At 38.5% G+C, this 141446-nt stretch overlaps 2 protein-coding genes across 3 annotated transcripts; both read left to right on the top strand.

Moving 5' to 3' along the window:
* Positions 1–34168: 34168 nt before the first annotated feature.
* Positions 34169–99005, top strand: FBXO28 (F-box protein 28). Of its 2 annotated transcripts, XM_020982181.2 has the most exons (5): positions 34177–34479; positions 52781–52890; positions 72212–72350; positions 86027–86222; positions 93229–99005. In XM_020982181.2, exons 1-5 carry the CDS (start codon positions 34213–34215, stop codon positions 93621–93623), a joined length of 1107 nt encoding a protein of 368 aa, XP_020837840.1. In that variant the 5' UTR covers positions 34177–34212; the 3' UTR covers positions 93624–99005. The 2 variants fall into 2 exon arrangements, with proteins under 2 accessions (XP_020837841.1, XP_020837840.1); XM_020982182.2 differs by lacking the exon at positions 86027–86222 and having other exon boundaries at positions 34169–34479; positions 93229–93348.
* An 11031-nt stretch (positions 99006–110036) lies between these two features.
* On the top strand, positions 110037–120441 carry DEGS1 (delta 4-desaturase, sphingolipid 1). The gene is made up of 3 exons (XM_020982183.2): positions 110037–110321; positions 115053–115795; positions 120040–120441. The coding sequence occupies exons 1-3, from the start codon at positions 110240–110242 to the stop codon at positions 120184–120186; spliced, it is 972 nt and encodes a 323-aa protein (XP_020837842.1). The 5' UTR covers positions 110037–110239; the 3' UTR covers positions 120187–120441.
* Positions 120442–141446: the final 21005 nt, after the last annotated feature.

Here is a 141446-nt window from a genome sequence, read left to right as displayed (position 1 = left end):
TAGGTGCCTCCATCTTAGATGATCTGGGCATGCACAAAATCCTATTGCATTTCAAATACCACTGACAAATGGCTCAGCAATGACATCTGCCAATCTGTTTAGTACCCAAGAATACACTTCATCTGGGTCAGGGGTCTTGAATCCATCAAGGACCTTTCTTACTATCTACTTTCTCATCTTGGGCATCAACTCCATTAGCCATTTTTGTTGTCATTTCTTTTGCACATTCATGTTGGCAGAGAAAACAAGCACAATTTTAAAAAATAAGGGTCAGGGACAGCTAGGTGGTGCAGTGGATAGAGCACCAGCCCTGGATTCAGGAGGATCTGAGTTCAAATCTGGCCTCAAACCAAACACTTGACACTTACTAGCTGTGTGACCCTGGGCAAGTCACTTAACCCCAATTGCAAAAAATAATAATAATAATAAGGGTCAGACAAAAGCAAGCCTATAACTCCCCCTGGTACTGTGTAACAACTATAAGGTACTCTGTCTAGAAACTATTTTTCCCATGAAGCTCCAGGCCCAAACCTGGGCCAGATGACAGATTGGCTAAGATTTCAAATCTCTGTGAGCCTTGGCGCAAAGGGCCTTGGACTGCCGTGAAGGAGGAGAGACAAGTGAAGGCAGACATAGCAGCTGAGTCATGAAGGTCCCAAGTCATGAGGTGTGCCAGTACTGGAACCAATGATATTGCCCAGATTTCTGGCTGATACATAAGAAGGATGTGAGCCAACGGATCAAACTGCCAGGGTCAGCCTGTGCTCCCTGGAGGCTGTGTAGAAATGCAGCTGAGCAGTAAGGTAACAACTGAGAGGTGTGATCTGCGGGTGGCTGAGAGCAAGTAAGAGCAGAGTCTAGGGCCTGACTTGTGAGGTATGCAGCTGGGCTCTCCATGGGAACGCCCTAGGCTGAAGAGACTTTGCGCTGTTCCTAGGTAGGAACCTAGAAGAAGGAAACTTCCTGCTCAGATTATGCTAAGGAAAAGGGGAATGGAAGGTCTTTATTTGAGAAATGGGTGCTAAGAATTGTTATATTGTTTGCATTTCCATTTCTGTTCTAATTAAATGCTTTTATAAATTTTACCCTCATTTTCTTGGATGTTTATTAGCAGGGTAATAACCAAATATCTGTGCCCAAGTTGACTTTAAAAATCTTTAGTCCCTATTTGGTGGAGAAGTAGCCAAGACAAGTAATTTACCAGACAATTCTCCCTCAGATACAAACCATATCTGAGAAGCTATGTTGATTGGGCATATAGGTGGCATAGAAATGAACTAAACATAACTTCTTACCCTAGAGGTAATTTCTGTCTCGTTCTCTCAAGAAAGAGTCTTCCATGTTCAACATTATCATCATCAAATGGCATTTATCAAATATCTAATTGACTAGATATTATGCAATATTGTAAAGCATTATCTTAACAGAACAGTAGATTTCATTAGTATAATTATCAGTCATTTTATTGAATAACTTTTATTTGCTGATACTTTACAAGATACATCACTCACCATATAAAAGAAGAGAAATCATTATCAATCTGATGTTTTTATTATGTTTGTATGGTAGTGGGGGCTTTGGAATGTTGCTAATGGTCAAGAAGGTGAACGAAGTGGGCAATATGGCATGCTGAGATCTTGGTCAGATGTTAAAGATGCCATTGTCAGTCATCCTGACTTCTGTCTTGCCGTGGAACTTCAGTGACTCTGGAAGAGAGAGTGAGACTGAGAACTTTGGGCAATTCTGTCTTACTTAAATCCAATTCACTCAATAGTCAAGACATCACCCTGCGATGTCATTGGTCCTCTTCAAAAACTAAGGATGCACAACAACAACATTGGCTGTTGTGCTCATTGTGCTTACCTACCTTACTTCATGTTACTCCCTTTAATGTATTCCTTATTCCAGCCAAATTGTATCTCCCAAAGAATGTGAACTCCTTGGGGTCCAGGACTGTTTCATATTTTTCTTAGTATCTATTATACAACAGGCATACAGTGCCTGTCACGTAATAGGTCCTTAATGGATATGTCCATTTATTGATTGCCATATGCATTTGCACAAGTTGTCCCCATGCTAGGAATTCTCTCCCCGCTAATCATGACCTTTTGGAATCCTTTCACTTTCAGACTCAGCTCAGGGTCCACTTCTACCAGGAAACCTTTCTTGATCCTTCCAGTTATTAGTATCCTCATTTCCCCAACATGCTTAGACCTTTTTTTTCTAATTTCTCCTTTACCCACTCCATTTTCTACACTGTATTATATTTTTACATATTCTTCTTGTATCCCTTTGTATTGTATTCTTGTACTGCCCCTTGAAGGCAAGCACTGGTTTTTTTTTTTTAATTTATATTTCTGTGGAAGTAGGAACTATATTATATTCGTCTTTGTATCCCCAGCACCTAGGACAGTGCTGATATTTGTAAAATACTTAGCACAGTAGATGCTTAATAAATGCTTATTCCCCTCTTTTCCCTTCATATAATAGTTCCTTAATGGATGACTGTAGGATTGGGCCTTTTCCCAAAGCTTGATGCAGTTCAGTTTTCCATACCTATTGGTTCTTTTCCTGCTTAGTACAAACACCCTGTACCTCCCTCATGTTTAAAAACCTCTGTTTTATCTTGTCATCCCCATTCTCTCTTCAAAGTTTCCAGGTACGTTTCTCCAGACTAGCCAGGTCCTAACAGGTCAAAGAACAAATTATAGGAACAATAGAAAATTTCATCAAAGAAAATGACAGTAATGAGACAATATATTAAAACTGATCCAAAAGCAGTTCTTAGGGGGAAATTAATATTTCTAAATGTTGTCATCAGCAATAGAGAAAGAATAAATCAGTGAATTGAACATGGAACTAAAAGAAAAACTTGAACAACAAATTTTAAAAATCCAACTAAGCAACAAAGTAGAAACCTGAAAATGAAAAAATGGATTAATGAAACTGAAAGCAAAAATATTATAAATAAAACTAGGAACTAGGGTTTTTTTTAAAAAAACTAATAAACTAGATGAAGAGTTGCCAAGTCTGATTTTTCTAAAAGAGAAGATAAACAAATTATATCAATAAATAAAAAAGAATTCACAATTGAAAAGCAAATAAAGAAAATTAGCAGAAATAATCTTGCCTAATATGCTAACAAGACTGATAACTTAGACAAAATGGATATTTAAGGGGCATCTAGGTGGCATAGTGGATAGAGTTCCAGCCTTGGAGTCAGGAGGACCTGAGTTCAAACTGGACCTGACACATGACAGTTACTAGCCATGTGACCCTGGGCAAGTCATTTAACCCCAATTGCCTCACTAAAAAAAAAAAAATACAAGGTGTTCCAAAATGGATATTTACAAATATATAAAATATGCCCTTTCCCTCCCCCCCAAAAATAGTCCCTTTTCTTAAGGAACTCACAGTCTAATGGAAGAAAATTTAAAGCTTTTCAGCACCTGGCTCTTTTTCTACTTTTTCAATTGTCTTACACCTTATCCCTTCCATGTTATGATCTAGTTATATACTAGACCAGGGCAGCTAGGTGGCATCAGGGCCTAGGAATCAGGATGATCTGAGTTCCAACACTTACTAACTGTGTGACACTGGGTAAGTCACTTAACCTCTGGGGATAGTAATAGCACCTATCTCCCAGGGTTGTTGTGAGGAGCCAATGAGAAAGCAATGTTAAAGTGCCTAGCACATAGTAAGCACTATGTAAATGTTAGCTATTATTATATACCCTCCTGTTTGCATTTCTGCACACAGCACTACAACTTCTAACTCAGTGTCTTAGTTTCCTTATCTGTAAGATGAGAATAAAAATAGCACCTACCTCGCAGGGTTATTGTAAAGATCCAATAAGTTATCATATGTGAAGTGAATTGTAAACCTTGAAGCACTACATAAATGTTAGTTGTCATCTATTTACTACTTGCGTGACCTTGGGCAAGTCATCTAACTTCTCTAGGTCTCAGTTTCCTCATCTGTAAAATGAGGGAACTGGGTCAGATGGCCTGTAAGGTCCCTTCTCACTCAAAATCTATGATCCTATGTGGTTAGACATAGGGGAAGAATTTAGAATGGAAAGGACAGAAACCATGATCCAAAAGTATTAATTGAGGGCTCAAGGCATTGTTCCAGGCTATGAACCCTGAGAAAAAAGTTGAGCCTTTAATCCTGTTATTTGGTGAAATATGATAGGCAGGCCTTTGAACAATGTGCAGAGACACTGTGAAGCATTATTATTATCACTATCATGAACAATAATCATCATCATTTCATGAACTATGGTGATGTACTATGCAAACTACAGAATTAGACACAAAGAAGAGGGGGAGCTTGTTGTTTGCACCTCTTTTTTCAGTCTGCTAATGCTCAGAGAACAAATCAGGACTGGGCAAAGCAAAAGCACCTTCACTTAAGGTTTGAAAAAATAATGTGAGGCAATTACTGTTATAGTTTCTGCAGAAATCAAGAGGCAATGACTCATCTTTTGTGCAGAGAAAATTGTTGAAGCCTAAACAATAGAGGAGCCAGAGAAATCTCAAAATGTCATCTTCCTGACATGATATTTAAGGGAAGTAGAAGGTAAAAGAATGAAAAAGTGCTTATAAATGTTTAACCTGATCAAACCATATGCCTGTTGCAAAACTAGCTGCAGTCCAACCAGAAAGCTATTGTTGAAGCTTAGTTGTTCTCAAGGACAGCTTTCTTCTACTTTGTTTTTTCTCTCCCCCATGCCAACCTTATTTTTTTTTCTTTTGGGTGAAGCAATCAGGGTTAAGTGACTTGCCCAGGGTCACACAGCTAGTAAGTGTCAAGTGTCTGAGGCCCCATTTGAACTCGGGTCTTCTTGACGCCAAGGCCGGAGCTTTATTCACTGCACCACCTAGCTGCCCCTCAACCTTATTTTTTAAAAGTAAGAATTACTAACCTTGTAAGGAAGGCTGCCTAAAACAAGCTATTTTGTTCTAAGTGATGCATTATGTCAAACCAGGACAGGAAAGTCACAGCTAATGTTTTTTAAAAGTATGGGTAGATAGAAAGCTAGACAGACAGGCAGATAGATATTTGTATATTTTTAATATTTTCATTGGTAGGGAGAACACCCATTAGGAAATTCCTTTAACCAATGAAGATTGCCCCTTCTTTGCAACTCACGGTCTTAGTTTCCTAGGGCACTAAGGCTTAGTGACTTGCCCACAGTCACATGATCAATATACATCAGAAACTTGAAACCAAATCCTCCTGATTACAAAGCCAGTTTTCTATGTTGCCTCTTCGCTGCCAAGTGTCTGCCTCAGAACTGAACCATAATGAATAGAAGAATGTAGCCTGTACTCACTGAGGATAGCACAATCATCCGCTTCTCTCACCAAACTGCTTTCCTTCTGTCTGCAAATATGCATATATCCCCAAGGAGGTCATTGATAAGAAGAAAAAAAAATGGTCTGATATACACTAAAATATTTATAGCAGTATTTTTTCTAGTAGCAAAGATCTGGAAATAAATTAGATGCCCATCAATTAGAGAATGGCTAAGCCGGGGTGGGGAACCTTTGGCAAATTATGGTATATAAGAAACAACAAATGGCACAGTAGAGCACCAGCCCTGGAGTCAGGAGGACCTGAGTTCAAATCCAGACTCAGACACATAACACTCACTAGCTGTGTGACTCTGGGCAAGTCATTTAACCCCAATTGCCTCACCAAAAAAAAAAAAAAAGATGAATAGAGAGAAGCATAGAAAGACACATGAACTGATGAAAAGTGAAGTAAGCAGAGCAAAGCCAGCAACATATACAGATGACAACAATAGAAATAGAAAGACCAATTACTCCAAACTGCCAAAAATCACTGTCACAAAATTACAAAGAAGGATAGCTAGGTGGCACGGTGGATAGAGCACTGGCCCTGAAGTCAGGAGGACCTGATTTCAAATCTGGCCTCAGACACTTGACATTCACTAGCTGTGTGACCCTGGACAAGTCACTTAACCCCGACTGCTGCACCAAAAAAAAAAAGATGTGTGTGTGTGTGTGTGTGTATAAAGTGATTGGTGATATGGGACTAGAGGAAAAGAGAGAGAATACAGCTAGAATGTATAAATCTGAGAATCATCTGTATAGAGATGATATTGAACCCATGAGAACTGATGAGATTACTAAGTGAAATAGTATAGAAGGGAAGAGAGTCCAAGGAGAGATCTTTGGGGGATACTCATAGTTGTGGATATGACTTGAAAATCCAGCAAAGCAGTTTTGAGGAGTGGTCAGACAGTGAAGAGAAAAACCACTAGAGAATAGATTCACAAGAATCTAGAAAGATGGAATATCCAGGAGGAGGGAGAGATCGAGTGTCAAAGGCTATAGAAGGGTCAAAATACAGCAGGACTGAGAAAAGATCATTAGATTTGGCAGTAGAAGTCATTGGTAAAGCTTAGTGAATCAGAGGGCCACAGGGCAGAGAGAAAGAATGAATTAATTAAAATCTTGTTTGACTCTATTTTTGAATGAGTGACCAAAGGTTGTTATGAAATAATTTCCTCTGGCAGTGGTTCTCACATGTTTTAGTCTCAGAATTAAACACTTTTATAAATTATTGAGAACTCCCCTAAAGAGCTTTTGTTTATGAAAGTCATATCTGTTGATATTCACCATATTAGAAATGAAAACATTTTAGTATTTTTAAAAAATAGTTCTAACCTCATGGACCTCTTGAAAAGGCCTTGGGAACCCCTAGAGGTGCCCAGACCACATTTTGAGTGGTGATGGACACCTTTAAGGATATGAAGGTACCTGAAATACTTAGGACTTTAGGTGGAAAAGGGAATAAACTACATAGCCTCTGAAAACTACCTAGCCTTTCTGTACCTATGCTTTCTTGATTCTATTTTTTCTCCTGAGTTTCTATAATAATCAGGAAGGAAATAGTGATATTCAAGTTTTGCCAAAACTCTCATTTGCCAAGATCAAGAGGAAAAATTATACTTTCTAAAAATAAGATGAGCCTAAAAAGAGAAAATGAAAAGGTTCATAAAGAAGGTTCATACTCCTTTATTCAATCTCCTTTCATCACCGTCTGATTTACTTTAATAGTAATCTGGCTGCTGATGGGATGACTCAGGGAACCTAGTCGTGGGTTACAGAGCATTTTGCTTCTTGGCCACTAATCCTGTCTATGAAGAAATAGGTATTAAGTCACTGGAGAGACAGTACTCAGTGAGTCATATCCTCTTCCTTCCACTCCTGCTCTCTCCGAATAGTCAATAATCTTCTGCTCTCACCTCTACAGGAAAAACAAAGAGAAAAAAATACTGGGTATATTAGAGGCATTGAGGATTTCTTCTGATGTTCAGACAAGTTGTTTCATTTTTTTCTGCTTGTTTCTGAACTCATAAAATAGGTATAATTATTTTTGACTTTGACCTATATCCCCAAAAGATTGAAAGTACAAACTAAAAAAGAATTCTACACGTGAGAATGAATTAGGGGATATTTCAGCAGTAACAATGTATAACTTAATAGAATAGATGTAAAGTATTAGACTATATATAACACCTAGGGCATCCCTCACATATGGGTCCTCTGGAGGCTACCTGAAGTTCAGAGTACAATGTGGTTCAGCATCCCATAAATCCATAGCTTATGAGCCCCTACTGATGTGTTTCTTCTTACCAACTAACTAAAGAACTTGCTAGTTCAAAACAAAAGACATTTAATTAAGCAGCATAGCAAAAAAAGTAACAAAAAGGATTCCTATGCTCATAGAGGTACACTTACCCACAGGTTACTACTGTACCACCCCTGGAAGATACATGTAGAGAATGCATATTCTAGAAATCATACATGGAAGGGGCATAGGGAACACACATGGCTAGGAAACACACATAGCCAATACAAGACATGCTCATGATCATAGAATTTGAGAGTTAAAAGGGACCTCATTGTTCATCTAGACCAAAAGATTACACCCCATAACATACCTGAAAAGTGGTCATCCAGCCTCTCCTTGAAAATCTTCAAGAAGGGGTGAGTTGCTACCTCTCAAGGCAACCCATTCCACTTTTAGAGAACATTATTAGGAAATTTTTCCTAAAATCAAGCCTCAATTGGACTCTTTACAATTTCCATCCTTTCACCTGATTCTGTCTTTTGGGGAAAAACAAGTCCAATGCCTCTCCTACATGACAGCTCATAAAATACTTGAAGAGAGCTATCATATCTCTCATAAATCTTCTTTTTCCAGATTAAACATGCCCAGTTTGCTAAAACAATCCTCATACATCATGAACCAGTTGTCCTTTGGACACTGCCCTATCAGTGTCCTTCTTAAACCATGGCATCCAGAACTGAACTCAGTAATCTAGATGAGGTCTGACATGAACAAAATATGCAGGAATATTATCTCTTTATTCCTGGAAGCTCTGCCCCCCCCACCCCTATGCCGCTCAAGATCACATTAGCCTTTTAGTTGCTATATCACACGGCTGACTTATGGTAAGTTTTCAGTCCACTAAAACCGTAAGCTCTTTTCCAGAACTGCTGGTTATTCAAGCCTCCCACATCTTTTACTTGTAAATTTGATTTTTTTGTTCCTAAGTAAAAGAATTTATATTTATCCTTATTGGATTTGGTCTTATTGTATTTACCTGAAATCTCTAGTCTGTTTTGTTTATTTGTTCTCTTTTTTCATTATTTTTAAAATAATCTTGACTGTCAACTTTTTCATATTAAGTTTGTTATTTTTTATCTAATTCCAAGAAGTAGTCTATTGATATTTGGGGGAGGTATTTTATTAAATCTTTAAGTTAAATTGAGAAATATTGACATTTTTTATTATTGTAGCGGGGTCCCAGACTACTATCCCAGATATGTATCTTTATCCATTAAATCTTCCCTTCCCTCAGTCACAATTTATCATATGACTTCATCTTGTGTCAAAACAAAAGCAATTTATTTAAAATAGAATGCACTGTGATAGAGATATCATTAACAGTGTGACCCTGGATGAGTCATTTAAACTTTATCTGCATCAGTTGCTTCAACTGTAAAATGAGAATAATATTAGCACTTCCTATCTCCCAGGATTATTGTGAGGATAAAATGAGATAATATTTGTAAAGTACTTATCACAGTGCCTGGCACATAGTAGATGCTCCATAAATTCTCATTCTCCCCTCCTTCTCTCTTTGTTGTTTACCTATCTAAATCCCTAAGTGCAGCCCCCTTAACCTTCATTTGGACTGCTTTAAGCCTTAACCTCCTTTCTATTATTAAGTCTGTGACTGGAGGAGTCTCCTGGTCTTGCTCCACTTGGGGCTCCCTGTTCCCCACAACCAGGGGAGCACAGATAAGAAAAACTTGAGATCAAAGAAATCTCAAAGAGAAGTTCATCCTTTTTATGTGGGCCAGCATCAAAACCTTTAACACTCATCAAATCTATATTTCTCTATTTCAAATGTTAGACCTAGATCTATGAAAAATTGCCTCCCAATGTTAATGAGAAGCTGTTACCAAAATCAGAGAGGCAAAGCAATTAATCTGTCAGGGAAGAAGGCAGTAACTGCTGCCTTCCTAACAAGGCTACCAGCTTTCTCCCTGCTTCAGGGCTGCCTGTAGTCAACAGATAAAAGTAGTGCAATACAGAACATCTGGGCTGGTATTTGTTTTTACCATAGTTGCCATGATGAAAGTCATGCTGGTGGAGTGTGGGCTCTGGTAGGTCTTGGCAGGCCACAAAGGCTTCAAGCACAAGCCCAGCGACAAACAATTGCAAATCAGACATGATGAAGAGCATAGAACAAATGCTTAACAAGCCTGGTGTAGTCAGAAAAATGTTGCATTTGTAGTCAGGAAGATATGAGTTCAAATCACCTCTCTCTTATTTACTCTTCCTACCTAGGAAATTTAGCCTCCCTGGGTCTCTGTTTCTTTATCTGAAAAAAGAGATAGTTGGACCCAATGACTTCTGGTATTCATAGGATCATAGACCAGAGCTGGAAGAGATCTGAGGGGTCATCAAGTACAGTTTGACCCCATTTTGCAGATGAGGAAACCAAAACCTAAAGAGGATAGGTGACTTGTCCAAGTCACTCTACTAGTAAGTGTCTAAGGTGAGATTTGAATTCAAACCCTCCTGACTACAAGTCCAGTGCCCTTCCAGTTCTAAATCTATTTATCCCAAGACTTCATAAGAACCAATTTCAGGAAGTCAAAATCAAGTCAGCATTAGACAAGGTCTTGTTTAGTTTTCAGGGAACATTAAAAATAATTCCCAGCTTTCTTGGAGGATACATAAAATAAGAGCAGAAGGTGAGAAACTGATAGATATTAGAAGGATTAAGGAATTTTGTAACTAAGCCTGGAACAAAAGCTTACCCTGGGGGGCAGGCAGGTGGTGTAGTGGCTAGAGCACAGGCCCTGGATTCAGGAGGACCTGAGATCAAATTTGACTTCAGAAACATAACACTTACTAGCTGTGTGACCCTGGGCAAGTCACTTGACCCCATTGCCTAACCAAAAAAGAAAAAAAAAGTTCACCCTGACTTAGATCATTAGTGCAGGTGTGGTTTTTTTAAAAAGTCCAGAATGGTAGTGCTCCTTGTGAACTCACTGAGCTAAGAATAAAAAGTGGTCCATCATAGTGTGATAGTTAAAGAGAAGAAATTATCTTCTGCAAGACCTTTCATTTTTGCCTTAAATCTTTTTGCCTCCTCAGACATTCTGATGACTAGAGCCAAGGAGTGGTAGAAGTAGTCTGGTATGCTCAAATAAACATCAAGAAAGCCTTTCTGTGTCACAGCAATGGCATTCAAAGAATGGGTCCTGAAACAAATATTTTGCAGGCAAGAATAAGTATGATGGACTATGTAAGTGCCTGCAGGCATTTGGACTATTTTTTTCTTCTGTAGCTACAGAGATGAAGGTGATATCTCCAGGCATACCACTGCACTATGAGAATCTGTCAGGCTTTATGACAAAACCCATTTATTGCCAGAGTTTAAAGTTTAGTCTTAAAACAACCCATGAATGGTGGAAGCTTGACAAGCAACTGGGATTGTATAATACTAAGAACAAATGATTATTTCACCATGTTGGGTGGGGGGTTTTTTAATTCTTTTTTTTTCCCTAGATCATTAACTTGTATTAATCCTTAACAAAATTATATTTTTGTAAAAACGTAATACTTGGGCCTTATGTGATCCCTTTCACCTGAAATTTATGTCTACTTCCATTCATCCTCAGCATAATTTTGGGAGGTAATTAAGGGAGAAATATTCTTGGCCTCTTTTCATAGAATAGAAAACTAAAGCTCAGAATGATGAACCGAATTTCCGAAGGTCACTATTTGGGGGGATAGTTGGCAAACTCCAGGAATGTCAGCAACTCTCACTTATGATCTCAGAGACTAGAAATGGAAGAGCAAATAAAAGTGCCTGAAAAACTAACATTCCCAAGATTACTTCAGATCCTTTTGCACCTTTCAACATCAATACTGGATATTATCTTCTATGTTCAAAGATAAAGTTGCTGGTATTATTTCTAACTGTATATGAGTCACTGAAAATACAATGTGTGATAACCCACATTTATATAACACTTTACAGTTTACAAAGCACTTTCCTAACAACTATTGTTGTTATTATCACTATTTTACATTTTATAGATGAGGAAACTGAGATTCAGAAATTAAACAATTTCCTCAAAGCAAATCACACAGCTAGTAAATGACAGAGTATTGTTTGTGGGATGACTTTTGGGAACCAGACTGGTAAGCAATGGTATGATCGAAATTAAGAGTAATTATCTGACCATAACTTAAATCTAGGCACTGGGCTAGTGTTACAAAGATAAAAGTGAAACAGTCCCTGCTCTCAAGGAGTTTAAACTTTTATTTTTATTCTAAACTTCCTAAACACATAATGGGCAATTCTATACGCATAGTAGAGCAGAAGAAAGAGGATTGTGCTTGAAACTGCAGGTCTTTATTATGTAAAGATTGCTTTTCTTTTTAATTATATGTTACAGTGACTACCCTGGCCCCCAACTGCCTGAAGATCAGGTATGTTATATTTCACCCCTCTCCCAGGGTTCTCTGGTACCAGTAAGGATATTTGGGGGAGGGTGTCTGGTTTCTGTCATTGGCTCAATCCCTCACTGATTGTATTACTTCAGTTTTAGGAGTACCCTCTACCTTAGTTCTATTTAACCACTTAATAGCCAGATTGGCTTTTACAAAGGAATACTTATTTAAAGATGTAGCAAGAAAAAATATACAAGGGGGGGGTGGCACATAGCCATTCCATATATCACCTCAGCCTCTGGAGAGGGGGATCAGGTCCATGGCTTAACTCAGTTCTTAGAGAGTATGGTCCTACAAAGCTTCAAGCCCAAACTCTCTTTGGGCTTGAGTCCTGGAACCCTGGCTTCTCAGGACTTCACTACTAGGCTAGCAACAACACCTGGACTGGAATTCTGGTGTCAAGGTCAACACAACTTAAGCTCCTAGGTCCAGAGACTCCAGTACCTTTGCCTTGAATTCAAAAGAGAAAATAAAACAGAACAAAACTCAAGCCTATTTCTCAGCAGAACCTTCATCCTCTTAGATGCTGCCAGAGAGACTGTCCCTGTCCAGTAGTGTTTTTTTTCTAATTTTTAAATATTTTTTAAAATTTTTATTTTCTTTTTGCTTGGCAATCTGGGTTAAGTGACTTGCCCAGGGTCACACAGCTAATAAGTGTCATGTGTTGTGTGTATGAGACCAGATTTGAACTCAGGTCTTTCCGACTCCAAGGCTGGAGCTCTATCCATCGTGCCACCTAGCTGCCCCCCTGTCCAGTAGTGTTAAAGATGCAAATCTGTTCCAACTATGCAGTCAATGGGAAAAGGCTACATATACCCACTTCTCCCTGAAGCTGGCACCTGCCATCTCCCACATGGGTGCTTCCATTTTAGGTAATTTGTGTATGCTCAACAAATACAGCCCAAATACACTCTGAGGATTCTCATCCCAACTCTTCATGCTCACAGGATTGAGTCCCTCAGCAAAGCTACATCTCTCCCCTCAGGGGTGGGCATAAATGTAGCCTTGCAGGGTTGGAGTGATTCTTCTCTAATGCCCTCAATTCCTGTGTGTTTCCCCAGTGTTAATCCCCCAGGGACTACTGTCCCAGTTTCACTTAACAAATTAAAATCAATTAACTTTTACAAAGAAACATTGAATGTAAAGATATAGCAAGAACAGAAGTTATAAAACATTTCTCCCCCAATACCTGAGGACCATTCTTCTCACTAAGACCTCAAACCCTGGGAAGAGAGGCCTCAAATTTAATGTAGTTTTTAAAAAGCATTTGCGCCAAAGGCCTCATGATGGAAAATGCTATCCACATCCAAAGAAATATCTATGGAGTTTGAATGCAGATCGAAGCATACTATTTGCTATTTTTTTTTCTTCTGTTGAGTTTTGTTTACTCTTTCTGGTGGTTCCTCCTATTGGTTCTAATTCTTACTTACAACATCACTAATGTGAAAATACGTTTAATAGGAATATATATGTATAGCCTATATCAGATTGTGCACCATCTTGGGGAGGGTGGTGGCAAGGGAGAGAGAGAAAAATTTTAAACTCAAAAGCATATGGAAGTGATCGATGATAAATCAAAATAAATTAATAGAAAAAGAAAAGAAAAGAAAAAAATTAAAAGCATTTGCCCCTATCAAGTTCACTTCCAAATGTGTCATAGTCAACAAATTAATCTCTGTCACTCCTTGTCTGTCTTCAATATATGTGAAATCAAACAGGTTGCTCAACACTGCTTTCCTTGTGACTAGCTACAAAATCTTTCATGAGCTCAGGCTCCCAGACTTCTGGTAGATCATTGTTCCAACCCTTTCAAATCTCACAATGTAGCTGTCTCCAATACTCTACCTCAATAAAGGAAGAATAGACATAACTGAGACAGAAACAACAGCAGAGCCACGTGTTCATAAGTCACATAGTAGCAGCCCTAGTGGAGAGATAAAGGCATAAGATTTTTACAAGGCCTTACAGCTGGTCCTTGCCCCATCACCTGCACAGAGCTAATGCTGTTTTGAATGCATCCCAGTTCCAGCTTAGTGGTCAACTATCGGCCTATCTCTTCCCTATCTGGTTACAAACTGGAATTGGTTTTAGAAATAGGTAAAATTCCAAATTTGGGAGCAAGGCCCTTCCATCACATTTCATCATGCATTTCTGGAAGCAGGATCACCAGCTGGCAGCAGGCTGAGCAGGCTGAGCATGCACTGGGGATGGAGCTCCATTACAAGACCCCTATTACATATGTAATTCAATCTATAGCTTTCAAAGCTGTTCTGCTTCAGTGTGATTCTTAGTTCTCTTCCGTACACACACAAAAAATGCTCCAATTACTTTATTTTTGCTATCCTGTCCCAATGTCCCCTGTTCTTTTTGTTTGTTTGTTTCTATCTCATCTCTTCCTCCAATCACTCATCATTGGGAGAAAGAAAAAACAAATATACATAGTTAAGCAAATCAAATTCCTACATTGGCCATACTGAAAAAAAATGTAAATTATTATCATGCATCTTGAGTCCAGCACCTTTTTATCAAGAGGTAAATGGCTTGCTTCCTTAGTCTTCTGGAATTGTACTGTACTGATCAGAGTTCTCAAATTTTTCAAAGTTGTTTTTCATTATAGTGTATTAAGTATTCACCCGTTCCACTCATTTCACTGCATCAGTTCATATAAGCCTTCCCAGCTTTCTCTGAAACTATCTGTTTCATCATTTCTTATGGAGCAATATGATTCCATTACAGTCATATTACCATGATTTGTTTAGCCTTTCTCCAATTGATAGGCAGTGCCTTAGTTTCCAGTTCTTTGCTACCACACACATACACAAAAGCCACTATAAATATTTTTGTACATATGTTCCTTTTCATTTTTCTTTGATCTCCTTGGGATATGTCTAGCAGTGGTACCTCTTGGTCAAAGAGTATGTATAGTTTAGTGATGGGGAGGGGCGGGGCGCAACAGTTTGAATTGTTTTCCAGAATGGCTGAACCAATTCACAAGGAGCCTCCATTTTAAGGAGGAGAAACACACACACATATACATAGTTACGTAAAACACATACAAAGTAACGTTGGATAGGAAAGCACTCATAGCTGGGGGTGGGGTGTAGGAAATCCTTCCAGCTGTAGAAGGTTGCCCTTGAACTGAGTCTTAAAGGAAACAAGGGATTCCAAGAGATGGAGATAGGGAGGAAGGGCTTTTTCGTCATGGGGAACAGCCAGCACAAAGGCATGAGAGAGGAAATGGACTGCTTTTGTGAGGAATAGCAAGAAGGCAATTGTGGCTTGATCACAGAGTACATGAAAGGGAATAAAGTATGAGAAGACTAGAAAGATAGAAAGGAGCCAAGTTGTAAAGAACTTTACATACCAAAGAGAAGAGTTTATATTTGATCCTAGATGTAGCAGAGAGCCTCCAGGATTTATCAATTGAAGTAGGGTAGTAGAGGACAGCTATAATCTTGTAGGATTTGAAAGTTTGCAGTGATGAAGTCTGGGAGCCTGAGAATATGGAAGATTTTGTAGCTAGCCACAAGGAAAGAAGAGATGGTCAGAATTGTACTTTAGGAAAATCATTTTGATGGCTATGCAGAGAATGGATTTGAGAAGAGAGAGATATGAAGTCAGGAGACCAATTAGAAAGCTATTGAAATGGTTCAGGTGAGAAGTGATGAGGGCCTTAAGCTGGTGTGATGGTCATGTGGGTGGAGAGAAAGAACTGATGTGTAAGAGATGCTGTCGAGGTAGAATTGACAAGATTTGACAATGATTAGATATGTGGGGAGAGAGAGGAGTTGATTAAGACAACAGTTGTTTACTATATGCCAAGCATGGTACTTAATGGTTTCTCTCACTAGCTACAGCCCGAATTAGAACACAAAAAGCTGAAATAACCCCTTATGTTACAGACTCAAAAAAAAAAGGAGTAAATCTGACCTTCCCAGGGAAATGGCTACACAACAACTGAACACCTGAAGATGGCAACAGAGAGTAACTCTGCAGAAGGCAGCAGAGCACATAGCAGAGTAGTTCAGTGGAGATACCAGGAGAGAACAACACAAAAATATCCCCCTTTAGTGGAAAAAGTATCTTGTATTCTAATGATACAGGCAACTAAGGAGCACAGTGGATAGAGCACTGGGTTTACTAGTTGTATGACCCTCAGCAAGTCACTTAACCTATTTGCCTCAGTTTCCTTATCTGTAAAATGAGCTGGAGAAGGAAATGGCAAGCCACTGCAGTATCTTTGCCAAAAAAACAACAACAACAAATGAGGTTACAGAGAGTTGGACAGGACAGAAACAACTCAACATCAACAGCTCAGAGGCTCTACCTCACCAAGTTGCTCCCTGAGCATTGGTCAGTCCTGGGTTTATGACCAAACTACCTGCCAGGCAAGGCTGCCTTCATTTCCCTTTTGGTGGCTTGGTTCCTCTATCTGGCACAAGATTTCTGCCACTGGGCTTGATTAATTGTTTTGTTGATTTATAGACTTAAAATGACAGCAAAAATATGAATAATGCAATTAAATGTAAAAGTGTATGATGCATTTTTTTTGTAGAGCTGGTTGTTCAACTTTTGCCTGGAGGCGTGTAATCAGGTTAGTATTGAATGTTACTCGCCTACCAAAAAGGGTGTGCGTGGGGAATCATTTTAAACCCGAGTGGGATTTTATATTTATCTCTAGTAAATGCTAACTTATCTGACTCTGTCCATCATTTTACACTGTTGAGGCCTTTTTGGATCCTGTCATTTCATATGCTAGCTATTCCTCCCAGCTTTGTATTGCTTGTATGACTTTATTGAGAAATTGTTGAATGGTATAGGTCAAAGAACAAATCCCTAGGGAAACTCCAGTAGAGACCTCATTCCAATCATTAATGCCTACTCTGTAATTCCATTTATTCAACTAGGTAGAAATTCATCTGAAGTTCAGAGAAGTTAAATAAATTGCCTAAGTTTATATAGCAACAGATTTGATATACATTGTAACTAAAAAAAACATAATTAAGGTTAAAGTATGGAAAGTTGGGGGAGGGGCAAATTTTTCTCACTATAAAGAACTTTCTAATAGTTTTCTGAAAATGGAATGGGCTGCCTTGGAAGATAGTAAGCTCCATATTACTGAATATATTTAGGCAGAGATTAGATGATCACCTTTAATAGACCATAGAAGAAATTCCAGGGTTAACTTAAAGTTTGGACTAGACTAATTCTAAAATCCCTTTCTACATTATGATTCTATGATTAAAGAAATATTTTTAATGCAAATAATTATAAAGTACTTAATACAGTATCTGGCATATAGTAAGCATTATACAAATGTTAGCTATTATTATTATTGTCATGTTGCTTTTTGGTGACACAGTTGAGGTTAAGTGACCTGCCCAGAGTTACACAGCTAGTAAGTGTCAAGTGTCTAAGGCTGGATTTGAACTCAGGTCCTCCTGTCTCCAAGGCCAGAGTTCTATCTACTGTACCAGCTAGCTGCCACTGGCTATTATTATTAGTATTAAAGAATCTGTAGTTCCCCTCTTTTTTCTGTCTGTCCTTTCTTCCCCACCCCTCCCCTAAAATGGTGGGGTTGAATGGTGGGGATGTGGCTATTGTGATGATAGGAAATGAGTAGAGAAAGGGAAAAGGAAGGTAATAAGCATTTATATAGCACTTACTGTGTGTCAGGCACTATGCTAAGCACTTTTTAAAAATATTATCTCATCAAACAAATGGGAAAAGGACACACATGTACAAAAATACACATAGCAGCTCTTTTTGTGGTGGCAAAGAATTGGAAATTGAGAGGATGCCCATCAATTGGGGAATGGCTGAGCAAGCTGTGGTATATGAATGTAATGGAATACTATTGTGCTATAAGAAATGATGAACAGGCTGACTTCAGAAAAACCTGGAAAGACTTATATGGTCTGATGCTGAATGAAGTGAGCAGAACCAAGAGGACTTTGTACACAATAACAGCCACGTTATGCAATGACTAAGATTGTTAAACTGAACCTTTCTCAGCATTATGAGGATCTAAGACATTTCCAGAGGTCTCAGGGTGCAAAATGCTGTCCACATCCAAAGAAAGAACTATGGAAGTCGAATCACTATCACTTATTTTTACCTTCTGTTGAGTTTTGTTTCATCTTTATGATGGTTCCTCGTATTGGTTTTAATTTTTACTTACAACTTCACTAATGTGAAAATATGTTTAATGGGTATGTAAATGTAAAGCCTATATCAGATTGTGTGCCATCTTGGGGAAGGTAGGGGGGAGGAAAAGGGAGAAAAATTTTCAACTCAAAAGCATATGGGAAAAATAAAAAAATTTAAATTAAAAAAAAATTAAAAATATTATCTCATTTGATCCTCACTACAATCCTACAAGGTAGGTGCTGTCATTCCCATTTTGTAGTTGAGGAAACAGAGACACAAAAAGGTTAAGTGACTTGTCCAGATGAAGCTACTGCAGAAAGTTGATGGGTTCAAGGTCTGAGGAGATACTGTGGCAGAAGCAGCCTTCTCCTCGCTAAGGCTGGTGCCTTAGTTCACTCTTCCTGGTCCAAGATGGGGAGCTAGCTGCGGCCAGAAGAAGTCTGGTAACAAGACAACCAAGACCAAGTCTCATGTTCCAGGCTGAGCTGAGACTCCAATTCTACCTGGATTCCAACTCCATTCCTTGCACTGTGATTCCCAGGATCTAAGTTTCTCCAGATTGTCTGTTTCTTTGTCTGGAAAGTCAAGCATTAAATGGATACATCTTTGCTCACTCAACTACCACAAATTCACAAGAAGGTGAAGTTTTTCCAGTAGAGGCTCAGAGCTGGTCTTAGTTGGACAGATCTGCAAATCCACATACTACTTGACAACAAATAGGTGAACCCTGAAGGAAGGAATGAGGTGGAAGTGATGGAGTGCTAATGATGGACCCCTAAAAGACCCTGGATTTTCCCACATGGCCCAGATCTCTGGCATTTACCTGAGGCACATGGCCCTTCCCAGTCAATAATCTTTTTAAATGCCCTTTCATTGTGGCCCTCATTATCTGCACCTGGCCCCACCCCAGGCTATTTCCCCCACCCTTAATGCCATCTAGACCCTTTCTCTGTTAACTGTCACCCCAGGTTATTGGCCATTCCTTGATCACATCAAGATCTTCCCACCATCTTTCTATATAAAAGAGTGCATCTTACCCCCATTGCAGATTCTTAAAATCTGGCCTGCTTGTCAAAATTCACACATTCTTAAAATCCTACCCATTTCTATTGGATACACAATAAACCTTATCTCTGACTGAAAGAAGGCTTGGCAGACCCCGGCCTTTTGTCCTTGAATTTTGGGGTTCCCAGCACAACTAGACCACAAGAGAAGATGCTTCTGATGGGGTGTGGCCCAAGCCCAGGTCTTCGCCCCTTGCCCCAAAGGGAATCTGGCTCCCCTTGTCTACAGGCCCCAGCCCCTCATCTGCCTTTGAAAGCCTTAGCCTACCTTTTAATCTCATTCAGATTCCTTTCAATTCCTTCATTATCTATTCCCATTGTCTATTCAATCTCTTAGACATTCCAATCTCCGGGAATTCTCACCCAGACCATTTTCCCAAGATCTACCCTGGCCCTCATTCGGGGCTGAGAATCTCAGGCCCAACAGGCTGAGACCTTCTCATGCCCGCCCATCCTTAAGGGCGTCACCTGGCCTATGTGTTTTATCACTAATAAACTTTTTTTCTGGCTGAAGAAGATTTGAGTTGAATTCTTTCAGGCAGGGCCTGGTACCATGATCTTGGGGTTCCAGCAGCACCCCAAAACCTCGAGACCTCTTCACTTCCTGACTCTCTGGTAACCTTAGGGAATGTAGCATTTAGCGCTCCTGCTCAGTAGGACATATGCAAACATTCTGGGTAAGAGCAACTCTGCCTAATGAATGGCTATCAGCACTGCCTGGTATTTAAAGACCAAATCCATCATCTTGTTTTTTACATGTGTTTCATATAAGCAATAATTACCAGAGGCCTATGGCCTATAGTCCCCTTTTCCTCTCTCATTTCTCATAACTCAGATTGCAGGATCTTCTGCCCTTATCCAAGGTACTTAGCCTTTTTTGTGTCATGGACCCTTTTGGCAATCAATGAAACTATGGACCCCTTGTCTAAATAATGTTTTTTAATGCATAAAATAGATAGGATAAAAGTATCAGATTATTTTGAAATATAACTATCAAAATGTTTTTTAAAACCAAGGTCATAGACCCCAGATTAAGAATCTCTGCTCTGTATATTCTCATATTTTTCATTTTCCTCTTACTTAAGTAAATTCTTGCATGTAGCAGAAACTCCTCTAGGGTAGGAATTGTTTTTCCCTAGCACCTAACACAGTGCCTTGCACATAGTAGGCATGATGAGGATGGGATCTAGATCCTAAAAAGGAAAAACCCTGGACTTTCCCACGTGGCCAAATTGGCATTCACCTGAAGCTATAATCCTGGCCTTTCATTGTGGCTACACCCAATCTCCCAATTCTGTTACCCTTAACCTAGCCTAGCCCTCCATAGTCTTAACTCTCTATGGCTCCAGGCCACTTCCCACCATTAATCCTATCTGGGCTCCATTCTCCCTTGGCCACAGTGGTCCAGGTCCCCAGCATACTTTTACCTCACATTCCTTCCCACCCCCACTACTTGGCTACTCCTAAATCCCTCGAATAGTCTTTCTGTATATAAGGTTCATCTTGTCTCCATTAAAGTGCTCAGATTCTTAAAATCTAGCCAATAGCTCACTAATGTTCAGACTTCTTAAGAGTCTGCCCAATATGTGGGATGTTCTAATAAACCTTGTCTTTGGCTGAAAAAAGGCTTGGGTCAAATTGTTTCGGGCAGGATCCATGTGTTGTGAGTTTGGGGTTCCAGCACCCCTAAACCTCAACAGGCACATGATAAACGCTTATTGCTTTGGATTGGCAATAAATTGCAGCTACTCTGGTTGCTTCTCAAAGTGCACGAACCTTTCTCTTGTCCCATTGCTTAAATATTAGGATATTGGAAAGCATTAGGTTCCAGCCATTTGATCACTCTAGTTTTTTCTCATTTTGAAACATAATGCTTTTAAGTCTGCTCTCACAACGAAACCTAAATCCTTGAACACTAAATTCAGAAACAAAGCTGGGAAACATTATGCTCTACTTAGCTGTATCATTGATGAAGAATCACTGGCCTATTTGAATACTAATGACTTGTTAGGATTCCAGTGACTTTGTAAATGAAGTCATTATATTATGATGATGGAAGAGGCATTCAAAATAATTTTTGGAAGCCTAAGGACATGAAACAGGGCCCTAGTAATTGCTTTGTTCTGGGATTGTTAAATGTTTGGTGTCTGTACTAGGCCAAATACTTGAAGTGGAGTAAGATGAAGTAAAATGCTAGCCTCCTTTCTTGGAGGACCTAAAACCATATATAGATATCATCAGTCCCTTTCTAGGGGTGGGGAACCTGTGGCCTCAAGACTTCAGGTTCCCCAACCCTGGTTTAAACCATGTCACTTCCCTAGTTTTCTAACTGAAGTGATACAGAAACCATTTTGTTCTTTGATCATTTCAATTGTTTTTAAAATCTTGTTGTTGAGGTTCAAGGGCACCTTAAAATGTTGGGGTGCAAGATCGGCTTGAAAGAATTCATACAGGCTGTCTCCAAATCAAGTAAAAGCATTTATTGGAGTAACACAATACAACACAACACACCAAGCAGGTTCCTTCATGCCTGAAGGGAAACACAGCTGAAGGGAGACCCCAGCTTAAAGGGGGAGTGTCCTTCAAGGGAGACCCTCACTTAAGGGGGATACCATCCCATTAAGGAAGATGCCCACTAGCCAGAAGAGACTAGGGATTCTTATAGAGTAAAATCTGCTGTGGGCAGGATGATAAGGTGATCAGGGAGTTTAGGGCATTATCTATTCCACTGTTCACCCCAGAGCCAAGGGGCCCAGTGAGTTTCAGTATTTGCTTGACCAGCCTACTTGAATCTCATTGTCTCCTAAAGTGGCTTTAAGTGATACTTGAGATAATGGGCTTCTCATTGACCATTCAATCTGAATCTCATCATTGTTGTATAGCATAAATTTTTAAACATAGAGAAGAAAATATACTTTCAAATATAGGGATAAGAACTAGACCTGCTATTTCATTGGTAATAGGAAACTCCTACTGATGAGGTTGGGATCTGGGCCCCAGAAGGAAAAACCCTGGACTTTCCCACTTGGCCAAATCTCTGGCATTAGCCTGAGGCTATAATCCCATCAATTGGCCTTTCACTGTGGCTACACCCAATCTCCCCTCCATTGTCTTACCTCCCTACGGCCCCTGGCCATTTCCCACACTTAATCCTAGCTAGGCCCATCCAGATCTCCTTAGTCCCCTCCTCCAGTCTCCCCCAAACTACTTGGCCACTCCCAGATCCCTCCTACAGGCTTTCTGTATATAAAGTCCACCTTGTCTCCCTTAAGATGCTCAGATTCTTATAACCTGGGCACTGCTTACTCATGTTGAGACTCCTTAAGAGTCTGCCCAATATGACAGTGTTCTAATAAACCTTGTCTTTGGCTCAAAGAAGGCTTGGGTTGAATTCTTTCAGACAGGACCCATGTGTCATGATTTTGGGGTCCCAGCACCCTTAAACCTCTAAACCGCATCACTACCAGTGCAGTTCAGCACCTTCTCTGCAATTTATAGCCTTAGAGAGTTGCCTAGAGCATGGAGGATAAGGGGGAGGATAAGTGACTTGTCCAGGGTCACACAGTATGTATCAGAGGTTTGCTTGTTCTATTTTCCACCATATTGCTTCTCATTATTTGAGATATATGGGGATTAAAAAGATGACTTTTAATATGTTGTATATTTTTACATGAGATTATTTTATTCAACAAGCATTTATTAAGCAACTACTATATACTGGGTACTTGGCACACAAATGTAGCAAGGTGCTACAATTATATTCCTAACCTATACTCTCTACTATCAATTTAACCAATTAACATCAATTTGCTTTTACATAAAGATATTCACTGAAAAGATATATCAAGAACCAAAGTATAAAAGGCTCTCTCATACCCCAAAAAGGTGGGGGCACACTCTACCTTCTATTATGCCTATCCCTATATTCTCAATAGTACCTTTTGTGCTAACAAGAAAGTGGATAACCATCAACTGGGGGATGGTTGAACACATTGTGGTACATTAACACGGTATATTATTGTGCCATAAAGAAAATGAAGATTTCAGAGAAGCATGGGAAAATCTGTACAAACTGATGCAGAGTGAAGTAAGCAAAAACAGTAGAACAATACATACAATGACTGTTAATATTATAAATGAAAACACAGAAAGACAGTCAAATGGATTGATGGTTATTACCAATCTTGGTCTCAGAGGATGGAACATATTTTCTTCCTCTTGACAGAGAAATGGAAGGCAGTTAACAAGTATTTATTAAGCACTTACCACCTGCCAGGTACTGTGCTAAGTGCTGGAGATATTTGTATAGGCAAAATTGTCACTCCCTTCAAGGAGTTCACATTTTAACAGAGGAGACATCGTGCAAACACTTTGTATATTCAAGACACATAGGATAGCTTGGAAATAATCTCATTGGGAAGTCACTGTGATGAGGATGGGAGCTAAACCCCAAAAAGGAAAAACCCTGGACTTTCCCACTTGGCCAAATCTCTGGTGTTTGCCTAAGGTTATAATCCCATCAACTGGCCTTTCTTTGTGGCTACACCCAATCTCTTGATTCTGTTACCCTTAACCTAGCCTAGCCCTCCCTATGGCCATTTCCCACACTTAATCCTAGCTAGGCTCCATTGTCCAGGTCGCAGGAGTCCTGTTCACCCCAGTTTACTAGCCACTCCCATTCATATCTTCCTTAGACACCTCCTCCAGTCACCCCAAACCACTTGGCCACTCGTAGATCCCTCCCACAGTCTTTCTGTATATCAGGTCCATCTTGTCTCCATTAAGGTGCTAAGATTCCTAAAATAGCCATTGCTCAGATTCTTAGAATCTAGCCAATACTTTCGTACTCTTAGATTCCTATAGAGTCTGGCAATATGACGGATCTTTAATAAACCTTGTCTTTGGCTGAAAGAAGGCTTGAATTCTTTCAGACAGACCCATGTATTGTGATCTTGGAGTTCCAGCACCCCTAACCTCTACACCTTATCAACTAGCACTAAGAAGAAGCTAGAAAGGCTTCTTGAAGAAGGTGGGACTTTGACTATGACTTGACGGAAGTCAGGAGATAGAAACTGACAATCATATACCAAAGGTTTGGTCCAAAGAAACAAACAGAATCAGTTTCCCCCTTAACCAAAGACTTGCTCAAAAACCAACAGAATGGGGTTCCCCCCTTACCAAAGGTTTGTTCAAGAACAGGCAGAAGGGGGTTCACCTTACCAAAGGTTTGATCAAAAGAACAAACAGAATCAGGTTGTACAAGTGCTATAACATGTTTATTTATTCTCATTAAGCCAGAGAATCATGCATGCATGGGAGGTCAGACTAATTCTGATCTCTCTGAAGGAATCATTTGTAGGAACATTTATACCCTCAAAGCAAAGTCAATAAGCTTCCCCCTCTTCCTGACTTAGGATGCCTATATCAGTCAAAATTACAGTTCCCATATATTTAACTATACTACGAGAAAGAAAATTCTTAATGCGATAGTTTTGTAAGACTATAAGAGAGATGTCAAAGTGTCAATTGAAATTGTAGTTCTAGGATGTCTATGTTTCTTCTATCAGAAACATAACACGACATAATGTAACATGTGTGGTACAGCGACTCTAAATCAATTAAACTCAGAGACTTCTCAAGGTGGAAGCAAAGGTTACTTTTTATTACAATCTGGCGAAAAACGACGTCTGCTCCCCTGGTACACTTCCAGGAGGAGAGAGGCAAGGCGCAAAAAGCAAAATGAGATTATATACCTTAACGCAAACAAACCTCCACCTACCACTATCCCTTATTCCCATTGGCTGGGGAGGCGGGCTTACATTCTTAAGCATGAAAATTCAAAGACAAAGAACAAGGAAGCAGTGTATAGCCAATCCAAACATACATGTCCTTATTTAGTAAACCTAATGCTGATGTAGTAGTGGGGTGGTGATCAGGAGGGGGTTTAGGGCCAAATTCCCATGAGTTAGGCAATTCCTAGGAAACCGAAATTTACTGCAATTTCCCCTCCCTAATCCCCTTCCCCCTTATCCCAGAGACAAGAAAAGGCAGGAAGCTTTTCAAAAAGCAAGCAGTTCAGGTTGGGGGCAGGGCTATTCTTTCTGCTAAGCATTTAAAAAAAAAACAGGGTATGAGCATGGGAGGGTTTTGAAAGCAACAATCAAGAAATATCAACAAGAACTATTGATGACGAGGCTTCACTTTTGAGAGATCATCTCTCACAAACATAACAGTGCTCATAAACAGATGTAAAGAAAGAGGCTGCTACCCAAGATAGAGGCTAACAAAAGAGAATTATAGAACTTAAGATAAGGAAAATGTCTGGTGGGCTAGGTTCTTGGTAGAAGAATGTTCCCAGTCAACAAAGTCCAGCAGGAGAACTTGGGTTCACTCAGAGCAAAGCAAAGCATGTCTGTTATGCCAGAGCACACAAAGCATTATGATACATTAAGCTCAGAATGGGCCAAAAATATCTTTTTTCCTGATTGGCCAATCCAGGTTTTAGGTCTTTCTCAGGTGAGGGGAGCTCAAGCTGGTTGACAAGACAAATATTGTCGAGAACCCAGAACTGCTAAAACTGCAAATTTTGTTTTGTCAACCATTTCCAAAATAAATATTGGCTTCAACTGTTGAAAGAAAGTGTCTTTTGAAACATTCTGGTGAAGGGAAAATTAAATTCTGATCTCTTTGAGAAGTAGAAAGCCCAAATCCTTTTAGCCTAGAACACAAAGACAGAACAGCTGAAGAGATTGAATTGTAGGAAGTTATTCAAATTGTTTGGGTTTTTTTGAAGTTATATTACATTGTTTAGAGCAGCATAGACGCTAACTAATGTAAAATGTTTCTTTCTGAAGGGCTAAAGATAAAACAGCACTCATTCAAGGGAATTTCCACTCCCATTTTTTTTTTATCATCTCTGAATGATCAGTGTCCTTTGATTTGACAGCATTATTCAAAACCTGACTCCATTTCTTCATCAATAACACAATAAGAAAAGGCAATGTGGTATAATACGCAGAATACTAGACTTGGAGTTAGTAAGATCTGAGTTGAAATTTTATTTTATTTTTTAAATTTTATTAATTTATTTTGATTTATCAACAATCACTTCCATACGCTTTTGAGTTGAAAATTTTTCTCCCCCTTCCTTCCCCGCCACCCTCCCCAAGACTGCCGCACAATCTGATATAGACTTTATATTTCCATACCCATGAAACATATTTTCACATTAGTGAAGTTGCAAGTAAAAATTAAAACCAATAGGAGGAACCATCAGAAAGAGGAAACAAAACTCAACAGAAGGTAAAAAGAAGTGAGAGCGATTCAACTTCCATAGTTCTTTCTTTGGATGTGGACAGCATTTTCCATCCCGAGGCCTCTGGAGATGTCTTAGATCCTCGTCATGCTGTCCACTCCCAATTTTTAACTAACTCAATATTAGATATAAGAATCTGAATTTACAAAATAGAGAAATTAAGGTGTGATTTATTCACCCTACAAAAGTATTCTCCAAGAGACTCCGTACAGAGAACTCCACTGGTTCACATAAAGCATGATTCTGTTTACAGAAATTTGATTTACCTATTGTTTGTGGTTTGTCATTTCCTTCTCCAGCTTATTTTACAGATGAGGAAACTGAGGCAAACAGGGTGAATAGTGCCTTGCCCAGGGTCACACAGCTCGTCAGTGTCTGAGGCTGGATTTGAACTCATGAAGATGTGTTCCTGACTCCCAGTGCTCTTTCCGCTATGCTACTTAGCTGCTCCAATTTACCTACAACTTTTAAAATTTTCAGTTATATTCAGAACTGCTCAAAAGAGTTGAACCTCATGAATCCTACTAGAAACACAAAGTGGATGAAGAATGCATATTGTGCAGATCACAAGCATGCGTCAGGAAGCAGTTGGTATTTCCCTCAGGATACTACCCTGTGGCTGTAAAGGCTTTTTAAGGAGGCTTTGGATATAGGGCATAAGATAAGAGAGCCGGCTAGAGCTGCTAAAGGACAGATTGTAATGGTCCAGGATTCAAATATCACTAAGAAGTGCAAGACTTGCTCTGACATGAAAAATAAAGTGCTGCCCAATTATACATAGAGGATATAAGCACTAGTAAATTTTAGGAGCCTGTCTGTATCAACTTTCTACCTTTAGCAGGTGATAGTACATACGCGCTAGTACATAGTAAAGCTGGGGAAAGCCAGGTGGTACAGCGGATAGAATACCAGATTGGAACAGGAAGATCTAAGTTCAAATCCAGCCTCAGACACGTATTAGCTGTGTGACCCTGGGCCGGTCACTTTATCCTGTTTGCCTCATTTTCCTCGTCTCTAAAATGAATTGGAGAAGGAAATAGTAAACCACTCCAGTATCTTTTCCAAGAAAACCTCAAATGGGGTCAAACAGAGTAGAACATGACTGAAACGACTCAAAAATAACATTAGTACATAGTACATATCTTTGGTAGCTTATAGAACATATGCCATATTTTGATGGTTACTAACAAGTCAATAAAGAGTGCACAGGCACATCCAATTAGGAATCAGAAGACTTTCATGGTTGCTAAAGTATCTTGGAAGAGGGATTTCTCAGTATATAGACTTCCAGGATCCATTTTGACTGTGACTGAGACTCTAAAAACATACCATTCAGAGACATTAGTTTTGACTAGAATTGAGGAGTCTAGACCTACACTTTATCAGCCTGAAGAGGACTCACAGACTGAGTGTTAGACAATGGACAATGAATGGACACATGGCATGCCCTATACAGTCTTTTTAAAGATTCATTTTAAACAAATACAAAAGGAAAAAAGGAAAGAAATTCCCATGTACACAGCAGAACATAGAGGATTCAATATAAAACAATAAATTACTATTTCAAATGGTTTACTTTTTTAAAAACCTATGTAATAAATATTACACATTGTTTTCAAAGCTACCCAGCTTTTCTGTGCTTCCTTCCAAATTTTATTTTATTCTCTGCTGAGCATTATTTTATTTTATTTTATTCTCCCTCCTTCCCTAAAAAAAGCTGCACTTCCCCTAGAGAAGGCTACAATTAAACATGAATACATACACATTTATACATTTATATCTATTTGCATACATATATACATATACACACATATACATATATGTAAGACCATACTATACATACTTCTATTTGTCAGTTCTTTCTCTGAAGGTGGAGAGCATCTTTATTTCATAGGTTCACGTCATTTCATGTTTTTCTAAAATCAACCAGCTCATCATTTCTTATATCAAAGTAGTATTCCATCATAATCATACACCAAAATTTATTTAGCCATTCCCCAATTGAAAAGCATCTATCATTTTAGCCTGTCTGATAAGTGTAAGACGATATCTCAAAGTCGTTTTCATTTGCATTTCTCTAGACAATAATGATTTGTAGCATTTTTTCATGTGACTGTATATAATTTTCATTTCTTCATCAAAAAACTGCCTGTTCATGTCCTTTGATAAATATCAATTGGAGAATGATTTGTATTCTTATAAATTTGACAAAGTTCTTTATATATTTGAGAAATGAAATCTTTATCTGAGGGATTGTCTATGAAAATTTCCCCCCAATTTTCTGCTTTCTTTCTAATCTTGTCTACATTGGTTTTATTTGTACAACTTTTTAATTTAACATGATCAAAATTATCCATTTTATACCTCATAATACTCTCTATCTCTTATTTCTTCATATATTATTCTCCTATTCATGAGACTGATAGGTAATATGTTCCATGTTCTTCTATTTTCCTGTGATATCTCCCTTTATATCTAGGTCATGTATCCATTTTGCCTTTATCTTGGTGTGTTGTTTAAGATACTGGTCTATGCCTAACTTCTGTCAAACTTGCTTTCCAGCTTTCCCAATAATTTTTAACCAAATAATGAATTCTTATCCCAAATACTTAAATTTTTACATTTGTCAAACCCAAAATTACTATAGACCTTTACTACTGTGTACTGTATGTCTACTCAGTTCTACTGATCTACTTTACTATTTCTTAGCCAGTACCAGATATTTTTGATATTTACTGCCTTATAGTTTAAGGTCTGGTATTGCTGAATCTCCTTCCTTTACATTTGTTTTTTCATTAGTATCTTTGAAATTCTTGAACTTTTGTTCTTCCAAATGAATTTTGTTATTATTTTTTCTAACTCAGTGAAATTTTTTAAAGTAATTTAATTAAGATGGCATTGAAGAAATAGATTAATTAGGTAAAATTGTCATTTTTACTATATTGGCTTTGCCTACCCATGAACAACTAGTATTTCTTCAATTATTTAATCTGACTCTATTTGCATAAAGTATTTTATAATTCTGTTCATTCAGTTCCTGGGTCTTTTTGGCAGGTATACTCTCAGGTATTTTATACTATCTACAGGTATTTTAAATGGTCATGTCAACTAGACCAGAACTGGTCCCAAACCTATGGATGGCCAGAACCAAAACAGAGCAGGCCATAGACAGGTGTGTCAGGACATACACAGAAGTTTAATTAATTTCAAAATGAGGAAGATGACACCTGCAGGTGGAAGCCGCTCCTCCTAAGAAGGAGGGCTTAATGTGCTGGACCAACGGTAGGTCTTATATATATAAAAACCACAAATGGGCTGGACCATGACATAATCATTTTTAGGTCTTGAGTTACTGTTCTCATAGTTGGCATTTCTTGGGACAGTATAGGTGTTCTTGGGTCCTATGGGAATAGTCACGGTCTCAAGTCTTTTTGGGGGTTGTGATTACTCTTGGGTACAGAACCAGAGTTCTGTGACAGGAACAGAAGTACAGTACAAGGAATAGGGATTGTGATATATTTAATATATTATAATATATTTAATACTCCTCTCCCCCCCACTACTTCCCAGGGCCATCCATCATATATGGAATAAATATATTCCACAATTTGGGCACTTTAATTTGTTTTTCACTGGTGTTCATTTTGCTTAAGTCAGGATGTTTTGATTCGAAATGGCGACGAAGACTGTGTTCCTTCAGAACAGCTATTACTTCTCGGCAAACAAGGCACAATATTTTGTCCTTGTGTAAGTAAACAAGTATCTATTTGTCCACTCCAGATTAAACTCTCTATATTCTGCTTGGATCTTCCATTTCTTTTCATCATTCCTTTCACAAAGTCACCCCAAAAACTTTAATGTTAGAAACAAAAAATCTCCAAGGCAACTGCTCACATACAAAGAAATACTGAACCAAGTGTCTGATCTTGGAGAAAGTGCCAGACACTCAGGTAACTTGGAGGGGAAGAAACCCTTGTATTGTTGCTGCTCACAGCATAGCAGGGGTCAGCTGTGCTGTGCATGGCTGCGTTCACTTTGTCTCTGTACAATACCAGTAATGACTGAAAACACAGTGAAAAGATACAATTCTCGCTCCTCTAAGTCTAGAGACAGACTGATGGTTGGTTGCCTTGGGTCACGTGACAAACAGGAGCAAATGCACAATGGCAACCCACCTGCCAAGTTACATGATGGCCACAGCAGTGACTAGTGGAAGGCGCGTTAAGTGGGGCACGAACAAAGCATTTGTTATATCTTTACTTTCTTTTACGTCCTCAGCATTTTCCCCAGGCAGCTCGAAATCCTTTGGCCCGAGGGCTACAAGTTGTACAGGCCTGTTCTAGCCACTGTGCTAAGCACTGAAGATTTTTGCTGTTGTTCATTTGATTTCAGTCGTGTCTGACTCTTTGTGACCCCATTTGAGGTTTTCCTTTTTCTCTTTTTTTTTTAGGATAGGCTGGATTTGAACTCAGATCCCTCTGAATCCAAGGCCAGTGCTCTATCCACTGTGCCACCTAGCTGCCTCCCATTTGAGGTTTTCTTGACAAAGATACTGGAGTGGTTTGCCATTTACTTCTTCAGCTCATTTTACTGATGAGGAACTGAGGCAAACAGGATTTGCCCAGGGTCACACAGCTAACAAGTGTCTGAGGCCAGATTTGAACTCAGAAAAGATGACTTCTGACTCCAGGCCCAGCCCTCTAGTCACTGCACCTCCTAGCTGCCCCAAAGCACTGTGGGTACAAATAGGCACAAAACAAAACAAAAACAGTGTCTGCTCTCAAGGAGCTCAGTCTAATGGAAGGCATAACATGAAAACAACTATATACAAATAAGATACAAGATAAATTGGAGGGTAGTTTCAGAGGGAGGGCACTGGGAAGAGAAGACTAAGAAAGGCTTCTTGAAGCATATGGACTTTTGGCTGAGACTTGAACTAAACCAGGGAAGCTTGGAGACAAAAATGAAGAGGAAGAGAAATCTAGCAACAAGGGATGGCCAGTAAAAATTCAAGTAGTCAGAAGATGGAGTGTCTTGTGTAAGGAACAGCAAAGAAGCCAGGTCACTGGATCACAGTGTAAGGTGTAAGAAGACTGGAAAGGTAGAAGAGGCTAGGTTATGAAGGGCTTTAAAGCCAAACAGAGGATTTTAAGAACAATTTGAGTTGAGTGGAAGATGCATTGGAATGAGGAGAGACTTGAAGCTGGGAGACCAACCAGCAAGCTATTGCAATAGTTTAGGCATGAGGTGATGAGGACCTGCAGTAGAATGGCTGAAGTATAAGAGGAGAGAAGAGATGTAGACAGGAAACGCTACTAAAGTCAAAACAACAGGATTTGACAACTGATTGAGGGAGATGAGAGACAGTGAGGAACAGAGGATGACACCAAGGTTGGGAGCCTGGCTAACTAGGAAGATGGTGGCACCCTTGACAGGAAAAGAGAAGTTGGGAAGTAGAGAGTGTGTGTGTGTAAAGATAATGAGTTCAGCTTTGGACCTGTTGAGTTTAAGAATGTCTAGGGGACATTTAGGTCAGGATGTCTAATAGGCAGCTGAACATATGAGTCTGGAAATCTGAGTCATCTGTATAGAGATAATTGAAACCAGATGGCAATAGTGTTTAACTACGAAAAATACGTCTTGCATGTAATTGAATATGTTCATTGATGAACATGGTAATTACTGCATATTTACATACCTTAGATAATTCGCCTCTTATCCATGAAAAATTTTTCTGCTTTCATATTTGATTATATGTACTATTATTTATGCATATTCTGTTATTATGTAGACTTACTGATGTTATTGTTATATTGCTTTGTTTTACTGATCATATGTATTTGCTTATGGAAATGAATGTACTACCATGACATGTACATGTGAAATGTCCTGCATGTCATTTGGATCTTCACTCACCAGAGCTATGCAGGATTTAGTACTATATACAAATATATCCAAATGTATCCCAAATGATTTGCTAGGGAGTAGGGAGAGTTAAAAGAGTTAATATTTAAAAGCCTAAGACCTAACAAAATAAAAAGGAGCTAATAATGAAATATTAAACTAACTTTAACTAGGTGGCCACTTCAAGACATCTTTTTATTAGAGGATTACTTAAGTCCCTGGAGTGAATTAGAGGGTAATATCAATGGACAAATGATGATTAGCCATGCCCCTAGGTGACCCTTAAGAGATGATCCAATTCAAGAGTCAATCAGTTCTAGTGCTTTTAGGCAGAAGCAAGTTTTAAGGAACCCATTTCCTAATGAGATGTATAATAGATGTATGGAGCTAGAGAAGGGAAAGCCCCAAGAAGCAAGCAAAGCAGAAATAGAGGTAAGGCAGTCTCCTCAGGGAGTGGGTCCAAGGATCTGAGAGAAAGGCTGTGTAAATCAAATAGTCAAGAAGATTGTCAGACCATATGTAACTGCAATACTCCACTACCAACACCACAGACACCAAAGTGGTAATTCTGATTCTTCTTTCCCTCCTTGGGCTCCCTCATGGGACCCTGAAGCTTTTTCCTCTTGTAGGGGAATCTATTTGCCTCTCTTTGTTTTAAGAATTTACTTTGTCTTTCTAAACAGTTATCCACAGACATTTGCTATTCTGAGTATGCTTACTGGGAGAAGGCAAAGGGGGTGGGGTGGGGCAGGGTATGAGGGAGATAGCATCCCCAGAGAAGAGAGACATTTTAATCAAGAGGTGTTTTGCCAGAGCGTAAGTGGCACATATACTAGGAAATCCATTCTCACCACCCCATCTCTCCTACAATTAACCTTAAGACATCACCTGGGTGATTGTGAGAGAGTAGGTGACTTGCCCATGGATACAGCTAGGAGGTCAGACAGAACTTGAACCCAGGTCTTCCTGACTCTAATGCCCGGCCCTTCTCCGCTATTCCACACACAGTCTCTCAAACATAATAGGCCACTGAATAAATGTTTGTTGCATGAATGAGTGGCCTTACAATTTAATGTCCTCCATGCATGGAATGTTCTCCTAGATCTTCTCTGACTGCTGACCTCTCTGGCTTCAAGTCCCAGCTAACACCCCACCTTCCCCAGGAAGTCTTTCCCAGGCCCGCTTAATTCCGGTGCTTTATATTATTTCCAATTTATCCTGTATATAGTTGCTTTGTACACATTTATGTGCAAGTTGTCTTCCTCCATTAGATTATAAGCTCCTCGAGGGCAGGGACTGTCTTTTGGTTCTTTTTGTGTCCCCAGGGCTTAGTGCAGTGCTTGGCACACAAACAATTGTTTTGAACTGAACTGAAGCTGGAGGCAGACGATGCAGGTTCAAATCCTGGCTCTGCCCCTCACAGTGCTGGCGAACTAGGGCACACGGCTCCTTTTCTCCGGGCGGGTCCTCGCCTTGTCAGACGAAGGGAGTAGCTCAGACCCATCCCAGAAGGTGCCCCACCCACCCAACGTGACCTCGCCTTCTCGGGGAACCCCCCCCTTCTGGGCTCCGGTCTCTCGCTGCAGTGCGCCCCCACCCTCGGAGGAGAAGGAGAAGAGGGAAGAGGAGGAGGAAGTGACGTAGAGGAAGTGTCCCTTTTCCCCTTGCAGCAGGGGGAAGGCATCAAGCCCTCCCCCCAAGATGGCGGCGGTGACGGAGGAGTGGATGGCGGAGGAAGGAGGCGGTGGCAGCTGCGGCGGCGGCTCTTCCCTGGCCGCGGGGGCGTCCCAACGACTGTCGCCGCTGCCCCCGCCGCAGCCAGCACTGCTGGGACCCCAGTCGCCGGCCTCCCCGTCCCTGGCCTTGGACCAGCTGCCTCACAACAACACGCTGGTAGCGCTGCCCATCGTGGCCATCGAGAACATCCTCAGCTTCATGTCCTACGACGAGATCAGCCAGCTCCGCCTGGTGAGGCTCTCCCCTCCCCCCCCGCTCGCCCTCCCCCCATCTCCCTCCCCAGCTCCCTCCCCCAACCCCGGCCTCGCCTCCGCGGGGCAGGCAATGGGGGAGGGACTCCAACCCCCCACACACCCCCGGCCCAGCGTCCAACCACGGAGAGAGGGGAGAGAGGGGAGGGAGGGGCGTGTCCGGCTCCCCCCTCCCCTCCCCTCTACTCTGGGCCCACCCCTACCTGGGGAGCTGGCGAGCCCCTCCTGGACGGCCGCGGTGCTTCAGGGACATTCTCCTTACCCCCCTCCCCCAGCCCACGGCAAGAGCATCGCTAAGGGGAGACCCAGTCGTCTGCAGCCCACACTCCTGCAGTCTGGTCCCCACCACGTCAGGGGGTCGAGGCTTGAACATCAGTGCCCTCATTTTCATCCACCCTCTCTAAGGTTGCTTGTTAAAAAGAGATACTGGGATTGGCTGGCTTCATCTTACTAGAATGTGAGGTATTGTTTCCCACCTCAACTCCCTATCCTGGAGTATCACAGTACTCTAGCGAGAGTGGGTTAAACCGCCTCTGTCATTTCCCAAGAACCTTGTGAAAGGGTTAAGACACGACTCTGAGCAGCTTGAGTCTGTTTTCTTACTCCAGCACCCAGTGCCCTCTTGACCCATAAAAACATCCCTGGAAAACAGGCTTTGAGACATCTGCTGTCACCCTTGACGCTTTCTCCTCGCCCCCAAGCAACTTGCCGTTTGTCTATCTTGCTCTCCCTTGCAATATCTTCTAACTAGAGTAATTTACTTCTGCCCCTCTGGCTTTAGAATCTTTTATATCCCGTGATTGTGTCTAGCTTTGTCCATGAGTTTCATAAATAGAATCTGTCATTAGAACTTGACTTCACCCAAAGGGGCAAGGCTCGAGGTTTGACAGTGATTCAGTTCACTCATGTTTTGCTTCTTTTCAGTGATTTTCTCTTTGAATGGGATAAGGAAAAGATTAAAGAAGGTGGGCATTTTGATGTGTGGTTTAAAAAAACCACATATGAGTAGAAGCTAAAACTGCAGCCTGTTTTCAAGAAGACAAAGACATCACACTTGAGTGTGCATAGTGCTTTTTCTTTTGCAGAGACAGAATAGATTAAGTTGTATATCTATTAGAATTTTGTCTTTATGGAAATCATAACAATTTGAGGAAGAAAGCTCATGAAGTTACAGAAGAAATACTAATTTGAAATGATAGCCAGGTTTCTAGTCAGCACAATTATCAAGCTGTGCCAGTCTCTGCATGATTCAAAATTCTTCAACATTAGAATAATTTTTAAAGTAGGTTGTCCTTGTATTTGAAGTAAATGTCACTGTAAATTTATAATATTTAAATATTCCTTATTTTCCTCCCAAAATAGGAATTCTTGCCTGAGATCATGAATTTTTGTGATTTCTGAAAACGGACATTACAGTACTTTTGGCCAGTGGCTTTGCAAATTTGTATTGCTGTCAATTTTCAGTTGGGGTGGGGGGGTGAAGGGGAGGAATTTTTAAAGTTTAGAATGATTTTAAGATAGCTTTTCTTTAGAAGGGAAAAAGTTTGTTTTGAGGTTAATATTAAAACATCTCATAATCACTGGAAATGAGCAGTCTGCTATAAAACCTATAGACTCATACTCTCTTAATTTTTTAATTGGTAAGTTTAGTCTTTATTTCCGGCATTAATATGCAGGTCTGCATATAAGGATTCTCCCTTCCCCCCATCCCTTAAAATTCTAAATCCATTTTCTCTCATCTTTCTGCAGAAGTGTTTTTTTCCCCCAGATCTTCACAGTGCACATTCTTATTCATATATATAAAATATGACATAGTGTTCATGTTGTTTATCTTTTGTGAGGAAGTTGAGGTGAATTGTATAGGCCTTTACTTTGGAGCCTCTAGTGTAGTCCATGATCCCATACCATTTTCAAAGGAGGTTTTTTCTTGCCAGTAGATGTCAGCACTGCCTTGATTATTATCTCTTCCTTTTTGTGGAAATCGGCAGGAAAATACACCTAGTTGGTGGTAGGCTTTATTTGCCTTTGAAGCTAAAGTAACAATTTATACAATAAGCTTAGTTTGCAAAAGATAAAAAATTCATTATATATGTTAGTACATAAGTTTCCTTGTATTGTAAACTAGGGGGTTTTGAGAGGAATTAAGTCTGACTATTTAAAGTATGTAATATTTCACCTGTTTTGAATAGCTTCCTTATAATTATTGTTTTGTCAGTTTAACTGTCTTTTATGGGTTATTATGGCCTCTTTCTTCTTTTGCCATTTTTTAGAAATTTTACTACAGCACCCTAATTAGGTGGTAATCAGATATAGGTCATAGGGGTCACATTCAAATCATTATTCGTCTGTATTCTTTAGAAGATCTGATAGAAGAGGTTGAAATTGCTAAAATGAGGTTTTTGCATTATTTGTATAATTTAACAAGTTGACGGACTTTTCTTTGTTCCTCCATACCATGGATTACTGAGATTTGACTCTTTATGCAGTGAATTCCAAAAAATTATCAAGACTCTTTAGTTATCTTGGGATTTTGTTGTATTTGTGTGCTTGTTCTCCCCTCCTCTGGAATCTTGCTTTAGTAATCATGTTTTTTCACATATATTCAGTCTCTCCCTTTCTGGTTTCTTATCTGTCTATTACATGTTTATGATTCCCTAATCCTTAAAAAGCATTTCCTTAGCTCTTCTGATCTATCAAGCTACCATCCCACCTCTTTCCCTTTGAATACCAACCTTCTTGGAAAAAGCTGTTTATACTAGATACTGTATTGCTCCTCCACCACCCTCACTCTGCTGAAACCATTCTCTCAAATGTCAGCAACGACCAGCACATTGCCAGATCCAAAAGCATTTTTTCCCTCCCTTTTTATCCTTCATCCCTTTGCACTCTTGGCAAGTTTTGAGTCTATTGAACAACCATTTCCCCAGATATTTTCTTTTTCCCTTGAATTTTGGACAGTATGCTTCTTCCTGGTTCTCCTACTATATCTGTAACCATTCTGTCTCCACTAGCTCTTCCCTGCTCCTTTAATCTTGGTATTCCCCAGATTTGTACTTAGTCTTCTTTATATGCCCTATTCACTCTCATTGCTTTCCAGGTGTCTCTACCTTTGACTTTTCATCTAAATTTCGTACATGTCTCAGACTCTATATGAAATCATCATGTGGACGTGCCATTAGTAACTCAAAATCCCCAGTGACCAAAACTAAACATGTTTCCCCAAAAACTTGTTTTTCTTCTTACTTGACTCTGTCAATGATACCACCATTCATCCAGTTGCATATGTTTGAAACTTTTTTATAACTGTTGATTTTACCCCTTCCCTCAGATGGACCTCCAGTCATTGTCAAGTCCTGTTGATTTTCTCTCTACATCTCTCAAGTCCTTCTTATCTGTATTCCCAGTGCCAATACCCAAGTACTGGCCCTCGTTACCTAACACTTCAACCACAGTTGTACACTTCCCAGTTCTGTTTTCCTCTGCAACATATCCTGCTGCCAGATTAATGTTCCTTATGGACATATCCTAACACATCACTCTCCTTTGCTGAAAACAATACATAGGCTTCTTGTCATGTACTAAATAAATACTAAACTATTTAAATTGTCATTCAGAGCCTCCCATAATGCTTTTTGAGCCTTATCTCATACTATTCCAAGTATGCCAAACTGGAGTAGCCCCTGTCTCCCATATGTCACTATCCATGCAATTGTTTTGCCTGAAATTCCCTCTCCTGCCTCTTTATTTGAAATTGGAACCTTCCTTTAAGACTCAGTTCAAAAGCTCTCTTTTCTCTCTCCCTTATTCCCATCAGTAACAATTCTTCCTCCCTTTGAACCTCAAATAGCACTTGTTTGAACCTCTCTTTTGTTTCTTGCATGTATCTTTTTGTAAGGGATAGAGAAACAAGTATTTATTAAGCACCTTCTACATGCCAGCCACTGTCCTACCATGTGCATCTACAGTGTGCCACGCACATAGTCTCACTTGAGATAATATTTGTATTACAATTGCTTGTGAATCTTTACTACTGTACAAAGTTATAAATACCACAAAGACTGTTACTACTTTATTTGATCTTTGTACCTTTCCTAGCTTAGTGTTCTGTACATAATAAACACTGAATAACTGTTTGTTGATGGATGTTGATTCATTAACTGCACCTGGTCCTTGGAAATCTTGGCTATGCAAACATTTTGTTTACTGTCATATAGCTATCCCTTCTTTAAACGTATTCGAAGTGTTCCTCATAGTATTCGTTTGAATAGTATTTCTTTTCCCCCCACCTTCCTACTCTCAGTGCATTTAATGTTATTTGTCTTATACACATTTTTTGGATGACCCATTATCAGTAGGACATGTGCTTTGAATTGCTTTTCTAATGGAGCTAATAGATTTTGTGCTGCCCAGTTCTCTTGGGATGGGGGACAGAACAGGGCTATAAGGGCTACATAGCATCTCTTAGTTAAAAGTGACCGTGGAATCAATGTAGTCCAACCTGGAACTAAACAGTGATTGGTCATCCATTTTTGAAACAATTGACTGAGGCCCGTGGCCATAGAAAAGATAGAAACTAGTTTTGAATCTGTAATCTTGGATCAAATGTACCATGCTTTGACCAATTTAAGAGTGTAGCACATGTGGAAAGTTTATTTCATAGAAATATCCTAGACCTCCATTTTTTAAGGTAGTCTTTTTTGTTTTTGTATATGGAGGAATGAACAGGCATAGCACAAAGCATTGGGAAATATAAAGATAATTGATGTTTGGCTTTGAAAAATGTAGACAGCTTGACACTTTGTTCCATTCTTGTCTTGGACTATTGGTGGCCTAAAATCCAGTTAAGACAATATATGGATAGCAGATTTCAAATTGCTATAGATAATTACATTCAACAGGTTGTGTGTGTATATGTGCGTGCACATGCGTGCATACATGTGCCCGCCATATGAATGGCACGCTGTTAGAAACTTGGATATTTGAAGGTTGACTGTACTTTGCTGTTATAAAAATTATTTTCTTTGAAGTTGAGTAATCGTAATTAGATCGGTCCCACATTTCAATTGTGGTCTTCAAGAACTTTAATTCTGTAGTAAAGATACTATTCAAGTATATTCATGTAATAGAAGAATTTGAAAATTTTTGAAGTTCAGACTTCTTGCTTCTTGTGAGTTTGGGTCAGTATCTGAACTTCTATAGGAAATGGTTTTGACCACATTCAGTGCAGTTCAACAGAAAGTCCGTACTTGAAGCCTTTCTAGCTTGGAAAGATCTAACAGTTTGTGCTCTTTTGAGAATCCAGGGCCACTTGCACTGCACAATAAAGTATCTGGGTACAATTTTAGTGAAGGGTCTTACTAATAGCATTATTTGTGTGCCAACAGTATATATATATGCAACAGACATTCTCCATGTTATGCTTATTTACAGTATTAATGGATAGTGCTTCTACAGCTGGTCCTTTTTTGCATGAATTATATCAAATACAAGCATTCACACCTTGCAATTTGCATAGTGTCTGGCCACCTAGTAAGCAGTAAATAAATGCTTATTCATTTGACTTGTTCAGCCACAGGCTAGTGAGTGATAGAATCAGGACTAGAATCCAGGACTCCTAACTCCTAATCCCATACTTTTTTCCTAGTATTTTCAGTGCCAGTGTCAACGGCACTTAGGTAAGAGAAGTACATACTGCTCTTTTCAATGATAAAATGATTCTCATTCTAATCTTTGAAAAATGTAAACAACATAGAATGAGCTTGACCAACTGGGTGGAAGTTAGTTGTAAATTTTACAGAGGAGTTACTGTAAATTCTCCAGCAGAAGGAGAGAACATAGAGAAATTTGTTTTTCTACTGTTTAGGAGGGGAGATTAAGGAGAGTGAGATTGCTATTGTAAACTAGGTACGAGATAATGTTACTACCTGGAATAAATGTAATCAAGGAATGAAATATGATCACTACCTGGACTAAGGTGGTGTGATTGTAGACATATCAGAAGCAGCTCTATCTAGAATGCTTTTTTGAAAGAATTGGGAAATGGTAGATTGAATGTGGGTAGCAAAGAAGAGAAATTAATTGAAGTTGACTCCAAAGTGTTAGCCTGGGGTATCTCTACATTTATTCCTTAGGTTACAGAATCCAAATTATACATTTTTGCTGTAAAAATATTCTATTACCTTTAATCTTGATTTATGAAGAAAATTTTTGCTATAATGAAATTTCTTCATTGGTGAATTATTTATTGTTTATAGACATAGAATTTTTCTGCACCTGAGAAAGTAGTGCAAGTAATGTATCATAAGTTTATATCATATTATCCAATGAAGTGTTCTTAGTTGTACCATAAAGCAACTTTTCAGGGGGAGTTCCTGTTTCCCCTCTTCTGTCTTTTCTCCTTTCCTCCAACCCCCCGCCCCCTCAGCAGTTCTAGATAGGACTATAATCCATGGGGTTTTGTTCAGACCATGGTATTTACAATTAGACTACCCCTGCCTTATTTAGAAGATTCCTTCAGAACTAAGAGTGATTCAAAGATGCCTACCATATTTTTTAAATGAATTTAGAAATTATGAAAAATTTTAAAAATGATTTATTTATCTAGCTTTGTCAGAAAGACAGGTGCAATTTAAATGATTTGGAGAGATGACCTAGTACATGAGAATGGAGGTATTTTTATATTTAGAGATTACTTAGAGAAGGAAAAAAGAGCAAAATATAGTAGTCAATCAAAGCCTGAAATCATGAATAGACTGGAAGCCTGTGGATACATCACCTCTTCATCCCTCATCAGGTTCCCAGCATACCCCAAAGCTTTTGTTTCCCTTGAGGAAGTTACCTTTGAGCACTTGTGCCCTAGGATATGACACCTTCTAGACATGCTTGAATACGTTACCTCCTGCCTCCTAGCTGTGTGTTTGGGGGTGGCGCAGGCTACAATTCCTCCAGGAAGAGTCCAGGCTCAGTTCCTGCAGACTGAAGGGTCAGGGTCTAAGAGCTCAGCAACTCCTATCTCCTGGCCAAGCTTCCTGGACATACCATGCCACTTTGCTGTGCTTCCAAAATCTCCAGCACTTTCTTGCTTGCCTCAGGTGGGCCTCCTCAGAATTCACTGCATTCTGCTTCAGCTTCCAGATGCTTGCTAATATACCAGCATAACTTATACTTTCCGTGCTTTGACTTACCTGACAACCCGAAGGACACAGCAATACCACTTGCCACAAGGCGGGACAGGATCTCTCCCTAGCCACTGATACTCCACCTGAACTCATTTCCCAGTGGTTAGCATACTCTCACCTCCATTCTAGTGATACTAAAAATATGACTGCAAAAGAACAATTATTTTTGCACACGTGCGTGCATACACACACACACACACACACGCACACGCACACTCTCTCATACTCACACCTCCAGCTGTCCAGTCTCATTCTTATTCACTTCTTACTACCCCCACCTCCAATGTCCTGCCCTAAATTTACCTGCCCCTTTCTACTGTACTTTCTGGAACCCCCCCTCCATAATGAACAAATTTCCTTTCATTTTAAAACTCTTCCTCTCTTTCTCCTTTCATTTTCTGGCACTTAATGAGGCAGGCTCCCTTAGGATGACACTGCACCCCTGGCTATCCTTTCCAGTACTGGTTGTGCTTTATATTATACCCTACCAATTCAGTGGTTCCACTGGGGGAGTAAAAATACTTCTTGCTCTCTACTGCTATTCCAGATTTTCTCTATATCACTCAGCAACTTCTCTTCCTCAGAGGTTCAGGCTATCCAAATTTATCACCTAATCCAGATCCTGAACCTGATAGTTGTTATCTATTGACCTCCCAGGACATTCTATTTTTTTTCTTAGTGAGTTTAGTGACACTACTTTCGTCTCTGTTTTCTGCCTACAGTTCCCACCTTCATCTTAGGGAACTTCCACATACACGTTAATGTTCCTTTAAATACCAAAACATCCTAGTTCCTTAATCTATAAAACTCCCATCTTGTATTTTTCCGCTCCATCCAGCTATGCAAAGGGATGGCTGTACTTTTGTTCACTGCCATCACCCCAAAGAAATCCATGTTCAAGAACTCCTAAATTCCTTTTTATATGATCATAATCTTTTATCAGTCAGTCTTTCTGTATGTCTTACTATGCTTAACCCTATTCTTCATCTTTCCTGTGACTTGCACCATTTAGTACTATCTCAGACCATCACCCCTGCTCTGGCTACATTAGTTTTCCTTCCCACTCTTTACTCTTTAGAGAACAAGTTCAATTCTACGCTATCCTGTACTCTTAAATCTTTTGTTCCCATATCCTATCACTGCTTATGCCTTGCTAAACCTTAATCCTGATTTTTTTTTTCTACCATTTGCCCACCTGTTCCTTATGGACTGCTGAACAGAATTGGAGAAAGTCATGAAACCATGCTTCCTGGGTCCACTACAATTTTGTTATCCAATTTTGTTTGGATCTGTACCACAGCTAAACAGTCCTAATATTCCTCCCTAATTGATTCTCTACCCGTATACCACAGTGACTTCCAAACTTCTCCTCAAGCCTCCCTGGCACCCCTCCCTCCACTCTCAGCTGAGGACCTCACCTCATACTTTATGGAAAAACTTATTGAAAGGTGAGGAGCCATCTCCTCTTCTCATCTCACATCACTAACAGCATTCTCCACTGTCTCCTCTTTAACTCCATTTTTGGATGAAGAGATGACTCTTCTTCTTGCCAAGGCCAATGCCTCAACATAAACCCTTACTCCTGTCCTCTCTCATCTTCTCTAAGAGATTGCCCCCACTGTCTCTGATCATGAGTCTGTCTCTAACTACTAGCTACTTCCCTTTTGCCTGCAAATACATTCACTTCTCCCTCATCCTTAAAAGACTCTCAATAGAACCTATCATCTTTGTTAGGTATCCTATATGTCTCCTCCCTTTCTCAGCAAAATGACTTGAAAAAAAATTGTACTTGGGACCTCCATTTTCTCTCTTCTCTTTTAGATGGGGTAAGGCTTCAGACCTCGTCACTCACCTGAATTCTATCCAGTGTTACCAGTGATCTCTTAATCACTAAATCTAATGACCTTTTCACAGTCCATTCCTTTTTCATCTGTGCAGCATTTGGCAGAGTTGACTACCATCTCACCCTAGATACTCTTTAAAATCTTGGTTTTCATGATACTGTGCTAGAGTTCTCCTGCCTGTCTGATGGCTTCTTCTCAGTTTTCTTTCCTTGATCTTCATGTAATACATACTAACTGTGAGTGTCCTCCAGGGTTCTGGGCCCTTTCTCTTATATACATTGTCTCTGAGTGGTCTCATCAGCTCCCACAGGTTCAGTGATCTCTCTGCAGATAATTCCCACACCTCTATTCCAGCCCTAGTCTCGTGTGCCCCAGTTCTGCATCACCAACTACACTATTGGACAGTTACAGCTATGTGTCCTGTAAGCTTCTCAGATTCAGCATCTAAAAAACCAGCTTATTATCTTTCTCCCCAGACCCTCTCCTCTTCCAGACCTCTATGTTTCTGACAAGAGTGACAAGGCTCCTTCCCCTTATCCAGGTTTACAGCTTCAATATCATCCTCAGTTCCTCATTCACTCTCACTGCATATCCAAATCAACTGCAAAATCTTATTAATCCTGCCTCCACAACATCTCTTATGTATGGTTCCTTTCCATTCACACAGTCTCCTACATCAGGCCATCATCACTTCTCCCTGGATTCAAGCAGTGGCTTTCTCCTTCTTTCATGTCTCTCTTCACTATGATTCACACAGCTACCAAAGCAATTTTTCCTAAGGCACAGGTCTGACTATGTCACCCCTTCCACATTTGATAGGCTCCAGTGGTAGCCTATTGCCTAGGATTGAATATCAACTCTGTCATTTCAGTTTTTTCATAATCTGGCTCTTTTCTGTCTTTCTAATCTTCTTATTCATTACTCTCCTGTATCAAATCTGTGGTCAAGTCATACTGGTCTACTTGCCATTCTTCACACACAACACTCAGTTACGTTTCTGCACTGGCCGTCTTCCATGCCTGAAATGCTGTCCCTCCCCACCTCTGCTTCTTAGAATTCCAGGCTTCCTTCAAGACACAGTTCATGCAGCACCTTCTATGAGATCCCTTTCCCCATCCATCCAACTGCTGATGTTTTCCTCTATAAGGTTACCTTCTGCTATTGTCTGTTTTTATTTATATGTGTACAGACACATGTATAATGTATTTATTATATTTACCCCTCCTGTGTGTGTACATATTTTCTGTCACATTAGAATGTAAACTACTTGACAGTAGGGACTGTTTTTGTTTTTCTTTGTATACCCAGTTCTTAATATAGTGCTTGGCAAATAGTAAATGCTGAATAAATGCTTTTTGAGTAATTGATAAATGCTATATTAGTTTTTTTCATTAGTAAAATAACAAAAGGAGATCAAATTAAAAGTCAGACTAGCCAAAATAAAGTTCATTTTTATTTCACATACTTAGAATTTTGTTCTCACAAAAAGATCATTTGGTAATATTCATCTGATTAATCAGGTATCAATTCATTATTGACTAGTATATTTCATTGCTCTGTGAACTTATTGTATTTCACAGGTATGGCTAGAGGTGCAACATGACACTTCTTCTGAAATGTTCATGTTTACTATCATTTATTTGACCAGATTAAATCTGTTCTGAGAAAAAACAAGTTGAAATCATAATCCATAACTAGGAATTCTTATATCTAGGATGAACCATACCCATGGTGAAAAGCATGAAAGATACCCTCAATTGGTGTAGAGACAGGTACCCACCTGATGGTGGGGGTGAGTCAGCAGAAACCTTAAGACATTTGAAGTTCATTGTTGGGGAAACTACCCTCAGAGGAGGGCCATTAGGTAGCTTCCTGTTTAAACCCACCTTACCATCCAGTTATTAAGAATTATCAGTGGTTTCTTCAGTCTTGGCATGTAAGATGTTTGATTACCATTGGGAGAGCATAGAGTGATCACTTTTGTAGCAAACATGCTTTTGAGTAGAGGGCTACAAGGTTTGAAGCCAGCCTTCCTGTGCTCCCTAAAAAACTTTCAAAGTGTGGTTTTAAAGCTAGAAAAGATGTTAGGGATCATCTGGTCCAGCTCGTAGGTTTTACAGAGAAAAAAAACAGACTCCAGAGAGGGAAAGTGTCCTGCCCAAGGTCACCAATAAAAAGGAAGGCTTATTCAACACTTACTGAAAGTGGAGCTAAAGTGCAAACAAGTAGGACCCAGATTTGGACTCATGAGACATTAGGGCCAACTTTGTTCAACTCCTTCATTTTGCAGAGGAGGAAATAGAGACCTCCAGTTAGTGTCAGAGCAGGTACTGGCATTTCTCTTGACTTCTGTGCCAATATACTTTTAAGCCAGGATGTTGAAAGGCACTTGGCCTCCCACTGTTTGGGACACAGGCCCTTCCAGAGAATCAGACTTTAGTCTTGTTATTCAGAACAAACACCCTCATCTGTGAAATAATGTCAAGGCCTAGATAGTGAAGTGGCTCACCCCAGATAGTAGAACTGGGATTTATCCTTAGATACTCTGAATTTAAATCCCGCCATTTTCCCCAGTGCCATACTGCCTCACACATTTATCATCCCATTTCAGGCAAACTCTTTTGGAAAGAACAGTTATGAATTGAACTGGCTATAATCTCTTTGTGTTTGCTCTTTAGTCCATTGGAATTTAGGAAGTACCTATATTGGCATTACTCCCTTATTTTGCTGAAGTATTTTTCTTCCCTCATGTGATTTTGATATTTTCAACCTGATCCTCCTGCTTACCTGCCAAGCTATGAAATTTCTGGGGGAGAAAAATTCAAGGGGGAAAAAAAAACCTCTTGGTTGGGGGAAGCCCCCTGAGACTTTTCCCTTCTTCATGAGCTCCCTTCCTAATCCTTCTGCTTCTAGTGCCCTTTTCCCAAAACTACTTTGTATTCATTTTGTATGTAATATACATATACTTGTATGTATGTACATTGTTTTTCCCTGTAGTAAGTTGCTTAATAAGTATGTGTTGAATGATACTACAACTTCTTCCCAACTGAAAGGGATCCACCTCCCCTACTATTATGGGCCAGTTGTGAAAGTGGGAGGTGGGATTCCCAGCCTGTCTCTGGCTCCTGGGCTGTGAGAAGGATTTGGAAGGGGCCCCTGAATCAACCAACCATTTTATCATGTGCTTTCTATGTGCCAGGAACTATGCCTAATCCTAAAGATACTAAGACAAAAAAGAAATAGTCTCTTTTCTCAAGGAGTTTATATTATGTTGGGCAAAATAACATATCTTCATGTAAATAATGACAAAATATATACAAAGTAAATGCATGGTAATTTCACAAGGAGAGCAGCTGGGTGGTTCAGTGGATAGAATGCCAGACCTGAAATCAGAAAGACTCATCTTCCAGAGTTCAAATTCAGCCTCAAAAACTAGTTGTGAGTCCCTGGGCAAGTCATTTAACCTTGTTTGCCTCAGTTTCTTTATCTGTAAAATGAGCTGGAGAAGGAAACAGCAGTATCTCTGCCAAGAAGATCCCAAATGGGGTCATCAAGAGTGAGATATGACTGAAATGACCAAACAAGAAGCAGTTTCACAGGGAGTGCGGTGCAGTAAGAGCTAGGGAAGTCAGGAAAGGGCTCATTGGGAGGGGCATTTGAGCTGAGTTTTAAATAGGTGAGAAGGGAAGACTTCTTGTAATGTATAATGAACAGTTTGTTCGTTTTCTGTGTTTGGGCCAACTGGTGGCCCAGCAGGTAGAGTTCTAGGGCAGGAGTCAAGAAAACCTGAATTCAAATCCAGCCTTAGATACTTAGTAGCCTTGTGACCCTGGGGAAGTCACTTAACATCTATTTGCCTCGGTTTCCTCATCTGTAAAATGAGGATAATAATAGCACCTATCTCCCAGGGTTATTGTGAGGATCAAATGAGATGAAAATTGTAAAGCACTTAGCATGGTGCTTTGTAAATTTTTTTATAAACTGTTGTCCAGTTTGGCTGAATCTTATAGTGCATGAGGGAGTGTAACACATAATAAGTCTGGAAAGGAAGGCTTCAAACATATTGTGAAGGGCTTTAAATGTCAAACAGAGGAGTTTATATTTCATCCAAAAAACAAGAGGAGCCACTGGAATTTCTTGAGCAGAAAAGTGACATGATCAGACCTGTGCTTTAGAAATAACTATCACTCTGGCAGTTTTATGGACAATGAATTGGAGACAATGATGAGACTATGGAAGCAGCAAAAGTACTTAGTTGAATATTGCAAAAACCAAGTGAGGGGTCATGAAGTCTTTAACTAGGATGGAGACTTTATGAGTAAGGTGAAAGAATAGGTGCAAGTTTGAAAGTTACAAGTGATAAGAAGGGGAGATAGAATTAAAAGACTTAGCAACTCATTGGAATAAAGTACACTGAATAGTCCAGTGGCTTCTAGATTGTGAACTTAACTGGAAGGGTGGTGATACCCTTGACAAGAATAGAGGAGTTAAAAAGAAGAGTAGGTTTAGGGGAATTATGAATTGTTTTGGTCATACCAAGTTTGAGGTGTCTGTTGGTTATTTGGTTGCAGAGAAACTGGATCTAGATACACAGACCTGGAAATCATTTCTGTAGAAGTGATAATTAAACTAATGGAGCTGATGAAATCACTGAGAGCATAGAGAGGGAAGTGGAGAGATCCCAGGACAGAGACAGGGGATGAGACATGGACAATGATCAAGCAATAGAGACTGTAAAGGCATAGTCAGACAGACATGGAGGAGAGAACAAGGGAGAGAGAGAGTCACAAAAACCCAGGGAGAAGAGAGTGCCCAGCATGATGGTCAGTATTGCCAAATGTTGCAGATAGGTTCAGAAGGTCTAGGACTGAGAAAGGCCATTGGATTTGGTCATTAGGTGATCACTTGTAATTTTAGAGTTGAGCGGTAAGGTCAGAAGCCAGATTGCAAGGATTTAAGTAGTCAGTGAGAGGAGAGGAGAGGTAGATAGCTTTTCCTAGTGGTTTGGCTGAGAAAAGAAATAAAGGTATAGGACAAAACAGTGAGGTGGTTTGTTTTGTTTTTTTAAAGAGGAAGATCTGAGTTTGTAGGCAGGATGGAAGAATCCAATAGCTAGGGAGAGACTGAAGAATATTATACAGAAAGAGACTCAGAAGCAATCAAACATAGTAGCAGTGTTAGGTAAATCTAAGAATTACAGCTACTATGGTAAGGACTCATGATTTGACAAAAAATGTTGAGAAAATTGGAAAGCAGTCTGGCAGAAATTATTTTTAGGCTAACATCTGACTCAATATGCCATAATAAACTCCAAATGGATGCACAACCTAAATAGAAAAAGTTATATCAAAACAAATTTCGGAAACAAGGAAGGCGATCCCTTTCACTACCATGGATAGGAGAACTCCTGACCAAACAAGGGATGGAAATGATCAGAAGAGATAAAATGGATGATTTTATTCACAAATTTTTGCACAAACACAATGCAGTTAGAAGAGAAACAGTGAACTGGGAAAATTTTCTTGCAGCAAATTTTTCTGACAAAGGTCTGTTGTGGAAAATGAAAGTAGCTTAGCTGTCTCTCATAGGTCTGATATTTAAAATATATAAGGAATTGATAAAATATATAAAAATGAGCTATCCCCATTAGATCAGTAGTCAAGAGATATGAATAGGCAGTTCTAAAGAGAAGAAAAGCAAATTATCAATAATCATTTGAAAAAATTGTTCCAAATCACTAGTAATAGAAATGCAAATTAAAACATCTCTTGAGTTTCCACCTCAAACTCATTAGATTGACAAAGATGACAAAAACGGGAAATGACAATTTTGGGAGAGATTATAGGAAGATAGGCATACTAATATATTGTTAGTGAAGCTGTGAATTACTCTAGCCCTTGAAAGCAGATTGGAACCATACCCCAAAAGTTACTAAACTGTGAATACCTTTTAACCCAGTGATACCACTATTACTAGGTCAGTGCTCCAAAGAGATCAAAGAAAGAGGGAAAGGACTCCACATTTTTGGTCTTGTTTTGTTTATTATTATTATTATTATTATTATTATTATTATTATTACAGCTCTTTTTTTGTGGCAAAAGGGAAAAAAAACCTCAGATATCTAAGAGGAAGTGAGGAATGTCTGAACACATTATGGTATATGAATGTAACAATATTATTGTGCCATTAAAAATGATAAAAGGAACAGTTTCCTAGAAATGTAAGAAGACTTTATGAAGCGGTGCAGAGTACAATGATCAGAAGCAGAATTTATACAGTGATTACAACATTGTAATGGAAAACAGTTGTGAAAGACTTAAGAACTGTGATCAATGCAATCACCAGTCATGACTCCAGAATACTTATGCTGTATCATGCTTCCCATATCTTGACTGAGCGTCCAAGGACTAAAGGTGCAAACTGTGACTTGTGTTTTCAGATGCAGTCAATGTATGGATTTGGGGTTTGTTTGTTTTTTTGTTTTCTTTTTACTGTACTTATTTTCTACAAGGTAGTGCTTTGAGGAGAGAGGAGTTAATAGAGAGCAATCGCAGATGGTGATAGTGAGACTAAAAAAAGTGTCAGTGAAACATTTTAAAAATATACAAAGAAGAGCAAAAAGGAAGTTGAGAAGGGGACACAATCAGGACAGTGTTGTAGGAGTCAGGCAGATAGGAGAATCTAGGAGTTAATTTAATTTATACTTTTTTAAAAACAGGATGTACATATTAGAGGATCACAATGTTATATACAGTCCTCATTTCCTGTTCTTTGTGTAAGGAAATTTTCCTATTTGTTGATGTTTGACAAATCCATAATAACAAAAAAGGGGTGTGGAGGGGGAGGAGGGTTGTTTGTTGTGTTATTTTGTTTTGGTTTGGTTTTTTGGATTTTTTTGGTTGGGCAATGGGGTTAAGTAAGGCTTGCCCAGGGTCACATAACTAGTAAATGTTTTGTGTCTGAGGTCACATTTGAACTCAGGTCCTCCTGACTCCACGGCCGGGAGCTCTCTCCACTGCGCCACCTAGCTGCCCACATTTGTTTTTTAATGGAAAGGGGATGATTCAGGGAGGGGCCAATCTGCTAGAGAAGGCTTAGGAGGGGATGGGATCAAGAGCACAGGTAGAGAGGTTGACCTTGTTGAGAGGAAAGGATGGAAGGTGTTGTCAAGGGGGTTGAAATGTAGAATAGGGGGAAAGACAGGGAATTCTGAGGGAATGACTTCTATTTTCTCAGTATAGTATATGGCTAGGTCCTTATCCAACACTGGAGGATGTGAGAGACTTGAGAAGACATTTGAAATTATCTCTTTGAGAAATGCATTCACCAGTTAGCAAAAGAGTAAAAGAATTGCCTGGCAGTGAGGATCTAGTTGAGATTAGAAAACATAAATTTATAGTGATCCTTGAAATGCCTCCCCTCCTACTCCTAGGCTGCCTGAGTGTTCCCTTAGGACTTCCACAAAGTAATCAAGCTGCTTAATCTCCCTAGCTTCTTCCTTAGGCATAGAGGTTGACTGAAGTTCTTGAAATTTCCTACTCAAATTTACCTGTCCTGGAGCAGTGCCCCAATCTCTACTTGTTTGATATGTCACTAATGTTCTTTATTATAATATCATTTCTTTTCACTATTTTCCTTCTAATGAGTTTTTTCCCTTAATTTACTGAATTACTCTGAGACTTCTGGCTAGAGAAATTGAGTTTGAATACTGGCTTTGCCACTTACTAGTCTAATGTTCAGCTATAGGCAAATAAGTTAACCTCTCAGAATTTCGGTTTCCTTAACCACAAAATGAGGATGATAACTCACAGGATTCTTTTGAGGAAAGAAGTTTACAAATTTTAAATGATTATGTAAATGTGAATTATTGTTTTCCAAGCAAAGGGTGAAACAAAGGACATCTCTGGTAATTTCTAAGTTAAGAAAACTGAATTAACTGGAATATACCTTTCTCCCATGCCTGATCAGAACCTTAAGGCTCTGATGTAAGCTGATAGTATGGTAGGACTTGGGGTCAGTCAGAAGGCCAGAGTTTAAGTCCTTTCTCTATGACTCTGGGCTTGCCACTTAATCTCTGAGCATCAGTTTCCTCACATGTAAATTGATAATGATAATTATACAACTTTCATCACAGGGTTGTTATGGGGCCCCAAAGGGATGAGAAGAAAAAACAGTTTAAAGTTCTATGTAAATATATAATTGTGTTCCTTAGTAATAATATCCCTGATAATTATAATAATAGTGATTAAGAGAAGTGATTAAGATCTTATTTTTAATGTGAAATTTCATTTTAAAAGTTTTTATTGATTTTTTTTTGCATTGCATACATTTCCAAATACATAAAAAAGAGGGGAGAGGAAAGTTCAGCAAAACTAATCAAGACATCAGTCAAATCCGTCATTATATATATAATGTTTGACATATAATCTTCACATAGTTTGCCATCTGTGCAAAGAGTGGGAGATACATTTTCATATGTCTTCCTTGGGGCCGAGCTTTGTCATTTTAATTTCTATGTAATGTCTATGCTCATAAGACTTAGAATAGACTGAAACGTAAGTTCATGGTATTTAGAGTTGGAAGAGACCAACGTGATGAGAAAAGTACTGAACCTGAAGTTAGAAGACCAGAGTTTGAATCCTGCTATCCAGGTTGCTGGGCAAAAAACTTTGCCTCAGTTTCTTCATCTCTAAAATGAGAGACTTGGACCAGTGAGCTCTAAGGTCACTTCTAGTTCTAAACCTATGATTTTATGATCTAGTTCAATCCTATTAGAACCTGTGACTAAATTTAGGACTTTTTAATCAAAGCATTTAGCAACTACTTATATGTCACCATGTCTCCACATGTATAAAGAAGCTACTCCCCTTTTACAAGGATTTTATGTATGCCACAAAATTCCATCAAAGACACATTCAGAGTATTGCAGTAGAAATTGTAAGTTCCTTGAGGGGCAAGGATTGTTTCATTTTTGTCTTTGTATCTCCAGTATAGCACATAGTAGGGACTTAACTATTTGGTGAATTGCACTGAGATATAAAAACTAATTTTATCTTATTTGCAAACAAACAGGAAGTATATTTGGAGTGTTATGAAGAGAGTATATGGCAGAGGATTTGCTTAATTGATAAAGAACTAGACTGGGAAGCTAGTGGGAGTGTTAAACAGGAGACTGGAAAAGTGCAAGAGAACTTTTTGTCCAGTATTGAATCTGAACTAATAACATGTGGTTTTTCTTTATTCTTCCTCCATCTTGTAGGTTTGTAAGCGGATGGACTTAGTCTGCCAGAGAATGTTGAATCAGGGATTTCTGAAAGTGGAAAGATATCACAACCTGTGTCAAAAACAAGTTAAAGCACAACTTCCAAGGTATGTAGATAGTAGAGCAAAGAATTAATGTTATTTGTTTTTAGGCCTTGGCAAAGGTCCAGATGTTTAAGGAGTGATGTCCAAAGATTTTCTAACAAAGGCTACATTAGTAATTTTTGCTGTTGTTTGGCCTTCTTTTTCTCTTTTTTCTTAAATTTAACCTTTTTCAATTAAAATTTTTTTTATCTTTCCCACATTAAAAAGAAAAAAAGTCCTTCTAACAAATATGCTCAGTCAAGCAAAAATAATTCCCACATTGGGTATGTCCAAAAAAATATATCTCTGTCTGCACCCTGAATCCATCACCTACTTCTCTTTCAGTAGGTGATGGGAAGAGTGTTTATGGGTCCTGTGGAAATGTGGTTGGTCATTGTGTTGATCAGAGTTTTTAGGTGGCCTTCTTTTTCAATGTATTTTTAACAGTTAATCATGGTCCAGCATGATTAAGGAAAAGCTTTAATTATTTGGCCATATTCTTTCATTTTTCTCCTAACTCAGCATATTTGATCTTTGATCATTAAGGATTTTATTAAGTAGTAAACAGGCAACCAGAAGTTAGTTTGTATATATTTTCCCATATACATACATTATTTTAGTAGGCTAAATCGCCTAAAAAAAGAAACAAACAAAAAACAGACCTCTCTGGTTTTTTGTTTTAAACACCTTATAAATTATTCCACTACAGGTACCTCTTTTCTATTTAAGAGCTGTTTATCCATTTTTGGACTGTTCTTGTCTTTTGTCTTTTTTTTTTTTATGTTGTCTGTCAGTTAACTGTTAGCAACTCTTCTAGTTAGGTTAAGGGAGGAGCAAATGAATTTATTTTTCCACAATCATCAGTGGATTTTAGTTACTTTGATTCGTTATTATGGGTTGTTGAAGCTAATGAGGTAGAAAAACAAAAAATAAGTAGGAATATATTGGTTTCCAGTAGCCTTTATGAATGGTAATAACAACAGCCTGCACTACTATATCACCGAATCTTAGAAGAAGGGAGAAGGAACCAGTGAAAAAACAAGAGAAAGTAGCAAGGGGGAGTTTAAATGGAGATCAAAAGAAATAGCAGAAAAAAAATCATACCTTCATCTACTGCAGGAACTTCTGTAATTTATTCCTCATTTCAGAGGAAAGGTTCAGGAGCTTGTTGACAGTGTAGTTCCTTGATGTCCCTTTCTACTGCAGCAGTGACCATTGGTTCTTAAATTATCAGGAGCTTGGGTCTTACATTTCCCTCATTCAAAACTTTTTTTCATAAGTTAGAAAAGGTAGCAAGAAAGAGGATGGAATGAAAGGATAACCCTGGGAAGGACAAGCATAAAATTTATTGAGCAATGAATAAATTAAGTAAAAATGCTGGTAACAGAAATTATCAGATAAAATGTCGAGGGATAAAATTTCTTCAATGATATGGATTGAAACATCAGTAGGAGCATTTTTTCAGGTAATATGAGTGGAAGAAATAAATCTGATAATAGGTTTGTTGATATAATGATCCCATCCATAGATGTGAAAAAAAAAAGACTAATACTAATTCAATCAAAGGCATGGGAAGAGATAAAAGAATGACTATAAAAAATACAGAGTAACCTAGAAGAAATGAGAATGTGAATAGAAACAATAAAAAAGCAGAATAAATGTGCTTAAGGAAAAAAATCAGAAAATTCAAGTAAAAGAAAAATCCCAGAATGTGACGGATTAAGAGCAACTAATGGATGAACAGTCTAAAATAAGACCTGAAAGACGAAACAAAAAGATCAAACCTTAGATCACCATGAATTCCTTTTTTCAAGAAAAAAGAATTAAACATGGTATTAAAAGAACTACCACATTTCATCGCATAATTGTCACACCCTGTTTTTAGGTCCAGAAATTGGTCTATAACCTTTTATCACATAATCGTTGCATGATATAATTCTGTTTCTACTGCCCCTTAAAAGGTAAACAGAGCAGCAACATACTCACCAGTGGTATATGGATAGTCATTTATCTCTCAGCTCATTGCCAGTTCATGTGCATTGTTAGTATATTTCCAAAAGCTGAGTTGCTGGTTTGTTTAGAGTGCTGCAGCCTAATGGTATTGTCGCTCAACCCAGTGAAGAGCCATAAGCACAAGGGGAACAGGCAGGCAGGCGAAGTGGCCATGACTAAGTCTTGTGATATGGTGAGACTTGCATCTTCCAAATTTTAACATATATTCACGAATATTCTATGCATCCTAATCTTGCACCAAAGACAGTTTAGTAATAGTTGATTTTTAAGTTAACACCAGCACAATTTTAAAAATATTTCACATAATAGTCACTCCCCACTTTTTTTTTTTTTGCAAAAAATTGTCGTAAAATCTGTAACAATTATGCTGTGACATATGGCAATTGGAGAAAACTTAGAGCAAATGAATAGAAAATATGCTACAATTGGAAACTGTTCAAAAGACTACAGTGTGAAAAGGTCCAAAATACAAATTTCTTGGGAATATAATTGTTAAATTTTAGAATTATAAGAACAGAAATCTTAAGCATTGAGAAAGACAAAGAAAATTACCTGTTAAAACCACCAGTAAGTCTAAAAGGCATAATAGTTTTTAAAGTTATTTTTCCAGAAAATTTGAGCATGTCATTTTGAAGAGAATAGTATAACATTCAAAAATTATCCCCAATAAGTTTTTCAGTAGAAACCCAAATTGAAAAAAATGCTTTGACATTTAAGTATTTATTAATATTTATTAATATTAATATTAGAACTAAATCAGTTCAGTGATGATATTAAAAATAATAGTATATGTTAATACTTTTATTACCTACAGTTAAAATCACTAGATATAATACATATATAAGCCTTTGTAAATGAAATAAAAACAAATTAGTGTCTGTGAATTAACAAAAAATAGAATTAAACAACCATATTTGTATATAAAAGCAATTTGTAATTGACAAGCAATAATAATAACATTTATATGACACATTAACATTTGCAAAGCACCTTCCATGTTATCTCATTTGATTCTCACAGTCAGGAAAACTGAGGCATAGAGAAGTTAAGTGACTTGTACAGAGCTAGAGCTGAGTCTTCTTGGTTCTAAGTCTAGCACTCTTTGCGCTGTACCACCTAGCCACTTATAAACAACAAATAAAGAAGAATAAAATAATAAAAGAAGTATAAAAAGAAACGTCTTGGTCATCCCCAAAACAAACTTCCTGCCTTTAACTAAAAAAAAAAGTAAAATATCAAAGAATTATAAAGCAGCCATAGTATTCTAAAGGACAAGAGTTTTGTTAAAGTTAATTAATTAACTTTAATATAAAATAGTTATGATAGAAAAAGTAAGTTAAATTACATTTCCCCTTGACATTGAGGAAAACAATAGGTAAAAGGAAAAAATCAGTAAGATAAAACTGGTTTTAACATTTTAGATATTATATTTGAATGACCTGAATTGCCTATTTGGGGGGGGGGAGAGGCAATTGAGATTAAGTGACTTGCCTAGGGTCACACAGCTAATGAGTGTTATGTGTCTCAGCCTAGATTTGAACTCAAGTTCTCCTAATTCCAGGTGAATTGCCTTTTAAAAGTTTTGTCATAGGGGCAGCTAGGTGGTGCAATGGATAGAGCAACAGCCCTAGAATCAGGAGGACCTGAATTTAAATCCAGCCTCATGTGCTTGCGAGCTGTGTGACCCTGGGCAAATCCTTTAACCTTAGTTGCCTCCAAAAGAAAAAAAAGTTCCACAGATTAAAATAAACCCATCAATTTACTGCCTACAATAAACACTTTTAACATAAAAATATAGATAAATAAATTTAAATTAAGAGATTGATCTAAAATATACTATGCAACTTCTGGTGAAGGAAGACCTACTACCTCATGTAGGACCAATAGTCCATTGCACTTTTGGATAACTCTGACTGTTAGTAAAGTTGTCCTTTTATCAAACTTAAATATTCTTCTTTGCAGCTTCCACCCATTACTCCTTTTTCTGCCCAGTTGGAGTCAGTACAGTGAGTCTAATCTCTTTCACGTGATAGCCTTTCATTTACTTGAAGACAGCTATCATATTCTCCATAAATCTAGTCTTCTCTGCAATAAACATCTCAATCAGTTCCTTAAACTAATCCCTGTATGGCATAAACCTTAACCCTACAGTCATCCTGATTGCCTTCCTCTAGACACCACCCAGCTTATCAGTGTTCTTCCTCTGTTGTCAAAATATGACACATCTAATGAAAAGACTAACAAAGAAATCACGTATCTGAATTAAGTAAGTTGTTAACAGATATATAGATATAGATATGTGTGTGTGTATATGACTAAAAAGAAAAAAAAGAAAACAAATAGCCCAAAAGGAAAGTAGAAAAGGTGATGATAAAGTTAAAGGCAGAAATAAAGTAAAAAATTGAAATGATAAATACAATTGAGCTCAATTTTAAAAAAGATTAATAATATTTATAAACCACTAACAAAAGTAATTTTTAAAAGAAGAAAGAAAACATGATCACCAAGATTAGAAAACAAACACAAAAGAGATCAGTATCACCAGGAAATATTAAGTACAGATATATTCTAATAAATTTCTTTAGATCTGTGATCTCATTGACTTGGACACAATTTTCACCAGAATATCAAGGCTTATTCTTGGCTTCTCATCCTATGTGACTCTTGTCCATGTTTTCTTATAAATCTTCTGTAAGGATTCATAAATATGCTGCCTCTCCTCCTCCTCCTCCTTTTAACATTTCATGAATATAAATGGAGAATTTTCCTTATCCATTGGTAACTGCTTATTCTTACTACATGATCAGTCCTCTTCCATTTTCAGTCATGTGTCTCTGATGACATCTTTTATTCTATATAATTCAACAAGCATTTATTAAGCACCTACAGTGTACAAGGCTTTAGGCACTAGAGATAGTGATTAAAAACACAATATTCTCTGCATTTAAGGAGCCATGTTCTACCAAGGAGAAACACATGCATGCAAATAAATAAAATAAATCCAGAGTAAGTTCAAGGAAACAAGGAGGAAAACGAACAGCTGGGCAGGGGGAAGATCAGGAATGGCTGAGTCTGGAAGGTGGCAGTTGAGCTGAGCCTTCAAGGAAGTTAAGGATTCCGAGACTCAGAAGTGAGAAGGGAGAACATGACATTTGCAGGAAGAAAGCCTCTGCAAAGGCACAGGTGTGTATGCAAGGAATAGCAAATAGGCATATTTGGCTGAACACAGAATATATGATGGGGAGTAATGTGAAACATGAACCAGATTATGAAAGGCTCTAAGCACCAAACTTCTATTTTATCCTAGAGAAAATAGGAAACCAGTAAAGCTTCTTGATCAGACTAGGAAGATGGTCAGGCCTTGCTTTAAAAATGCCAGCTGCTAGAGGGGCAGCTAGGTGGCACAGTGGATAGAGCACCGGCCCTGGATTCAGGAGGACCTGAGTTCAAATCCGGCCTCAGACACTAGACACATAACACCTACTAGCTGCATGACCCTGGGCAAGTCACTTAACCCCATTGCCTAACCAAAATAAATAAGTAAATAAAAATGCCAGCAGCTGTGTGAAGTATAGATGGAGGGGTAGGAGGTAGTTGGAGCCTGGGGGCAGGGACACCACTTAAGATGCCTATAGGAAAGATGGCCACTAGTTGGTGATGTGAGGTTGGAGTTTGGGAGCAAGATAAGAGCTGGATATGTAGATTTGGAAGTCATCACAAAAATGATAAATTAGTGCTCGTAGTGATAAAATTACTAAGAGAGAATAGTTTATGGAGAAAGAAGAGAACTCCAGGGTACATGTGGGATGTACTTGCACATAGAGACTGGAACATAGATGATGTTCAAATGAGGGTACTGATAAAAGAGTGGTCTGACAGGTAGAAGGGAAACCAGGAAGGGAAGAGAAAGGAATAAGCATTTGTATAGTGCTATGTGCTAGGCACATAGTACTTTTACAAATATTATTCTCATTTGACCTTCACAACAATCCTGTGAGGTAGGTACTATCATCCCCATTTTACATTTGAGGAAACTGAGGCTGAGGTTAAGTGACTTAACCAGGGTCACACAGTAAATGTCTAAGGCTTATATTTTTCTGACTCTGAGCCCAGTACTCTCTCCAACGTGCCACCTAACTGTCCCAAACATGGAAAAAGGAACTTGCTGTCAAGAATGAGGACTAAGAAAAGTCAATCCTTATGCCTTTAAGCTGCTTCTCCCTTGCAATCCTTTGTTGGTAATGAGTTGTAACTTATTTAGACTTACTATTGTCCTTTGGGTGATTCTCAACTATAATTTCTGTGAAGTCAGCATTACATAACTCAAAACCATAATGCTAATACATTAGACAAATCAAATGGATAATTATTTATAAGACTATAACTTACCAAAACTAACACAAATAGATGTTTATAACTTAAGTATTCCAATCTCTGAGGAAGAAATAAGACATTATCAATAAATTTTTCCTTGTGATCTCATCCATATGGTATTCCCTGTGCTAGTATAGATTGCAAACTATCTTTACCTTCACATTGTGAGCAATTTCTTGGGTATCAGAGTATAAGTAAGTACCTCAGCTACCCATCAGCCATGCCACCATCTTTACCAGTCCCACATTTTCTTAGTGTTGGCCTTTATGCCACTTTTTGAATGAAAGTGGTTCTTGATATTATGCTGTAGCCCACTTATGTTCTCCATTGCCCTTAGTCTTGTGAGGTCATGCTATTCTGTGATTTACAACATTAAAGAACCACTGGGAAAATATTGATGTTTTTAAAAGCTGAAAAATGTTTTCTTTACTTTTCTCTTCTTTTATTTGTTTCTGCCTTGCTAAATACTAAAAGTCTTAGTATTTAGGGGTAAGATTTTACCACTTTTCTTGTATTTGATTATTTTCTTTGGTTGTTTATAATTTTTTAAAAATTGTTTACATAGGCTTTTGTATCAAAGAGTTCTTCTTGGTGTCATTGAAAGTATTGTCGTTTCCCAAATACAGTCTAGCCTGATTTTCTCCTCCTGCTCAATTCTGGGCCCTGCTCATCGTCAATTTGCTGTACCTGCAAAACATTAACATACTGATGGATTAACTCTATAGGCTGCAAATCAGCTGCATTGCATAGTCTGGGCAATAGGCATTCCTAATTCGCTTTGTTTTTATTCTGACGGTTGTTAGACCTGTCTCTTTTGAGTGGCTATGGATCTCATTGAAGCAGCTCTGCAATACGCTGGGGCTTGGTGAAATTAGCACAATTTCATGAAATAGGATCAAATAGGAGTGCCCAGAGAAATTTACCATCCATAGAGAATGTCTTTTCAGTTTGAGTTCTGCGAAGAACATCCTCATGTTTCCTTGTTTTATGCTACCTTGATATAAATAATTATATGGTCATTGAATAAAAATATTTCTGGGATTGTACCTATCAAGGAGTCTTCTATGATCTTAACATGTCCATGGTAGATGTTTTGTTTGAGAAGACCCATTAAAGTTGCTTTTTGCTCTGCTGAATAAAGATACTTTAAATAAACAATAAACACTCTCTATACCCTTCAGTCATTGTGCCTCTAAAGTTGTCTTCTCCTGTAGAAAGTCATCTTCAGTGGTGAGACAGTACAGTGTAAATGGAAAAAATCGTGGGAGTTATATGAACTAATTTCAAGTCCCAGCTCTTTACTTACTACTTGTGTGACCTTGGGTAAGTCAGTTAAGCTCTGTGAAACTCAGTTTCTTCATTTGTAAAATAAAGGGGTTGAGCTACATGATCTCCAAGATCAATTCCAGCTTCAGATCTGTAATCTTATTATCCTGTGTCCTGTCTCATATTTTCATTAAGGCCATCCCTGATATGTGCATAGCTTATTCTCATAAAGATTTTATAGAGAGGAGAAAGTAGGCATAGAGGTTGGTGGTTGCTGATGTTTTCTTCATCACCTTTTTTTGTTCATAATAATGCCATTCATGATTGTTTTCCCATCCATTTGATATCTTCTCCCTTGAGATAGCTTGAAAATCGATCCTTCAGTACTTTCAAAATTGCCATCTCCAACACCGAGTCCTTTTGTGTGTATTTGTGTGGTTGACTCCCTCTTCCTGACTTCATCTTAAGTGCTATTATCTCCCTATTCATGTAGCACATCAGGCACTGTGGTAATTGAGTAGAAATGACAACGTGTGTTCTATTTGTAATGTATTTGTTGTCCTTTTGGTTTTGTCTGTAAATGTACTCAGGGTGATTTGGCCTAGTTGAGTCTTACCCCATGCCTCTGATAGGCTTGTTTTCCACTCTGCTTTTTGCTATTTTATGAGGCAGTATTGCTAATAATTTTCCATTCTCCTTCATAATGTTCTGAAAATGAAATCTAAACTAGCACTGCCCTTGGCTATAATATTTCTCTTCTTGGCAGGGAACTCAAATATTTCCCTGCTAAAGTTTTCTGTAGAATCTTTGGGCATCTTTTCTGTAGAGATTGCTTTGCATCATTCAGATTTCTGTATGAAGTGGTGGTAAACAGAGATTTAAACCTTATCCTTGTCTGAATTTTCAGTGTCACCATCTTAATTAAACTTATAATATTAGATTTGTTAAAATTATGTGTAGTGCCTTCTCCTCCTTTCTTCTTGTTTGGTATTGACTTTGACCTTTGCTCTAACTAGTCAGTTATCTAACTACATATCAATGATTGACTCAGAAATAAATCCAGTATTACTAACCAGTCATTTCTTATCTGTTGAGATATATAGTTAGTTTCATTTTTTAATGATATTCTTTAATATGTTCCAGCACCTTCCATCTTAATGTACTGAAGAAGCTATTTATGATATATGGATAGGAGGATTCTTCATAATCTGCAGCTGTTTGGCCTCTTTTGTTTTTGATCCAACACATTTTCCACTGACCTGCTATATGTCCACCTTTGCATTACCATAAGCAAGTGTCAAGAGTATCTCTTGCTTAGGTTTGGAGAATCTTGTCAAATTCTTTGTAGAATTTCTCTTTTCTCTTCATTAAATGTGAGTGCAGAAGCTACAGTTGTCTTCGTGGTAGTCTTTTTGTTTATGCTCAGCATAAGCATTATAAGTCAGGATACCCATTTGTCCCATAAATTATCTATGTTCCCTTGGGCACATGATTATGCTGACTCATTTATTTGCCTCTTCAAGGAGAATCTGAGCCATCTTTCCATTTAGATATAACTTCTTTATCTCCTGGTTTCATTTGTTGTGAGAGGGGTGATATTAATGTTATTCAGTTCCTTTAGTAGTCTGTCAGGTTGTTAATTGTTAGACAAAATCTCACATTTAGACTACCAACAGGTATGTGTATATTTATAGTTAGTTTCCACACTATTCTGCCTTAGCAGAATATTCTGCCCTCCTTTATTGCTGGTCTCCACTCTGAGGACTGAGGGCCATTTATTTCTCTGTTTTTTTTTTTATGGGCTGCCATGGCCAAAGAATTCAGCACCTAGTGGTTGACGTGATAGTTATGAGCCTATATGTTCTTATAGTTAGGCTGGTCTTTAAAAAGTAGGCATGGTCTGTTGTTAGAACTAAAACCAAAGCTTTGTATATCCTATCAGAGCTTTCACCTTGATAGCATAACCTTTGTGAAGGTATCAGTGAATTCCCTTACATACAAAGTACTTAATCCAAAGTACTAGAGGTAATTTTTTCCCAAACATTTAAAGACTAAATAATTCCTTTAATAAGTAGATTATTCATAAACATAGAGAAATATAGAAGGCTACTACCTAATACCCTTTACAAAGCAGATAAATCCATTGTTTTTTAAACCTGCAAAAACAATTGAAAAAGAAATTTGAGAAAATTTGTCTAGTAAATAAAGAGGCACTGCTGCTATTAAAAAAAAAGATCAGCTAAGAGAATAATATAGTACATAAAAATTATATGCCATGCCTAAGAGAGATTTGTATGAGATATATAAGGCCATTTTAATATCCAACTCCTTCATTTTACAAATGAGAAAGTTGAGGCATAAATCTTTCAAGTGACTTTCTCAAGGTCACACAGGTAGGTAATATGTGGCTGACCTGGGATTCAAACCCAGGTCTTGTGATTCCAAACCCAGTGCTCCTTCCACTACCATAGGTTCCCAAAGTAGGCCATGCCGCCCCCAAGGGGAGCACAGGAACAGTGAGGGGAGAAGGGGACAGTAGTAGCTTCAGGTACAGTTGAGGGGCATTGAATAAAAATAAGGGTTAACCTAACCTAACCTTAGAGGGGCACTGAATAATTTTTTTTAAAGGGGGTGGTAAGCCAACTAAGTTTGATAACCTCTGCGCCCATGCTATATATTGTTCTATTATATTTAAAAGAAAACTCAGAAAAATAAAAATCAAACATTCATTGATAATTTTAAAAGAACAGAATGACTTTCCTTCGACACAATAAAAAGAATCTGCTTGAAACAGACAAAATGGTGATTGAACTGATTAATTCCCACTAAAATCAAGCATAAAACAAGGGTGTCTTTGTTCAAATAGAAGTTACCATATTGATTTGACATAGTGTTAGAAATGCTAGTGATCATAATGTTAGGAAAAATAGAGGTCTAAAATTGTACATTGGCATAATAGATTACTTAGAAAATCCACTGTTTTCAAAAAAGAAAAAAAAAACAAGTTCCTCAGGGTTGTAGCTTGTAAAATGAAAAATCATTTGTGCTTTTACATGCTACCACATCAGACTAATAAAATATTGTTTGTTTTTAAAGAAACTCAGTTTGCAACCTAGAACATTAAATATTTGGTAATTAACTTGACCTTTATAAAGGAAACCTAAAACTTTTTGACCAAAAAAAAGGTCTAAGTAATTAGAGAACTTTCATTGTTCATAGTTGAACCAGAAAAATAGGTAAGAATGACAATATAGTTCACATTAATAAACAAATAGAATATGATACCAATAAAACTGAACAGACTTCTTTATAGAATTATAAAAGTTACAATTAAGTGTTCATAAAAAACCAAGCTGTTAATGGAATATTATTGTGCTTTACAAAATTGCAGTGACAGGGAATTCAGAGCAACCAAGGAAGATTTGTATGCATTAGTACAGAACAGAACCAAGAGAATACATATACGGTGACCACAATCATCTAAATGAAAAGATCACTAAAAAGATGTTAAACTCTGAGTAACAGAAAAACCAGTGAAGATCCTAAAGAAAAGTACTTCTTCCCTCACGATAGAGATGTGGGGAACTAGTAGAACAGCGTTTGTATAAACTGACAATACAATTTCTGTATCAAGATATTTTTGCTTAACATTTTTTTTCAAAAGGTTTAATCTAGAGAAGGGTAAGAAATGACTGATGTAAAAAAAAGGCATCAATAAAATGCTTTAAAAAAAAGAAGAAAGAAAAGAAAAACCAAGCAGGTAAGAATATAGAGAAGGTAAAAAATAATAATAATAAAGGTGGACTTTCCACACTTGAAAAAAAATTCCAGGACACAATCGTAATCAAAACTTGCTGTTGTTCAGGGAGGGGGGGATGGCTAATTAGTGGAAAAAGAAATATCCCAGAAATAAAATCAAATGGTGAGTGTTTAATAAATCTTTAGAAAATAGAAATCAGGAAAAAAGGAATAACCTGTTAGTAAATATATAGCTGAGAAAAGGGGTTGCCAATGTGGTAGAAGATAAATTTAGATACATTCCTCATCCATCAGACCATCCATGCAGTTCTTGTCACTTTCTCACCCCATATACCTTAATAAATATGGATTATGGAAAGATGGAAGAAAATGGAATGTGTATGGAAATATACATATATACATACACACACATATATACATATACATACACACATCTATATATACATTTATACACGTACATATATACGTCTGTTATAAAGAACAGATTTTTATCTATTACAGATATAACTTATGTTTGGGAGAAGTTAGATGAATTACATAAAAACAGCTTTTTAATAACAGAAAACAATAAAAATCAGATTCAGAAAAATAATTTGTGGCAAATAAAACATGTAAAAGCTTAAATATCTAAAATTTAAAAGGGCACCCATAATAATGAAGAGTACCATCTAGCCCCCCTGGTAAATAAGTGGTCAAAGTATATGAACAGACAATTTAAAAAAGAAAAAACAAATTGTAAATAGTGATCTGAAAAAACATTCAAGCTCACTAATAGTCAAAAGAACCAGTGTAAAAAAAGTGAAGTACCGCTTCTTATCCATCACATTAGCAAAAACCACTAAAAGCAGCAAAATTTAATGCTAGCAAGATGTAGAAAAAAGAGTACTCTCATGCATATTTCTGGTGAAATATTTTTGGAGAGCAATATGGGGGTACACTACAAGACTTAGAAAATATTACTTTTACTCATTTGCCAAGTCTTGTTTATTGATTTTATTTCCACAACATCTCATACATCTCTCTCATTTTCTTTCCTCAAACAGGCACTACTCTGGTTCAAACTGTCATCTCTTTCCTGCACTACTATAATAGGCTTGCTAATTGTGAGGAAATTTTTCTTTCGAGCTAGAATTTACCTCTCCAAATTTCCCCTATTGTTTTTTCTTTCCTTCTTAACCAAGCAGAAAAGGTCCGATCCTTCTTCCACTTGACGAGTCAAATCAATGTGCTAGGCACTGCTAAGCAAAAATGTAGACAGTCCTTGCCATCAAGAAGCTTACGCTCTTAATGGAGGAAGACGGTTCATAAAAGGGACCTAATAAGTCAGGACAGGGGTACTCACATGGGAACATGATGATGAAATCTGGAGAGTCAGAAGCAGAACCAGGAGAGGAATGAAGCATGGCTGGCCTCAGCCCTTCTTTAAAATGGAGTTCCAAGGGGCAGCTAGGTGGCACAGTGGATAGAGCTCTGGCCTTGGAGTCAGGAGGACCTGAGTTCAAATTTGGCCTAAGACACTTGACACTTACTAGCTGTATGACCCTGGGCAAGTCACTTAATCCCGATTGCCTCACCAAAAAACAAACAAAAAATAAAAAAAAATGAGGTTCCAAGAACTCACCAGTAGGAGAAGGGGACTACCACGGTAGTGATTTTCCAGGGTGAGAAGGCCACAGGGTATAAGGAAACTTCTAAGATGAGAAGGCAGCTGGGGCATAGTGATGAAGTCCAGGGAGTCAGAAACAGAGCTTGGAGAGGGTAGTGATTCAAATACTTGAAGACAGCTTTCACCCCTAAGAAAATTGATAAGGATACAGAGGGAGTAACTGATAAGCTGTTATTGACAGTTGGCCTCTCTGCCTCAAACCTCTGCCCTCTCCTATCCACCCTTCATAGGACTGCTAAAGTGATGTTCCTAAAGTGTAGGCCTAACCATTTCACATCTTCCCCTCCCACCTATAAATTAATTCTAGTAGTTCATTGTTACCTTTATCACAAAGCTTCTTAACTTTTTTTGTGTAATAGACCCCTTTGGCAATCAGGTGAAGCCTATGGACCCCTTCTCAGAAGAATGTTTTAAGTGCATAAAATACTAGGATTACAAAGAAAACTAATTTTATTGAAATACAGTTAGCAAAATATTCAAAAACCGAGTCCCCACATGCCAAATTAAGAATCCCTGTTCCAAATCAAATACAGACTTCTCTCATTGGTACCTAAAATCCTTTACCACCAGGATCCAACTTTCCTTTCCAGCCGTAAGATACAGTATTTCCCTTCATGAAATCTATAATATAACAAAATTGACCATGTTACAGTTCCTTATGTACGTCATCTCACATAGACTGTGCCCTGTGCCTTTAATGTCCTGTCCTCACTTCTGCCTCTTAGAATCACTAGTTTCTCTCAAAGCTCAGCTTAAGTGCTACCTTCTACATAAGGCTTTTCCTGATTACCAGGTGCTAGTGCCTTCCCCTACCAAAAATTACCTTCTATTTATTTTGTGTTTAACTTACATACCCTTATATGTGCACATGTTACTTCTGATAAAATGTAAATTCTCTGAAGTCAAAGACCTTTATTTTTGTCTTTGTATCATAGGTTCTAACATAGTGCCTGGTACTTAATAAATGCTATTGATTAAATAATAAAATTGGCATTATTAAGGAATTAGGCACATGCCTAAAGAGAAGTTTCTAATAATTAGGGAGTATCTTTTAAAAATGGTACATCAATGTAATATAGAATGTCACAATGCCATTAAGATAAATAAATATGAATGAGGAGTAGAAAACCATATGAAATAATGCAAAGGGAAAAAATTGGAACCAGTAGACTATAAGACATGTGAGCTCCATCTATGTAGAAAGAAAAGCACAAACATACATATGAAGATTAATAGGCAGTGACCCAGAGAATCTCAAAGTTGAAAAAGGCTTTAGGAGCCATCTAGTTCAACCTGTACCTGACTTTGTACAGTATCCCCAAAGAATTGGTATATGTTTGGAGACCTCTACTGATAGGTAATCTATTGCTTTCTTGTACTCCAAAATTTTTCCTTAAGCAGATTCTAGAATCTGCCTGTGCAAATGTTTCCTGTTGCTTCTAGTTCTTTGCCTAAAGCTAAGGATCATAAGTCTGATCTTTCTTCCACGTGATAGTGATTCTACATGAAATATTTGAAGATATATCATGCCACATTCTAAGAACATTGATGAAGATACAGAGGGAGTAACTGTTAAGTGGTTAATGGACATTTTATATGATGAAATCCAATTTAAAGATGTAAATAGGTACAAAGTTTTAAAATAGTGGTTTCATCTATTAATTTCTAGTGATTAGAGTGAAAATTTTCTGTGGTTTCATTGGTGTGGGTTCTCTTTCTCACCATTGCAGATCGTAACCTTTCCACAAAAATTGCCATAGTCAGAAAATTCAAGACCATCATGGGCTCCCTCACCTTACCATAGCCTGAAAATCAATATGCTCAGTGCTCCCTAGGGACATCCAGGGTTCTGTCCAGTGGCCATGATCTTAGAGTAAGCTGCCTTAATTTGTAGATGTCAGCCTTTACTCAGTTTGGGCATTATAGGTGCTGGATTTGGAGTCAGAGGACCTGGGTTCAGATTCTAGTTCTGCCATTTACTAGTCCTTGTGACCTTACACAAATCACTTAACCTCCCACATGACAAGTGAAGGTGTTAGACTAGACAGACTGTGACATAGTGGATAGAAATCTGGCCTTGAAGCCAGGAAGACAACTGGGATCCCTTTGAACTCCAAACCTATGATCTTGTGATCAATCTAGTGATGCATCTCTCTGAATTTAGCAATATTGGTTCTCAGATGAATGGGTCACATAGCTTCAAATTAGACTACTTTTCCATCATTTTCACCCCTGTCGCAGTCTACGTAACCTGATCTGTCCTAGAATTCTCACTATGATATATACACTCAGATTCTTTAATCCACCGATTCTTTAAATACCTAATTATATTTCTACTCACCATAATCATCCTAGTTACCGCCAACAACCTATTCCAGCCGTTCGCAGGATGAGAAGGCGTAGGCATTATATCATTCATATTAATTGGATGATGATACGGCCGATCTGACGCTAACACAGCAGCCTGACAAGCAATCCTGTATAACCGTATCGGCGACATTGGTTTCATACTCACCATAGCATGACTAATAATCAACAATGGCTCATGAGACCTACAACATATCTTCATAACCAAAATAAACACTCTAGCCCTACTAGGACTAATTATCGCTGCAACAGGAAAATCAGCCCAATTCGGCTTACACCCCTGCCTACCCTCCGCCATAGAAGGACCTACACCAGTGTCAGCCCTCCTTCACTCAAGCACTATAGTTGTTGCAGGAATCTTCCTCCTAGTACGCTTTCATCCTACAATAAAAGACAATAACACAATCCTAATCATCATCCTATGCCTAGGAGCTATTACAACACTATTCGCCGCAATCTGCGCTACCACACAAAACGACATTAAAAAAATTGTAGCATTCTCCACATCCAGTCAACTAGGACTAATAATAATAACCATCAGACTTAACCAACCCTACCTAGCATTTCTCCACATCTGCATTCACGCCTTCTTCAAAGCCACACTATTCCTATGGTCTGGCTCAATCATCCACAATTTAAACAACGAACAAGACATCTGAAAAATAGGAGGACTACTAAACATTCTACCAATCACCTCATCAGCCCTTGTAACAAGCAGCCTAGCCCTCATAGGAACTCCCTTCTTAGCAGGCTTCTATTCTAAAGACCCTATTATTGAAACAATAAACATATCCTACACCAACTCATGAGCCCTAACAACTACCCTAACAGCCACATACAGCTTATGAATAATTTACTTTACACTACTAAACCAACCACGATTCACCCCTCTACCTACAATCAACGAAAAGCACCCGAATCTTAAGAATCTTTAAAAAATCTTAAAATCTTAAAAACCCTATCATACGCTTAACCTTAGGAAGCATCTTTGCTGGATACCTACTAGCAATAAACATCCCCTCTACCCACACAATCCCCATAACAATACCACCCATCCTAAAAATATCAACCCTTATCGTAACAATCACAGGACTATTAATTGCCATCGAACTAAATTCCTTAACCAACAAATCCCCAATACCACCTTTCATACACATGTACAACTTCTCAATCAGACTAGGATATTTCACACACTTATTCCACCGACTGTGTCCCCTAGCAAACCTACAAATAGGCCAACACATTGCCACCATACTAATCGACCTAAACGGATACAAAAAAACCGGACCCAAAAATCAAGCAAATATCCGCACCACTACATCCTCATACATTTCCTCTACCCAAAAAGGCCTAATCAAAATATACTTCCTATCATTTATCATTTCCATCCCCATAATAATAATCATAGCTATCTAACTACAGCCACGAACAACCTCCAAAACCACACAAATAGTAACAAATAGTAACAAATAAAATCCAACCTAAAAATACCAAAACTCACCCTCCACATCCATACAACAAAGAGACACCACTGCAATCTTGACCCACACAAAAACTACCAACAACATCAAACAACCCAACAGCAGCAACAATTTCAACTTCATCCAACATAAAATACCAAACCAACTTAAACAGCAAAGCAAACAACAACATACCCAAAGCCACTGCATTACCTACCCAACTCTCAGGATACTCTTCCATAGACAGAGCAGCCGTATAACCAAACACCACCAACATACCTCCAAGATAGACTAAAAACATAACTAAACCTAAAAAAATACTTCTGAAACTTACAATAATCGCACATCCCAAACCCCCACTAATCACCAAACTCAAACCACCATATACAGGAGAAGGCTTAGAAGCAAACGCTACAAAACCAATAACCAACAAAAAAGAAAACAAATAAACTATTATTATGCCCATCATTTCAGTATGGATTCTAACCATAACCTATGGCATGAAAAACCATCGTTGTCTTTCAGCTGCAAAAACTAATGACCAACCTACGTAAAGCACACCCACTCATAAAAATCATTAACAGAACCTTCATTGACCTCCCAACACCATCCAACATTTCTGCCTGATGAAACTTTGGATCCCTACTAGGAACATGCCTAACAATTCAAATCCTCATAGGCCTCTTCCTAGCCATACACTACACCCCTGACACCCTAACTGCCTTTTCATCCGTAGCCCATATTTGCCGAGACGTCAGCTACGGCTGACTTATCCGTAACCTCCATGCCAACGGAGCATCAGAGACAGGAGGACCTGTGTACAAATCTCTTGATCTCTTAGTGTTTTAGGCAGCTCTGTAAGACTATCTGTTGCCAAGAAGGCACTAGCCTGCATTGATAGGAGTTTTCGCACTTGGGAGTTCCTTATACTGGGTAAAATCACTGGTCCAGTCCCTATCTTTATCTCTAGATTAGATGACAACTAAGGTCCCTTCCAACTCCATATCTCTGATCCCTTAATCACATTTTTGGCTTACCTGGAATAAGCCTCTCTGAATTTAGCTAGATTGATGCTGAAATGATAGATATGAAGTCTATACCAAGGCCATATTCAAAACTAAAGTTTAGGCCTAGACTTTGAGAACTCAGGACCACCTCCATTCTAGTATAAGGCATTAAAGTCCACTAAGAGGACTTTAGTGGAATAGAGGCAATACAATTCTTTTTGTCGTTGTGGGTTTTTTTTTTTGCCTCTTCCAATCAATCAATATGCACTTAAGTATCTGCTTACGTGCCAGTCTTCTTAGATGCTGAAGATACAAAGACAAAAGTGAAAATAGTTCCTTCAAGGAATTTTACAGTCTAGCCAGGGAAACAATATGTACATATATAAGTATATACAAAAATGATGCAAGATGATTGGATCTAGGGTGTGGGGAAGCATTAGCAGCTTTGAGCATCAAGGAAAGATAGTGCTTAAACTGAGCCTTGAGGGAAATCAGGAATTTTGAGAGATGGGTGTGAGGTAGGTAAGGGGAATAGCCTTTTCAAAGACATGTAATTGTGACAGACTAGTTTAACTAGACCACAGTGTATGTAGAGAGGAACAGTATACAGTAAGACTGGAAGGTAGGTTGAGCACATGTTATGACGAGATTTAAATAACAGAGTTTATATTTGATCTTTAGGTAATAAGGAGTCACTGGAATTTATTAAGTAAGAGAGTAATAGGGTCAGATTATAGTAAAATCAGTTTGGCAGCTGTGGGAAGGATGGTTTGAGGAAATGAGAAACTTGACCCAGAGAGACCAATCGGGAAGCTACTGCAAGAGTCCAGGCTGAAGGTACTGGGGGCCTAAACTGAGCTGATAGCTATTTGGGTGTGGGGAAGGGAACAGATGCAAGGGGTAGAAACAAGATTTGGCAACTGAGTATATGAGAGTGAGGAGTCAAGGATGATATCAGTGTAACCATTTAGCAATGAGTGCTAGCACATGTTAGGATATATGGATGTAGTAAAACTTTATCATTATTATTATTATTTTCAGTGAGGACCTATGATTTGACGAGTGTAGGCACTCTGATAAGGTAACCCCTCTCCTAAAGCAGATCAACAGCTCTGTAGCTTACAGTCTTAGAAATGCTTGGGCCATTGAGATACATACTAGTTTGTCCAGTGGCACACAGCCCATGTATGTCAGTGAGGACTTGAATTTAGGTCTTCCTGACTCTGAGGCCATCTCTCTTAACTTCGAGGCCACTGTACCTCTCCACACCAACCATTTGTTTACAGTAACACATTAACCATGACCTAATAATAATTTAAACCATTATTCTTTAAATAACATGGCATGTAGTAGTAAAGTTGTTTCATTAAGGCACTTAGGCTGCTTGAAATTTTAGTCTGTAGTGCTATTGATGGTTGCCTTTTCTGTTATAGGAGAGAGTCAGAAAGGAGAAATCATTCATTAGCTCGTCATGCGGACATCCTTGCTGCTGTAGAAACAAGGCTCTCACTGTTGAATATGACTTTCATGAAGTATGTGGATTCCAATCTCTGTTGCTTCATTCCAGGAAAGGTAAAATAATGGCTTACCCTAGAACTGGGAGACTTAAGTACTGCCAAATGGTGGATCCTGTTTTTGTAAAACTGTTTTGACAAAATGCAGGATTTTGCCGTTTTCAACAGAAATTTCCTCTGGCACTCAACAAGTTTCTGTAAATTGGTTTGTTTGTATGCATGCACACACACACGTCACTATCTAAGTATATAATCTTTCAACTAACCAAAGGCTTAATGATGTCCCTAAATTTATCAATGTTTCTATCAATAGAACTTGTGTTATGTTTTTCATATTGTAGTAGAAGAAAAAGTGTTTCGGAAAGACACACTATAGAGTTCCAGACTTGGAGTTGTGGAGGGAAAAATGCTTTATTGAGACACATTCAAAACTAAGTCCAGCTGATATTTAACATAGAAATAGGCATACCATGTCCCTTTCATTAATATATTTTTAAAACGTCCCAGGAGTCAAAGTATCTTATGTATGCCTCAGGTGTCCCACTTAGATCAAATAAGATAATATTTATAAACCACTTAGTGTAGTGCCTCACACATAGTAGGAGTATATAGATGTTAGTTGTTGTTGTTATTATTATTATTATTATTATCATTATTATTACTTTGTGACTTTAAGTCTCCATGATCTAAAGTCAGGTAGATTTTAGAAAAAAGGAGAGGTTGTGAAGTTGAAGTTTATTTTGCCACTTATTGTAATTTTTGCAAAAAGCTTTAATAAGGAAAAAGGTTGAAGCTAGTAGTTGATGAGGTTTAGGAATTATATATATGTGAATTGTCTCTGCTACCATTTTTCTCTTATGATCCATGGATAAGTGACAATACAACTTGTTAAATTCCACTCAAACATTTACTTTCTGCATGACCCTGTGTGATTTGCCCAAAATCACACAGATAGTAAGTGCAAGGCAGCTACTTGAACCAGGACCTTTGATTTCAAATCCAGTGTTTATGCCATTTTATTATGGTATTCAGCAGTAAAACCTATGGCCTCAGGTGCCTATATACAAATGCACAAATCATACATAACAAAGTTAACTCTAGTAACTTAGGTAAATTTGACCTTATGCATATCCATTAAAATTGGTGGGATATGGGGCCAGCCCAGTGGCGCAGCAGATAGAGCTCCAGTCTTGGAGTCAGGAGGACCTGAGTTCACATCTGGCCTCAGACACTTGACACTTACTAGCTGTGTGACCCTGGGCAAGTCACTTAACCCTGATTGCCTCACCAAAAAAACAAAAAAAAAATTGGTGGGATGGGTTTGGATGGTAGGTGGGATACTGGAATACAGCTTTAGCAGGCTATATCTTATTCAAAAGAAATAGAATAAATAAAATGGAGGGACCAAAAAGTATTGTATAGTAAAAAGATATATATATGTATATATGTATGTATATATGTATATATTTAAATGAGAAAACCTGGAGTGGGGTAGAAATGGGAAGGAGAAGCATGGTGACACACATTTTGGTGAGCATTAATAGAGAAAGGAGAAAAAAAACACCAGGAAAAATGTATGATTGAAGCAACAACCAAATCAGTGCAAGAGATAAGCTCAACTGGATAATAGATATCCACTGTCTGAAAATTAGAGAATCGGATTCATTTTTTAAAAGGCACAAGAAAAATAATTAGGAAGATAACAGTACAACCAAATGCATTTTTGTGAGGCAACATTGAAAAAATGTATAAAAATGGAAAACAGCCTAAAAGACAATGAAACTTTATGGAAGGCAGCAAAGAGCAGAATAATTGTAAAAAAAGAAAACTCTGAAGATAATGCAAGTATATTGGAAGAATGACCTCATTTCACCGTAGCACAAAAAAAAATTTTAGAAAAAATATGTAAAGTCACAGATCAAATTTCAGAATTATCAGTACATCCTTAACACAGCAAAAAGGAAAATAAATCTGGCCATTGTATCTCAAGACATTTTCAAGTAATGTTTATTTCAAGCAATACATTTATTCCTTAAATAAATATATTTTAAGAAATTATTCAAGAAAACCTTCCAGAGCTACCAAGAACATGTAACATTCCAAAAAGAAAGAATTCACAGAAATCTTCCAAGGAGAAATTTAAAATTGAACTCACCCAGACATGTCATTGTCAGATGTCCCATAGATATTGTTAATTCAGCATGCCTAAAACTGAACTAATCTTCATCCCCACCCCCACCCTCACCCCATACCCTGACTTCTCTATTACTGTCTAGGGCACCACCACCATTCTTCAGTCAACCAGGCTTACAACTGAAGTGTCATCTGCAAGTCCTTACTCTCTCTCATCCCTCATATCCAAACTGTTGCCAAGTCATGTTCATTCTACTTTCAAAACCTCTCTTATATATGTCATTGCCTTTCTTTGGCTCTTGAAGTCCTCATAACCTTACCCCTTCCTACCTTTCCAGTATTCTTACGCTGTTTTCCACCATGCAGTTTACAATCCAGTGATATGGGCCTACTTGCTGTTCCTTCCATAAGACAGTGTATCTTGTAACTCTGCTGAAAAATTTTCACAGGCTCCCCATGCCTAGAATGTCTCCCTCTTCCCTCTAATGCTAATGCCTTTCCTTTGAAATTGCTCTAATTTACCCTGTATATATCATGTGTGTACATAGTTCTTTGCATGTTTTCTCCCCATTAGAATATGAACTATGTGATAGCAGAGATTTTTTTTTACTTTTTTTTTTTTGTATTCCCAGACCTGAACACAGGACATAAGACAGAGTAAGTGCTTAATAAATATTTATTGATTTGGACAAATAAAAAATCCTTAAAGTTGCAAAGAAGAAGAATTAAATTAATTATATACCACCAACTATTGTTCATTATCACCAGATTTGTCCTCTCTTTCAAAAATAGAAAAAGCTAGAGAAATTGGAACAAGACATAATTTATCAAAAAAGTTTGGTTACAGACACTGTTGTGAAATTAAGTTATGTTACTTCCTGCTAAATATAGCAAAAAATAGAAGATAAGTGAAATATAATATTTGTAATATTAAATGTAAACAGACTAAGTTTTACTATTAATGAAAAAAAGATTCAGGTATTTCATTTGAAATGCTATTCATGTAATAGCCAACTAAAAAATGACTGTAATGATGATATTCAGTAAATTCAAATCAAACTGCATTGAGAAATAGGAGTATTTAATATCTTAAAAAGGAACAATTATGAATGTTTTTCTATTTTAAATTTATATGTACAAAGTCAAATTCATAAAATACCTTACACATTTACAAGACACAAGAATAGAATATTAATCAATGTTAGTTAAGCAGTGTCAACACATAATTGGTTCTCCCCACACACAATGCTAGTGCCTTTCCCCTGAGGTTACCTCCCATATATATACCTTGTATGAACATAATTATATGCATGTTGCCTTCCATGACAATGTGATCTCTTTTGAGGGCAGAGGTTGTGTTTTTACCTTTCTTTAGATCCTCATGGTTTAGCACAGTGCCTGGAACATTGTAAGTGCTTAATAAATGCTTGTTGAATGGTGGAATTTGTTTTGCTCTACTGACTATGCATATTTGTAACAAGAGTTTTGTTTTTCTTTTTTTTTTTCATTGGAAGGGGAGGGGGAGAACATAGATTTTTGCTCATTGAAAAAATTTTAATTTAAAAAATAAATACTTGTTTCTCACTGACCTTTATCAAAATATAATCATCAAGCAAAAGGATAAACACAGGTTACAAAATTAAACAGATTAATGAATAAACTATACCATGCAAATACAGTGGAGATGTAATGAAAAAATCAGGAAAAATACCTTTTTCTCAAATAAACACAGGGGGATTATGGGAAGATATCAGTGTGACAGAATTCAGAGATTCCCTGATCCCATGAAAATACTCCATCAAGGCTTAAAGATACAGTAATCTAAGGGATGGAAAGAATTACCAATAGACTTCCTTGTCTAACCCAAGAATCTACAGAGAATACCACAAAGTCCAACAGAAAGATCCTGATATAGACACATTTGGGCAGATTGAGGACATAACACAGAGAGTGGAGCATAAGCAATCTCTGGAGCCTTTGAGGGAAGTCCCAGCATTCTTTGCTTACACTCTGTGGCACCAAAGCTCAACATAAGGCGTGCCCTCTGGCTGCTGGAGAGCAACTTTGAGGCATTCTGTGTGGGTCCAGCACATCACTGCCTGCCTGAAGCAAACAGCATCAGAGCCCAACATTCCCCAAGTCAGTGGCTGGTTATCTGAGCCCAGCTGTGGAGTGAGCAGCCTCTGGGCATTCTGGACAGGTCCAAGTGTAGCACTCCTGGACTGAGCCAAACAGATCTGAGGCTGGCCCAGTCACAGTAGCACCTAAACTCAGTCCTAGCCTAGCAAAGAGAACATTACAGTTAGGGCTTACTGTGGTACCAGTGGCCTGAACCTAGCTGTAAGAGAAAGAACATAGACAAAATACAGTCCTTGAAGCCTATGACTGGGACCTAACACAACAGTACTCCTTGATCCCCTATCATCTTGGGGAAGGACCAGCTTCCTGTATTGTATATAATAGGTAATATGATACAACAGGGAGAGTCCCAGAACCCTAATGACAAGAGAGAGCCCCCAGGCAGAACTCAACACCAGAATAGCCTTGGAACCCCTTGAAGGAAGGATCTAATCTAGCCCATTATAATTAGCATGAGGCAGGCCCTACCCACCCCACTCAGTTTCAGAACTTGACCCAACATTGGCATTATGGCCACAGGAACTGTTGGAGTTGCTGGAGGAAATTAAACAAGAGAGAAAGAATGGGAAAACTAGGGAGTAAAGAATGGCAAGGAAAATTGATATTTTAGAACAGATGATGGAACACCTCACTAAAGAAATGAATGTCCTTAGTAGAAGTAGAATGGACCAGACAGAAAATATTGACTCAATAAAACAAGAAGAAATATAAGACAGAATCAGGAAATAGAAGAAAATATGCATCAGTCTTCACTCTGAGTCCGTCATTTCTCTTTCTGGAAATGGATAGCATGTTTTATCGTGAGTCTTTTAGAATTATGGTTGGTCATTGTGTTGATCAGAGTTACTAAGTCTTTCACAGTTGATTATCATTTTTTTTTAAATTTTTTTAAATATGGACTTTCCTTTTTCAGTTCTAAATTCTCTCCTCTTGCCTCCTTCCCTATCCAATGAAAAGGCAGAAAAACCTAAAACCTATTACGGATATGTATATTTATGCAAAACATTTCCAGATTAGCCATGCTCCCCATACCCCCCTTAAAAAAAAGCAGGAAAAAAATGTGCTTCAGTCTACACTCTGAGTTCATGAGTTCTCTAACTGGAGGTGGATGCCATGTTTCATCATGAGTTCTTTGGAGTTATGGTAAGTCATTGTGTTGATCAGTTGCTAAGTCTTTCAAAGTTGACTATATCTTTACAATATTGCTGTTACAGTATAAATTGTTCTGGTTCTGTTCACTTCACTTAACCCTGATTGCCTCACCAAAAAGCAAAAATAAAAAATAATTCATTATTTATGGTGCCTTTTAATAAAATATAATTTTCCTGTTTATCTCTTTTAATTAGATTTGCTTTTGTTTGAGGTCATGCCTACCTTTTTTACTGCAGCTGAATCATAATAGATTCTGCTTTGGCCCCTTATTTTAATTCTTGTGTGCATCTTTTTCTTTCAAGTGTATTTCTTGTAAACAGCATATTGCTGGATTCTGGTTTTAATCCCTTCTGATACCCTCTTCCATTATGGGTGAGTTCATCCTATTCATGCTACATCCTATTCTGTTATACATATCCTTTTCTTTTTAACTCTGTCCCCATTTAAAAATCTGTTTTATTCTGACCATTGTCTCCCTTTATCTACTCACCTTCTTATCTCCACTCCCCTTTCTCTAAATCCCTTTCCCTCCTTCCCTGTTGGGTAAAATTAATTTCTGTACCCAATTGTGTGTCTATGTGTATTCTCCACTCCTCGAACCAGTTTAGATGAGAATGGGCTTCATGAGTTGTCCATTCTCCTACACACACTTATGCCTTCCCCATTGTATATCTTCCTTGCATATCTCAATTATGTGAGATAATTTTCTCTTTTTTTCCTGTCCTTTCCCCCTTCTCCCAGTGCATCTCTTTCTCACCCTTCTATTCTTTTTTTAAAGATCATCCAAACAGAATCATACCCAGGCTCTTTGTTTAGTTAGGGGTCACTCTACACGCCCTGGTGATGATAAAGTTCTTAGAGAATACATGTATCATCTCCCCATATAATAATGAAAACAGTTTAACTTCTTTTTGTCCCTTATGATTTCTCACTCATATTTACCTTTTTGTGCTTCTCTTGAGTGCTGTCCTTGAACATCAGATTTTCTATTTGGCTCTGGTCTTTTTATCAGGAGTGCTTTAGAAGTCCTCTATTTCATTAAATGCCCATTTTTACCCCTATAGTTTTATACTCAGTTTTGCTGGGTAGTTTATTCTTGGTTGTAATCCTAGATCTGTTGCTGTCTGGATATTGTGTCCTTTATAGTGGTGGCTGCTAAATATTGTGTGATCTTGATGATGGGTCCATGATTATTGGATTCTTTCTTTCTGGCTTCTTGTAATATTTCTCCTTCACTTGAGGGTTTTGGACTTTGGCTAAAGTATTCCTGGGAGTTTTCATTTTGGAGTTTCTTTTTAGTGGTGACCAGTGAATTCTTTCATTTTCTATGTTGCCATAAGATATCTGGTTCTAAGATATCTGGACAGCTTTCCTTTGTAATTTCATGAAATATGATGTCTAGATTCTTTTTTTCCCCATGGCTTTCAGTAGACCAGTGATTCTTAAATTTTCTCTCCTCAGCCTATTTTCCAAGTCAGTTGTTTTTCCTATCAGATATTTCATGTTTTCTTTTTTTTTTTTTCAGTCTCTTGACTTTGTTTTAGTATTTCCTAATGTCTCATGAATTCCTTAGCTTCTATTTGGCCAATTCTAATTTTTAAGGAATTACTTTCTTTAATGAGGTTTTGTACATATTATTTTCAAACTGTTCATTCTCTTTCCATAACTTTCTTGGATAATTCTCATTACTTTTCCCATTTTTCCTCTGTCACTCATATGACTTAAATCAATTTTTTTTTGCCTTTTTTTTTTAGCACTTTAACTTTTCTAAGAGTTTTTGATGGGTTTGTGTCCAATCTTTTCTTTTTTTTAAAGGCTTTTGCTTGTAGGTATTTTCAAGCCTTCTGTTTGAGTCTTGAGCTCCCCTGTCAACCGTAGTACCTCTTTATAGTTGGGTTTTGTTTTGTTTTTGCCATTTTCTTTGCCATTCTTCCAGTTTCCTTCTTGAATTTGCACTTTATGTTAGTATTGGATTCTGCTCACTTCTGGGGGAATATCTGGCCTGAGTTTCTTGTGCTTTCACAACTCACTCTGAGAAGCTTCAAGTTTTCAGTGCTTCCATAGTGGTATCATCTAGGGAGAAGTCTTTTCACAGCTCCCCTGATCTGAGCTCTGTAAGTTCCTGACCTAGGTTTGAATCTATAGGTTTGTGTGTGGCTGTGTTTCAGTAAGCTGTTGCTGGATTCAGTCACTGTTAGGCTGCTAGGTTTTGTAGAGCAACCAAACTGCTGGCTGCCCTTTGGAAGGTCTCTTGCCCTGGTTTTTCCACTGCAGGCTTATGTGCTAGGCTAAAGGTTAGAGCTTAAGTTACTGCTCTGGTCTTGTACTCAGAGCCAACAGCTAAGTTTCTAGAATTTATGCACAACACTCAGCTAGGATTGCATGCTCAGTTATACCCACACCTCGTCACCTGAATCTGTGACCCAGAACTGGGTGATAAGTGAGTGTATTTCTGTAACCGTGTGTGTGTGTGTGTGTGTGTGTGTGTGTGTGTGTGTGTGTGTGTGTAGGTTCAGATGAGATTGAGGTTCACTCAGGTGTCAGCACCTCCTTCCTATCCCCTCCTTGTATTATCCCCTCCTTGTATAGATGCCTACCTATGCACTCTTACTATGTGATATTAGGAAATAATTATGAGATGATTTTCCTTCTTCTCCTCCAGTGTATTCCTCTTCTCTTCTCTTTCCAATCTTATGGTAATCAAGACATAACAGAACTACTACCAGGCTTTGTCTAATTAGAATCTCTCTGTGACCCTTGATTGTAGGTTTCAGAGGAGACCCATATTTCATCTCCCCACATTAGAATGTCAGCAGTTTATCCTCATTGTTCATTCTTATTTACCCTTTTAATGTTTCCTCTTTCTCTTTTATGTTTCTCTGTGTTTGAACTTCAAAGTTTGTATGCAGCTCTGGTATCTACATCAGAAATGCTTGAAATGCCTCTTTTCATTAAAGGTCTATTTTTCCCCTATAGAATTATACTTAGTTTTGCTGGGTAATTTATCCTTGGCTAGAATCTGTATCCTTTGCCTTTTGGAATATCACATTTCAAGCTCTCTGCTTCTTTACATTGGTGGCTGCTAAACTGTATAATTCTGACTATAGTTCTTCAGTATTTTAATTCTTTCCTTCTGGCTGCTTGTAATATATATATTTTTTAACCTGGAAGCTCAGGATTTTGGCTATAATGTTTCTGGGAGATTTCTTTTGGAACATAACTGGTAGATTCTTCTTATTTCCTTTTTAGTCTCTGATTTTGAGAGATCTGGGCAGTTTTTTGGGGTTTTTTGTAAGATTTCTTGAAAGATAATATCTGGGCTCTTTTTTCAAGTAGTCCATTGATTCTTCAGTTTTTTTTCTCCTCCATCTGTTTCCTAGGTTATTTGTTTTTGCTATGAGACACCTTACATTTTCTTTTCAGTCTTTTTACTTTAATATTTCTTGTTATCTCATTGGAGTCATTGATTTCTCCTTTAATCAGTCAATCAGTAAACATTTATTAAACACCTAATATATGGTACCAGGCACTCCAAAACTGAAACTATCCCCTTTATCATTTCTTACAGCATAATACCATCCTGTCACCTTCATATACTATAATTTGTTCAGCCATTCCTTAGTTGATGGGCATCCCCTCAGTTTCAAATTCTTTGTGAAGAGCTGCTATAAATACTTCGTACCTGTGGGTCTTTTTCTTCATTCTTTGATCTCTGGTCTGTGAAAATGATTCACTGTGAGTTTTTTTTTTCTTGTATTTCCCCATCAGGATTCTGTCTGGTGCATTTTCTAGATCTGTTTGGAGGAGTTTTGTGTGGGGAACTCACTATACTGCTTCCTGCTATTCTGCCATTTTAGCTCTACCTCCAGAGCCTTACTGTGTTAACTTCTCTAATGATGATATAAATGTATGTTATAACAGTTTTAAGATATCACTTCATACATATCAAAGAGGGGAGATTTTTAATTTAATTTTAAATAACTTAAAGTAATAAAACTGTGTTGGCAAAGCTGTGTGGAACTAGTATTCAGTTAGATCTTTGGTAGGACTATAAATTAATATTTCTCAAGATCATTAAAATTGTAAAACTAACTATAGATCCATTGATCCTAAGGGTGTAATTAAAAATCAGAAAATTTTACCATGTTCCAAAGTAGTCATAACTGCTTTATTTGTAATAGAGGAAAAATAGAAAACAATCTATGTCAAATGAGAAGTGGGCAAATTAACTGTCATATATCAGTGTAAAGGGAATATTATTAGGCAATTTAAAAATGACAGATTTCGGGGAATATTTTGGTGGCGCCGTGGATAGAGCACTGGCTCTGAAGTCAGGAGGACCTAGGGTCAAATATGGTCTCAGACACATAACACTCACTAGCTATGTGACTCTGGGCAAGTCACTTAACCCCAATTGCCTCACACACCTACCCTAAAAAAAAAAAAAGACAAATTCAAAGTACATAAAGAAATGAAAAAGCACAAAAAGAGCAGAACTGGAAATAGCAACATACTCACTGACTACAACCGTTTAAAGGGAAGAAATGTTATAGGCATACACAGTTAAAAAAGGACAAACCAGAATAGGACATGAAGATGTTTTCAGAGTGCTAGATATGTTTATTACTAAATAGTTCTGATTATGTTATTATAAGAGGATGTGTTTTTGTTTCATTGTTGTGCTGTGACATATTTCAAAATATTATTTAAATAGGTAGTGCTCTTAACATGTCCTGTAGGTGTTAACTGGTTGAGAAGTGTCAGTATTTCCTTAACTGTGTGTCAGCAAAGAGAGCAGTACTCTAATCTTTCTCTCCCACCCCTTCAGGGTTAGTTTTCCCTTAAGAGATATTGAAACTGGAGCAGTGAGGTGGCGCCGTGGATAGAGCACCAAGCTCTGAAGTCGGGAGGCACTGAGTTCAAATCTGGCCTCAGACACTTGACACTTACTAGCCGTGTGACCATGGGCAAGTCATTTAACTCCAATTGCCCACCAAAAAGCAAAAAATAAAAAATAAAAAAGAGAAATTGAAGCCATCCAATCAGTACTTGATCGACTCAGGAAACTGAAGGCTTAGGTTATTGACGTTATTTCCTGGTCTCCTGAGTATAAAACAGCCCCGGAGGAGCTCCTGGCACTTTCCGATGGTTGGCCATTGACCAGGATGAGCAGCTCGGGAGGGAGAGCCTCGTGTGATATCCTTCTGCTGTGGCTAAGTAAATCCACTTTTGTTGACTATTGAATTTTGTTCCAGTGTCAAACTGAATCAGGCCCATCCAAGAACAGCTAAATGGGGTGCAAACAGACTTTTGATATGAAATGCAAGAGTGGTCAGAGCAGTGGCCAGGGAAAAAGTAGCAGGAACTGAGGAGAGAGCGCCCAAGGCAGAGATTAGGCTGGCATAAAAGGAAACTTACTCTAAAAAAACTTTTATCTTGAGGTCTTCAGATAAAATTAGTATTTTGAAATCACAACTCGCAGAAGAATATATGGGAAGCTCTTGTACTTTATGGTCATAGTAAGCTTTCTGAGGAATTTACCATTCTCATCTTTTTATTTTTATTGTTTGTTATAATTTTGTTGTTATGAAACTGATTAGTCGTGTCTGACTCTTTGTGACCCCACTTGGGGTTTTCTTGGCAAAGATACTGGAATGGTTTGCTATTCCTTTTTCCAGCTCATTTTAAAGATGAGGAACTAAGGCAGACAAAGTTAAGTGACTTGCCGAGGGTCACACAGCTAATAAGCATCTGAGACAGGATTTGAATTCAGGTCCTGCTGATTCCAGCACCTGCACTCTATCCGCTGTGCTACCTAGCTACCCCCTTGTTACAATAACCTCTGTCTGATTTATTTTTGTCCAGCTGACTAAAAGTATAGAATTGATACCAGTTTCTAGGCTGTCCAGTACAGAATTGTAGGGTTCTGGGTGGGGCCCTGCTCACATAGAGATAAATCTACATAAGGTGACAGTAAACTGTTTGTGCCCCTGTTGCCCTGACATAAGCATTAGGTGAAAAAAGAGAGAATGGGGGAGATGCAGAACTTAAGACAGACTATACCCTATGTGGCCACCAGAGGGCTCTACCCCAAGAAATGACCTGCAGGGATAAGATTTGCAGGCTTAGTGAAATCGGGAAAGAAAGAGAGGCTATATAAGCTTTTAATGCACTGGACCAGCTTTATTTACTCTCTGCCTTTAGGCTCCTCACTTCTTTGAAGGTGCCAGAGACATGAATGGGGAGAAAGTCTCAGAAGTTTAGGTGAAAGACAAGGTCATCCAAATCTGTTTCCTTTTCCTAAGACTAGTAGTCTTATGCCGAGAAAGGAGTGTTTTTAATTATTTTGACCTTCCCCTACATAAAATGTTGTTTTGACTGTATTCTAACTGAAGTGGTAAAGTTGAATTTCCATTTTATTGTTTTTGCCTATTTTGCATGCTAAATTCTAACCTATGAAATTAGCTATGTTGCTATCTTACTTTGCATTATAAAATATTTCATAAAATGTTCTCCAGTAGAATGAAGGAAACTGTAAACAGGAGGAAAACTAAAGTAAAGGAATGATAACCCACAGTAGAATAGTGTAATAAATTAAATTTCAGGTTATGTGGGGTCCAGCCAGTGAACATAAATAATTATTTTTTTCCCCCATATTCTACTTTTATGCAAGGCAGATGAACATAGTCTCTCCCCACCAGTGCCAAGAAAAGTCTGATTTAGAAACTTAGTATTTTTTAAATTATTAACTTAAAGTCTAAGGAACAGACTATGAGATCTTGAAAGGCTTTTTGAAAGAAAGATTAAATTATATGTGTGGTATAATTTGTATTTTAAGGTGTCATATATGTAGTATCTTAGGATATTTAGGTAAAGTACTCTGGTTAACTGTTTACCCAACCTTAATTGTAAGTTTAAGATACTGTTTTAAAGCTTTTGGATATACTTTAGATTTGAAGTAAAAATAGAAAGTAGATGTCATTTATTTTCCTTTGTTCTACCTTTATACTTCCTGATTCTTTGCCATATATCCATCCCAGCAGCCATACCTTCCTTCCAAAATCTACTCTCAATTGCTGCTCTGGAAGAGTCAGTGCTTCCTTGAGTGGTAAGAACATAAAAACGTAAGAACCATCACAATGGGTCAGATTCAGTGGTCCCTATAGTCCAGGATTCAGTCTCAGGTAGGGAGTCTATTAAAAAAAAAAAGATATCTGCTCTTCTAAATGTTTAAGTCTTTTCCTTTCCCTCCACATTAAAACTCAGCATCTGCTGCTCTCCCGAAGGACAGAAACATGGAACACCTGTAAATACCTGCCACTAAATTAGTAAGCTTCACATGTCTAATGATTTTGTGGGTTATGTTTAATTTTTTGTTAATACTCATACACTGGCTAATACTTCCAAACCTGGCTTAGTTTCTTCTAAACTCTGCTAATTTGCATAGCTTCCATAAATATATAATGTTCATTTTGAAAATCAAAAAGTAGGAATATCATTCGATTGTGAGGTCAAGAACATTTGAATGATCTCTGATACTCTTTCCCATATGATCCTTGGATAATGGACAGTATTTATACACGAAGTATACCCATTTTTAATGTTTGTATAAAATTTGCTTTGGGCACTGAGTGAGTAGAGAAGGGTAAATATAGCATATACATCTGATGTTTCTTGGAACTTTATCCAAAATTTAGTTTTGTTCACATTCAGTTTTTCTCACATTCATTTTAAATGCCTTTGTAAAATACTGTAAAACAGGATTCTTAACCTTTTGTGTCAGATTCTTTTGGCAATCTAGTGAAGCCTGGTGTCCCTTTTCAGAATAATAAATAATAAATGCGTAACATAAAATACAGATCATTACAAAAGAAGCCAATTATATTGCAGTTCTCAGATTACTTTTAAAAAACCTTTTCACAGAACCCCTGCTGTAAAAGAATAATCTTGGCTCTGTGACTTGCTGTCTCTTAACCTCTCTGGTCCACATTTTCTTCATCTGTAAAATAAGGGAACTAGATTACATGAACTCTGAGGTTCCTTCCAACTTTAAATCTGTGATCCTCTGATTCTTTGATATATACTTCCTAATTCTGAATACTTGTAACTGGTTTGTGCTGTCAGCACAAATTCATTTAAAAGTATAAATTTATCACAGTCTTATGATAATGTACCTGAAGGAAACTAGCAGGTGACAGTGTGATAAATGGCCAATCCATTAATCACATTAGCGGTTCTGGAGCAAATTTCTCTTTCAATTTAATTATTTTTTTTTAAATTTAGAAAACTAATGAAAATTCATTATTTTAGGTAATTGATGAAATTTATCGTGTGCTGAGATATGTAAATTCTACCAGAGCCCCACAGCGGGCTCATGAAGTCCTCCAAGAGTTAAGGGATATTTCCTCCATGGCAATGGAATACTTTGATGAGAAGATTGTCCCAATTCTAAAGAAGAAGTTACCAGGATCAGATGTGTCTGGGCGACTCATAGGCTCTCCTCCAGGTATATACTATTTATATTGTATCACATTTTCCACTAATACTTAACTGTAAAATTTCACTTAAAAGCAGCCTTTTCAAACCAAAATGGATGCTGTGTAATTATAATGACTGAGATTGGCCCCAGAAAAGAGAAAATGAACTTCCCTCCTTTCTTTGGAGGTGGGAGGAAGATACTATGGATGTGGACACTACAAATACTATGAGACTTGGTTGATATATTAGTTTTGCTGAACTGCTTTTTTATATATATTTTTTTAACCCTGTGTAGGGGAATGGGAAGGGATATCTTGAAAATAAGTGATGTGCTGTTTATGATCTCCCCTTCTCTTCATCTCAAAACCACTTGACATCATCCCCTACTCTCTCTTCCTTTCTACCAGTTTCTGATAATGAGATAGTCTCTCACCTTGCCAGGGCCAACCCCAAAATGTGTACCTTTGATCCCATCCCCTCCTGTCTTTTCCAGCAGATTGCCTTCTCAAACATCTCCCTTCTCTCTCTAACTTCTCTCCCTTTCTACTGGGTCCTTCCATGTGAGCATCAAACATGCCCGAGTCTTCCCCACCTTAAAAACCTTTATTATATCCTACTATTCTTTTATGCTATCATCCTGTATCTCCTCCATTCTCACCCAAACTCCTTGAAAATCTTGTCTGTGCTTATTTTTTCCACTTCCTTTTCTCTCACTTCTCAGTTCTTTGCAGTCTAGCTTCTAAGCTCATCACTTAACTGAAACTGCTGTCTTCAAAATTATCATTGATTTCTTAATTGCCAAATTTGACAATCTTTTCCCTAATCCTTATCTTTTTTTATCTTGATGTCATGTGACACTGGATATTTTATCCTTGCTGTCATCAGCTGTGGGTTTCCCCAAGGCTCTCTTGTCTATTCTGATTACACTCTCACTCTTGGTGACCAAATTTGTTCCTATGGGGTTTAATTATCACCTTTAAGATAAAATTCAGACTTATGTAGGCAGCCCTAGTTTTTCCGTTGAGCTTTGATCTTGGGTATCATTAACTGCTGTTGGACATTGGATAGTTCTATGAGTATCTCAAACTCAGTTATGTCCAAAACAGAACTCATGATCATTCCTATCAAACCCCTCCTTCCAAATTTCCCTGTTCTTCTCTTCAAGATTTGTAATTTTAATGGTGTCTTTAACTCCTCACCCTCCCTTATCCTATTTCTCAATCCATTTGACAACTCTTGCCATTTTTTCATCCACAACATCTCTTATTTCAGACCCTTTCCCAGCCACCACCTTAGTTTAGTCTCTTATCACCTCCTCTGTAGACTGTTGCAGTGGTTTCCTAATTGGACTCCCTGCCTCAATGGCTTCTCACCATTTTAGTTCATTCTCTACATAACTGTCACAATAATTTTACTTTCAGGCGGATCTGACCATATCACTCCCTACTCAGTCAACTTTAATGGTTCTGTATTACCTAGAGAATAAAATATCAGTTCCTCTGTTTATCTTTTAAAGCCTTTGGCTCTGGTCTGTCTTTCCAGCCTCACTGTATATTCTGTTTAACTACCTTGTAGATATATGCATTTATCCTCTTTATATTTATCCCATGTATATTTATCTATATAACTTGTCTCTTCCATTCAAATATAAACTTCTTGAGATTTGGGCTTATTTATTATATTCTCAGTGCCTACTAGCAGCGCCTGGCACATAGTACAGACTTAATAAATACTTGTTGTTTGATTGATGTCTTTTCATCGTACAATCATTTTCTTCAGTGGACTTTGCTTCACCGATTAAAGAGTTATACAGATAAGCAGTACTCACTACTCAGTCATCACAGTCATCACTGTGGGCTGACACAGTAGTGTGATAAGACAGTACTAGTGACCAAAGATCCTACATACACAGAAAAGAGCCTTGAAAGTTGGATTTCTGTCTTAGCCAGAGTACCTGAACTCTCCAGGGAATGGATAATGCAACAGGCATCTGCTCAACCCCCTACATGTAAAGAGAGATCAAATGAACTAGTCTGTTTCCCCATTAAAGGCTCAAGCTCACCTCTGCCTGCAGTAATGATAGCAGATCTAAATTAGATCTTAACAAAAATTTTACTGATTCAGCAAGGAAACCCTATTCTTTAATTTCAGTATTTTCCCTAGAGACCACCTATGAGTCAATTCCATTCTAAAGCAAATCAATTTGGAACCTTTTGGACATTAATTATGAATATTAAGACTAGAGACTGAGTAAGGACTAGACCTATGATTTCATTGGTATAAGGAACTCCCAGGAGAGAAAACTCCCTCTACCAAATAGAGGAGTTGCTTAGAGCACTGAAAGGTTAAGTGACTTGCTGAGAGTCACACATCAATACATAATAGCCAGGATTTAAGCCAGGTCTTCCAGACTCCAAGATCAGCGCGCAGTCCACTAAGCCACACTGCCTTTGTATTAAGCATCAACAATAATAACAATGTAGGTTGGTAATTATTTTGAATAGTTTAGAATTTAATTATGATTGGGGGAGGGGCAGGGCAGAGAGCTAAATGGTATTTTAATGTAACCACTGGCCATATAGTCATAACCTAGCCCTTTCTTACCTTTCTAGTCTCCTTATACTTTATTCTCCTCCACATATTCTACAGTCCAGTGACACTTGCTTTTGTTTAAGACACTCCTCTTTCAACCTTGCATTTTCACTGGATGGTATCCCATATCTGGAATGCTCTTCCTCCTCATCTCTGCTCAGCCTCCTAGCTTCCTTGGCTTTCTTCAAGTCCCAGCTAAAATCCTACCTACTACAAGAAGCCTTTCCTGATCTGTCTTAAAGCTAGTGCCTTCCTTCTGAGATTATACCTAATTTACCCTGTATCTATCTTGTACATACATAATCGTTTGCATTTTGTCTTTGCCCATTAAAATTTGAGCTCCTTGAGAGTAAGGACTGTTTTTGCCTTTCTTTGTATCCCAGTACTTAACAACAGTGCTCAAGATATACAAGCTTGAGATATATAGTAAATGCGTAGTGATTTGTCTGATTAAAGAAAAACTGTCATGGTTTTGATTTTTGGTCAACATTTGACATAACAGGTCAAAGTCCTAAAGGTATGTTGGACTAATTTTAACAGCATGAAAAATGTTTATGGTTGCTATTTTTACTTCAGTGCTTTTATACATTTGTTAAGATGAAGTTTTTGGAAGAGAAGGGAAGTAGACCATGGAATAACAGTAGGCTCAGAGAAAAGATTTAAAGAAATACCATTAGGGCACAGCTAGATGGCGCAGTGGATAGAGCACTGGCCCTGGATTGAGGAAGACCTGAGTTCAAATGTGGCCTCAGACACTTGATACCCTGAGCAAGCCACTTCACCCCAGTGCCTTGTGCAAAAAAAAAAAAAAAGATACCGTTAAGGAAAAGGAAAGAAAGTTGGTGCTAGACTATTACCCTTAATATGTCTCACAAATGATTAATCCTGATATGGAAAATCAAACCGATAATAATAAAAGCTCTTGCTAGCAGGTGGTATTAACATACAAATGGTTTCATTCTCAAACATCTGGCTAGAAAAGGACACCAAATTAACCCCGTTCTCTTGATAATTCCTCATGGGTTCAGCTATTATGTTGATAATAGATCACTACCAAATCTCCATACAGAAGCCTTGCCTCTCTCCTAAACTGCACTCCCACATCACTGTCTGTTGGACACCCACAATTGAATTGTTCCATAAGTATCTCAAACTAACATTTCCAAAAGAGAACTCATTCTCTTTTCCCCAAAACTCTTTTATTCCTATTTTTGCCGTTCAGTGGAGGGGCCACCATTCTTCTTGTCACCCAGGTTCATAGTTTTAGGGTCATCCTCAACTCTTTTCCTTCTACCCCTGGCCCCAGCCTTTCACATCCTGTCAGTTACCAAGTCTTGTCAGTTCAGCTTCCACATTAATATCTCACATCTACCCCTTCTGTCAGTTCACAAAGACACTGCCCTAGGTAAAGCCCTCATTCCTTCTCACCTGGAACAATCCAGTAGGCTCCTAATTATGCTTTCAGCCTTTAGTCTATTCCTTTTTAGTCCATCCTCTGCATAACTGTCAAAGTGAAATTCCTTTTTTTCTTATTTTAAATATTTATTTTTACAGACATTTATTACCTTCCCCTCCCACTTCCCCAGTTGATTTTTTTTAAAAAAGAAACCCTCATAAAAAATATTAATAGTCCAACAACACAAAAACCTACATTGATCATATCTAAAAATATATGTCTTGCTCTGCATTTTAAGTCAGCCATCTCTTTCTTTGATAGGAGGTAGGAGGTATGTTTCATCTTCAGTCCTTTGGATTCATAGTGTTTCATTGATCAGAGTTCTAAAGTCTTTTGAGGTTTTTTTTTTATGTTATTGTATAAATTACTCTAGTTCTGTTCACTTCACTCTACCTTGTTTCATAGGGGTCTTCCCAGTTTCCTCTGAAACTGTCCATTTAATCATTTAATCATTTTTTGTGTTACAATAATATTCCATTATGTTCATATGCCATAATTTGTTTATCCATTCCCCATAGGTGGAATTCCCTAGTTTCCAGCTTGAGGCTTCTATGAAAAAACCTTCTATGAGTATTTTTGTACATATAGGTCCCTTTCCTCTTTATTTGATCTCTCTGTGCTATAAGCTTAGTAGTGATCTAGCTAAGTCAAAGGGTATCTACAGTTTAGTAACTTTTTGGGCATAGTTCCAAATTGCTTTCTAGAATAGCTGGACCAATTCACAGGTCCACTAACAATGTACTAGTGTGCCTGTCCAACATCTGTCAATTTCTTCTTTTGTCAGTTTTGTCCATCTGATAGATATTAGGTAGAGCCTCAGGGTTGCTTTAAGTTTCTCTAATTATTAATTATTTGTAGTATTTTTATATGGTAGATGACAACTTGGGTTTCTACTTTTGAAAACTGCATCTTCATATCCTTTGATCTATTGAAAAATGTCTCTTAGTCTTACAAATTTGAATTAGTTTCTTATATATCTTGGATATGAGGCTTTTATAAAGAAATTTGCTAAAGAGATTTTTTCCCCCTTTTACCTATTTCCTATCAAATTTTAACTATATTAGATTTTTTTTGCAAAAACTTTTAAATTTTATGTAATCAAAATTGTTGATTTCATCTTCTCTAATGCTTGTTTAATCATGAATTCTTCCCTATCCAAAAATCCTTGCCCCTCTAATTTGACTGATGTCACCTTTTATGTCTAAGTCATGTATCCTTTTGTAATTTACCTTCCTTTACAGTGTAAGATGTTGGTCTGTACCTAATTTCTACCCGTTTTCCCAGAAATTTTTGTCAGGCCCTTCCCCCAGTCACTGGGGTCTTTGGGTTTATGCTCCCATGTTTGTTTGCTTTAGTATGTTGTGTTCCTAATCTGTTTCACTTACTGACCTCTCTTTTTTAAGCAGTACTAAATCACTTCAATAATTACTGCTTTGTACTGTATTTTGTGATCTAGTGCTAGTGTCCTTCCTTCCCCTCTTTTCCCACTATTTCTCTTGAGATTTTTTACCTTTTTTTCCCACCAAATGAATTTCATTATTTTTCTTAGTTCTACAAAATAATCCCATGGTAGTTTGATTGGTATAACCAAAGTGAAATTTCTAAATCACAGTTCTAATCATATTACTGTCCTGCCCAAGAAATTTCCATGGCTTCCTATTGCCGTTAAGATAAAATGCAAATGTCTCAGTTTGGCTTTTAAAACCCTTCCCAATCTGCCCTCAGCCTACCTTTCCAGGTGTACTACACATCTTTCCCTTTCAGGTATTCTTAGGCTACAGCCAGGCTGGACTCCTTGCTCTTCCTACTGCTTTTCCATCTCCTCTGTCTTGTCACAAGCTGTCCCCATCTGTGGAATGTCTGCCCTCCCTCCACATCTGTACCTCATTGAAAGCCTCAGCTTCCTTCCAACCTCAGGTCAAGGGCACCTCCTAGAGGAAGTCTATCATCCCTGAATTACTGGTGCTCATTCTTCCAGACTTTGTCTGTGATGTTTGTTCACGTGTTGTTGCACCCCCTCTGCCCCCCATAAAAAGTAAAAAGCTGTTTGAAGACAGTGGCTGTTTGTATACCCAGCTCTTGGCATATAATAGATGCTTAATAAATACTTACTGAACTGAATATAATCTTATCCAGATCCAGAAAGGTGACAAAAAGCATTCTTAGCCCTGTGTGGTCCATATAAACAGCAGTGTAGGAAAGTAGAAAAAGAGCACTAGGCTTAGAGAACTCCATTTTGGTCCCAGCTCTCTCACTAGCTGTGTGTCCTTAGATGAGTGACTTCACCTCTCGGGTCTTTTTTTCCATAAGAGGAGTGGGTGAGGTATTTTCTAAGGTCACTTCTTGCTCTAAGAGCAAATCCACTCCCATAAATGAAAAGTTTGTGTAAAATGCAGGCTTGTTGTTTAATGGGATTTATACATTAAATTGAATTATGTAGGATAAAAGTGGTATAATGTTTTTGTTTCATTGTATTCACACCTTATAACAACAATTCTAATGCTAAAATGTCTTGCCAAACCTCCCTAGACTGTCAAAAAATGTTGTGGTCCAGTATGACTTGTCCATTACATACCCTTTCACTTGGCTTAGAAGTTGGCTGTAGTCTTCAGAGATAATGCTTATTGCATCCTGCAGACATCCCTAAAAGACCTGTCATTTTGCTTTTTATTGAATAGTTATTTCTCAGATTATTTTTTATAATATTTAACAATTACTAAAGTAGTGAAAATGTTTACAATTTTTACTTTCACAAATATGTATCATTTAATGTTCTTCTGTAATCTAAATATTGCCATGATAGTTTGGAGTTTGAGAATTAAAAATTAATTTACAGAATCAGGTTAACCAGCTTCTCTGCATTATATAGGCTAAGTACGTTACAGAGTATTCAAAAAGTTTTGGTTATATCAGGTATTAATTCTGTGGAAACTAACTTTTTAAAAAATAATTAATTTGTGTCTCTTATAACTCTCTTTTGCCACAGTTCCAGGACCTTCTGCAGCCCTAACAACAATGCAGCTTTTCTCCAAACAAAACCCTTCAAGACAGGAGGTCACTAAACTTCAGCAGCAAGTGAAAACAAACGGTGCTGGTGTGACTGTACTCAGGCGGGAAATTTCTGAGCTTCGCACTAAAGTGCAAGAACAGCAGAAACAGCTGCAAGATCAGGACCAGAAACTGCTAGAGCAAACCCAAATCATAGGGGAACAGAATGCTCGTTTGGCAGAGCTGGAACGAAAGCTTCGAGAAGTCATGGAAAGCGCAGTAGGAAATTCCTCAGGGTCTGGGCCAAATGAGGAGTCTCCTCGGAAACGGAGAAAGGCAGTGGAAGCCATAGACTCTCTTAGGAAATCTAAACGCCTTCGAAATAGAAAATAACTTGGGATTCAGTTATAGCTCCAAAAAGGCATGTAAGCTTAGCAGCCCATGCAGTCATGCTCACGTGGATACTTGGGTTTAGCAGCATGGTGTCCTTTAGGCTGCTCGGTCTCCAGAACGCAGCTTAGACTTTGACGTTTACTCATTGTTGGGACATTTTCCCCCTTTCTGTCTGGGTGGACTGATGCACAGGATATTTTTAATTTGCAATAGATTTGTAATAACTAGACCCACACTCTATCATGTTTGGAGGAGTTAATCTTTTTTTCCGTGCAGATGATGTGTTAAAGTAAATTTATTTGTGTTTCTGCATATATGCACATTAAATAAGGATCTTAAATAAACCCTATCTTAACAGACTAGAAATTAAGTTTAAGTACAGAAAATGTCCTGTTCACTTGAAAGAAAAGACCTACTTTTTAAATGGACGCTATCTTGTATAAAAAACAAGTCGACTTTTTGTTACAAGTGACCTTTGTCTGGAATGTCTGAAAAGTAGTTAATGCTTTTTGGTATTGAAGTAATGGGTGATTGAAAAGGACTTCTACAGTATTGACTGCAGAAGAGACCTCTACAGTATTGACTATATATTTTTGTAGACTACTGGCAAGGGACTCATCCAGCTATTATATACACAATTTCAATTCCCTGTTGGAACCAGGTCCTACATTTGCATGGATAGATGCATGCACTGCCTTTTTAGCTCACTCAAGAGCACTTGCACTGGCATTGACCTTGAACCTCTAGATTTCCCACTGATAAAGAAAGAAGCTTCTATGTTCTTAGTACCCTAGTTAACATCTGCTGTCATTACAGTAGGCAGAGGTGAGCTTGAGCCTTCAATGGGGAAATAGACTAGTTCATTTGATTGCTCTTTACATGGGGGTTGAGCAGTACTGATGCCTGTTGCATTATCCATTCCCTGGAGAGTTCAGGTACTCTGGCTAAGGCAGAAATCCAACTTTCAAGGCTCTTTCTGTATATGTAGGATCTCCGGTTACTAGTACTGTCTTATCACACTACTGTGTCAGCCCATAGGTCAAAATGTGATGACTGAGTAGTGGACACTGCTTATTTGTATAACTCTTTAATCGGTGAAGCAAAGTCCATTCAAGAAAATGGTTGTATGATGAAAAGACATTTACATCCTTTCATTGGGGGAGGGGAGAATAGTCAGGGGAAGCTTTTTAATACTATAACTATATTCGAGCTTTCCTTATCCTAAAACTTTAAACAAAAGCTTTAATTTCTTTTGCACTCCTGTTTTAAACTTGTAACTGGAAAAGCATGTCTTGCACTGTTCAATCTTCTGATTGGTCACTTTAACAACCTCTAAGTTGTTGTGTACAGTGATTATTTTTCCCAGTTGTATATTTTTGAAACATTATACAGATATCACTGTCTTTGTTTTATTTTTTACTGTACTATATAGCTATCATTTGACTGTTAAAAATTCTTTTAAGCAACTGTTGCCTTGGGCTTCAGTGAAATTAAAGTACATTTAGGTGTAGCATGGAAAAATATCTATTTCCTTGTGGAGTTTGACATCTAAATTAAGTCTAAGGTATAAGTAAGAATCTTAGCTTAATAAAGCACAAGGTTACCACCTTTTTGCATCCGTCCAATATGATGAGGTTATACTTCTTAGTAATTAACCCAACAAAGGTAAAATTCTTCCTACCCATTCATAGTTGTCCTTAAATTTATATCAGTAGCACATAACTTTGAAAGCCTATTTACAATGTATGTTTTAAGTAAGGATCTTTAATAGCTATCATAATTTGTTTTGGGGAGAGATAAACTAACAATTTCCATAAAACATATTTATCAATACAGGTAAAAGTCCCAGGTTGGAATTCATCTCAGCTAGTTTTCTTTTTTGTCATCAAATTATCTATAATGTCACAGCTGGGGTGGAGGCCTGTTGGAATACTTTATGGCCTTTGCTAAAGACTGCTTTTCTAGAATTCAGGAGACAGAATACATATTTATCTATTATGATGATTTTGCGTTTAACAGTCTTAGTTTATTATTAAGATGAATACCTTAACCGGTCTTAATGAATTATAACAAGTCTGTACTCCTGGGAAAGGTTTGTTTGGTACACTATCCACTTGAGACTTCACTCTGATTTCACTTTCTTAAATCCCCTCCATTCCAACCTTCCTTTCTCATGTTTCTTTATGATGTCCCGAGTGTCTAGGCTGACCGTTATAGTCTCCCCTTGGCGGATACGAACAGATGGTTTTTATAACAAGCAGTCAGCACATTAGAAGGTAACTGATGATCAACAAGAAGTCACAGTTTCTAACATTAAGCACATTCAAACCAGATCAAACCAGTTTACTATTTACAAATTGCCCTTCCACGGTGTTTCCATCATATTACAGAAATGTTCTTTAACTATAAGAACAAATGGGACATACTTTAATTCTAAGGAAACTAGCTCTTAAATGCTGTTTATAATTTTTTTGTTGGATGCTACTTGTTTTGAGCAAAAAGTCCTTCCCTTAAAAGGAATTTAAATTTTTTTTCTCATATATTGGGATTTTGGACATCTAAATTTAGCACTTTTTGAATTGCATTTGCTAACAGACTTTCATGTAAGGAAAAAAGGAGGGGGTAGGCACTGCAGACACCATTGCTCATTTTTTTAATTGCAAAAATTCTAGGAAACTGAAAAAATAAGATTGGAGATTTTTATTTCAGTTTCTGGTAGACACTAATTACTTTGATCCACTAAAAGTTGATGATACATATACAGTAATTTCAAGAAAGCTATCATATTGTCCTGAATTGTCATTAACTTGAATGGTAAACAGTATGATGTAAGTGTATTGTATTAGGAAATCACTCGACAGAATAAATAAGTTTGTACTGCAGTATCACACCTGTTTTCGGAGCCTTTTCCAGGAGAGCTTGCTTCTCACTGAAATTGCTTTGTTTTTATGAACCATGCTCATTAGTGAGTTTATTACAATAAAATGGATTTTGAGTTATAATATGGAAAAGGTACTCACAAGGAATTTAGGATTTTCAACCCCTAGGATCCTTTCTTTTTTTGTGTTTTCCTATGTGAACATTATTTAATTCCTTATAAAGTAGTTTACAAATTTCATGTTATGAAATCTATCTGCATTATTTTTTCAAGCTCCTGGTTGGGAGAGGCAGTGTGGTTTAGTGGAAAGAATACTGGATATAGAGTCAGAGCACCTGGTTTCAAATCCTAACTGCTACCTATGTTACTTTGGGCAAGTCACTTCACCTGTTAACCTCAGTGTCCTCATATGTAAAGTGAAGGATTTTGACTAGTTTTTAAAATCCTTTCCTGCTCTGAAGCCTGAGTTCTCTGTTGCTTTTGGGCTCCATAGATGGCAGAACAGACATTTGAACATGTTATTAATCATACTTTTTAAAGGAACCTTGCAGGATTCCCTGGAACTCACGTGATAGCCACTGTTGGAAGCAACTTCTTCTGTAATCATGTTATTGTTTTTATAGTATTGAACTTTTACAGAAGTTGGCCTTAAACTACTTAGTAGCTCCAAAACAGACATGCTTTTGACCTAAATGTTAAAATGCTAAAGGAAATACTCTGTTTGGCTCCCAACATGGGTAAGGCAAGGAAGGAAAGTAATACTTAAATCCAGTGAGCTAAAAGAAATGTTACAACTTAATTATTGAGTGAAAATAGATGAATGACACATGAAAAGACTTTGTAATGTGCATTACGTCTGGTTATGGATCATTAAGTCAATGATACTGTTTGACTGCATTATTTATGCCATTTCACAACCTGCACTTTAATCTCCAAAGAAACTAAATGCACAATATGTTGGCCAATTAAATTAGTTTTTTGGAGGTGACTTCCTTTTTTAAGTTTTTAATCAATAGTTATAGTAATTTGAGAATACTTGTATATTGCCCGATTTCAAACAGCATGTAAGTTTGTGGTGTTAGGAAAGTGAAAACAACATAAATCTTAAGACTTAGTGCACAGTATAGCATCTTTATATCCAGTTCTGTCTATTCTTGAGTACCCTATTATCAGGCACCTTTAAAAATCAATGCTATAAATAATAGTTGAGGTTAGAAATAAAAAAATTCCCTGAAAAGCAACTTTCTGTACAGGGAGGAAGCTCAGAAGTCTGGTCATGCTATGAAACTCCTTGGATTTGGAAACCATTGGAGTTAGCTTCTAATGATAAAAGTGTAGCTTTTTCAACCCTGCCAATTGTTTTTATCATTTTGGTCCAATTTCCTCAAACAAGAAATCAACCAAACAAAAAAATGTTTTCTTTGAAATCAAAGGGGTAATAATGAAAATTACCCTATTAAAGCTGCACAGCAGCCGATTGACTGTTCTTGACTTTGATTAATAAAGGCTTTTCATAATAATAGTGTTGATAAAAATGAGTACATTGGTGATAAAACTGCAGGCTGGAGCTAGGTTATTTTTGATTGATCAATGTTGATATTGCCTCCACCTATGCAGAAAGCAACCCCTCCATGCCTTCTCAACCTGTGCAATTCTTGTCAATGTCTTTCCAGAAGTCCTCCACAGAATATCCATCCATATAATGCACTGGAGGCTTTCTTCTAGGTTTTTTTTTAAATATCTTGTAATTAATGTAGCACTCAGGCTATCTGTTTCTTGTCTTTCCATCTTGCTACATGATTAAGCCCACTTTGTACATGTCATCACTGATGTTTTTTATACTATTTTTCATGGGCAAGTCATTGTTGACAATATGCTGCAACCTACTTATACTTATTCTATATCTTTCCACTGCCCTTTTGGTTTTCTTATAATTTTGATTCTTCCAAGTCTGTTTCATGATCTACAGCCATGTAACATCAATAGAAAATACTGATGTTAAAAATATGGATTTTGGCAGCACCAAACAGTTTGGGATCATTGAAAGCACTGCATGATTTCTCAAATGTGATCCAGCCGAGTCTCTTCTTCCTGCTCAATTCTGGGCTGAGCTCATTGGCCTTCTGCACCCCCTAAAATATTTAAAAGTTCATATATCCCAAAAGTTTGTACTGAGTTCCTAATGTATGGTGAATATTAAATCTAAACTTACCAGTCTTCATCAGAAAGGACATATGAGATATTTTATAAGTATTGTTGTGTTTTTTAGGTTCTTTGACCTTACAGAATATGTGGTCCTTATTCAAAGTCATACCAAAGGACATTACTGGTCATAAAAATATAATATTTTTATGTGGTACCATTTCTGTTTACCTATGTTAAAATGAACTAGAGGTTTAGTTTCTGGCATTTTAAATGTTTATGACCTAATGCAATCATTGGAAAAGTGAAAAACACCTCCCAGTCATACATCAGGGTACTTCAATAAATGTGTTATTACCAGTTATAGTTGTATTTTTATTTTGTTCACAAAAGAAAATGGAGATAAACTGACCCTCTAGATAACTTATTGTTAAATGTCTGTGACCTAAGACTCTAAAAATGGAGGGAAGGGGGAAGAAGGGGAGGGAAAGAAAGGGAGAAAGTGGATAATAAACATTTGAAAAATGAATGGCAGTAAACTTAATGACAATATATTCGAATCCCCTAGGTTCATTCCTGGCTCAGAAGAAAAGCTGTTAAGTCCCCTAATGCTAAAAGTAGCAAGACATATGCACTTAACATAAAACCAAGAAATAAGAGTTTTGTGAATTGTAGCAACCAACTCCAAATGTATTTCATAGGATTTTCACCTTGATGGTGGGTTACTTGGGAGTAAGGTCCATGAGAAAAAGAAAAAGAAATACTCTAGCAGTAACTATACTTTGGGATGTGCTTTTCCTAGTTGCCTAACTAGAGGTTCAAAATAGAGACCAAGAATGTCCAGCACCATTGCTTTATTTAGTTATCTGAACTTCCAAGAAAGTATGGAAATGGAGTAGCAAGTGCTATTATTTGAATTTCAGGAGGCTCAGAATGGATTCTATTTCTCCATATACAAAGTGGATAGAAAGTGATCCAATGAATTTTTCATTGGGAAACCAAACATCTTTAGCTTACCCTTTTTTACCTTTCTTTAAAAAATATGAATTTTGTGTTCTCAAAAAAATGTTCCTATGCTGAATCAGACTCCCAACATTTTAAATTAATACATTATTAAAGATCATGTTGAAAAAAATGTACCTTTTAGCTGTTTTGTAGGAATTCTTTATAATTTCAGCAAAGCATTTCCTCAAAAATAAATAATAAGAAATGCTAAAGGGGAAAGTGAAATAATAACTGAAGTAATAGTTGTGAAGAGTTAAAGAAGTATAAATCAAGAATGATGGGACCTAAATTCAGTAACTGTATTTCATCAGAAACATCTAAATGGCCAGAGATCCCAGATTTCTCAGTTTTTCTGTTGTTCATTTTTTGTTTTGACATTTTTAACTTTTTATGGAGATTCAACAGACTTTGAATCTATTTTTCCCCTTTTGACTGTGGTAAAACATCTGTTTATGATTATGACTTGTCAACATTAAGTGTAACTGAAATGAATAATAATAGCAAATATGTTAAGAAGTGGAGTACTAAATATACTATATCTACACCTAAACTTACAAGCTTTCTACTTGTATCAGGGTCTACTTTGAATTTAACATTTCCAAGAGCTTTCTTATGTTCATAAAACCGGAAGTTACCTTAGAGATAAAAAAGGAAATAGGTTCATTGATTTACCAAAGATTGCACAGCTATTAAGCATAAAGCTGGAATGAGAACTCGTTTCCTTACTCCCCTCATTCACAACTCTTTCTTACCCCCTGCTTCAAACTTGCTAAAAAGTGCCACTTAGACACTGAACCAAGTCAGAATTTGAGGAATCACAGAAGCTCAGTCTCAGAGTGGGAAGGGACCTCAGGCCGCTTAATCCAACCTATATCTTTACAAAAATTTCCTCTATAAAAGATCCTAAGGTGGTCATCCAATCTTTGCTGAAGATCTAGTGAATGAGGGCAGCTAGGTGGTGCAGTGGATAGAGCACCGGCCCTGAAGTCAGGAGTACCTGAGTTCAAATCCGGCCTCAGACCAAACACTTGACCCTTAGTAGCTGTGTGACCCTGGGCAAGTCACTTAACCCCAATTGCCTAAAAACAAACAAAAAAAAGATCTAATGAGTGAAAATCTACAACCTAACAAGGCAACCCCTTCCACTTGGGGATAACTCTATTGGTTAGGTAGCTTCTCATTATGTAAAACTTATAGCTACCTCTTTGCTACTTCTACACATTGCCCCCAGTTCTGCTGCCTAGGGTAAAGCAAAAGAAGTCTAATCTCATTTCCAAATGAGTCCTTCAGAAACTTGGAAAACTTTCAGTAGGTCTGACCATGGCAGTCTCCCACTCAGTAAACCCAATGGCTACTTCCCTGTTGTCTCTAGGATCAAACATGAACTCTTCCTCTTGGCATTTAAAGCCCTTGACAGCCTGGATATACTTAACCATTCCAGGCCTATGATGTAATATTTCCATTTACTAACCCTGTGGTCCAACCAAATTGACCTTCTTGCTATCTGTCACTCATAATGTTCCATCTCCACTGCTATATTTTTGTAGAGGCTATCCTCCAAGCCAGGAATGAACTCACTCTTCATCACCACGTCTTAGGATTTCTTTCTTCTTTCAAGACTCAGGTCAAGTGCCGCCTCCTTGAAGTTATGTTGGTTTGAACCGACAGAACTTCCTAACTGACTTTTGCTCAGACCCAAACACAGCTCAAAAAGTCACAGAGCTCACACCAGGCAAGACATAGATAAGATGCTGTCCTGGATCAGACCATTCTGGCAGCAGTGAAAGGTTGCAAGTCTCTAGCCTGAGCTGTCCCTAAAAACCTGAAATAACACAACACTACCCCCTAGAAAAGCAACAACAGGACCAGCCTAGACCTTCCCTCCAGAACTGCACAGAGCGTGGCCCTAACCCAAAGTCCAAAGAAGTCAGATTGGAAGAATGAGAAAAAAACAAACCATTATAAAAAGCTATTACAACTGTAGGGTCACTGAAGACATAAACTCAGAAGTGAATGATTCCAGAACATCTACAAGCAAAGCCTCAAAAAAAGTTGTAGGCAAAAATTCAACTAAATTTCCTATGAAGTATGAAATAAGAGTTTTTAAAAGTTTAAAAAATGTTTTTATCAATGAAATGAAAGCATTGGAGGACAACATTTGAAATGAGAACTAAAAGAAATGAGTAAGAATTGGAAAGGTAATTAACACCTTAGCCCAAGAAGTACAAAATCTTATCTCCAAGCATCAAACTCCCTGAAAATCAGAATGGACCAGATAGAAGTCAGTGACTCCATAAGAAAATAAAAATATTAAAACAAAGTAAAAAAAGGCTGAAAAATAAAAGAAAATGTATATAAGGTATCATAGTAAAAACAACTGACCTGGAAAATAGATGAAGGGGAAAAAAATGTTAAGAATCATTGAACTATCTGAAAGCCATGACCAAAAAAAGAGCCTGGATATCATCTTCAAGAAATCTTAAAAGAAAACTGCCCAGATCTTTTAGAACCAGAAGGCAAAGGGGAAATAGAAGGAATCCACTAGTTAACTTCTGAAAGAAACCCCCAAATGAAAACTCCTAGGAACATTATAGCCAAAATCCTGAGCTTTCAGGTCAAGCAAAAAATACTCCAAGTACCCAGAAAGAAAGAATTCAAGTAATGAAGAATTGTAGTCAAAAGCAAACATAATTTAGCAGCCACCTCTACAAAAGAATGGAGAGTTTGAGATATGATATTTCAGAAGGCAAAGGATATATATAGGATTCTAGTCAAGAATAATTTACCCAGGGGCAGCTAGGTAGTGCAATGGATAGAGCACCAGCCCTGGAGTCAGGGGAACCTGAGTTCAAATGCAGCCTCAGACACACAACACTCACTAGCTGTGTGACTCTGCAAGTCACTTAACCGCAATTGTCTCACCAAAAAAAAAAAAAAAAGAATAACTCACCCAGCAAAATTGAGTATAATCCTACAGGGGAGGAAAAATGGAATTATAATGATAATAGAGAACTTCGAAGCATTCCTGATAAAATGACCATGGCTATATAGAAATTATGAAGTTCAAACACAGGAGTTAAGAGAAACAAAAAAAAAAGTAAATATGAATTAACAACGATAAAGGACTAAATAAGGAAAAATTGATCACATTCTAATACGGAGATGATACATGTATCCCCTCTGCACCCTATCATCATCAGCTGCCATACAGGAAGTCTAAGCAGATAGAACACCTAGGAGTTCGTGAAGAATGGGAAGAAAAAGTAAGAGGAACACATCGATCTGTGGGGAAGGAAGGAAAGAAAGATCTGAGAAAATTATCTCAAATAATTGAGGTCAAAGCCTATACAAAAAAGGAGGAAGGAGTGGGGACAGCAGCTGATGCTTGAACATCACTCTCATCTGAACTGCGTGCAGGAGAGAAGAATATGCTTAGACATACACAGAATTGGGTACAGAAATATATTTCACTCAACAGGGAAATAGGAAGGAAAGGGGAAATTAGAGGAAGAGTAGATTAAAGGAGCCATTAATCTCAAAGAAACTAACTATAAGGATCTACAAAATGTATTTATAGCTAGTTCTTTTTGGCAAAGAATTAGAATCTGAGGAGTAGCCCATCAACTAAGAATAACTGAACAGGTTATGGAATGTAAATGTGAAGAAATACTATTGTGCCACAAGAAATGATGAAGGGGACAGTTTCAGAGAAAACTGGGAAGATTAGTATGAACTGATGAAGAATGAAGTGAGCAGAATCAGGAGAACAATTTATATAACATCAACAACATTGTAAGGACAACTTTGAAAGACTTAGGAACGCTTATCAGTGTAATGACCAACCTGGATTCCACAGGACTATTAGTGAAACATACTACATACACATGAATATCCAGTATATATAACACACATAAATTGTGTATGTATGTGTGTGTGTGTGTGCGTGTGTGTGTGTGTATATATATATATATACATATATATATATATGTATATATATATATATGATATATATATATGTATATATATATATATACACACACGAATGTGTATACCTATGTATCTAAACTTTAGACGTGGCCAATACAGACGTTTGTTTTACTTAACTAAACATGTTTGTAAAAGGGATTTTGTTTTTCTTTCATTCTCAGTCAGAGTGGAACAGGGAAAGAGAGGGTGAATTTTTGTTAAATGGCTTCTTGCGGAAGATAAGCCTTTAGCTGAGACTTGAAGAAAGTCAGGGGAACTGGGAGGGAGAGATGAGGAGGAAGAGAGTTCCAGGCATGAGAGACAGCCAGTGAAATGCAAAGTTGGGAGATGGAATGTCTTGTTCGAGGAAATGCAAGGAGGCCAGCGTCACTGGATTTTGGGGTAGAGGACAGCAAGGTGTAAGAAAATTGGAAGGAGGGCAGCTAGGTGGCACAGTGGATAGAGCACTGGCCCTGAAGTCAGGAGGACCTGAGTTCAAATGTGGCCTCAGACCAAACACTTAACTCTTACTAGCTGTGTGACCCTGAGCAAGTCACTTAACCCCAACTGCCTCAAAAAAAGAAGAAAGAGAAGAGAGTATCAAGAAGAAGAGTGATCCACATTTGAATAATGTTTGAAAATCAGACTTCAAAGAGTTAAGAAGAGATGAAGATGACCACTCAGATCTTTTCTTTAAGCGGCATATCCTCCAATTCCTTCCCCCAGTCCTGGTATGACTCAAGGAGGTTAGATTAGGTGACTTCTGAGACTCTTCTAGCTCTAGACTGATGGTTCCACCACTTCAGGCCCTTCACCATCCTGGTCACTTTCTGGAGGATGCTGTCCAGTTTATAAATGTCCTTCCAAAAATAGTGCCCAGAATTGAATACAACACTCTAGATATGTTCTAACAAAGGTGTAGGATAACAAGACTATCACCTTCCTAGTCCTAGACACAATCCAAATGTAAAATATGGCCTAAGACTAAGTTAATTTGGGCTGCCATGTCACAATGCTAAATCACACTGAGCTCATAAAACCCCTAAATCTTTTTCCTATGAATTACTATCTACTCTTACCTCCCTCATCTTATACTTGTGAAACTGATTTTTTTAATCCTCCTGTAAGACTTTGCTGTTAAGTCGTTTTTTCAGTCGTGTTCCACTCTTCATGACTCCATTCGGGTTTTTCTTGGTTCTGGAGTGGTTTGCCATTTCCTTCTCCAGCTCATTCTACAGATGAGGAAACTGAGGCAGGGTAAAGTGACTTTTGCCCAAGGTCACACAGCTAGTAAGTGTCTGAGGCCAGATTTGAACTCTGGTCTTCCTGACTCCAGGCCCAACTCTCTATCCATTGTGCCACCTATCAAATTTCATCTTATTCAATTCATCCCAGGATTATAGACTACTTTTGGGATCTGGATTCTCTCATCCAATGTGTTAGCGATACATCCTAAGTTTACAACACCTGCAAATTTGATAAACATGTCATCAATCCAAGTCATTGATAAAAAATGTTAAAACCAGCCAGAGCCAAGTACAAATTGACCCCGGAGCAGCACACCACTATGTAATTCTGTCCCAGTTGAAAATGAAACACTAATGCCCACTCTTTGGGTCTGGGCATTTAAATGATTCTAATGTTATCTATCACTATTGCCTAGTCCATATTTCTTTATCTTATACATAAGAATATGGGGAATTTGTCAAATGTTTTGTAAAAATCTAGGTATGCTGTTGTCTCCAGGATTCCCCTGATTACCAGTCTGGAAACACTGTTAAAAAAGAAAGTGAAGTTAATCTGGCATGTAGCCATGCAGGCTGTTGCTGGTCACCACTTCCCATTCTGAAGTTTACTATTCCTTTCTAATATAATCTAATGTGGTCCTGGGTTCAAATTCCAACTCTGGCACTTGTTTCCTGTATAACTTCACTTCTGGGGGCCTCTTAATTTTCCTTCCAGGGTTAAATCTTATTGCTTTCTTATGAGTGAAACATCAGGATTCTCTGTTTATATTTCGGGCAGCTGTGTGATTAAGGAAGAAAAATGTGGTTCGTATTCAATCCTACAATAAGACACACTCCTAGAGAGAGAAGTGAAGGTAGCTTTAATTAAGATTATAATATACAAATAGAAAAGCCAGATTTACAGCAACATACAATTAGCAATACGATTATAGTCAGGCTAAGAATACAAAGGACAGCAATAATGTACGAAAACATCACCAATTTGGGGAAGCACCAACACCCGAAGTCCAAGTTGGGGATTTCCGAGGTACAGCTTTCAGGGTCCCGATTGGGAAAGTCCCAGGCAGAGTGTCCTCTCCATGGGTGAGAATCCAAAGATGGCTTTCCCAATTAGGATTTAAATAGGGCCTCTCACAAAGAAGGCCCCGTGCCAAAGGTGTTCATGATTCTAGTAGATGTTTTTACTTGGTTCAGCAACTGGCCAAGTTCCTGGAGCAAGCAAAACATCTTAGGATATTAATTAACTTGATACGTTCTGATGAACTGGCCAGGTTCCCAGAGCACATCTCCTGAGAACTAGCTAAATTCTCAGGTCAACATAGAGAACCACACTCTGGCTTATAGCCTAATGTTTAGAATCATACACGGGACAGGGGAGATCTTTCCTTATAAGATTTATCAATCAGCAGCTAGGTGGCGAAGTGGATAGAGTGCCTGGCGACTCATTTTTTGAGTTCAAATCTGGCTTCAGGCACTTAACTGGCTATGTGAGCCTAGGCAAGTCACTTAACTCTTTGCCTCAGTTTCCTCATCTATAAATGAGCTGGAGAAGGAAATGGCAAACCACTCCAGCATCTCTGCCAAGAAAACCCCAAATGGGGTCACAAACAATCAGACATGACTGAAAAAAAAAATGACAACTATTTAGATCCTCAATACCCATAAAGCATCAGAGTTGCCACATACATCTGCTAGGATCATAGATTCTGAGTAGGAAGAGAACTCTGGTTATCTAAACCAACCTTTTCATCTCAGATGAGGAAACTGAGGCCTAGAGAGATTAAATTACTTGTCCCATGTCACATAACTAGAAAACCAGAGTAAGATCTCATAGTGATTGTTTTTCCTCCTTATATCATTTCATGTTTTCTATATACTTGAGGCTTAATATATCTATATATACATATATATACACACACATATAATTGAATATGTAATATGTTATAAACACATATATACATATGTATATAAATGTAGACATACATAAATTCAAGTGCAGCTAGGCAGCTAGGTGGCTCAATGGATAGAGTATGGACTAGGCATCAGAACCATAGTTCAAATTCTGCCTCAGATACATCCTAGCTAGGTGGCCCTTGGCAAATCACTTCACCTCTCAACTTCAGCTTCTTTATATGTAAAATACAGACAATAACAACACCTTTACAAGGTTATTGTGAGGACTGAACAAGTTAATATTTGTAAAGCTCTTTGCAAAACTTGAAGCACCATTTAAATGCTAGTTGTTTATTATATTATTATTATATCTGATAGGAGTAACTTATGGGGAAAAGAAGAGAATTAACTTTACAAGAGAAAAGGAAATATTTCCAAGCAATCTGGTCTATTATCCATCATCACTTGATCATTATTGGAGGAAATGTCCTATCTAGATGCCTTTGTGAAATTTTATACGGTATGGATGGAACAGTTTCTATCCTCAGGCGCATAAAATTTTTAAAAAACCAATACTACAACAAAAATGGAACTGATTCATATTTTCATGGGAATACTCCAGGTTGTTTATCAGCACAGAACAGTGACTATATCAGGTGAATTACAGCTTTAAAATTCCTCCTCCCTGGTAGGTGGAAAGATTCCAAGTGTTAAGAGTGAAATCTATAATGTAAATTCCATTTGTTCAGTGAAAAATTTCTTATGAAAAAATAAATGAGATTAATATTCTTCATTTTGATGATTAGTGATCCTGGGCAAGTCACTTGATCCTGTTTGCCTCGGTTTCATTATATGTAAAATGAGCTAGAAAAGAAATGGCAAACCACTCCAATATCTTTGCCAAGAAAAGCCCAGATGGAGTCAAGAAGAGTTGGACAGGACTAATAACTGAACAACAAAGATTTGTATTTGTGTGTAATTAAGTTCAGCTGGGTGAAAGGACAAAAGAGAATTTAAAACTTGCAGTTAATTATCTTAAAGATCTATCCACCTAATTTGAGTGACAAGGCTGTATAGCCAAAAGAGCATGGGGAAATTAAAAAAAAAAAGTGAGCAAGCCTGAGACCTTGAGTCAGAGACTGCGAGGCTTTGAATCTAGCCTTACAAAACCACATCAGATTCTTCATCTGTAAAATGAGAACCAGCAGTAGCTAACTCACAAGGGTGAGGATATAATGAGATGACATAAATACAACACTTTTTTGTAAGCCTTTTGTTGTTTGGTCATTTCTGTCATGTCTGACTCTTTTGTGACCCCATATGGGGTTTTCTTGGCAAACATAATGGAGCAGTTTGCCATTTCCCTCTCCAGCTCATTTTACAGATGAGGAAACTGAGGCAAACAGGGTAAAGTGACTTGCCCAGGGTCACACAGCTAGTGTCTAAGGCCACATTTGAACTCCGGAAGATGTCTTCCTGACTCCAACCCCAGCACTCTATCCTCTTCACCACCTAGCTGCACTGCCTAAACTTAATACAGTGCAGTCATCTCTCTAGCACTGTCATTAAAAGGTTTATAGACTTCTGTAACAATCCCATAACTCAAAGAATGGTAAGATTATGAAACAAGATGTCTATGTTCAGAAGTCGGAGGAAGCCTTCCTAAAAAAAAAGGATGGAAAGGAAGGGCAGAATGAAAAAAGGAAGTGAAAGAAAGAAAAAGGAAAAGCCAATCTGTATAACTCAGGGGAAACTGCCCTACAGATCCCATAGTTAGAAATTAACAAAAGAACACAAAATAGGATGGTTTTCCCAGAACATTAGGGCTTCTTTTTGCCTCAGTTATCTGAAATGTCTGTCTCAATTGTCTACATTTTGTCCTGAGTTGGTCCAGCCTGAGTCATTGCCTTCCTTGTGAGTAGGGTTTTAGGTAAACTGCCACTATGGCTCAGTAAAATCTTTACAAAGAAACTACACTAAGAAAAAAAAAAGGTGTGGACAGTTTAGATACAGTAGCTAGTTATCCAAATTACATTAACCATTCATTACCTCCACACCCCACCAGCCTTGGCCCAGGTTACCTCCAACCCCTGGCTTTGCTAAATCAGCAACACTATCACATTCTTGATCTTCTTTTCCCAAAAGGCCGCGTAATGAGTGGTATGTATCTGGAGGGCCCAAGAATCCAAGAACTTTCCAACGTGTTCATCCTTCCTGCGTGAAGGGCCATGTGACTGTGTACAGAAAAGAAAAATGTGTCCGTCTTCGGGCTTGACGAAAAGCGCGCGTGTGTGTGTGTGTGTGTGTGTGTGTGTGTGTGTGTGTGTGTGTGTGTGTGTAGGAGCTGGGGTGAAGAGGAGAGGTCTGTGTTTATTAACAAGCATTTATTAGGCGCTTCCTAAGTGCTAGGCACTGTGCTAAGTCAAAAAGCATTTATTAGGCCCAAGTACCCTCGGGCTTGGCACTGTGCTAAACGCTGAGCAAACCAAAAAAAGGGGCCAACGTTCTAATAAACCAGAGGAAATCGAGGCAATCCTGCCGCTCCACAGGCAAAGGAGTCATGCAGCTGGGTGGTGCAGTGGGAGAGCTCTGGATCTGAAGTTCAGAGACGACCTCAGACAGCCCTCCCCCACCTCCCGCTCCGCAACTCGCCTGGGCCTGCATCAGTTTCCTCATCTGTAAAATGGGGATAGTAATGGCACCTACTTTCCCCAGGGTGGTATACTCATAAAGCGATCCTTGAAGCACTAAATACGAGGTCAGATGGGTGACTGTGGTCGAGAAAGGACGTCGAGGCAGGGGCAGAGGTGATGGACGCAGTCGTGGGCCCTGGCCCTTCCAACTCAGCTAGAGCCCGGAGGGAGGATTCCCACTGCCCCGCAGAGAGGCAGAGGAGGAGAACGAGCTAGGGCGGCTGGGGGCGAGGAGGGGCGGGGCGAGAGGGGGCGAGAAGGAGGACGGGTGGAGCAGGGAAGGGGGGGAGGCGAGAAGGAGGAGGAGGAGGGGTGGAGCAGGGAGTCGGGGAGACCAGGAGGGGCGGGGCAAGGAGGGGCGAAGAGGAGGAGGAGGAGGGGTGGAGAGGGGGAGGCACCAGGAGGGGCGGAGTGGGGGGGGAGCAAGGAAGAGGAGGAGGGGCGGAACATGGAGGTGGAAGGGGATAGGGCGGGGTGGAGGGGCGAGGGGGGCGGAGGCGGGGCGGGGCCGCACGCGCTCCTCCCGGGGGCGGGCCTCGGCGCCCGCCACTCAACCCCGGATGCCGGCGCTGCGTGCCCGGGCTGGGGCCCTACCTCCGCCCCCCTTCCTTTGCCAAGTCCTTATCCTCCGCCTCCTGCCGCCATCGGAGACGAGCCCGTTGGCTCGCCGGAGCTGCCGCATCAGGGTCTGGCCCGCGGACAGCCGGGGTCCAAGGGAGTGGCGCGCAGGCGCCGGAACAGCCCGTGCCGGGAGAAAGGCTGCGTGCTGCCGCCGCCGCCGCCGCCGCCGCGATGGGAGCCCGAGTGTCGCGGCAGGACTTCGAATGGGTCTACACGGACCAGCCGCACGCAGACCGCCGCAAGGAGATCCTGGGTGAGAACGCCGGCCGCCCCGGCCCGTTATGTACGAGGCCTCTTCCGCGCCTCCCCTCGCCCCCGGGACCGGTTCGGCTCAGCCTGCAAACCCTGGGCGGGAGCGGGGACCGAGCGCTTCCCTCCGGCGCTGAGGCCCGGGCCCGTTACCAGCCGCGCCCCCAGGCCCTGCGCGGGGCCCTTCCCCCTCTTCCCGACCGTCCCCGTCCTGCCTGCCCGGGGAGGGAAGGGGCGTCGTCCGGGGCCTGCTCACCGTCGCCCCCTCCCCCGGGCTTGGCTGAGCGGGGTGCTGGGTCCGCGGCCTCCCTCTCCATCCCTCTCCCCTCCCCCTCTGGCGGAGAGCGTGGGCCCGGGAGGCTGGGGGCCCTGGCCGCAGGCCTTCCTTCCCCCACCCCCACATCCTTTTGTGTCCTGCCAGAGATTAGTGGTGAGGCCTGGGGAGGAAATGAGAGGGAGCTGAACCTCCGAGCCAGCCTCCGATGTCGATGTTCTGGCACTGGAGTGATCGCGGTGCCCGAAACGTATTAGTCATCCCTCCCCTTACGTGCTGCAGAACTTCTGGGGTAAAATCGAAGGTCCAGGCTACCTCCCTCCTGCCAATGAACAGAGGGTATGGTTTCCACATATCGATCTTCCGGGAGCTTCAAAATAGGTGCAGAGATTGACAGGTTCCAACCCAGAGAGACTTAATGGTCAAAGCGAACTGGTGATGCATTTTTTTTTATCAGCATCTCAGAGGCGTGCTAGGACCTGAATTTGGGCTTGTCTTCATGTCATTTACTGACCAGATAACATGAAGATACCTGTCTTAGTACAGAACTTTTAGCTCAATATGCTTTCATACACATTAGGATTATTAAAGGGAAGAGCTAGATGGCCTCATCTAAGCCAGTTCCTTCATCCACAGAGGAAAGAAACTGGAAACCCAGAGAGGAAATCAATCACTCAGTGAAGAAACATTTATTATGTACCAGGCATTGTACTAAACAGTAGAGATACAAAAAAAAGGCGCAGAAGACATCCCCTGCCCTCAAGGAGCTTACAATCTAATGGGAGAGACAACATGCGAACAATTATACACAAAGCAAACTATATACAGGATAAGTAGCAAATAACTAAGAGGGAAAGCACTGGAATTAAGAGGGATTAGGGAAGGCTTCCTGTAAAAGGTGGCATTAAATGAAGTCATCAAGGTAACAAGCATTTATTAAGCACTTACCATGTGCTGGATACTGTGCTAAATTGAGAAATATATTGGGTAAGTTTATACAAAATCTGGTCCAGAAGCCAGTTCCTCTGTTCTTCCGAAAGTGATCTTTTACCTTTCACTAGCTCATGCTTGACTTTCAAGAGTAGAATAAGAGAAGCAGCATCACACAGTTGGGACCACAGCTATGTGGGCACCGTGCTAAATTGAGAAATAAATTGGGTAAGTTTGTACAAAATCTGGCCTAGAAGCCAGTTCCTCTGTTTTTCGAAAGTGATCTTTTGCCCTTCACTAGCTCTTGCTTAACTTTCAAGAGTACCATAAGAGAAGCAGCATGACACAGTTGGGACCACAGCTATGTTTGGAGTCATCGGAGGACTTCTATTCAAATTCCAAATTTGCCACTCTGTTGCCATGCCACCTTGAGAAAGTAATTTGTTTCTCTGCACCTAAGTTTTCTCTTCTGTCCAAATGGTGCTTTTGGACACAGTGGCCTCTGAGGTTCCTTCCAGCTCTAAATATTCAGTTGATCTGTGTGGGTTTGTTTGGCTACTGGTGGCCGTTATGATGTATACAGTATTTTTTGTCCAAGAGTTTTTTCTATAGTTAACCTGTATTAAAAAAATTAATGGATGAGAAATTGACATGGACAATTTCTGTCCCTGACAATAATTTAGTTTTGTTTTATTTTTTTCCCTAAACTTTGCCTCAATGTTACCACCAAGGAAGTACATGTAGTGCTTCAGATCACTAAGAATCCTACTTAGGATTATGATTATGTTTACAATTCGAGTTTTTTCCTCGTTAAAAACAGTTTGGAGGAGATTTAAACCCTCATTTAGAATGTATTTTGCATGCTTTTTTAAACAAATTTTAATGATTTGTTTTTATTATCACCTTGTTCAACTAAATGAATGTATTGGGTTAAGCATCTGTCAGTTTAAAAACTATAAAGGAGGTAAATGCAACAAAGCTTCATATTTTATATATTTGGTAAGGATTTTCCAAATATTAGGAATTGGCTACCTGTTTGATAAAATACTTAGAGAACACATGTACAAGACATATGTGGGTCAAATAAAAATGAATAAGGCATGGTTTTTACCCTAAAAGAAACCGAAATGTAGCTAGGAAGATAAGACAGATACCTAACTTTTAAAAAATTTGCGTAGATTTAATATTAACAAAAGGAAACTATCAAAATAAGGTATAAGATAGACAATAAAGCTGAAAAGTCAAAATTGGTTTTTTTCCTTGTTAAAATGTTGACTTAAAAGGGCAGCTAGGATAGAGCATCGGCCCTGAAGTCAGGAGGACCTGAGTTCAAATCCAGCCTCAGACCAAACACTTGACACTTACTACCTGTGTGACCCTGGGCAAGTCACTTAACCCCAATTGCCTAAAAAAGAAAAAAAAAGTTTACTTAAAGATAGTTTCAACAAGTCTAAAACAGAACTCCTCTTCACACTCCCTTCCCTTCATCATATGCCATTCTTCTTAATTTTCTCTTTTTTTGGCTATGGTTAAATGGTCATCTCTTCCCTTATCCTAACTCCACTACAGCTAATTGGCAAATTCTCCCCTCAGTTGAACCTCTGCATAGTCTCTGGATTCTCTCACTGCTCTCTGTACTCCTGACCTGGGTCAGATCTCATCACGTCTTGGCTGAGCTCTGCCAGATATTTCCTGTATAACCTTAAGCAGGTCACTTCAATACTCCAAAGTCTCAGCTTCTTCAGCTGTCAAATTAAGGTGTTAAACTGCATGTTTTCTAAGGTAGCCCTTCCCACTTTAAATCTAAGATCCTTTTGTATTAGCCTTCTGATCTCTTAGCCTCCAGCCTCTACCTCTCCATTATACTCAAAATAGTATTTCTAATGTTCTGCTATGGTCACCTTCCATGTTCAGGGGGAGAAAAAAGAGCTAGTTTTTCCATTTGGGTTGTCTGGAACACTCTAAAAGAAAGACTTGTTTTATCAGAAAGATCCAGTCTCTTGAGAAAACCCAGTTGTCATCCCAAGACAAATACAACCACTGCTTTCAGCCTTGAAGCAGTTTTTCTTTTGTTCAGGTAATGCTTTTGTGCATAGAAGGGAGTGAAGCATATCAGTATCACAAATTATAGGATGATAATTTAGAGCTGTAAGGCACCTCAGAGCTTATTAAGGCCATCCCTTTCACTCTAAAGTTGGAAGAACTTGCCCTGGGTAACACAGGTAGGATGCCACAGTCTTTGAACTCACTTTCTCTGACTCCATATCCAATTCCGTATCCAACATACAGCTAGATCCAGATTATTGTGAATAATGTTTTTCCATTAGTGGTTGAATGTAGTCTCCTTTGAACATTTTGGTGACTTAGAAGAAAAGTGTAGACTCTATATGAGTTGAGTCAGAGATGATGATGGGGCCCAGGGTAGGGGGCTAGGAAATGGAAATTGAGTAGTAGTAGTAGTACAGAGTCTGTTCTAGTCTTTACAATTCCCATTCTTCTCATCTACAGAAGTTACCTTTTACTACTAGTATACCCATCTCGAAATACAGAGGGTTTTTTTGTTTTGCTTTATTGACTTTAAATATTTTTTTCAAAATTCACTGCTTGTATGTTGAACACAAGACAAGAATAAAACAGATCAAATTACAGTGTCGTGCCAAAATCATAAGTAAGCATAACTTTAGAGTCAGAGTTTTATTTATTTTATTTACTTATTTATTTGTTTTTTGGGTAGGCATTGGGGTTAAGTGAGTTGCCCAGGGTCACACAGCTAGTGCGTGTTATGTGTCTGAGGTCGGATTTGAACTCAGGTCCTCCTGAATCCAGGCCCGGTGCTCTATCCACTGCACCACCTAGCTGCCCCTAGAATCAGAATTTTAGAGCTGCAGGTATTTTTAAAAATCAAAAATCACCTATTCCAATTCCATTTATTTTGCAGATATGGAAACTAAGTTTCAGAGAATTTGATTGATTTGCTTAATGTTGCACAGCCATTTAGTAGAATTCCATGTAGTGAGAAGAGCACTGAGTCAAATCCCACCTCCAACTGGCACCACCCCAGTTTCCTCCTCTGCAACTCATTACAATTTTGCTTGTAAGAGGCAGACATTTGAGACCTGTATGACCCTGGGCAAGTCACTTAATCTCTGCCTACCACAGTTTAATATCTTCTAAAATGAGGATAATAACAACACTTAACCTCCCAGTGTTGTTGTGAGGATCAAATGAGAAAATATTCAAAGGGCTTGGCAGACCTTAAGCACTATGTAAATAATAGCTATGAGGATCAAAACAGATAGTGTTTAAGTACACTAAAGCACTACATGAATGTCAGGCATTGTTTTATTTACCTCGGTTATTAGTATTGTAGAACAAAAGATTTTCTGACACCAGGCCAGGCTGTGTGCACTACATTGAGTCTAAAGTTTGTTTTGAAAATTCAAATATGAAAGTTCATTTAGTTTGGAGCACTGATCTATTTTTAGTATTTATTTTCTTGTTACTAATTCTTTTTTTTCCTTCTCTTCGCAGCCAAGTATCCAGAAATAAAATCTTTGATGAAACCGGATTACAACTTGATCTGGATTGTGATTTTGATGGTTCTTGCACAGTTGGTTGCATTTTACTTAGTAAAAGACTTGGACTGGAAATGGGTTATGTTCTGGGCTTATGCCTTTGGCAGCTGCATTAGTCATTCAATGACCTTAGCTATTCATGAGATCTCTCATAACCTGGCATTTGGCAACTGCAATGCTCTTTGGAACCGGTATTTTGGAATATTCGCAAATCTTCCTTTTGGCGTTCCATACTCTATTTCCTTCAAGAGGTACCACATGGATCATCATCGATACCTAGGAGGGGATGGTGTTGATGTGGATATTCCCACTGATTTCGAGGGCTGGTTTTTCTGTACTCGTTTTAGAAAATTTATATGGGTTATTCTTCAGCCACTCATTTATGCTTTTCGACCAATGTGCATCAACCCCAAGCCAATTACTTATTTAGAAGTTATCAATCTGTTGACTCAATTGAGTTTTGACATTTTTATTTACTATTTTTTTGGAATCAAATCTCTTGTATACGTGTTTGCAGGCTCAGTACTTGGCCTAGGTTTGCACCCAATTTCTGGACATTTCATAGCTGAACATTACATGTTTTTAAAAGGACATGAAACTTTTTCGTATTATGGACCTCTTAATTTAATAACCTTTAATGTAGGTTATCATAATGAACATCATGACTTTCCCAACGTTCCTGGAAAGAACCTTCCATTGGTAAGTCTTTGCTCATTTGTTAAGGCTGTTTGTTTCTCTGTGTACCTAGGAGTATTTAGAATGATTACTCCCGATTTACCTAATTTGAACAGGAATAGTGTCAAATAGGTTTTTATAATCTTAGCTACTAATTTTAAGAATCCCAAATTGTATACAATGAAGAGAGTCCTTCAGTAAGGTCAGTGAGGAATAAATTTCCATCTTTCCAGTTTGGTTTATGCAATTGTTATGAACTAGTCAGAGAGAAAGCTAAAGCCTTTGCTACTAGCAAGAGAGTACTCTCAACGAGATTTAAAGAGGGACTCTTCGGTAAGACAAATCCATTTTTCTGAAGGATTGTCAAAAGCCAGCGTTTTCCATTCTTAAAAGTACTAACAGTATATAGGCCTTTAGAGAGGCCAACTTAGGCTCATAGGATTGAGAACTGGAAGTAACTTTACTGATCAGGGAGCCCAGCTCCCTCCTTTTACAGATAAGGAAACTGAGGCTCACAAGTGGAGTGACTTGTGCAAGGTCATCATTTTGTCCTTTGACTCGAAGAAGACCAGTGATATCTTGATTCTTGTGAGAATTGGATTTGAGTGAGGCAGAGTTGCACAAAGTTGACTTGCCCAGACTCACACAGCTAGTAAATAGTAGGCTGCAATTGGAACCCTTAGGCCTTTGGCTCCAAATCCAGCACTTTTCCCACTACACCACAATGCCTCTTCTCTGCTGGTATCTTGTGGCCCGAAGTGATGGAGAAGTTCTGAGGCTCCGCTAATCATAATCACCTCTAACTAGATGAGGCAGTTGGAAGAATTTTGAAAGCTGTTATCGTGGGTTTAAATATAACTGTGCAAAAAGTTTTGAGTTCTGAGCCTTCTAGGCAAAATTCCAAAAACTATCCCCTAACCAAAAGGAAATAAATACCTATAGATTAGAAGAATTTACAACATCTAAAGAATCTACTCCTGTATGCCAAACTTTCTTGGAGAAGACTAGACAATTCAGAAATGTAAAGTCTGGATTAGCAATTGTTACTTCACTTTAGCAAACTCTTTACTACCTGATTGGCCTCTCTTTAAGGAGAAGGGGCTGCTGTCCTACATAGTTAATAGATTCCATTGCTTTAAAGACATAAGAGGGAAGGGGCAGCTAGGTGGCACAGTGGATAGAGTGCCGGCCCTGGATTCAGGAGGACCTGAGTTCAAATGCGGCCTCAGACCAAACACTTGACACTTACTAGCTGTGTGACCCTGGGCAAGTCACTTAACCCCAATTGCGTAAAACAAAAAAATAAAATAAAAATTAAAAAAAAAATAAAGACATAAGGGGGGTTTCTATCATTAGGATGAGTAGTTAGGTCAATTTTTTGTTTTATTTTTAAACCCTAGGGACTTTACCACTGGTGAAATCTTAAAACAGCAAAGCAGTTGTGGTGTAATCTGAAACCATTATGCAGCTTACTCTGTCGTTATAGCCATGTGCAAGTATGAATAGCAGATGTGTGAGGCCAGTCTTTCAGCTTTGTACTTTTGTTTCCTCTTGTCTGAGTGAAATGAATTCTTTTCTTTTTTTCTTTATGGTTCAACTAGAAAAGCTCAACACATTTTGAATTGAAAATTTCTGAGAGATACTACTTTTCTCATAATCTACAGATTTGTATACTGTGGAAACTTGGTCTAGTTTGGGTAGAATTTGCATTTTGATCAGTGTTAATTGTCACCAAATGCAGTGGTACCAACAAAGATTCCTAACTTCCTACTCTGCCCTGTTTTCTCTGTCCTGATTAAAGTGGATGACTTCTAGGAATTTTTTGATCTTCCCCACAAATAAAAGAGCATAGTCTGTGGCTCTGTGGTTAGAATGCTGGACCTGGAGCCAGGAAGACCTGAGTCCAAATATGACCCTGGGCAAGTGAAGTAACTTCTGTTTGCCTCAGTTTCCTCATCTGAAAAATGGGGACATTAATGGTACCTACTTTCTAGGGTTGTTATAAGGGTCAAATGAGATAATATTTGTAAAGCACTTAGCACAATGCCTGGCACATAGTAATCGTCATGTAAACGTTAGCTGTTGTTGTTATTAGCTCTCCTGGACTTGTTGCTGCTAGCAGTAATCTCATTTGAATTAGAAAAGAAGAAGCAAGTTTATAGAGTTAAAAGATTTGCCCAAAGTCTTCACTACATTAGACCTAGGATCAGGATCTTCTTAGTCTTAGCCCATTTTTAAAAAAGTGTTATAAAAAAAGCGCTGAGCTTGAACGTACGAAATGGGATTCAGTGATAATTTAAATTTATTATTTCGGCTTATTGTTATAATTTAAAGTTCCACAGATGTTTTGAGAATTGTTTTGTATAATATTTGAAACTCAATTTAGGGGCTAAAATTAAGGATTAGATAGAGTAACATTTCACTACCTTTTGCAGACTTTCATCATACGATGAAAATTTTGCTATTCTATTCCTTCATTCCTAGGGAATTTCAGACTATAAATCATATTTTATCTTTATCTTTTTGATCCTCAGTTCTTTTAATAAACAATTGGGAATCACCTAGATCAGATTTGTTTATGCTTAAAATTTAAGAATTGTGTGATTTTACTGTAAAGATTTTGAATTTATTTAGGATTTATGTAGGGACTATTTTCTCTCCCCAGCACTACCTACTTAGCATGGTACCTTGCACATAGAAGGTGCTTAATACTTTTCTAATAAGTCTTTCTTCAGCAAACATTTATTATGAGTTTACTAGGTACTGTACTAAGTGCTAGGGATACAAAGAAAGGCAAAAGCATGGGTCCTGCCCTCAAGAAGCTCACATTCTAATGAAAGAGGGAACATGCTATTAACTGTTCATACAATATATATACACGCATTGTAAATGGCTGGTAATCTCTGTGGGAGGGCACTTTGGGGAAAGGGAACTCTATGTGTGACCTTTTGATGAGGGTAAATCACTGAATCTTAGAGTAACTACTCTTAAGACTAGTGGTTCTCAAAGTGTGGTCCGAGGATCCTTGAGTCCCTTTCAGGAGGAGGGTCCATGAGATCAACACGATTTTCATAATAATATAAAGTTTCCAGTTATTTTTAATTTTGTCTTTTTAAAATTTTTTACATTTTAATAATATACTAAATGTTGATAGACAGAAACCACATAAACAAAGGCTCTTTAAAGGTCCTCAGTTAATTTCAAAAGTATAAGGGATCCCGAGACCTAAAAGTTTGAGTACCACTGCTCTAAGACTCTAAGCTGCTTCGTTCTTTCCCAAAGAAAAGGTAACTTCTGTTCCACCTTTGTAGAAAAAAAATTTTTATAGGACTTTTGGATAGTTAGGAGAATAAAACTGAAGCAGGAGCCTTCTGGAGGGTGTTTGAAGGACATTAGCAGTGCCTGAAGTTGTGCCTTAGGGGTATGTATTAATCTTCCAGCCACCTATGAGGAAGTATTGTGAATAAAAACAAACATTTACATTATGATAATCTTTCTTTTCCAAGCAACTTATTGTCCCTGCCTTACCGAATTTCCTTGGTGCACTTTTATTTGCTTTGTTGGTGTTTATTTGTGGATCCAAATCTAATTCTAGGAGTTGAAATTATATATTAAGTGGTCCAGCAGCCAAATCTTCATCCGACTCAGTCCCGTGAGTTTTCAAATTAACCACAAGAAGTGTTTCTTCAGGCCCTCGGTGTGAAAGATGCTATGGGACACAAAAACAAAACGAAAAACAGGACATTGCACCCCAAATGTTGACTAGGCATGGGGCAGGGGAGTGAGTTATGTCTGTCTGTGCAAAGACTGGTAGTGAAATTACTGAAAATGATTGGACATTTTCTAAACTTCAGAAACTCCCGGCCTGACCATTGCCCAGTTTCTTTTTTCTTCTAGGCGATTACCTAGTAGCTTAGTTTGAAGTCATAGTAGTAACACCAATAACTAACTAGCTAGCTTTTGGTGCCACCACTCCCCTCCACAGCCTTGACACTCCTCCATTTTGCTAAAGAGGCTGAGTCTTTCTGGACATACTTACTATTGTAATGCAGACTGCTTTGAATTTAGCTTTGTGTTCTGAAGTTAATTTTAGCTTTCAGACAGTCTAGCCTGCCCTACAATGTATTTGGGCCCTTAATCCCTAAAACAAGGGAAAACATTTTAATATTTTGATCACGACCTGTTAATCATATAAAGTGTTGGTACTATATATAATGCCTTATCTTTTAAATGTTTGTTGGGGTTTTTTTGTTTTGTTTTTACTGCAGGTGAAAAAAATAGCAGCAGAATATTATGACAACTTGCCCCAGTACAACTCCTGGATAAGAGTGCTGTATGATTTTGTGATGGATGATTCTATCAGTCCCTATTCTAGAGTGAAGAGACATCTAAAGGGAGAGGTGAAACAGGATTAATACACCAAACAAAGGAGAGCTCTTCACGGTAGCTTTAAAAATGGCTTACACATATGTATATTACTTCCTCTTATATTTATATTTTGAATTATTAAACTTAAGACTAAGGTGATTTGGAAGCTGCCCATGTACAGTTTCCAAGTAGGAGCTCTACAAGAATTTTCAAGACTCTAACATGATTTTAACTAATTAACATGCTTCTTCTGTGTCTAACTTTCACCTGTGTGACCTGAATAAAACTATGATTCAACTTGCTTCTATGCCATTACATGTAGTTTTTAAAAACTATATTTAGCAGTGTTAACATTTTTTTGGAAGCATATTGTAAAAAAAAAACTTCTTAAGAAGCTCTGTTTCTGTTAACTCACTGCCCATTTCATTCATCTGTTTATTGCCTTCATTGTGTGCAGGGAATGGTCATTACAAAGTTGAGCTTAAACACACATTTAGTAAACTGGATTATTAATCACATCTATTTCTTCACTTCTTGCTTTAACATTGCTCAGTAAAGGGGTGGGGGAAGGGACTAAAATCATAGCTTACTAAGTTATAAATAACAGTAACTGGAACTTTAGAAATACTAAAAGAGAAGTCCTTAGTGGAAGGAAAAAAGCACATTGAAAATAGTTTTAGTGTATGTTTTGGTGAATCAGTGCCTTTAAAAGGTTTAGGGCTGGGCCAATCTTTATTATTACATTCATGTTAAGGTGACATTCATCAATCAATAAATATTAAGCACCTAGCATGTGGCAGCAACTGTGCTAAGCTCTAGGGATATGAAAGAGGCAAATAACAGTCCTTGCCCTTAATGAGCTTAAAATCTAATGGGGGAGACAACATATTTGGCTGCTGAAATGTCCATTTAATATGCTAATTTCATTTTCCTAGAATTACATTTGGATCCACAGATAAACAACAAAGCAAATAAAAAGGAATCCAGTAAGGTAGTATGGAAAAGAAAGATATCATGAAGAGAATGAGTATTGTTGGGAAGTGAGGCAAAATACTTCCTGGTTTGTGGTGGGATATTAATGCATTTCCACAGGGCCCAACTTTAGGCACTACTAAGACCCTTCAAACACAGCAAGCAAGCTATGTACTGTGAACTGTGAACCATTAACCCCAGGAATCCCAATTTGAAAGTCTGCTTTAAGAAAGAGACAAATGAAATTAGGGTACATGTGTCCGCAGTTTAATTTCTCAAAGTGGCTTGACATATATTGTATGTCTCCCTAAGGGGACGAGTTCAGAACTGGCTCAGTTTGGGATTTTGGGGTACAGCCTTATATGCCCTTTTAAGAATAAGTGTTCCCAAAGGGTGCAAATCAACGTGATTGGTCAACATACTAGGAAATAGGTCATATTAAAATGAGGTCTTGAGTACGTGCTTTAGATCACAGTCCACAGGGGCCAATATCACTTGCCATCAAAAGGAATACCACCTCTAATCATGGAAGTCTGTCTCCACCCAAACCTGAGTAGGATAAAATCAATTCAGGCTTCGGTTGGAGTTTGACCAAAATAAGAAGATTCAAAGCAATCTCATCATCAGAGATATCCTTCTGAAGAGCTTTGGTCAGAAGGCTGACAGGGAGCTCTGAGTCTCCAGTATACAGACTACCAAGAGAAATAATTTTTAACAGTACAGAATAAGGATATAATTAACAGAAATAAGGCCCTAGGATTAAGAGGATTTGGGAAAACTTCTTATAAAAGATGAAGTTTTAGTTGGGACTTAAAGGAAGCCAGGTAAATTAGTAGATGGAGTTGAGGAGGGAGAACATTCCAGGCATAGGGGACCACCAGAGAAAATACCCTTCAAGAGGTGGAATGTCTTGTTCCTGGATCAGCAAAGAGGCCAGTGTCACTGGATCAAAGACTAGTGGGGAGTGAAGTGTAAGAAACCCAAAAAGATAGGAAGGAGCTAGTTAGGAAGAGCTTTGAATTTAATCCAGAAGTCATATGGACTCATTCCAGTTATTGAGTAAGGAGGTGGGCAATTTACCTCAGACTTGTGCCACAGGAAAATAACGTGACTGGAAGATAGATTGGAATGGGAAGAGATTAGAGGCAAGCTAATGTACCCGAAGGCTATGTTTGTGATAATCCAGGGTGGTAGCAGTATCTGAAGCCAGAAGGGTGTATTTGAGAGATGACTGCAAAACTGGATATGAGGAGGTGATAATGAGAAGAGTAAGATAATTCCTAGCCTCTGTTTTGGACCTCAATTGAGTTTAAGATATCTACTGGACATCTAGGTTGAGATGACTGAAAGGCAGTTAGGATGTGAGTGAGGCGGGAGACCTGCAGGGAGTTCGGGGCAGTATAAGTAAATTTGAGAATCCTCAGCATACAGGTAGTTAAATCCATGGGGGCTAAGAAGGTCACCAAGTGAAACAGTATATGGGTAGAAGAGAAGAGGATCCAGGAACAAAACCTAAAGGACACCCCTATGGTTAAAGGATGTGATCTAGATGAGGTCTCAAGCAAAAGAAACTTGAGAAGGAGTAGACTAAGAGGAGGAGAATCAGGAGAGAGTGTTATTCGGAGAACTTGGCGATAAAAGTGCCAGAAAAGGAGGGTGAGCGACTGTGTCAGAGGCTGCTGAGTCAAGGAGAATGGGAACTACCACTGGATTGGGCATCTAACAGATCACTGGTGACTTTGCAGAGAGAAGTCTGGGTGAAATGATAAGGTGAAAAGCTTCACTGTAAGGGGTTAAGAAGAGAGTGAGAGGAGAAGAAGTGGAAGAACCTATCCCAGATAGCCTTATCAATAGTTTGGCTATACAAGGCAAACGAGATAGAGGACAACAGTTAGCAGATGGAAGGATCAACTGAGTGTCGTTTCAGGATGGGGGAGATATGAGCGTTTGGGCATGAACCAGCTATTAGAAAGCTTCAGTGAAAATGAGAAATGTCTATTTGACCACCAATTTGTCTTATTAGTGTGTATAGAAAACATGCGTATTTCTTTCATCTGTCAATGTGTATTGTTGGGTAAGTGATACACATGAATAGTCCAGGCCTGAGGTGGTAAGGGGCTTACCCCAGAGTGGTGGCGGTGTGAAAAGAGAGAAGGGACCATTTTGGAGGACAATCTGAAATTAAGCCCAATGAATTATTCAACTGCCTAAACCTCATCATGGTATTGCTGGGTCAAAGGATATAGGCCCTATACCCTTTGATCAGGCCATACCATTCCTAAGTCTGTTTCCCAAGATGAGTAAGGAAAAAGGAAAAGAACCTATATGTTCTAAAATATGTATAGCCTCTCTCTATGTGGTGGCAAAGAACTGGAATCACAAAGCCCATGAAGTGGGGAATGGCTGAACAAGTTGTGGTATATGATTGTCATGGAATACTACTGTGCTATGAGAAATGATGAGCTGGTTGATTTTAGAAAACTATGAATAGACTGGCATGAGATAATGAAGAGTGAAATGAGTAGAACCAAGAGAACCAACAGCAATATTGTTTTAAGAACAACTTTAAGTGACTCATTTTGACATTATAAATACCTGAATTAACTACAAAGAACATATAAAGGAAGATGCTATCTGCATCCAGAGAAAGAACTGATACATATAAGTATGTGTAGAATGATTTTACGTGTTCATATATATATATGTACATATATATGTATACCTATTTGTGTCTAATGGTAGCCATGGAGGGGGAGGAAAAAAGAAATTTACATGATATATTATTTATTCAAAAGGAATAGCAAATTGTACATCTTAGAATTGCAGTTTCATGTGCAATCATCTTTTTGTTATTCTATTATGTTACGGAAATGCTTGTTTTATTTCATAAATTAAAAATAAAATTTTTAAAAAGAAAGAGAAGGGAGCATAGTCAATTCAATTCATTCGACATTTATTAAGCTACTACTGTGTGCCAGGCATTGCGCTAAACATGATGATACAAATAGGAAAAAGACGGTTCCTGCCCTCAAGGAGCTTATGATTTAATGGGGGAAGACAGTACACAAGAGGAAGCTGGAAAAGGGGTAGGACTACTCTCTCTACAATTGCCAATCTTTGAACTACTCTCTCTACAATTACCACTGATCTCTTCATTACTAAATCCAATGTTTTGGGGTTGTTTTTTTCTTTCCCTCAGGCCTCATCCTTCTTGATTTCTCTGCAGCATTTGACACCCTCCCTCATCCTGGATAGTCTCTTGCTCCTGGGTCTTCATGCTACTCTTCTCTCTTAGTTCCCTTTTCACCAGACTGGCCACTCCTTAGTTACTTTTGCTGGCTCATTGTCCATGTCCCACCCCCTAATTTTCGATGTACTACAAAGCTGTCCTTGGTGGTCTTTTCTTTCCTTCTATATATTCCCTTGGTGATCTCATTAGCTCCCATAAGAGAGCTATTGTCTCTGTATTGATGACTTCAAAGTCTATTTCCAGCTGAACTTCAGTCCCAACTGTCTACTGATCATTGAGATGTCGAGTTAGCATCAAACTCAACATGCCCAAAATAGAACTCAGTATCTTCATCCCCAAAACCACCTTTCCTTCAAACATCCCCTTTTCTGTCAAGGACACCACCCTCCTTCCATTCACAAGGATTTTCAGCCACCTAAGTTATTCATGACTCCTCTCTCCCTTTTTCCCCCATAGCTAATCAGTTACTAAGTCATGTTAATTCTACGTAATAATAATAGGAGCTAGCATTTATATAGCACTTTAAGGTTTGCAAAATGATCTAATTTTATCTTTACAGCAACCCTGGGATATAAGAGCTATCATTAATCTCTATTTTACAGATAAGAAACCTGAGGCAAACAGTTAAGTGACTTGTCCAAGCTCACACAGCTAGTAAGTATCTGAGACTGGATTTAAACTCAGGTCTTCCCTGCTCCAGGTCCAATGCCCTATCTACCTAGTTTCCTGTATCCACAATATCTCCCATCCATCCCTTTTTCTCCACTCACACAACTAGTATCCTAGTTTAGGCCTGGACTGTTATAATAGCTCCCTAATTAAACTATTTTCTTCTAGGACCTCCCCAGTCCAAGTCATCCTTAACAGAGCTGTCAAAATCACCTGCCCAAAGCAAAAGTCTGGAGTGTCATCATCCTGCTCAAGGGGTGGCCCGACTGACTCCCTGTAGCCTCTAGGATAAATGAACATCTCAGCTAGACCTTTAAAGCCTTTTGCCATCTAGCTCCGCTCGTTTGTCCTTCTCACATTTACTGCACCTCACCCCCCTTTATGTATTCTGTGTTCCAGCCACACTGGCCTCTGGACTGTTGCCTTGATTCCAGGCCATGGCATAAGATGATTCCTATTCCCTGAATGTTCTGTCTCCTCACCTTTGTGTCTGAAATCCCTAATTCCCTTAATATTCAGCACACGTGCCCTCTCCTGTTGGGAGTTTTTCTGATCCTCTTCATTGGTAGTTCTTGCACCCTCCTCAGATGATCAAGCATATGATATAGGTTTCTGTTTCAATATTATATGCCCTAGAAGATTGTAAGCTTCTTGAATGTAGACATTGTTTTTAATTTTGCCTTTGTATCCCCTCTGCTTTATTGGTTGGTCTTTTTTCAGTCATATCAGACTCTTCGTGTCCCCATTTGTGTTTTCTTGGCAAAGATACTGGAGTGGTTTGTCGGTTCCTTCTCCAACTCATTTTACAGATAAGGAAACTGAGGCACACAGGGTTGAGTGACTTGCCCAGGGTCACACAGCTAGTAAGTATCTAAGGTCAGATTTGAACTTAGGACAATGAGTCAGTCTTCCTGACTTGCACACCTGGGGCTGTATCTACTATGCCACCTAACTGCCTTAGCTATCCTAGGAGGTATCTGAAAAGAAATGCTTGGTGGATTAGGTTAGACTGCCCTGAGCCCATTGTATAGGAGTTATAATTTTGGGGCTGCAGAGACAGTCATTGACTGATAATCACAAGAGGAAATGTGATTTGTAGAAGGCCTACCCTCCGGATTAGTAATACTACTTTGAGGGAGCCAAATTGGGAGACTCAGGCTTTGGTGGGTAATTCAGTCAGCCTGCAAAAGATGAAGCTTCACTGGTCAGCTGATGTCCTCCTGGCTACTTAAGTCTAGCTCAGTTACTCAGAGGAATCAGAAAGAATAGTAAAAGGGAAGAGGACCTCCCATAGACAATCAAAGCGGAGTGGACCAACCGGTAAGACGAGTGTAGGTGTACTTCCCTAAATGAAATAGGACAGGAGACTAATACCTCTCTGTTGATGTAGATGCAAGAGATCTCTCCAAAGGCCAGCAAAAATCCCAGTCGAAGGGAAAGGAAGCAAATAAATGAGCCATTCTAATGACGGCAAGGAAAGTTCCCATAGATTAAGATTAAGCATTTGGCAAAGTGCCTTCATAGGGAAGGCTAAGGCCCACAGTGTTAAATAAGATGATCATAAATCTTTAACTGGAAAGGACCTCCGAAGACTGGACTTGGAATCAGGAAGATGAGTTTGAATCCTACCTGACTGTAGGCAAGTTACACAGCCTCTTTCAGCCTCAGTTTTCTCATCTGTAAAATAGGCATAAATAAAACAGCATCCATCCCCAAATCATAAGTTTGTTGAGAGTATCAATAAGATACTATATGTAAAACACTTTTAAAACTTAAAGTGCCATATGAATATTAGCTAGTCAGCCATCTTGTCCAAATTCTTTATTTTACAAATAAAGAAACTCAAGTCCTGGGCGGGGAGGTTAGGTGATTTTTTGGGGGGGAGCTTGAGGCAATTGGGGTTAAATGACTTGCCCATAGTCACACAGCTAGTAAAGCATTATGTGTCTGAGGCTGGATTTGCACTCAGGTCCCCTTTGACTCCAGGGCCAGTGCTCTACCCACTGTGCCACCTAGCTGCCCCTGGGTAATTTTTTTCAAACAATTTCAAATAGATAATAGGCATCAGAGATGGAATATGAACTTTCACCTTATTACCAAGCTCAACCAAATAAAATTTGCCTCTGTACCCCAAAAATGAACTCATAGGTAATGGGATCCTTGCCTCTCTCTGGAATCTGGAGAAATTTTAGTATTGGCCGTGGTTTGATGATCATCCTTTGCTAAATCAGATAATAAACCCTTTCCTGCTGCCCAGGTTCTAATCCCACCTGCCATGTTGGGAGCAGCAGTGGTGACCAGCAATGGCACACATCCATTGTTCCGAAGGAAATAGTAGGCCCAGTGGCAAAATAGAAGCTAGGGCGGCATGTTATATAAGGGAAGGTTCTTTCGAGAGATTAGCATCAGGGAATAAGAATCCCTAATGCAGACAAGTAAGGATATTGGATACCAGAGCGACATTATTTTTGGTGTCTCCTGACTAGAGAAATAGCCATACAGTTTGTCTTTGGCCCCATGGATTTTTTGATTCATTTGCACTGTTCCTTTCCTTATCTACCCAGGATAATTCCATTCACATCTACCACCCAGAGTATAGAAAAAGACTGAGTGACTGGGTGGGCACCAATTGGCCCCATCTCATGTCTATCATTTTCCACTGGATAATGCAAGAATACCTCCTCTACAAGGAGAAGGGAAAACAAGCCTTTGTTTGAATATGTCCAATCGAGGAGGAACCCACTACTTCCTGAGAAAGCCAGTTCACGTTGTAGATAGCTCTAATTTTTAGGAAGTGTTTCTTTACATCAAAACTAAATTTGTGTCATGGCAACTTCCCCTCTGTCAGTCTTTGCTTCTAGTTCTGACCTTTGGGACCAAGCAAAATATGCCTATTCTTTCTTTAATGTGATAGCACTTCAAATACCTGAAGACTGTTATCATGATCCTTCCCACTCCCACCTCACCCCCACCCCAAATCTCCTTTTCTCCAAACTGTGTATCTCTGGCTCTTTTAACTAGCCCAAGATCATATGGCATAATCTTGAGGTCTCTCACTATGCTGGTTTTCCTCCAGTTTATCAATGTCTTTCCTAAAATATAGTATCCAGAATTGAATGATATCCCAAGATGTAGTCTCACCAGGGCAGAAGATACCAGACTATAACTTAGGCCTAGATGCTGTCAAAGATTTCATCACATTGTCCCAAGATTGAAATTCACCAAAACCCAGATCTTTTGTAGAACTGCTGTTCAGCCACCCTTCTCTTTATCTTGTCTTTGTCAAGCTAATTTTTTTTTAACCCCAGTTAGAGGCTTTATCACTTTAACAATGAAATTTCCTTTTATTAGATTTGCCCTAATGTTCTAATCTAGCCGATCCTATCAAGATAATTTTCCATTCCTACTTGGTCACACCATATGTTAGCTGTCTTTCTCAGCTTTTTTTCATCTGCAAATATGATAAATCTGGCATCTGTGACTTCATTTAAGTCACTGATTGAAAAAAAAAAGGTTAAACAGCACAGGGACAAGGATAGATCCCTGGGGCATTCCATTAGAAACCTCCTTCCAAGTTGGTTTGGACTTTTAGCCAGTTCTGAAGCCACCTAGCCATACTATCATTTAGATCACAAGTCTCTATCTTGTCTATAAGAATAGCAGAATGGATTTTGTCAAATGTTTTGTTAAAATCTAGGTAAACTCTGTCTACAACACTCCCTTCATCTAAGTGTCTTGTATCCCTGTCCAAAAAGGAAATTAGGTTAGCTGGAATGATTTATTCTTGATGAAGCCTTTTTGACTCTTTGTAATAATTCAGTCTTTTTTTTTTAAATGTTAGAAATTAGTCATCGCTTTAATAATGCTTTCTAGCATGCTCATGAAGAAGGCTGAAATAAAAGCTTTAAATGTAAGATTAAATCTAAGGCCTTAACATGATGGCTAAATAACTAAGCCATAGATAGTAGATTAAGACTGATGCCTAGAACTAGGGGACAAAAGAACTAAAAATAAAAGATAGTATGGCAACTAAGTGGCATAGTGGATAAAGCACCAGGACTGGAGTCAAGAGGACCTAAGTTCAAATCCAGCTTCAGATGCTTCCTAGCTGTGTGACCCTGGGCAAGTCACTTAACCCTGTGTGCCTCAGTTTCCTCATCTATAAAATGAGCTGGAGAAGGAAATGGCAAACCGCTCCAGTATCTTTGCCAAGAAAACACCAAATGGGGTCACCAAGAGTCAGACCCAACTGTCAATGACTAAACAACAGCATAGCAGCTAAGTGGCGCAGTGGATGGAGTATTGGACCTAGAGTCAGGAAGACTTGAGTTCACATCCTGCCTTAAATACTTCCTAGCTGTATGACCTGGGATGATTACTTAACCTCTTCCTGCCTCAGTTTCCTCAATTGTAAAATGGGTATGACAATAGCCTCTACCTCCCAGGATTCTTGTGAGGATCCAAGGAGATATATAAAGCACCTAAAATTGTGCCTGGCACATAGTAGGAACTTAATAAATATTTATTAAAATTTTAAAAGATGGCGCCTATTTTCATCAAGCTTATGTTCTAACAGGTGAAGGCAAAACATAAAGAGGAGTTAGAATGGGGTGGAAGGGGTAGGAGGTCCAGGCATCTGTGTGGAAATGGGACAACCCAAAGAGTGAGTCAGAAATCTAAAGTGAGCAATGTGGCTGGGCCTTCTCATGATGTGGTGGTTCCAGGTAGGAACTTGTGCTTATAATGGGGTCCGCCTCAGGGTAGAGTCATCCTCAGGGGACCAGGCTAATTTCATTTGGAATCAGTTCATAAAAGTTTCTCTCATGCTTTTTCTGTACTCATATTCATTGCTTCTTACAACATAGTAATATTTCATTGCAGTCACGTACCATAACTTGTTTAGCCACTCCCTAGATTTTGCCACTACAAAAAGTATTGCTATAAATATCTTGCTATATACATAGCCTTTCCTTTTCTCATTGATTTCCTTGGAGTATTTGTCCAGGAATAGAATCTCTTGGTTGAAGAATATGGACATTTTAGTCATGATATCATAGTTCCAAATTGCTTTCCAGAATGGTTGGCCTAATTTGCAGCTCTACCAACAGTGCATTACTGTGTCCACCTCTCTGTAACTGCTTTAACTTTGCTCTATAAATTTTAGCTGAAGGAAATTTATTCAACAATAACATGGGAAGCATAGTTAGCAAAGATACTGCATTGATTTTTGTTGGGTGCAGCTCTCCAACTCTTGCATTTGTCATAATGGTTCCAATGGTCAGGAGAATGTGTTGATTTAGAGGGTAGAAAGTTGATTAGCCCCAAAGAGTACCAAATATTCATTAGCTGGGTTTTTATAACTTTGGTGACCAGGAAACTAAGTCAAAGTTTCAAGCTTCAGTCCCCTGGTCCAATTAAGTCTCAAATGGAGTTTTGTTGCCTTTTTAGGGGGAAAACTAGCTTATGTGGCAAGCACCTTCTAATTTGCTTGGGCCACAGTGCATGGTGAATGGCTAGCTATAACACGGGCCTTAATGTCATGAATCCCAACCAAATTATTAGTAGATGTTGCTCCTATAATACTATATGTGGTTGAGGCCAAATGGAAGAATAGGCCATGGGATTTCAGGAGATTGAGGAAATGAGAGGCCAAGGGTTAGAATGGAACATCAACACTTTGTTAAAATTCCTGGGTATAAAAGGGCAGAAATTCAAGTACAGAGAAATAATGACTTCAGAAGTCATTGAGAAAGGAGAGGGAATGACCTAGATGTCAGTGGATAATTTCAGCCAGGGTTGGATTGGTTATCACATTTGAACAGAATAAACTTCAGGGGCAGCTAGCTGGCACAGTGGATAGAGTACCGGCCCTGGGTTCAGGAGGACCTCAGTTCAAATCCAGCCTCAGTCACATAACATTTACTAGCTGTGAGACCCTGGGCAAGTCACTTAACCCCATTGCCTAAAATAACAACAACAAAAAAAGAATAAACTTCAAAGGAAGAACCATGACAGAGTTATACTGGCAAGAGGGGGAGTCTGGAAGGAACTAACAATGGTAAACAAGAATTATTCCAATTCCCCCTTCAAGACCAGTGAGTTAAAAGGTGTGAGAACAATGCAGTCAGTCTTGGAGAGGATGACCAGAGATGCAAGATAATCTAAAAAGGGAAATCAGTACCAGCTGGGGAGACCTGGCAAGGCCTGGTTCTTTTTTTTTTTTACAATTAATTAATTTATTTTTAGTTTTCAACGTTCACCTCCATAAGATTTTGAGTTTTAAATTTTCTCCTCCTCCCCTTCCCCCACCCCCCAAGGCAGCATGCAATCTGATACAGGCTCTACTTATACATTCATATGAAGCATATTTCCCCATTAGTCATAATGTAAAGAACAATTAGGACTAATGGGAGGAACGACAAGAATGAAGCAATAAAACAAAACAAAGGAAAAGGAGAGCAGATAGTGTGCTTCCATCTGCATTCAGACTCCCTAGTTCTTTCTCTGGATATGGCATCTTTTGCAGTTGTCTTAGATTCTTGCATTGCTGTGAAAAGTCAAGTCTATCAAAGTCAATCATCCCACAATGTGGCTGTTACTGTGTACAATGTTCTCTCTGTTCTGCTCACTTCACTCAGCATCAGTTCATGTAAGTCTTTCCAGGTTTTTCTGAAGTCTGCCTGCTCATCATTTCTTATAGCACAATAGTATTTCATTACATTCATATACCACAACTTTTTCAGCCATTCCCCAGTTGATGGGCATTCTCTCAATTTCCAATTCTTTGCCACCACAAAAAGAGCTGCTATAAATATTTTTATACACGTGGGTCCCTTTCCCATTTTTATGATCTCTTTGGGATACAACCCTAGAAAGTGGTATTGCTGGGTCAAAGGGTATGCGCAGTTTTATAGCCCTGTGGGCATAGTTCCAAATTGTTCTCCAAAATGGTTGGATCATTTCACAACTCTACCAACAATGCATTAGTGTTTCAATTTTCCTACATATTCTCCAACATTTATCATTGGCCTGTTTTGTCATGTAAGCCAATCTGATAGGTGTGATGTGGTACCTCATAAAAATATGATTTGCATTGTCTCTAATTAATAGTGATTTAGAACATTTTTTTCATATGACTATGGACAGCTTTAGTTTTTCTCTCTGAAAACTGCTTGTTCATATCCTTTGACCATTTACCAACTGGGGAATGACTCGTATTCTTACAAATTTGACTCAGTTCTCTATATATTTTAGAAATGAGGCCTTTATCAGAGACACTGGTTGTAAAAATTCTGTCCCAGTTTTCTGCTTCCCTCCTAATCTTGGATGCATTGGCTTTGTTTGTGCAAAAGCTTTTCAATTTAATGTAATCAAAATTATCCATTTTGCATTTCATAATGTTCTCTATCTCTTGTTTGGTCATAAATTCTTCCCTTCTCCATAGACCTGAAAGGCAAACTATTCCTTGCTCTTCTAGTTTGCTTATAGTATCAGTCTTTATATCTAAATCTTGTACCCATTTTGACTTTATTTTGGTATATGGTGTAAGATTTTGGTCTATGCCCAGTTTCTGCCATACATTTTTCCAGTTTTCCCAGCAGTTTTTTGTTAAATAGTGAGTTCTTATCCCAGCAGCCAGAGTCTTTCGATTTATCAAATAGTAGATTAGTATAGTCATTGACTGTTGTGTCTTGCATACCTAACCTATTCCACTGATCCACCACTCTATTTCTTAGCCAGTACAAAGTAGTTTTGATGATGGATGCTTTAGAATACAATTTAAAATCTGGTACAGCTAGGCCACCTTCCCTTGCATTTCTTTTCATTAATTCCCTTGATATTTTGGACTTTTTATTCTTCCAGATGAATTTTGTTAATGTTTTTCTAGCTCTGTAAAATAATGTTTTTGGCAGTTTGATTGGCATAGCACTGAATAAGTAAATTAATTTAAGTAGAATTGTCATTTTTATTATATTAGCTCGGCCTACCCATGAGTAACTGATATTTTTCCAATTATTTAAAATAGATCTGACTTCATTTGTGTGAAGTGTTTTATAAAAATGTTCATATAGTTCCTGGTTTTGTTTTGGCAGGTAGACTCCCAAATATTTTATAGTGTCTACAGTAATTTTAAATGGAATTTCTCTTTCTATCTCTTGCTGCTGGGCTTTGTCAATAACATATAGAAATACCAATGATTTGTATGGGTTTATTTCATATCCTGCAACTTTGCTAAATTTATTATTTCAAGTAATTTTTTACTTGGTTCTCTAGGATTTTCTAAGTATACCATCATATCATCTGCAAAGAGTGATAGCTTTGTTTCTTCTTTGCCTATTCTAATTCCTTCAATTTCTTTTTCTTCTCTGATTGCTAAAGCTAACATTTCTAGCACAATATTGAATAACAGTGTGATAATGGACATCCTTGTTTCACCCCCGATTGTACTGGAAATTCTTCTAGCTTATCCCCATTACACATAATGCTTGCTGATGGTTTTTGATAAATGCTATCTATCATTTTACGGAAGACTCCATTTATTCTTATGCTCTCTAATGTTTTTAATAGGAATGGGTGTTGTATTTTGTCAAATGCTTTTTCTGCATTTATTGAGATAATCATATGATTTCTGTTAGTTTTGGTGTTGATATGGTCAATGATGCTGATAGTTCTCCCAATATTGAACCAGCCTTGCATTCCTGGTATAAATCCTACCTGGTGATAGTGTTCCTGGTTTAGGTATCAACACCATATTTGTATCATAAAAAGAATTTGGTAGGACTCCTTCTTCACCTATTTTCCCAAATAGTTTATATAGTGTTGGAATTGATTGTTCTTTAAATGTGTGATAGAGTTCACTTGTAAATCCATCTGACCCTGGAGATTTTTTCTTAGGGAGTTCATTGTTGGCTTGTTCGATTTCTTTTTCTGAAATGGGGTGAAGTATTTTATTCCTCTTCCGTTAATCTGGACAATTTATATTTTTGTAAATATTCATCCATTTCACTAAGATTGTCAATTTATTGGCATATAGTTGGGCAAAATGGCTCCTAATTTTTGTTTTTATTTCCTCTTCATTGGTGGTTAATTCACCCTTTTAATTTTTTATGCTGGTAATTTGGTTTTCTTTTTTTAATCAAATTAACCAAAGGTTTATCTATTTTTTTGGTTTTTTCATAAAACCAGCTTTTAGTTTTATTTATTAGTTCAATAGCTTTCTTAATTTCATTTTTATTAATCTCTCCTTTGGTTTTCAGAATTTCTAATTTGGTATTTAATTGGGGATTTTCAATTTGTTCTGTTTCTAGCTTTTTTAGTTGCATGCCCAATTCATTGATCTTTTCTTTCTCTATTTTATTCATATAAGCATTTAGAGATATAAAACTTCCCCAAGGACCACTTTCTCTGCATCCCATAAGTTTTGGTATGTTTTGTCTCATTATTGTCACTCTCTTGGATGAAGTTATTGATTGTTTTTATGATTTGTTGTTTGACCTACTCATTCTTTAGGATTAGATTATTTAGTTTCCAATTAAATTTTAGTCTATCTTTCCATGGTCCTTTATTGCATGTGATTTTTATTGCATCATGATCTGAAAAGGATGCATTTAATATTTCTGCTTTTCTGCATCATTGGATTGTGAGGGCTTAATGCCCTACTACATGGTCAGTTTTGTGTAGGTGCCATGTACCACCGAGAAAAAGGTATATTCCTTTCTGTCCCCATTCAATTTTCTCCAGAGGTCAACCATATTTAATTTTCTAAGATTCTATTGATCTTCTTAACTTCTTTCTTGTTTATTTTGTGATTAGATTTATCTAGTTCTGAAAGGGGGAGGTTGAGGTCCCCCACTATTACAGTTTTGCTGTCTATTTCTTCCTGTAACTCCCTGAACTTCTCCTGTAAGAATCTGGCTGCTATACCACTTGGTGCATATATGTTTGGTAATGATATTACTTCATTGTCTATGGTACCTTTTATCAGGATGTAGTTTCCTTCCTTATCTCTTTTAATTAGATCTATTTTTGCTTTTTCTTTGTCTAAGATCAGAATTGAAGGGGGAGGGGGAGAAAATTTAAATCTCAAGATCTTATGGAAGTGAATGTTGAAAACTAAAAATAAATAAATTATTTTAAAAAATAAATAAAATGAGAGAATATTTGTAGAGAGAGCCTTGGAATTTGTTAGGTGTGTGTAGGGGGGTAGGGAGGAGAAGTTCAGTGAGATGGTCAGACCTGTGCGTTAGGAAGATCCCTTTGACAGCAGAGTGGAGGATGAACTGGAATGGGGAGAAACTTAGGGCAGGGAAATCAACCAGTAGGCTACTGCAGGGTTGAGGAGATGAGTGACTGTACCATGATGGTCCATGCTACAGGGGAGAAAAAGGCCTACTGGAGAGAGGTGGAGGTAGAGCTGAAAAGACTTAGGAACCAATTGAAAATTTGGGTGAGGGGAGTCAGGAGGACCTGAGTTCAAATCCTATCTCAAACCAGACACTTGACACTTACTAGCTGTGTGACGCTGGGCAAGTCACTTAACCCTAATTGCCTTGCCAAAAGAAAAGAAAATGTGGGTAAGAGTGAGGAGGATGATGATAAAGTTGCAAACTTGGATGACTAGAAGGATGGTGGTGTTCTATAATAGTACAGAAGTTCACAAGAGAGGGTTGGTTTTGAGGGGAAAGTTCTGTTTTAGATATGTTGAGTTTACAGTGACAATGGGACATCATTTGAAACCTCCATTAGGCAGTTGGTGATATGGAACTGGAACTTAGGAGAGAGACTAGGGCTGGATCTATAAACCTAGAAGTCATCTGCATAGGGTTAGTCATTGAAATAGTCCCTGATTTCAAGAAACTCATAGCCTAATAGTGGGAAATAACATAAAAACGTCCAAGTGTATAGAAATATTTTGTTGTTCTGTTGTGTCCAATTCTTTGTGACCCCATTTGAGTGTTTTCTTGGCAAAAATACTGGAGTCGATTGTCATTTCCTTTTCCAGCTCATTTTACAGATAAGGAAATTGAGGCAAACAGGGTTAAGAGACTTGCCCAGGGTCACACAGCTAGTAAGTGTCTGAGGCCAGATTTGAACTCAGAAAGATGAGTCTTCCTGACTCTAGGCCTGGCATTGTATCTAGTGCACTACCTAGCAGCCCATAAATATAGAAATGAAGTAAATACAAGGAAATTTGGGGAGGGAGGCATAGCTGGGGAGATCAGGAAAAGGACTCATGTAAGAAGTATTTGAGCTGATTTTTGAAAGAAACTAGGCATTTCAAGAGAAAGAGTTAAGAAAAGAAAGCATTCTAGGCATGGGAAATGATCTGTGCAAAGTGATTGAGTCTGGACATGAAATGCTGTGTATAATAATAATAATAATAATAGCTAAACATTTATATAGCACTTTGAGATTTATAAAGCACTTTACAAATATTATCTCATTTTATCCTCATGACAACCCTATGAGGTAAGCATTATTATTATCATCCCCATTTTACAGATGAGGAAATTGTGGCCAACAGAGGTTAAGTAAGGCTGTTCAGTGTAAGAGGCAGGATTTAAACTCAGTTCTAGACTCCAGGTCAAACACTCTGTTCATTCACTGCCCCGAGGGAGATGTAGATCTGTAAGGCATTTTCCCTTTCACATGAGGACATTTTGGTTGCTGAAAGGGATAGAAAGCAAAATTTGTGTAACAGATAAAATCAGCTTGAGAAGAAACAGGCCTCTGATAGAATGGTGAAGAGAGACAGTGATTCTTCAGAGAAGTACCCCTCAGGTAAGTGGCAGAAGACCTTCCTGAAAGATCACGGACGGAGGCAAGGAAGGCTACTGGACATTGTGGGCCATCAGTTCATTTAATGGGACTCTTTTTTTTCCCCCAGAGTTTTGAAGGTTATAGCTGATAAATTTTAAATCTCTTTGGGAACTATGCAATGGTTATATAAGGACTGATGACCAAATGGTCACCTTTCCAAGTTCCAGGCCCTAATATGAGACATCAGAAGAGGAGAAAACTGGAGGGCTAAGAGAAGACCATTTGAAGGTAGCAGTAGAGGAGGAAGTTGAAGCCAGGAGGAGCTGGGCACAGAAGGCAAAGGAACCAATAAGAGGACTAAATGTGTAGTTATTATTTTTTTTTGCTAGGCAATTAGGGTTAAGTGACTTGCCCAGGGTCCCACAGCTAGTACGGTTTCATGATGTATGTCTGAGACCGGATTTGAACTTGGGTGCTCCTGACTTCAAGGCCAGAGCTCTATGCACGTAGTACTTAGCTGCCCCACTGTGTAATTATTTTGCTAGGATTTGTGCTGTTCGTAAAAGAGCTATTTTTTTAAAGCCTTTCCATCCAGCCTCCTCCTGCACCAGCCTCCTGGCCTAACCTGTTCCTACCTTTAAAAGAAAGGAGAGAAACCCATCCCATCCCATCCCATCCCATGTCATCCCCTGTCCTGGTGGTTTCCTGGTCTTGTCTGGCCTCCCTGCAAGGGAAGGAGGGAAATACCATTTCTTTGTCTCCCTTCACCACAGACTACCCCAAGTGTGGGTGCCTCTACCCCTTCTTAGGTACATACTTCTGCCTAACACCCAGAAAAGACTCTCTTCAGAGGCTGAACCCTCAGGGGTGTTGATAAACTAGCAGCTGAATTCATTCCTCAGTAATAAATTCCCATCTAATGAGGCCTTTCCCATTTTAAGGATTTGGAACTCTCCCTGTCATTACCCAATCCTATTCTTCAACTACCACTGCCTACTCCCTAATTCTCATGTCATTCAGCCCAACCCTGGTCCCCATTGTCTAAAGCTACTCACCCCTTCCACTATAATCTTTGGAATGCCTGCTCCAGAGGTAACAAGGGCTTAATTTAAGGCTTTCACTTTAAGTCTTTTACTTTTTCAATACCTCCATCATCTAGCTCTCCCTCATAATTACAGAGCCTCCCTGGCCACTTTTTCTAGAGCTAGTTTTACTTCAATTTAGTCTCCTCAGTCACTCGTTGAGGTGGGGGAATTGAAGTATTCCTTGCCCCGCCCCCCATGGCCACTTCCAAGTTCTCATGCTACCCTGACCACTACTCAATAACCTTTCCTCCTTTGAGATTCACTCAATCCCCATTTACCATTTAATTAAGATTCTGTTCACTTTATCTACTGAATTCCAGGGACACTCCCCTTCTTTCTTCAATGAATATAATGGTGTTCAAGGACAACTAGCACGTTTGGTGTGAGGGCTTGGGAGCCCTTTTTCAGGCCTGCTTATCAACCTTTGATGTCCATCTAGTACTCTACTCCTACCTGTGGGTCCAAAAAACTGTAGCATGCCCAGTGGCCACACTCTGGTAAACCTTCTAGGCAGACAGGCTAAACCAGGTTGAGGATAAGTAAGTGATAGGCCACAAACCCATTGGTGATTTGGGAGGTGTCTACTCCAAGCACATGAAGACTTCCTTTGGCAGAATGGGTAGATGAGAACAATGTTCAAATGGCCAGGGAGCAGGTATTGTAGAGTGTTTAGAACTTGGTCAGACATCAAAGATGCCAAGGTCTTTCAAGACATCCTGGGCCACTGCCAGTCATCCTGACTTTTGTCTTGTCACTGGACTTCAATGACACTGAGAGAGATAGTGAGACTTTATGCAACTCTGTCTCACTTAAATCCAATTCACTCACCCCGAGTCAAGACATCACCTTTGATGTTATTTGTGGTCTTCAAAAATGAAGGACAAACTCTAAATCACTATTAATTAGACAAATGCAAATTACAACAACTCTGTGGTACCACCTCATACTTATCAGATTGGCTGGTATGACAGAAAGAAAAATGATAAACATTGGAGATGTGAGAAAATTGGGACAACTAATGCATGGTTGGTGAAGTTATGAACTGATCCAACCATTCTGGAGAGCAATTTAGAATTATGCTCAGAGAACAATCAAACTGTGCATACCACTTGATCTGATGGGGGGATGGGACCTGGACCCTTAAAGACCATGTCTTCGAAAGCAACCTAGTCCCTGAATTTTCCCATACATTTCAGCAGCCCAGATCACTAATATCTAGTCCAAGGCATCTGGCCCACCCCAGCCTACCTAGATACTTGACCTTGGCTCCTAGACTACCCCAGACTATTTACCACTCCTTTATCCTATCTATAACCTTTCACTGTTGCACCTGGACCACCCTAGGCTACTTACCACTCCTTACTCCCATCCAGATCTGTTCACTATCCTCCCTCTTTTTTTTTTTTGTATATAGGTATCAATCTCACCTTCATCAAGGGGCAGATTCACTAGGAACTCTGCCAGTTCCTATTGGTGTTACAATAGACATTGTTACTTGACTGGAAGAAGGCTTGAGTGCCTGAATTCATTCCAAGTGGACGCTGCCCTGTACCTTGACATTTTGGGGCTCCCAGCACTCCAAACTTCATCAGATCCAGCAATACCACTACTAGATCTGTATCCCAAAGAGATAATAATAAAGGGAAAAGGTCCTACATGTACAAAAATATTTATAGCAACTCTTTTTGTGGTGGCAAAGAATTGGAAATTGAGGGGATGTCTATCAGTTGGGGAATGGCTGAGCAAGTTGTGGTTTATGAATGTAATAGAACGCTATTGTGCTATAAGAAATGATGAGCAGGCAGATTTCAGAAAAACCTGGAAAGATTTATCTGAACTGATGCTGAGTGAAATGAGCAGAACCAGGAGAACATTGCACACAGTAATAGTAACAATATGTGATTATCAACTATGTTAGACTTATGTCTTCTTAGCAATGCAATGATCCAGGACAATCCCAAAACACTCATGATGGAAAATGCTATCCACCTCCAGAGAAAGAACTGATGGAGTCTGAATGCAGATGGAAGCATACTGTTTTCACCATGTGTGTGTGTGTGTGTGTGTGTGTGTGTGTGTGTGTTTTCCTTTTGTTTGTTCTTTGACAACACGACTAATGTGGAAATATGTCTTACATGATTGCACATGTATAACCTATATCAGATTGTTTGCTATATTGGGGAAGGAAAAGGGAATGGAGGGAAGGAAGGAGAAAAATTTGGAATTCAAAATCTTTCAAAAAATGAATGTTGAAAATTGTCTTTATGTGTAATTAGAAAAAATAAAATACTATCTTTTTTTTAAAGGACAAACAGCAACAACATAATGCCTGCCTCACAGTCTCTCCTTCCTAAACCCTGTCCCCACACGAGGGAATTTCAACATATGTAGATACTCCCTCAAACATCCTAAACTCCTACTTCCTCAGCTTACTCATTTCCGAAGACCTGCTTCTCCACCCCACTGCCACTACAGACCCAGGGACAGACTTTGTCATCACTCTTAAAGGTTCCACTTTAATTTTCTGGAAATCTGAAATGGTCTTATTCCACTTCTCCTTCTGCCTGGCTACTACTAACCCTTCTTCCAACTTTAGATGACCTTCAATCTACCACTGAAACTTTCTAAGCTAAGGAGTGATAGGAGTGACTAGAGGAAGATTAGTTTGGCCTACATAGGTAGGATTACATTTGAGGGAGTTGGGGAGGAGGTCCAAAGAAAACAATGGAAACAATCCAGGTGGATAATAAAGTGCATCTAGACTAGGGTGGTGCCGGTGGGAACAGATAGAATCAGATGAGTATGTATGCAGGTGGAATTTAAGAGAATTTTACTACATGAATATTATAAGTGTAGGACAGAAAAGGATCCAAAGTGATGCCACAGACAAACATAGAGTCTCCATTTTGGACCTATTGTATTTGAAGTGCTGGTGGGACATCGACATGGAGTGAAGATACTTGTAAGCATTTGGAGAGGTGGATCTGGACCTCAGAAGAGAGGCTACGGCTAAAGGTAGAACTTTGGGAGTTATTTGCATGGACATGATAGTTGCAGCTGTGGAAGTGAACAAGCTTGCCAAGGGAGAGAGTGTAGAGAGAGAAGAAAAGAGTGTCAGAGGCAGATTTTTTGGAGGGCTACCTAGCTTAAAGTCTCAGGAAGAGGGTAAGGAGCTAGAACAAAAGTTTGAGAGAGTTTTGTTAGAAAGGCAGGAAGCAAACTAAGAGGGTATGATATGTTCTCTTCCTGAAGACATTCTAATGGGGGAGATTTGGGAGTCTTCAGTAGAAGACACGGTCTATACTTTCAAGTGCTACATACATCAAGGAGAACAAGGATTGTAAAAAGGCCAATGGATTTGGAGATTAGGAGGTCAGTGATGACCTTTGAGAGAATAGCTCAAACAAAGTAGTAGGGACACAAAGCAGATTTGTAAGGGGTTAAGGAGAGAATGAGTAGAGAGAAGTAGAGGCAGTAGGTATAGACAAACTTTCCTTTTAGCAATAAAAAGGAGAGAGGTGGTAAGGAGATTTTAGGACTGGGGAATCTTTCATAGACTTTCTTTAAAGAT

The sequence above is a fragment of the Phascolarctos cinereus genome, unplaced genomic scaffold (genome assembly GCF_003287225.1).
Source record: "Phascolarctos cinereus isolate Bilbo 61053 unplaced genomic scaffold, phaCin_HiC Scaffold_5;HRSCAF=322, whole genome shotgun sequence".
Lineage (NCBI taxonomy): Eukaryota > Metazoa > Chordata > Mammalia > Diprotodontia > Phascolarctidae > Phascolarctos > Phascolarctos cinereus.
Note: the sequence above shows the minus strand (reverse complement) of the source record. Positions and strands in the feature narration are given on the sequence as shown.

Coding starts and splice junctions, on each gene's coding strand:
- FBXO28 (XM_020982181.2), top strand. CDS start 34,213: ATGGCGGCGGTGACGGAGGAGTGGATGGCGGAGGAAGGAGGCGGTGGC. Junction 72,351..86,026: donor GTTGCTTCATTCCAGGAAAG/GTAAAATAATGG, acceptor TCATTATTTTAG/GTAATTGATGAAATTTATCG. Junction 86,223..93,228: donor ACTCATAGGCTCTCCTCCAG/GTATATACTATT, acceptor CTTTTGCCACAG/TTCCAGGACCTTCTGCAGCC.
- DEGS1 (XM_020982183.2), top strand. CDS start 110,240: ATGGGAGCCCGAGTGTCGCGGCAGGACTTCGAATGGGTCTACACGGAC. Junction 110,322..115,052: donor CCGCCGCAAGGAGATCCTGG/GTGAGAACGCCG, acceptor TTCTCTTCGCAG/CCAAGTATCCAGAAATAAAA. Junction 115,796..120,039: donor CTGGAAAGAACCTTCCATTG/GTAAGTCTTTGC, acceptor TTTTTACTGCAG/GTGAAAAAAATAGCAGCAGA.